At 42.6% G+C, this 106,864-nt stretch overlaps 1 protein-coding gene across 1 annotated transcript; it reads left to right on the top strand.

The window, feature by feature from the left end:
- Positions 1-33,536: 33,536 nt before the first annotated feature.
- On the top strand, positions 33,537-104,546 carry CHSY1 (chondroitin sulfate synthase 1). The gene is made up of 3 exons (XM_030317507.1): positions 33,537-33,856; positions 48,878-49,373; positions 101,510-104,546. The coding sequence occupies exons 1-3, from the start codon at positions 33,537-33,539 to the stop codon at positions 103,100-103,102; spliced, it is 2,409 nt and encodes an 802-aa protein (XP_030173367.1). The 3' UTR covers positions 103,103-104,546.
- The last annotated feature ends 2,318 nt before the right edge of the window (positions 104,547-106,864 follow it).

Below are 106,864 nucleotides of genomic sequence, written 5' to 3'. Positions count from 1 at the left end.
CTCTGACCCCACTTTCCCACTCACCAGTCTCTGCCAGTGCCTCACTGGCTGAACTCAGCTGAAAGCTAGAGCTCGTGGGGTCAACATAATACCAGCTAAACTGGTCAACTGATGCCCTGGTGGCTGTTACGGGTTGAAATCTATCCCCCAAAAGATATGTTGGAAGACCTAACCCCTGGTACCTGTGAATGTGACCTCATTTGGAAATACCATCTTTGTAGATGTTATCAAATTAAAATGAGTTCATTCTAGGTCATGCTGAATTAGGGTAGGCCTTAATCCAGTGTGATTAGTGTATTTGCTGGGGCTGCCATAACGAAGCACCATAGACCAGGTAGCTTAAACAACAGAATTTATCACAAGATTCTGGAGGCTGGAAGTCGAAGTCTGCAGGCTTGCTTTCCTCTGAGGCCCCTTGCTGTCTTGCAGATGGCCACCCTCTTGGTGCCTCTTCACGTGGTCTTTTCTCCTTTCTCTGCATGTCCCAATCTCCTCTTTTAAAAAGATCCTTTGGGGCACCTAGGTGGCTCAGTCGGTTGGGCGTCCGACTTCAGCTCAGGTCATGTTCTCACGGCTCGTGGTACGAGCCCCGTGTCAGGCTCTGTGCTGACAACTCAGAGTCTGGAGCCTGCTTCAGATTTTGTGTCTCCCTCTCTCTGGCCCTCCCCTGCTCACGCTCTGTCTCACTCTCTCTCAAAAATAAATAAAACATTAAAAACAATTTAAAAAGACCCCTCAGTTTGGATTAGGGCCTACCCTGAAGGCTTCCTTTTAACATAATTATGTCTTTAATACCCTATCTCCAAATGCAGTCACATTCTGAGGTACTGGAGGCTAAGGCTCCAACATGTGACTTCGGGGGGAACAGGATTCAGCCCATAACACTCGGTGTCCTTACAAGAAGACGAGACACACAGACTGAAGACAACCCTGTGAAGATAGAGGCAGAGACTGGAGTGATGCAGCCACAAGCTGAGGACTGCCTGGGGCTACTAGGACCAAAAAGACAAGGAAGGATCGTCCCCTAGAGGCAGGGAAAGAGCATGGCCATGCCAACACTTTAACTTTGGACTCTCCTTTAGAACTATAAGAGAATAAATTTCTGTTGTTGTAAGTCACCCAGTTTGTGGTAATTTGTTACAACAGCCAGAAGAAGCTAATACAGTGGCCTACAGTGTACCCCTTAATGATAGCATCCAGAAGTGGCCTTGAGGACATCCCTTTATCAATGCACTAAAAATGGTGCTGGTGAGGAGGCATCAGTGTTCATTACCACTATCAAGGATAGTGACAGTGACAGTGCTGGGTAATTTCTGTTTACCCCTCCACATCCACTCTCCACTCCATTCTTGCCCCAAGAAGCTGACCTGTATGAACTGCAGGGAGCCATATTTGGCAGTCCATTCAAGCCAGCATCATGGGGAGCTGACTCTAGGCCACTTTGAACACAGGTTTCAGATAAAGAATCTAGTGGACCTGAATACCATTCCCCAGCCAACACATTAAACCCTGAATTCAACCCTGTTGTTCCAGCCAACACATTAAACCCTGAATTCCATTTTGAGAAGTTCAGCTCCAGTAAGCCTTTTATAATTCATTGTCCTTCTGGGAGCCTTGGAGTCCATTACTATGATTCTTCCCAGACTCCTGCCAGCACAGAGGGATGAGGCCCTGCCAGGGCCTGTTCAGCTCTGCCCTTCCACTACCGGCATGGTACTTTTCCATCTGGCATATGTTGGGATCAAACTCTTCCTGTGGCCTGGAGGCACTAAGGAGGAGAATGGGTGAGTCGTTGAGGTTGTAATTGGCGTCAGCAGGAGAGGTAGCTGCCCCAGGTGTGTTCATGGAAAGGTGTTCCTGCAGGGGGAGGCTGGCTGGGCTGAGGCAAAGGGATTTAGAGGTCAAAGTTTTCAGCCTCCTCTGCGTCAACCCATAGCTCAAGATCCCACTCTTTCCCATCAGTGCCCTTAGCGTGCAAGACCGGATAGGGCCAAGCATTTCATTGGCAATGCAACTCTGCAACCCTTACAGTCCAGCCCTGGACAGCCATTTCTCCCCTGAAGCCATAACGAATACAGGAATTCCATCAGAGCTTTCTGGTTTCCCACTTAGGTTCTACATTGACCATAAATAACTACCTTCAGTTTGTCCTTCTCCCTGTCCTCCCTATACACTTGGGAGCCCATCAGAAGTGGCTAGGTGACCTCACTGTCTTTCCAGTTCCCTTTGTTGCCACAAGGACTGTTACTCAGACCTTTGATCTCCCATTGCTTTGCTCTCCTAGGATGTCACCAGTGATACTTTGAATGCCTGAGATGCCACTGCATGCTATGTGTTACCAGTGTCCCATTGCTCGCTTCTTAAATATGTGAGCAACACAGTCCCCAATCCCATTTTGAGGGTCTGTTTCCCAGACCCACTGCCCGGACATTCACTGTATGTAGCAGATGGGGTCCTGGCTAGAAATAGATGGCCTGCATGACTGGGTAATCAAGAAGAGCCTAATAAAGGCCTACAAAGGCAGGTTTAGGTGGATGAAGGGGTGGGGTTCAGTGGCCCAGGGCTGGCAACTCCAGGGAGGTGATTGCCACCACCAGGTCTGAGACAGCAAGGGAGAGTAAGAAAGCTAGAGCCTTCCATAGAGGTAGGGGGGCACCCCATGGTACCCTGGCAGGGGACTCAGATAGTGAGGCCTGTACCATGTGCTGCAAATGCTCTGGCTTTGAGGTGGCTTATAGGAAAGGATATGTGTACAGTGAGGTTGATAAAAGAGCAATATAAATGAGGACAAAGAGAGGAGGGAAAAGGCATCATACAGTTCCTGTTATCGAGCATTTAATTTGTTCTGAGTTTCTTTTTTTAATCTTTTTTTTAACATTTATTTATTTTTGAGACAGAGAGCATGAACGGGGGAGGGGCAGAGAGAGAGGGGAGACACAGAATCGGAAGCAGGCTCCAGGCTCTGAGCTGTCAGCCCAGAGCCTGACGTGGGGCTCGAACTCACGGACCGTGAGATCGTGACCTGAGCTGAAGTCGGACGCTCAACCGACTGAGCCACCCAGGCACCCCTGTTCTGAGTTTCTTAGTAGCCAAGGCAAACAGGGGGAACCACAAATTGTTTGCTTCTCATTGCTAGAAAAAAGAAAGATGTCAGACATTTTGGGAGGAGAGAGTTTATCCTGGCACTAAAGTTTAAGACAAAATTCAGACATAGGACTTTAACAGAGGAGAAACAAATACTAGAAGGCATAATAAATGTGCCCCAAAACAAGTTTATAGTAAATTCAAATGTAGTTTTGAAAAACAAACCAAGGATGCTGGTCTTTCTTGCAAAGACAAACAGTATTAGTTAAGGGTATCGCACCATTGCACAAATCAGTGGAGACAATACTTGTAATGGGTCAATCCCAGAATTCCCAGTAGGCTTCATCTATTATTGGTAGGTTGTGGCTGCCTCAACTTTTTTGTATTGAGAATCACCTGGCTCAGAGGGCTATGATGGATTAGATGCTGCTGCAGGCAGGGATTGGAGAATGGAGGTATGCCTGGAGGAAACATGTCAACCTTGACCTAAGCTGATATAGGCCACTGGTTGTATTAAATCTTTGAATCTACAGTATCCAGCAGAGTGATGGATAGGTTATCTTTTTTTTTTTAAGTTTATGTATTATTTTGAAAGAGTGTGTGTGCATGCACAAGGGGGAGGGTGAGAGAGAGAGAGAGAGAGAGAGAGAGAGAGAATCCCAAGCAGGCTCTGCATTGTCAGTGCAGGGCCAATTGTGGGGCTGGATCTCATGAACCCATGAAATCATGACCTGAGCTGAGATCAGAGTTCGATGCTTAACCAACTGAGTCACCCAGGTGGCTCCAGATAGCTTATCTTTAACTTTTTTTAATGTTTATTTTTGAGAGGGAGAGAGAGAGAGAGAGAGAGTGAGCAGGGGAGGGGCAGAGAGGGAGGGGGACACAGAAATCCAAAGCAGGCTCCAGGCTCTGAGCTGTCAGCACAGAGCCAACATGGGTTCATACTCACGAACGTGAGATCATGACCTGAGCTGAACAAAGTTGGACACTTAACTGATTGAGCCACCCAGGCACCCCCTCCCCATTTTTAAAAAATTTCTTAATGTTTACTTTAAGATAGCTTATCTTTATCAGAGATTTTCAATCTTCTAAGGCTTCACCTCAACATTGCTTGCCAGCACCCAGGAGCACACCCAGCATTACCCACAGTCCCCCAAAGAGCAACTGTAACTACACACCTTCTTCACTCACCCCAGAAGCCATAAGGGAGTGGAAGCATGTCACAGCAGGGATAATGTCTTATCTATTTTAATTTCTAGTTTTACAAGTAAATTTGCAGGATTGTGGGCTTTAAGTCATGTTTAGAAAGACTTTTTCTACTTTCAGATTCTCTCATTCTACCAGTACTTTCTCATTTAAACCTTTGATCAGGGGCGCCTGGGTGGCGCAGTCGGTTGGGCGTCCGACTTCAGCCAGGTCACGATCTCGCGGTCCGTGGAATTCGAGCCCGCGTCAGGCTCTGGGCTGATGGCTCGGAGCCTGAGCCTGTTTCCGATTCTGTGTCTCCCTCTCTCTCTGCCCCTCCCCCGTTCATAGCTCTGTCTCTCTCTGTCCAAAAATAAATTAAAAAACGTTGAAAAAAAATATTTAAAAAAACCTTTGATCAAAGGTTTGTTATTAGAATTTACCTTGGTATCAAGAAGAAGAATGTGATCCAACTTCCTTTTTTTTTTTTTTTTCCCAAACTGCTATACAGTTGTTCCATCTTTCCTCATTTTAATAATACACCAAATCCCCAAATATACTTAGGCTTATTTTGATCTCCATTCTATTCTCTTGACATCTATCTATACATTCAAATTATGGTTGAATTGTGTCCATTCCCTTTTACCTTTCCAAAAGATATGTTAGAGGGGCACCTGGGTGGCTCAGTCGGTTGAGTGTCCGACTTTGGCTCAGGTCATAATCTTGCAGTCTGTGAGTTCCAGCCCCACGTCGGGCTCTGTGCTGACAGCCCAGAACCTGGAGCCTGCTTTGGATTCTGTGTCTCCCTCTCTCTCTGCCCCTCCCCTGCTCATGCTCTGTCTCTCTCTCTCTGTCAAAAATAACAAACATTTTTAAAAAGTTTAAAAAAAAACAAAAAACAAAACAAAACAAAAGATATGTTAGAGTTGTAACCCCCAGTACCTCAGAATATGACCTTATCTTTACAGAGGGTCATTGCATATGTAATTCGTTAAGATGAGATCATACTGGAGTAGGGTGGGCCCCTAATTCATATCAGGTATCCTCATAAGAAGAGGGAACATAAGGACACCTGGGTGGCTCAGTCAGTTAGGTGACCAATTCTTGATTTTGGCTCAGGTCATGATCTCATGGTTTGTGAGTTCAAGACCCACTTTGGGCTCTCTGCTGCCACAGTGCAGAGCCTGCTTGGGATTCTCTCTCTCCTTTTCTCTCCCTCCTCTCTCTCTGCCCCTTCTGGTGTACTCTCTCTCAAAAATAAATAAATAAAATTTAACAAAAGAGGGAAATTTGGATACACACACAAGACACACAGGGATAGTGCCATGCGATGATGGGTGGAGATAGGAAGGAGCAATGTATCTGCAAAATCAAGGAACATCGATTGATGGCCACCATCAGAAACTAGGAGGAGGCGAGAAAGGATCTTCTCCAGAGTCTCAGAGTGAGCATGGTCTGTTCACACCTTGATTTCAGGCTTCTAATCTTTAGAACTGGAAATGAATAGATTTCTCTTGTTTTGAGCCACCCACTTTGGGGTACTTTATTATAGCAGCCCTAAGAGACTAATACAATACATCAACACCACATTGCTTTAATTTATGTAGCTTTGTAATACTTTTTTAATGTGTAATGGATACAGTCACCCTCATTATTCTTTTATGGAATTTTTTTACGCATTTTTAATTTTTCCATGCAAACTTTAGAAATGCTTATTTCAAAAAAAAAGAGAGAGAGGGAGGGAAGGAAGGAAGGAAGGAAGGAAGGAAGGAAGGAAGGAGACCCACTGGTATTTTTTATTGGGTTTATATTTATTTTTAAAAGTAATTTTCTGAGAACCAACATCTTTATACTATGGAATCTTTATGTCTAAGGGCAAGATTAATAAATATGGCCACATAAGAATAAAACATTTCTGCCTGGCTAAAACAACCACAAATATAAAGGACAAATTAACAAAGAATATTTGCAAACCACAAACTAATAAAAAGAAGAATAACACATCAATAGAAAATGTACTAAGGGGCCACCTGGGTGGCTCAGTTGGTTAAGGGTCCAGCTCTTGATCTCAGCTCAGATCATGATCTTACGGTTGTGAGTTTAAGCCCTGAGTTGGGCTCCACACTGGGCGTGGTGAAGCCTACTTTAAAAACAACAAAACAAAACGTACTAAAAACACAAATGGTAAGCTTCACTGAAAAGAAAATTAAAATTTTTTCTAAACATATGAAAAGATGCTCAACCTCATCCATATAAAAGGAATACAATGAGATATCTTTGTTCTCCTTTCTTTACTCTTATCAAATTGGCAAATGTAAATACACTTAACATATTTGCAAGAGTGTGGGATACCAGACACTCTCAAATCTCATACATTGTTGACAGGAGTGTATAACCTTTACAGAAAGCAATCTGAATATATGAGAATTTTAAATGCATACACTCTTTAACTAAGCATTTCCTCTTCTAGAAATTTACCCTAAAATACATTCACACAAAAGGTGTGTAAATAATATTCTTGGGTACATAATACAAAAGAGTGGCATATCTAATATTAGTACACAAATTACAGAATATCCATACATCAGAATACTAAGAAAACTGTAACTATACACGAGTTCATAAGTATGGCTACAGAATTATTTATATTTGTGCTCGCTTCGGCAGCACATATACAGAATTATTTATATTTAGTGAAAAAAGTGGGTTGCAGAACAACATGTATAGGATGCTGACATTGAGTTTAAAAGGGGAGGGACCATGTAGGTACAGACACCTACATATACACATGTGCTTCAATATGCATAGAATAATCTCTGAGCAATACAAAAGAAACCAACAATGGTGGTTTGCTGAGGAAGGAAAGTGAAAGGTTGAAGAGCAGGATGAAAAGAAAAACATGTTTCCACCCCTTTCTACTTTTTTAAATTTTATCCTACATGCATATAATACCCATTCACATAAAATATAAATTTTTGGGGGGGCCTGGGGTGGCTCAGTCGGTTGAGTGTTCAGACTTTGGCTCAGGTCATGATCTCGCGGTCTGTGAGTTCAAGCCCTGCGTCGGGCTCTGTGCTGACAGCTCGGAGCCTGGAGCCTGCTTCAGATTCTGTGTCTCCCTCTCTCTCTGCCCCTCCCTCGCTCATGCTCTGTTTCTCTCTCTCTGTCAAAAATAAATAAACATTAAAAAATTTTAAAAATATACACATATAACTTTTGGTGTTTTCTCTTTTTCAGTTTTTTAAAATGTTATTTATTTTTGAGAGAGAGACAGAGAGAAAGTGCATGTGCATGGGAGTGAGTGGGGGAGGGGCAGGGAAAGAGAGAGAGAATCCAAGAGAATTTCAAGCCCCGATGTGGGGCTGGAAATCATGAGACATGAGCTCATGACCTGAATTGAAGTTGGATTCCTAACCACCTAAGCCACGCAGGCACCCTCAAATTTTTGGTTTTTTAAACAGATTTCATTGAAATATAAAATCATAGACATAAAAATGCACACACTGTGAATATACAGCTCAATAAATTTTTAGAAGCTGATCACATCCAAGTAACCAAGAACCCCAAACTATTTCAAGTATAGATTTAAAACTATTCACAAACTTCAAGAAATTGACTATTACTAGGAAACATTTTATTTATTTGAAAAATATATTTCAACCACTTACAAACTTCTGGAGCTTGGCTCTTACTAGTAAAAAGCAAAATTACATTTGGAAAGTGCCAAAATAATAACATTCAATTTTTTGCCTTTGTCACAAAGCAATTTCACATCCATCATCTACTCTAACCCTGTGAAGAGATGATTCCTGCCATTTGATCCATGAGGAAAACCAAGACTCAGAAAAGCAAAGTGACTTGCTAATAAGTGGCAGAGTCCTTGAATAAAAAAAAAAAATTACACTGTACATTCCTCACCATTAGAATTGGCTACTGTGGGGGCACCTGGGTGGCGCAGTCAGGTTAAGCGTCTGACTTCAGCCAGGTCATGATCTCACAGTTCCTGAGTTCGAGCCCCGCGTCAGGCTCTGGCTGATGGCTCAAGCCTGGAGCCGGTTTCCAATTCTGTGTCTCCTCTCTCTCTGCCCCTCCCCCTTCATGCTCTGTCTCTCTCTGTCCCAAAATAAATAAAAAACGTTGAAAAAAAAATTAAAAAAAAAATAGAATTGGCTACTGTGACTTTCAAGTGGTGAACAGATGCCTTAGACTAGACTCTTGCAAGAGCACCCTATCCCTTTTCTTAAATGTATTCATGTAATGGTAGACTGGGTGGTTCATGCCAGCCTCCTTGCTTAAAATAACTTAAAATAACTTAAAAAAACCTTCTTAAAATAAAAATAACTTAAAATAACTTAAAAAATAACTTAAAATAATTTTTAAAAACTTTAAAAAACCGTAACCAAGATAGGTTAACGTATTTTTTTTTAATCATGCAGTTATAAAGCCAACATCTGGGAATAAAGGGCAGTAACACCTGGGACATTTGTCAGTTCAAAAGGTATCTGACAGTCTTTCCTGCCTCTCAAGGCTAGAGAACATTGAATCTAGGGTCTGGCAAGGTTGGGAACCTTGCTAAATCCCTCACCCTAACTTTAAAGGCCTGAACAGACTTTGCAGCCTGGCTTCCAGTCATCTTGGTGGCTCACAAAAATCTCAGCCTGGCACCAGAATTAAGGTAGTCATGGACTATAACTGTTCCCAGATGCCTGACAGAAGCAATCACAATCTTCTCTAAGGAAGATAAGCCCATCCTAGACTTCAAATTATTTCCACACATAATTTTGTAAGTACTTTCCAGCACATAATCAAAGATAATTAGACACATGACGGGGACAAAGACCACATAAGGGAGACACCTGCAAAACGACAACCAGGCAATGTTACTCTCGGACTCCAAGACTTTAAAGCTTCCAGTAAACAACCATAAATATGCTGTAAACAGGGATGTTTATCTGTACAAGGAAATGAAAAGCAAGATTGAAACATTTTAAAAATGACATAGGATATTTTTTAAAAAATAATTTTAAGGTTTGAAACACAAATCGGTAACTAAAAATAATAGTTTTATGGACAGGTTTAATAGCTGGGTAGTCAAACGGAAGAAGAAAGAAATAGCTGGGAAAGGTGGAAAATAAATAATCTGGAATGAAACAAAGAGAAATAAAATGCTGAATAATACAGAAGACAAGGTAAAGATTGTAGTAGATACATAGTAGATATAGAGAGAAGGTCTAACATATTTGGAATTATAGTCACAGTAGAAGAGGAGAGAGAAAATCAGACAGAAGTATTATTTGAGAAAATAATGGTAGACATTTTTTCTGGACCTGATGAAAGACATCAATCCACAGATTCAAAAACCCAACATATCCCAATCAGAATCAATACAAAGAATACACGCAGGCATACTATGGTAAAACTACTGAAAACCAAAGACAAAGAACTTAAAAATCAGCCATAGGAAAAAGAAATCTTTATAGGAGCTTATCCTTGATGGAGTAGTTAGACTGATAGCTGGCTTCTATCAGAACAACTACTGGAAACCAGGATGCTAGAATGATATCTATAGTGACTCAAAAGAAAAAAACTCCCATCCTATAATTCTCTACCCAGGAAAACTATTTTTCAATGATTAAGGCAAAATAAAGATATTTTTAGGGGCGCCTGGGTGGCTCAGTTGGTTGAGTGTCTGACTTCGGTTCAGGTCATGATCTCACAGTCCGTGAGTTCAAGCCCTGTGTCGGGCTCTGTGCTGACTGTTTGGAGCCTGGAGCCTGCTTGGGATTCTGTGTCTCCCTCTTTCTGCCCCTCCCCCACTCACACGGTCTCTCTCTGCCTCTGAAAAATGAATAAACATTAAAAAATTTAAAAAAATAAAGACATTTTTAGACAAAAACTGAGGAAGTTTACAATCAACAGACATATACCAAGGGAAATTCTGAGAGGTATTCTTTAATACAAAGGAAAATGATCCTGGTTAGAAGGTGGAGAAGCAGGATGGAAGGTCAACAAAAGAGGTTAAAATGTGAACAAATTCATGACGTAAAAACAATGTATCACAACATAATATATAATATATTTTAAAATAATATAATAGTATCTCATTGTTCATCTAGACCACAATTTAATCATTCCCCTATTACTGGGTATCTAGGTTGTTTCCAACTTCTTGCAGTTATAATCAGGCCATGATATATCTTTGCAGTAAATCTAGCCAAGCTTTGGCCAGCCAAGGCTTGTGGATAATTTTATTACATATTCTGATAATGCCTGCAGTGCGGTAAAATATGTTAACATTAAGGGATGATTCATATTCTAGAAACTATACAAGTATATAGAAGGGTTGGCATTCTCCAACAAGTTGAAAGGTCTACTCACTATTTTCTTGATTGACATGCCAGTTATTAATTTTCTCTTAGCTTCAGTCCCACTCTCTTGTGGGTGGTGCTTGTGTTGTGTGCAATGGGACTTGGCAAACTAACTTTCTGCTTAGCCAGCAGCTCCTTGTCAGTCACTGCCAATGGTGGGGGTGCTAGAGGGAAGCTGCATGGCTGAAGGAGGGTGAAGGGACTTTCTGCCTCTTTTTCCTAGAAGCATTACCCCAGCCATGCTTCTTCACCCCAGCAGAAGCAAGTCCTTCCTATAGCAGCAACTCATGTGATTCACTTTTCCCTGATGCCAGAGAGACCAGCCCTTACTGCCCAGGGTCCCCTCCTCAGATATCTGAGTTTCAGCTCTGTAGGGTCTCTCCTCTTAAGATTCTAAGTTTTAAGAATTCCAGCTGTCCCCCATTGTTCTGTCAGTCCTAGGAATAGTAGCTGCTTCTGTAGCTGCCACTTCCATGATATCTTAATGTTTCCCCTTACCCTTTGGTTAGCTAGTTAACAATTCTTTGTATTAAGGTCTCTCCTTTTGGATTTCCCCTTCCAGCCAAGATGGGATAGCAGTGTCTGCTTTTACCCACCCATCTGAAACAACCCAATCAAATAGATAATGGTTTCAACATACTGGTCATCAGATCATGAAAGACAGTGATCCTAGAGAAATGGGAACATGCAAGGTGGTCATATTGTTGCTCCAGTTACTGCTTCCAGAGAGTTTCCAAGATACAATATAGAACAGTGAGGCCTCGCTGACTCCCAGCATTGAAGAAGCTGAACTGAAAGTTGGGAGGAGACCCAGGTAGCTGGAGTTTGCAAGACAGAGTACCAGAAAAAAGAACTGTAGATAGAACTCTGGAAATCTGCAGAAGTTCATCCTCAAATATTAACAGAAGGCCATGGGACACCTGGGTGGCTCAGTCAGTTAAGCATCTGACTTTGGCTCAGGTCACGATCTCACATTTTGTGAGTCTGAGGCCCTCATCAGGCTCTGTGCTGACAGCTCAGAGCCTGGGGCCTGCTTCAAATTCTCTGTCCCCCTCTCTCTCTATCACCCCTCCCCTGCTTGCTCTCTGTCTCTTTCTCAAAAATAAACATTCAAAATATATATTAACAGAAGGCCAGGAAAAGTGCCTGTTTCTACCAGCCAGAGTGGAAAATGTAGTAATTAATAGGATATTGGGTAAATTACTCAGGAAAGTCTTGCCTCAGTAGCAGAAAATAATTAGTCTGGACTGAGCATTGCCTCAGACCTGGCTAACAAACCATAAAAGCAAGACCCAAAAGGATCACATTACTTCCAAGGAACTTAACCGCTTCCCAGACCCAAACTCAAGATTTACAGGAATACAAAAACATTCAGGATCCAATGAGGCAAATTTCATAATCTCTGCCATCCAAAGATTACCAGGCATGCAAAGAAGCAGGGAAACATGACCCATAATGAGGAAAAAAAGTTGAAACTGACCTATAATTGACAGAGATGTTAGAATTAACAGGGAAGGATATTAAAACAGTTATTATAACTATAGTTTATATATTCAAAAAAGTGGAGACATGGAAGATTTTATATATGTGAGTCATATACATAGGACTCAAATAGAACTTCTAGAAATGAAAACTACAATGCCTGAGAAGAAACAAACACTGGATGGGATGAACACTTGATGGGATTAGACATTTCAGAAGACAAGATAGTTGACTTGAAGGCAGGGCCATAGAAACAATCCAAAATAAAACCCAGAGGAAAAAAACATTTTGGAAAGATGAAAAGGGCATAGATCTTTGGGGCAATTTCAGGCAGCCATATTAATATGCATAATTGGAGTCCTGGGGTTGGGGGAGGACAGAAAAAATAGTTGAAGAAATAAATGGGCAAAAATTTCTAAATTTTATGAAAACTATAAAGCCATAGGGTCCAACAAAAGCATGAAGAAAGCTGTTCCAGCACACAGCATAAATAAATTGATGAACACAAGTATTAAACATAAAATAAAATTAGAAAAATGAGAAAATCTTAAAAGCAGCTGGAGACAGAAAGAAGACAGTACATGCAGAAGAACAGAGATAAGGAGGGTGGCAGATTTGTAATCAGAGCTGTCAATACTTTTCTCAATAATTGATTGAACAAGTAAAATCAGTAAAGGATATTTTAGACAACACTATCAACCCATTTGACATAACTGACATTTATAGAACACTCTACCAAAATTAGCAGGACAAACACTATGTTCTTCAGGTGCACAGAGAACATCACCAAGATAGACCTATTCTGTCCATAAAATAAATCTCAAAAATGTTAGGGTCAGGCGTAAGGCAGGGGGTAAAGATAGGAGTCAGAGGCTAAAAAATTTTTAGCAGTCAAAGGCTTTATTGGGAACTAAGGTCTGGGGAGAGGTTCTGTGACTCAGAGAGAGAGAGAAAGGAGTCAGGGAAGTCGCCCCCAGGTGTGGTGGGGTGGGGTTTTTAAGCTGCAGGGGTTCTGAGTTTAGGTCCGGTGGGCCTTTTCCGCGTCAGGTCGTGCTGTTGCTCCCTGATTGGTTGACCTCCAATTCGTTATGGCAGCTACTAGGGGCTTTCATTGGGTTGCGCTGGCAAGATGGCCATCCCCTCTACTGTGGTTCCAAAGACATCCTAACAAGAAAATGTTTAAAGATTCCAGTCATACAATGTATCTTCTCTGACTGCAGTAGAATTAAATTAGAAATTGATAACAGAAAGATATTTGGAATCCACCTCCAAATATTTGAAAACTAAATAGCACATGTAAATAATCAATTTTCAAAAAAGAAATCAAAGGGGAAATTAAGATTTTTCACTAAGCAAAAATGAAAACACATCATTGAAAATTTGTAGAATGCTGCTAAAATTTATGGGAAAATTTATAGCATTAAGCACCTATATTAGGAAAGAAAAAGGTCTTAAAGTGGCTACTTCTCCTAGCTTAAAAAACTAGATTAAGATTAAACTCAAATAGAACAAAGGAAATAATAATAGATTAGAGCAGAAATCAATGGAAAAAACAAAAATAGAAAAAAAAATCAATAGAATAAAAAGCTGGTTCTTTGAAAAAAAATCAATAAAATTGAAAAATATCTAGCCAGACTAATTAGGAGGAAAAAAGAAGACATGAACTACCTATCAGGAATGAGGAAGATAATAACACTAAAAATTCTATAGATATTAAAAGGACAAAAAGAAAATATTATGGGGGCACCTGGGTGGCTCAGTCGGTTGTGTCCAACTTCAGGTCAGGTCATGATCTTGCAGTTTGTGGACTTGAGCCCCACATTGGGCTCTGTGCTGACAGCTCAGAGCCTGGAGCCTGCCTTGGATTCTGTCTCTCTCTCTCTATCTATCTAAAATAAACATTAAAAAATTTAAAACGAGAAAATATTATGACCTTATGCCAATAAATTTGACAATTTAGGAAATGGACAAATTTCTTGAAAGACACAAACTACCGAAGTTCACTCAGGAAGAAATAGATACTCTGAATAGTTCTATGTCTAGTAAGGAAATTGAATCTGTAGTTTAAACTTCCCACAAGCAAGCCCCGGTCTCAGATGACTTAATTGGTGAATTCTATCAAGTATTTAAGGAAGAAATAATACAAATTCTACACACGCTCTTCCAGAAAACGGAAGAGGAGGGAATATATTTTTTTTTTAATTTTTTTTTCAACGTTTATTTATTTTTTTGGGGACAGAGAGAGACAGAGCATGAACGGGGGAGGGGCAGAGAGAGAGGGAGACACAGAATCAGAAACAGGCATCCAGGCTCTGAGCCATCAGCCCCAGAGCCTGACGCGGGGCTCGAACTCACAGACCGCAGAGATCGTGACCTGGCTGAAGTCGGACGCTTAACCGACTGCGCCACCCAGGTGCCCTGAGGAGGGAATATTTTTTAAACTCATTCTATGAGGATAGCATTACCCTGATATGAAAATTACAAAGACACCAAGAAACACACATAGATGCAGAAATTCTAAACAAAATTTTATGAAGCTGAATTTAATAAAAATCTTAAAATTAAAAAAAGTAGAGTATTCATGATGTCATGACCAAGTGGGGTTGCCTTAACATTTGAAAATCAGCCACTATATTGAGAAACTAAGGAAGAAAATCATGTGATTCATTTCAGTAGGCACAGAGAAAGCACTTAACCAAATTTAACAAGCCAACTCCTTCCTTTACTTAGGGAGGAGTCTGTCAGCATGTCAGTGACTTTCAGGAGTTGGGCTGGGTCAACGTGAAATGACTGGCTTAGTAACCGTAACAAGTGCAGTTCATGAGGAAAGCAGGCTGGTATTGTAGGCGCTCCTCTGCTGTAGGTAAGTGCGCCTTTTCTATAAGGTGCTTACCTGGGCACTGGGCACCCTGAGGTTTACTGAACATGTCCTAATGCCATCCTTCTACTGGCAGGGAGGTTTGCATCATCACAGGCAAGTTAGCAGTCTGTCTTTCTGTCTATTGATGTGCAAGACAGCTCATAGCTGTTTCTCGATAGAACTGGTGGGGTTTTGGAGTGGTGGTGGAGTGTTGGAGCTGAGGGCCAAGAAATAATTATTTGGTGCAAAAAAGGTGATTTTATTAAAGCACGGGACAGGACCCATGGGCAGAAAGAGCTGCACTGGGTTTGTGAAGAGTGACTGCTCCTATACTATGGAGTTGGGGGAAGTAAAGCCAGAGGAAGTTTCTTAAGAGGATTCCATATGTTAAAGAAGACTCAGATTACTGGAGGCCTAGCTATTGTCAAGCTGTTTTCCCTCTGGCAAAACATTATCATTAAAAGAAAAGTTCCTGGAGATGAGGCTATTGATAAGATATTTATAAAGGATGGAGACTCTATCAGTTTAACCATTTGTTTTCTGTCCTTTCCTTTGTTCTTGGGCAGATAGGAGTGCCTGAGGAATGTGGCACGTATCCTACCTGGGGCTGGGGTGGGGGGAGGGGGGTATGCTAGCTTGTGCTTTGTCCTTAGCTTGTCTTATGCTCCCACATCAGGACCATACCTGGTTTCTGTTCCCTTCCATATTTGAGACCTGAATCCTAACGGGACTTGTTTCCGGTTTTGTCATTGCCACAGGCCCCAGCCAAACCCTTCTGGATATGAGTTTAAGTCTAATTCACAACTCACATCTGGCGTCAATACCCCCAGGGCCTCTACTTGTTTACCATTTTGCTCCCAAGAAATCTTTTTGGTTAGCACTCCAATCCCATGGGCTTCTCTTTTTAACCAAGACATATAAAGGTCTTAGTATCTATGCAAATGGGGAATAAAAGGTCTCCAGTAACCCAATAAACCAACAAAAGCCTGTAATTCCTTTACTGTTTTGGGATTGTGAAGGCCTGATTTTATCAATGACTGTCTCTGGCATCACTTTTGTCTTGCCCACCCAGATGACAACCTGAACTTTACTGACTGACCTAGCCCTCAGATCTTGTCAGTTCTTATCTCCCATCCTGGTGATATAATGACACAGTTGCTTGAGCAGGGAGGATAATCATCATGAGTTAACATATCAGCATCTATATAATGATAAAGCACCTTCTCCTCTGGCATTTTCCCAATTTACCATGTAGTGACAAATTGTGGGACTATGGAGATGCTGTTGGGGCAACACCTTGTGTAGGCTGAGCAAGACCCAGTTGGGTTGTTTGTCCATATTTTCTCTTGGTGTCCCAGATAATACTAGATCTTGCCACAACTTCCCACCATTCTGTCATTGGCAGGATCTTTTGTTTTTCTCTGTTTTTCAACCCATCTTTTTCCCTTATGACAAAGTCTTTCCATTTCACTTAAATCAGCCATCATAGTGGCTACTATAGCAATGGGTTTAATTTAACGATAGGGCAAGGACAGGTACTAAAGTACATGCTTTAACTGAAAAACAGACATGCTGACTGTAAAACACAGTCTTTCATATGAGAGGAAAATAATTCTTCATTTGGGCCTCTAAAATGCTGGGTGTAAAGGACATGTTTTATTCCCAGTTCACATATAATTCTTATAGTTCTTACATAGAGGTCCAGTGTAATAGGGACTGGGGGGGGTGGAGGGGGAGAAGGAGGGGAAGGGAACATCCCCTTTGTTTCACCAGGTCATCTTAATGCTAACATTTATTCAATCAATCAAATTAGTTAACTGCCCACCATTCTTACTAATGCCTGCAGCATATTTCCTTTGCTGCAAGGTAGGTAGGTTGAACATTGATTGAGGCCATTAAAAAAAGGTTTATTTATTCTGAGAGAGAGAGAGAGAGAGTGCACAGGGGAGGGCAGAAAGAGTGAAAGAGAATCCCAAGCAGGCTCCACACTGTCAGTGCAGAGCCCTACAGGGGACTTGATTCCACAAACCATGAGATCGTGACCTGAGCTGAAATCAAGAGTCAAACACAGGTTGCCTGGGTGGCTCAATCAGTTAAATGTCTGCTGTGCTGTCTGTGCTGTCAGCATAGAGCCTGCTTGGGATTCTCTCTGTCTCTCCTTCTCTGCCCCTACCCTGCTTGAGCTCAAAATAAATAAATAAATAAACATTAAAAAAAAGAGACTAAAAAGCTTAACTGATTGAGCCACCCAGGTGCCCTGAGGCCATTTTTGACATCTCAAACCCATTTAATACTATACCACCTTCCCCAGTATTCCACATATAACACCCAAGCTGCCAACCTTCTTGGCCTTTTTGCTTAAAGAGGCTGATTAGTCACTAATTCAGTGGCAGAATATTCCCTCATAGTCATTTTCTGACTAGCGGAAATTTTTTCTCTGTCATCCCCAGGCTTAGGCATGGACTGGGTCTTTGAATCAAAGGGCATGCCTGTAAATCATTTTTCCTCCTGTATAATGTCCTCCTCATCTGAGGATTCCATATCCTGGGGCTCCCATGCTTTAGGGTTCCATTCTCTTGAGATACAATAGTTCTCACTTTAGTGCACAGTGAACCGTACCCATTACACACTATCTTTGGCATCTTACATGCTGTATTTCTAAGTGTTCCTCTTGCTGCTGGATTCTTTTGGACTTAATGTCTGTATTAGAGAAGATGCAGCTCATACATCCTTTCCTAAAGCCAATGCTTCTCTGGTCTGTTCCAGTTCTCTCCTTACTGGTAATTCCCTTTTGCAAGTATCTTCTATCACATAGAAGTGGCCAAGCTACAGCTGCAATAGCTTGTCCACTTTCCCTCCCTGTTTCCTTTCCCCATCTTGTTGGATAGGATATCTAACAATCCCTTGGGAGTTTTTGAGACATTCCCATACTCACACACTGGTTCAAGATGCTCAAAAACCTGGCCGAGTCTCCCTACATGGAGGTGGTTGGCCAACCTGGAATCTCCCCATTGGACACAGGGCTTTCCCTCCCACCCTGTCTCTTTACCCAGGCTTGTTTCATTTCTGGTCTCCTGCAGGCTTGCCAATTATTAGAGGGCAGAGAGGAGAGACAGTAAAGGATCTTCCAGACTGGACAGGCACTTTAAGACTGAAAAATGAATCAAATCATTCCATACTGTTTACACAGAATTTTAGTCAGGTAACTTACTGACAGGGGGTGATCAGGTGGATGATGATCCAGACACTAAAACAGCTATTTTCACCCCCATCTGGACCTTTACCCACTGTTTTTACAGTGAGGGGATCATGGTGGGGAGGTCAAAGGGTAGTTATCCAAAGTGGTGCCTTCTGTGTGCCACTTTAGGGAAGATCAGAACAAGCCTTCCTGCATTCTGGTCAGGGTATACATTAACCTGTAAGGGGCCTGGAGGACATAGCCCAAGAGCAGTCGTTGTGTGGGAATGAACAAGATGGAGGGCTAAAGATGGAGTCGGTGTTGTCAGTCCTCCTACAAGTTGTTCAGTATTCATACATCAATCAACATGATGCATTGCATTAATAAGAGAAGGGATAAAAACCATATGATCACCTCAATGAATGCAGAAAAAAGCATTTGACAAAGTACAACATTCATTCATGATAAAAACTCTCACCAAAATAGGTTTAGACAGAACATACCTCAACATAATAAAGGCCATATATGAAAAACCCACAGCTAACATCATCCTTAATGGGGAAAAACTGAGAGCTTTTCCTCTAAAATCAGGAACAAGACAAGGATGTCCACTCTTACCACTTTTATTCAACATAGTACTGGAAGTCCTCACTGCATCAATCAGGCAAGAAAAAGAAAGAAAAAGCATCCAAATTGGTAAGGAAGAAGTCAAATTTTCGCTATTTGCAGATGACATGATACTACATATAGAAAACCCTAGACTCCACCCAAACCTACTAGAACTGATAAATGAATTCAGTAAAGTCAAGGGATTCGAAATCAATATGTACAAATCAGTTACATTTTTAACACTAATAATGAAGTTGCAATAAGAGAAATTAATGATCCCATTTGCAACTGCATCAACACAAATAAGATACCTAGGAATAAACTTAACCAGGGAGGTGGAAGAAGAAGAAGAAGAAGAAGAAGAAGAAGAAGAAGAAGAAGAAGGAAGGAGGAAGAGGAGGAGGAGGAAGGAGAAGAAGAAGGGGAGGAGAGAAGGAGGTGGTGGAGGAAGAGAAGGAGGAGAAGGGGAAGAGGAGGAGGAGGAAGGAGAAGAAGAAGGGGATGAGAGAGGGAGGTGGTGGAGAGGAGGAGGATGACAAGGGAAAGAAAGAAAGAAAGAAAGAAAGAAAGAAAGAAAGAAAGAAAGAAAGAAAAACAAACATTTTAATAGGCACAGACTATATAAACAGTTCACCCAGAAGACATATGGATGGCCAAAAAGCATATGAAAATATGCTTACCATCATTAGTCATGAAGAAAATATAAATTAAAACCGCCATGACATTCTACTACACACTTAGTAGAAAGGTTAAAATGACTCAGTATTACAAGTATTGCACAAATATGGAAGAACTGAAATTCTCACACAATGCTGGTAGGAATATAAAATGGAAAATGGTTTGGAGCTTCCTTAAAAAGTTAAATGACACCTATGATATGATCCAGCCATTCCACTCATATGTTATTTGCCCAAGGAAAATGAAAGCATATGTCCATACAAAGATTTGCATCGTGAATGTTCATAACTACTTTACATGTAATAGTCCAAATCACAATCAATGTAAATGTCCACTGACAGTTGGATGGATAAATTGCAGTATGTCCATGAAATAGAATGCTACTCAGCAATAAAATGGAGTGAACTATTGATATGCACAACATGGATAGATTTTAAAATAACTAATGTGTGTGAAAGGAGCCAGATGAAAAAGTACATACTGTATGATTCCATTTGTAGAAAACTCTAGAAAATGCACACTAGCCTGAGGGTAGATCAGTGGTTGCCTGAGATGGAAGTTGGAGACAGGGAAGGAGTAACTTTTGAGGGTGATAGGTCTCTATCTTGATTGTGGTTGTCTCAGTCCAATTTAGGCTGTTATAACAAACTATCACAGAATGTGTGGCTTAGAACCAACAGAAGTTTTCAGCCAGGGTCCGGCGGTGGGAGTTCGAGCCGCGTCAGGCTCTGGGCTGATGGCTCAGAGCCTGGAGCCTGTTTCCTCTGTGTCTCCTCTCTCTTGCCCCTCCCCCGTTCATGCTCTGTCTCTCTCTGTCCCAAAATAAATAAACATTGAAAAAAAAAATTAAAAAAAAAAAAAAAAAAAAAAAAAACAGAAGTTTGTCTGTCATAATTCTGGAGGCTGGAAGTCTGAGATCAAGGTGCTAGAATGGCTGGATGAGGGCCCATTCAACATCTTAGCCCTCTCGGTATGTGTTGTCCTCATTTGGATGCCAGGGAGATTTGTGGTGTCCCTATTATAAAGGTACTGATTCCATCCAAGAGGGCTCCACTCTCAGGACTAATCACCTCCCAAAGGCCCCACCTCCTAATACCATCATCTTGGAGATTAGGATTTCAACATACGAATTTGGTGGTGGCAGGGACATATCATTCAGACCATAGCAGTGATTGATACATTTAATACATATATCAAAACTTATCACATTGTACATTTAGAACAGTGCAGTTATTATATACCAATTAGACCTCAATAAAACTTTTTAAAAATATTTTGTTCAGGGGCATGGCTTTCAGTTGGTAGAGCATGTGACTCTTGATTTCAGGGTTGTGAGTTTGATCCCCACACTGGGCATGGAACCTACTTAAAAAGACATAAAAAAAATTTGTTTTGTTCAAATAACTGGCAAGATTCTGTCCCCTGACTGGACTCTGATAGCACAGGTTGTTCTGGCTCAGGATCAGAGCTCTCTGTGGGATCTTTGAGTTTCTGTCAGCTTTGCTCTCTTGATATCACAAAATTTCACAAAGGAGTAAAACAGTGGTGGTTTGGGCCTGGTACATGTTCCAGGCAAGTGTCATGGGAAGCTCCTGTCTGAGCCTAAGTTACACAGCTTCTCACCTTGCTTCTGATATCCACCCTCTTGTAACCAAAGCACTTGGCTCTATTACTATGAAATATTTAGAACTAAAATGGATTTAGCAATGGCAGAGATATTTTCTCATGTAATCAAATAAATATTATCGGAAAATGTCGGGAAACCCAGAAAATGTAGAAAAGAAAACAAGTTATACTAGTTCAGTAGAATTTCTCCATTATTTTCTACTTCATTGAAATGATTAAATTATTCTGTTTGTAGCAGGGCCAGATGAAACTTAAGACCACTTCTAGCCTATAAGAGACTCATTTCAGACCAAAAGACACTGCATATTGAAAGTGAGTGCGTAGAGGAGTGCTTGGGTGGCTCAGATGGTTAAGTGTCTGACTTTGGCTCAGGTCGATCTCATGGTTCATGAGTTCAAGCCCACATCGGGCTCTGAGCTAACAGCTTGGAGCTTGCTTGGGATTCTCTCTCTTTCCTTCTCTCTCTGCCTCCTCCCCACCCACACACTCTTTCTCTCTCAAAATAATAAATAAACTTAAAAAATAAATGAAAGTGAGGGGAAGGAGAAACTTATTATACAAATGGATGCCAAAAGAAAGCTAGGGTAGCAATACTTAATTGGACAAAATAGACTTTAAAACAAAGACTGTAGCAAGAGACAAAGAAGGACACTATATAATAATAAAGGGGGAAATCCTTTAGCAATTGTAAATATTTATGCACTCAACATGAAAGCACCAAAACACATAGAACAGCTAATAACAAACATAACAGAAATAATTGATAGCAGTACAATAATAATAGGGACTTTAACGCCCCACTTACATTGATGGAAAGGTCATTCATATGAAAAAAAAATGAAACAGTGACTTTGAATGACACACTGGACCAAATGGATTTAACAGACATATTTAGAATATTCCATCCTAAAACAGCAGAATACACATTCTTTTCAAGGGCACATGAACATTTTCCAGAAACAGATCACATATTAGGCCACAACCCAAGTTTAACAAATTCAAAAACACTGAAGTCATACCCTGTATCTTTTCAGTCCACGACATTATGAAACTAGAAATCAATCATAAGAAAAACCTGGAAAGACCACAAATACACTGAAGTTAAATAACATGCTATTAAACAATGAATGGGCCAACAAGAAATCAAAGAAGAAATAAAAAATTACATGGAAACAAATGAAAATGGAAACACAGTGCCCCCCCCCCAAACTCGTTGAGATGCAGCAAATGTGGTTCTAAGAAAGAAGCTTATAGCAACACAGGCTTACCTCAAAAGCAAGAAAAATCTCAAATAAACAACCTAACCTAACACCTAAAGGAGATTGAAAAAGAGCAAACAAAACCCAAACACAGCAAAAGGAAAGAAATAACAAAACGAGAGCAGAAACAAATTATAGAGAAACTAAAACAAAATAAAACAACAATAACAAAAACCCCACAACAGAATAAATCGAGAAACCAGGAGCTGGTTCTTTGAAAAGATCAAGAAAATCAATAAACCTCTAGCAAGACTCATTAAAAAAAATGAGAGAGGACTCAAATAAACAACATTACTAATGGAAGAGAAGAAATAAAAAAAACACACAGAATACAAACGATTGTAAGAGAACATTATGAAAACCTATATACCAACAAATTGGACAGCTTAGAAGAAATGAATAAATTCCTAGAGACATATAACCTACCAAAACTAAAGCAGGAAGAAATAGAAAATTTGAGCAGACCAATCACCAGCAATGATATTGAATCAGTAATCAAAAATCTCCCAAAAAGCAAAAGTCCAGGACCAGACAACTTCACAGATGAATTCTACAAAACATTTAAAGAAGAGTTAATACCCATTCTTCTCAAGCTATTCCAAAAAAATAAAAAAGGAAGGAAAACTTCCAAATTCATTCTGTGAGCCCAGTATCACCCTGATACCAAAAACAGATAAGGACACACACAAAAAGAGAATTACAAGCCAATATCTCATGAATATAGATGCAAAAATCCTCAACAAAATATTAGCAAACCAAATCCAACAATATATTTAAAAAAATCATACACCACCATCAAGTGGGACTTTTCCTGAGATGCAAGATGGTTTAATATTTGCAAAACAATCAACGTGATGTATGCATCAGTGAGAGAAAGGATAAAAACTGTATGAAAAGAAAAGGCAGAAAAGGCATTTGACAAAGTACATCCATTCATGATAAAAATCCTCAACAGGGTTAGAGAAAACATGACTCAACATAATAAAGGCCATCTATGACAAACCCACAGCTAACATCATACTCAAAGGTGAAAACCTCAGAGCCTTTCTCTTACAGTCAGGAATAAGACAAGGATGTACTTCACCACTTTATTCAACATAGTACTGGAAGTCTAGCTGCAGCAATCAGATAAGAACAATAAAGAAAAGGCATCCAAATTGGTAAGGAAGAAGTCAAATTCTTACTATTTGCAGATGACATGATACTCTATACACAGAAAGCCCTGAAGAGTCCACCAAAACTACTAGAACTGATAAATGAATTCACTAAAGTCACAGGATACAAAATCAATATGCAGAAATCTGTTGTATTACTATACACTAATAATGAAGCAGGCAGAAAGTGATATTAAAAACACAATCCCAATTAGAATTGCACCAAAACAATAAAACATCTAGGAATAAACAACCAAAGAGGTGAAAGATCCGTACTCTGAAAACTGTAACACTGATAAAAGAAACTCAAGGAGACACAAGGAAATGGAAAGACACTCCATGTTCATGGGTTGGAAGAACAAATATTGTTAAAATATCTATACTACCCAAAGTAATCTATAGATTTGATGCAATCCTTACCAAAATACCAGCAGCATTTTTCACAGAACTAGAACGAACAATCCTAAAATTTGTATGGAACCACAAAAGACCTTGAGTAGCCAAAACAATCTTGAAAAAGAAAAACACAATTTCAGATTTCAAATTATATTAACAAAACAGTATGGTACTGGCATAAAAATAGACACATAGATAATAGACTAGAACAGAAAACCCAGAAGTAAGCCCATGATTATATGGTCAGTTAATCTTTGACAAAGGGAATGAATATACAATGGGAAAAAGACAGTCCCTTCAGCAAATTGTGTTAGGAGAACTGGACAGGTACATGGAAAAGAATGAAGCTGTACCATTTTTTTTCACCAGACAGAAAATAAACTTAAAATAGATTAAAGACTTAAATATGAGACCTGAAACCATAAAATCCTTGAAGAGAACATAGGAAGTAACCTCTCTGACATTGGCTGTAGCAACATTTTTCTAAATATGTCTCCTGAGGCAAGGGAAACAAAAGCAGAAATAAACTATTGGGACTACATCAAAATAAAAAGCTTCTGCACAGTGAGGGAAACAATTAACAAAACTAAAAAAATGACAAAGCTAAAAAGCAAACTGCAGAATGGGAGAAGATGTTTGCAAATGACATGCCTGATAAAAGGGTAGTATCCAAAATATATAAGAACTGATACAAGTCAATACCCCAAAACCAAATAATCCAATTAAAAAATGGGCAGAAGTCATGAACAGACATTTCTCCAAAGAAGTCATACAGATGGCCAACAGACACATGAAAAGATGCTCCACATCACTCATTATCAGGGAAATGCAATCAAAGCTCAAAGAGATCACCTCACACCTGTCAAAATGCCTAAAATAAAAAACACAGAAACAACAAGTGTTGGTGAGAAATAGGCACCCTCTTGCACTGTTGGTGGGAATGCAAACTGGTGCAGCCACTGTGGAAAACAGTATGGGGGATCCTCAAAAAATTAAAAATAGAAACTACCTACGATCTAGCAATCACACTATGAGTAGTTATTTACCCAAAGACTTCAAAAACACTAACTCAAAGGAATATGTGCACCCTTATGTTTCTAGAAGCATTACCTACAGTAAGGCTACCTACAGTAGCCAAATTATGGAAACAGCCCAAGTTGGCCATTGATAGATGGATGGATAAAGATGATGAATATAAAGAAGTTATATAATATACATACACTACACCATATATATATTTATAATAACACACCATATATGTATATATACACACACATATATGTAGATATATACACACATATATTTGTATATATATTGTACACATGATATATATATGGAATATTATATATATAATACTTTATATGTGTATAAAATGGAATATTATTCAGCCAGTGTCCAGTTGCAATGACATGGATGGAAAGAGAGTATTATGCTAGGCAAAACAGTCAGTCAGAAAAGGACAAATACCATATGAATTTCACTCATATGTGAATTTAGAAACAAAACAACCAGGGGGGCGCCTGGGTGGCTCAGTTGGGGTAAGTGTCCGACTCTTGATTTCGGGCTCAGGGTCATGATCTCACAGGTTGTGGGTTCAAGCCCCACTAGGGCTCGGTTCTGGCAGGCATGGAGCCTGCTTGAGATTCGCTCTCTCTCTCTCTCTCTCTCATCTGACCCACTCCTCCTCGCACTCTCCTCTCTCTCCTCAAAAGAAATAAACATTAAAGAATTAAAAAAAAAGAAACAAAACACCAAGCATAGGGGAAGAGAGAGAGAGAGAGAGAGAGAGAAGAGGAAACCAAGAAACAGACTCAATTATAGAGAACAATTGATGGTTACCAGAGGGGAGGTGGGTGGGGAGATGGGGGAACTGGATGGGATTAAAGAGAATACTTGTCATGAATGAAAAAAATTAAAATAAAAGATTAAAAAAAAGACCACTCTTCTAGTTTGTGATATTAAAGTGTGTTATCTTTGAAGTCTTCTTGTCCATTGCCCAGCAGGAGGGCACATTTTCCAGAGTGCCCCCTGAGTTTAGGGTTGTAGCTGGGGACCTGGGCCCTTCTTGGTGGGACACAACAAAGGCAAACGCCATGTACAGATGACCATGTCACTGACAGTTCGTATGAGTGCAAATGTGTTAAAGGTGGCATCTTAAGGAGAATTGCAAAGAAAACATTTTTACTTCCACAGCTGCTTCAAGGGCTGGCAGACAACCCTCTATGTGTGAATTCTGTAGCTGTGATCTCCAGGACATGCAGGAAGCTAAAGATTCTCCCTGGGCATCTACTACCACACGCAATCCACTTACACTGGCTGGTAGTCTTCACTGATGGGGATAGTGACCCATTTCCCACATGAAAGCAGAGATCATGGCTCTCAAAACTATCGTGGGTATCAGAATCTCACCAGCAGCTTGTTAAAACTACAGACACTTATCACACTTCCTGAATTTCTCATTCAGCTTCAAGAAGCAAGGGGTAGATTCAACTGGAGCTTTTAAGCTCAACTCCTCTCATTTTACAGTTTTACAAACTGGTTAGCCACAAATCCAAGACCAGGTTATCTCCTTGGGAAAATTCCTGGTAAGGCAGTGATTAGAAACGGTCTCCTTCTCCTCCTCCTCCTCCTCCTCCTCCTCCTTCTCCTCCTCCTCCTTCTTCTTCTCCTTCTCCTCCTTCTCCACCTTCTCCTCCTCTTCCTTCTGCTGCTTCTTCTTCTTGTTTTATTTGAGAGACAAAGCGAGAGACAGAGAGTGCGCAAACAGGGGAGAGGGGCTGAGGGAGAGAGAAAATCCCAAAGAGGCTCCACATTCACCACACACAGAGCCTGATGTGGGGCTTGATCCCATGACCGTGAGATCACTACCTGAACCAAAATCAAGAGTCTGATGCTCAACTGACTGTGCCACCCAGATGCCCCTAGAAACAGGTCATTATTAACCGTAAAATTAAAAAAAAAATCTAACCATTATTCTGAGTCCAAGATTATAGATGTCAATTTAACAGGAATAGTTATATACCACAAGAGGGCGCCATCGTCACAATGTTCTGGCACTGCCCTTGATCGCTTTGGTGTGTTTAATACTGTTAGCCTAAGAAAATTTTAAAAGATTGATATTTTTTATACGTTTAAAGTTACAAAAAAATAAAAGACATGGAATGAGGTCCTGAGATTATGGTAGGGCCAAAAATAAAGTACGAGGAGGAACCAGGATAAAACAAGTAGAGAAATTCTTAAAGTAGCATAGGGATTTTGATGGTTTGAGAGGACTCTTAATGGCATCTCCACGCTGGTAGAACACTTACAATGACGTATCAGGAAAATTAGTAAAAGCTTGATTATATCTCTGAAATTTTCATTTTAGCTGCTTGCTGAGGGGTGAGAGCCAAAACTTGAAAGAAAATATTTGGGGGATTCTTGCTTAGAATCTGAGGCATTCTGGGCTGGGGTATTCGCTAATTAGTTGATGGCAGCACCCACGTGGCCAACTGGTTTCATTTCTCTGGGTCCCGGTTTCCACTTGCATCAAACAGGAGCAGTTGCACCAAATAAATGGTCCGGGAGAATTTGTGGTCTTAGTGATCAATACTCTGTTAATATCATCTTTGGGCTTCAATTTGTGGGAAATTGGTATCATTTTTTTGGAGGGTTAGATACATAATACATCATGTAACAAAAAATCAGACAAATATTTAAGCCTCTACTGGGAAATCTCACTCACATTTTCCCTCAACTGCCAAGCCCCACACCTGGGGCTTTTCTTCTCTTATTTCTTGTGCATCCTTCTAGTGTTTTGTTATAAAAACACTAGCAAAATTCTTATTCTCTCTGCTCTTTGTTCTGTACCACATCATACTCTTTCCATCTCAGTAGGGGGTGAATGCTTCCTTGCTCTGTTTTCCATCTGCAGACTATTTCCTTCTCTGATGGATACACCATTGTTTATTTCTCTATTCTTCATGAAATGGACACTCGGGTCTAATCATTTAGTGTCACGAACAATGTGGCAGAGAATAACCATGTACAAGTGTCATTTTGTACTGGTATAGCTTGGGAACAAATTCTCAGAAGTGGCATTGTTGGGTAAAAAGTCAATGCACTTGTGTTTTGCAATTTTGACCAAATTGCCTTCTCAGTGGGTTGCATGATTTTGCTCCCAGACTGTTGGAGAGCCTCTTTCTCCAGACTCTCCAACAGAGTGCATCATCATACTATTTTTATTTTGAACTCCTGTAGAGGCCTTAATATCACTTCTGGATAATCATCCTTATAACGCATTAGATGGGTAATGATGTATTTATGACCCTAGCATGGGCATGATAACACAACAAGGCATGTGAAAGATTAATGACATGGGGTCGTTTGAGCAGGTTTTATGTCATTGATGTTTTCTTAAAAATTTTTTAATGTTTATTTATTCTTTGAGAGAGACACAGAGAACACGAGCAGAGGTGGCGCAGAGAGAGACAGAATTTGAAGCAGGCTCTGAGCTATCAGCACGGAGCTCAACGCAGGGCTCAAACTCACTAACTGCGAGATCATGACCTGAGCCAAAGTCAGATGCTTAACCCAGGTGCCCCTGTTGTTGATGTTTTCTTATTCTTGCTTTGCACTCTATGTGTTTGTGGATATGAATTTCTGCTGCCTCAATTTGTAGCTTAAAACTTCTTCTGCAACTTGCATATTTTTTTCCTCCAAGCAATTTTATGCTTCATTAGGCTGTGAGTAAAACAGAGAGAGTCTGAGCTGCATATATGTCTGGAGCGTTTCCACGAGGTGACCAGGTCTGACCACCATATGGACCCCTGAAGGTGGCCATGCTGCCGACTAGTGCTTGTGTTCTGATGGGGGGGGCACTCCTTCCCCCCCTCCTGTGGAATGGAAGCTTTGTCTTTGTGCAAACTTTCCAGCTGTGGAAACTCTGGCACTGCTCTAAAGATTAATGGCATTTCTTGGCAAAGGATGGGAAAAGCAAACTTCTCTGCTCTACAAGGATTAAGTCTTAGCCTAGAAGCAAACTGTCCCCGGCCTCCGCAGTGAGGTTATCTTGCAGAGAACATTCAGGCTGTTTCTCAATAGCGCCTGTGCTGGCGTCAGCCAATGTTTCCTAGTTAGTAAGATTACATCCCATCCGCCCAGCATGCAGAGTGGTGCTGAGTTTCTTCTGTCTGTCAAACACACACACTTGTGTGAGAAGCACACCCATAATGACTCAGTATCTGACAGAAAGATGGACAGAGCTGATAAGCAGAGACCAAAGAAGCATGAAGATCATTCTAGCACAACCAGTGTCAGATCCACTCATGTCTGGAAGCCAGAACATAAGCCACAGTAGCTTGCCCTTTCCTGCATCTGCCTGGAAATGCTGCAAATAGAAGGAAATATTGAGCAAAAGTAATTAGCTAATGAGGACCTTAAATGCCAGTTTAATAGCAGCATTAATAATAAAGCAAAGTTTTATTGGGTTAAAAGAGGTTAAGTGGCAATCTTAGTAAATGGTCATTATAGATTTTCTTCTTTGCAGGCAATGAACAGAACCTTCTGAAAGACCAATTATTATAACTGCCTCCTCTGAATTTGCTGTTTCTCAAAAGAGGTGTTTCTAAAGGTTTTAAAAAATGATTACCACTTTTTGCAGGGCCCCTTGTCTGAGGCCGGAGTCTAGGAGCTGTGTCTTTAAAGAAGCCCTTACAGGGAACTCTGTCGGTTGCTCAAGGCTTGCTGCCAACAAACAATTGAGGTATTTACCAAGGGTTTCCAAGAAATTGCTGCAAATTATATGAAATGTTATACCTGTTACAGGCATTCAATGTATTAGCAACAGAAAAAATAAATGTAACGTGGGTGGGAAGAGGGTTGCAATTTGTGAGAAAATGTTCAGTAATGTAGGTAGAGATGAATTTTAGGTACGTGACATAGATAATCACACTGCATAAAGACAGAAATGAAGTTAGCATGGCATTTTTGAACACATTTCTAAATATCAGTCTAGAATCACGGAGAAGGGACTTTAACATGACGTGTGGAAAGACCCATTTGGAGATGAGGAAACTGAGCCCCTGAGGGGGGTGTGCAGCTTGTTCCTGGTGGGACTTCCTCGTGTAGAGGGATGACCAGAATCCCAATTCTGCACCCGAGCCAGCCGGGGACCCCCATCTTAGGTGGTGTGTGTGCCATTAGGAACTTTCATTCTTAAATAACTCTCTAGTTTGGGGCTTCCCTTGCAAGTTTTTCTGAGTGTGGCTAACTCCACTCCTTTTTTTTTTTTTTAAGTTTATTTATTTTGAGAGAAGGAGACACACACACACACACACACACACACAGCATGAGTTGGGGAGGGGTAGAGAGAGAAGGAGAGAGAGAATCCCAAGCAGGCTCTGCACTGTCAGTGCAGAGCCCAGTGTGGGGCTCCAACTCATGCACCGTGAGATCACGATCTGAGCTGAAATCAAGAGTTGGATGTTCAACCCACTGAGCCGCCCAGGTGTCCCAAACACCACTCCTTGTTTAAGATGGGAAAAATAGTCAACGAGTCCCTCAACCTAAGAGGGAGGGCTCCTAGTGCAGCGAAATCGAGAAATAGTTCTTTCCTCCATTTACTAAGGTGCAATGCCTATGAAATCTGATCAACCTGACTTCTCCTCACCTTTAAAAATAAATTAGGGGGAGGGAGACATAGGTAGTGAGGAGCTGCCTGGCCTGGAGCAGGTTTTGAGGAGGGGTGCTGTGTGTGCATTGGTAGGCTGGGGTCTCAGATGCATGCCATCTTCCAAGATCCTTGCTGGTAATGGCTGTGCAGGAGCTGGTGGGGCTGGTGTCCAGACAGGCAGGCCTCCACAGTGGAGTTACCGATTTGGCCCTTTGGGCTGTCACTGAAATCCTGTCATTTGCCTTCAGCTATGAAATCCCCTCCTGATTCAGGCCTCTGCAGGGGCCCTTGATGGGACATCTTTAGATCCTTCCCAGGGAGAACTATCTCAGCTTGAAGATCGAGCTGCTGCTTCCAGCTGTGTTGAAGCTTCCCCTCCCTATCCCCAGGCTGCACTTGGGAAGCGGCCCTTTCACCAGTGTAGAGGCTCCGGGAGCCCCTGGCTGACTTCTATAGGTCTCTGGCTCTCCTCCCTTCCCACCATCCTCTGGGCAGGCATCACCCTGCTTTTCCTGGGAGGACTTCACCTATGTCACATTCTCTTTGTACTGGGCATTCTAAATGGTCAGACTCAGGCTTTATGGAGATAGGGAATCCTCTCTACATCATGAAAGACACACTTCATGAGTCTGCAGATGAGGCAGGTGAGGCTATGGATCGAGGAAGCAAGAAATTGAGGAGGACAAAACGTTTACCAGCCACAAAATGTTAAGTCCCAACACATGTTTATATGCTTTTCATTGGATTTCAGTCTAGAAGAGGAAATATACAGGGTTTTAGGCAGGTTAGAAAATACTGAACTCATTAAGTATGTCACCAGATTGAACATCTGTGTCTTGCCAGATTCGTGCTTTATGGAAATCATTGTGAATTATGGGGCTGTTGCTGAATTTGGGGCATCTGGTGACTACTTGGCATTTGTGGCTTATGGTCTTACTGGAAACCCCTTTGGATGTTTTTCAAGCCTGTAATTCATGGTTATATGTTCTGTATTTTGCCCAAGACCACTGCTGGAATCCTGTGTTCACTGCATAATGAGCATTTTATTTTTAGATGTGGATCACCTCTTCGGGAGGGAGTCTGTGGGGAAGGTGGGTAACGAACTATTTTTGACATAAATCACAAGTGCCAAAGAAAGTGGTAATATCTGAAGAATAAACAACAGTGACCACCATTCAATTGCAGAGACTGTGTCTGTATCTCCCACAACTTGCCACTTCAAATTGTGTAATATTTCAAACATTTGGTCATATTAACAATGAAGAAAGATCCAAAGGATTACCCCAAGCATGCTTACTTTCTGTCCCTAATTCATTTGATGACATGAAGGGGACCTGTCAGGCCCAGGGAAACACTTTGCTCTCCAGGAGTTTCATTAGAAAACCCCAATATATTGGCGACTAAGTAACAAGACTAATATTTACTCTATGCAAACATTAGTTGTATGGACACTTCCTTGGCTTTGTAGCCTTACTAAGTTTCTTTTTAAAAAGAGGAAATGTATAAAATTTAAAATCCATCCTAGAGAGGCTGTTATTCAAAACCTGTGTCTAGAAATACACGGCACTTTTATGGATGAACTATGTAGAAATATTGACAAAGATTCAGGTAGATTGGGGGTACTAGTCGACTATCTCCCCACAAAGAATGTAAATAAAAGTAGTGTTTACCATCCAGAGTATTAACATCACCTACCATTTCTTCAAATCCATTAAAGACTAGCAGTGTTAGGAGCTTGGGCATTAAATACGGGTGCTTTTTTTTTTTTAAGCTTAGAAACTAGGGGCAGGGAACAAGGTAAGTGAATTCACGGTTCACTCTCTAAGCTTGCACGTCTCAAACGGCTCCTGCACTGTTTATTCTATATGTGCTCGTTCCTGCCCACATAACGGCGGGAACAAAGGTGCAGTGTGAATCGGGAAGACGCGGGGAAGGTAGACGGTCAGGTCCGCCTGGCTGGAGGGCAGGGCGTGGGCAGTGGGGTTTATGTGAGGACAGTCTCAACAGATGGAACGAGCGGTTCGTGCAGAGTTTGGGGACCAAGAAGCCCCTTCTTTAAAAATCCCTCCTCAGCTTCACGCCAGCAGTGCATCTTGCAGGATGGGGCCGCCTGGAGGACACGGTCCCGGGGAGAGGACGCCCCGGGGCCAGGGCTGGGCGCCGCCGCCAAGAGTCCGAGCACGGACCGGCGGGGGCGTGGTCGCCGGGCGGATAACGGGCTGCAGGGCGCCGCGGCCCGGGCCCCCGCCGGCGCCGAGCCGGCCCCACGCCCCCTCCGCCCCGGCAGCCCAGCCGCAGACCGCGCGGGCGGGGCGGGCGCCTAGCGCGCGCCGGGAGGGTTTTTTTTTTTTTTTTTTTTTTTTGTGTTAAACTTTGGCCACGTGAACCGCCCCCCATTCACTTTTGCGCCAATCCGGCGGCGCGGACGGATCCCGAGAGGGGCCAGGCTCCACCGCCGCCGGGGCCGCTTCATAACGCGCCGTGCGTGACGTGAGGGGCTCCTGTTGCAATGGCGAGCTAAGCCGGAGGATGTGCAGCTGCAGCGGCGGCGCCGGCCACGAAGAGGACAGGGGCGGGTGCCGCGCGAGCCTAGCCGAGCCAGCCGAGAGACGCGGGCAGGGCGGGACTGGGGTGCGGACTCCGCTGCCACAGCCGTCGCCGTCGCGCTGGCCCCGCGCCCCCGTGCGCCAGCGGGAGGAGCCGCCGCCGCCTCGCGCTCTAGCCGCTGCCGGCGCGCGCCGGGCATGGTCCCCTCTTAAAGGCGCAGGCCGCGGCGGTGGGGGTGGGCGTGCGGAACAAAGCGGCGGGCGTCGGGCCTGCGGGCGGCTCGGGGGCCGCGATGGGCGCGGCGGGCCCGCGGCGGCCGCGGCGCTGCCCGGGCCGGGCCTCGCGGCGCTAGGGCGGGCTGGCCTCCGCGGGCGGGGGCGGCGGGCTTGAGGGCGCGGCGGAGCCTTGCGGCGGCGGCGGCGGCGGCGGCGGCGGCCGGCTGGCGGAGCGGCGCGGGCATGGCCGCGCGCGGCCGGCGCGCCTGGCTCAGCGTGCTGCTCGGGCTCGTGTTGGGCTTCGTGCTGGCCTCACGGCTCGTCCTGCCCCGCGCCTCTGAGCTGAAGCGAGCGGGTCCTCGGCGCCGCGCCAGCCTCGAGGGCTGCCGGCCAGGGCAGGCGGCGGCTTCCCAGGCCGGCGAGGCGCGCGGCGATGCGCGCGGGGCGCAGCTCTGGCCGCACGGCCCGGCCTCGGATGGCGGTCCGCGCGACAGGAACTTTCTCTTCGTGGGAGTCATGACCGCCCAGAAATACCTGCAGACCCGCGCCGTGGCCGCCTACAGGTGAGTCCCTGCTCCCCGGGAGCTGCCTCCCGTATCCAGCATCCCGGCGGGCGGCCCTGCCGGTATTCCGTTGGCTTGAGCATTTACCTGCTTCCTAGACCCGAACCTCCCCGGCAATGTCGGGCGTTGGAAGCAGAGGTCAGTGGTGGGGCGGTGAACGCAACGCACAAGAGCACGGGCTTTGGGGTCAGGCCGACCAGGGTGGCCCCCGTGGGTGTGGTCCTCAGCCCGAATTTGTGCAAGGCACTTTAGCTTTCCACGTCCAAGTCCTCTGCTAAATGGGTGTGATTGACCATCGCTCTCTCATAAGGTTGTTTGCACCATACCTGTGATAGTAGTGACAGTAACGGTTATCGTTTGATTCTCTGAAATATGTACCTTTGCTTTTGCAGAGCTAGAGCCGAGGTCAGTTAATCTGGTTGGAACCCTTCCATAGCATACTTACAGATTTCCCTGGTGGAGGCTCTCCTGTAAATGAAAAGGGCTGCCCACTGCACTCTTGACCACACCAGTCTGTTGAGTTAATGGAAAGAGAACCTTGGGAAAAGTAGTTCTTAGCCCGTGGTAGATTCGGGGTTAACTAGCTCAGTTTAGGGATGTGTGTGTGTGTGTTATCCAGTATCTGGGTCCTCATTGGCCATATGAGTCATAAAAGTGGCTGGAATCATGTTCAGGATTAACAAAGGGATTAACCAAAGTAATCTTTAGAAGGGCGATGATTTTGGAATGACAGACTTGCAGTGGAGTGAATTTGAGGTAGAAGAGGAATGTGGACTCAGTAAAGGGATTTAATGGGACAGCGTATGTGTGAAGTACAGAAATGCTTACTGTGTGGGTAAGATTTGGGATTCATCCAGCCACAGAACAAACCAATGCAGGGAGGTCCCCTGAGAATGAACTTTTAGAGGAGTCAGTGCTGAGCAAGGCCAAGCTGGTTACTGTTGGTTTTTAATTTGTAACCAACACCTTTGAAACTTTGGCTTTTAAATCTAGTGCTGGTCTAAATGTTCAAGCATTAGATGTGAGGGGAAAACATATATGGATACTTGTTCCTCTAAGGGAGGAAGTACAGGATTGGGAAAGAAGATAAAACAGCAGTTGAGAATGTCAGTGCTTTCAGCACATTGATCCCGCGTTCCTCTGTGTTTCCATTAGGATCTTGTTTAAATCCAGAGCCCAGCTTCTGCCAGGAAGGGTCCTGAGTGTCTCAAAAGTTTAGAGGATAGCCGCTTAGGACAAATTTAAACTATGGTAGTGATTTAGGAACCCGCAGATAAAAATTTTCTCCCGGATCTCCCATGAATTACCTGGAATTTTATGCAAATTGTGCTTTTGGACAAGAGAAATGTCCACATCTGAAATTGAGGATGAGCTGTATAAATTGTTTACAGAATGGGTTTGAAAGTAAGTCCACATGACTGCCATTGGGTGAAATCACACCTTTGGAGATGATTACCAAAGTAGTTCAAATGCTAGATTGCCCACCAAACAAATACATTTTTCACGGATTCAGAATCAATGTATACAAACCAGTAGGGGTCCTGGTATGCCAGAAAATGTAGCGCAAACTTGACCTACCCTTCTTACACTTGGAGAGTCCTTTCCCTAAGCCCATGCTTGACCCTCTTACTTTTGGTCTCCTTTAGCAAATCTCCTACCTCATCTTTTTTGGATGTAGGACTTGTATCTCACTGTTTATTAACTTTCAGACAGTCGAGATAAAGTAGAAATCCAGTTTGCCCTCTGGTGCCAGTTCTTCCTTTTTTGTGACCACTCTGCCTTTCTGGTCAGGGAAACCTTTCTGGGGAAACAGTGTACCTGCTCAGGCATTCTGTCAGCTTTCCTGCAGCTCTTCTCTTTTCTGTCTTGGATCCTAAGAAGTCCCATTACTTGAAGCTTTGGAGTGGACTTACCTTTCCGGTTCCGGTCCTCTGCTTCTCAACCTGTCAACCCTCTGTTTAGACTGGCTGCAGGAGATAGCACAAGACGATTTTAGTCTTAAAGAACTTTTGGGGAAGGCCTGAATCGGGGCCAAGGTTACAGTGTGTAACTTATGATTATGGCTTTTGCTGTGCTTTGCAGCCCAGGCTGAAACTCCACACTCGGCTCTTAAAATGGAAATTTCACACACAGTTTGGCATAAAAGTCGGCCTGAATCTTAACAGCACTAGGTAGTTTGGCAATGGGTGTGCTCAGTTTTACATCTCCCCTAAAAGGCACACTCATTCTTTATCTTAAGAAATACTCTAATGTTTTTAGTTTAGTTTTTTTTTTTTTTTTTTTAATGAAATTATTGTTTGGCTTATGACTTGAAGGAGATGCCAGCATTTTTAGTAAGATGGCTGTATGGTGTACTTTTATCCTAGGATATTGAAAATGTCAGAATTTAGGTGTAGGGACTAGTAACTGTCTGAGATCCAGAAAGGAACTTAAAAAGCCTTTTGGAAATTCAGTGAGATCTGCCTTTCTGCACTAACGTTAGTGGACTTTAATGATGGAACAGCCCCATCGTTACAGACTTTTATTTTCCCAACCTGCTAAATGGTTGAAGTGGGGAGAGGGGCCACCAAGGGATGTTAGCAGTGCAGTGACAGCTGATGGCAGGCAAGAAACAGATTTTAAAAAGGAGGCAGAACAAAACTCAAAGTGTAGTTGATCAGAGACTGAACAGGGCTAACTTCTTCCTTAGGCCCTGAGCAGACACCATAGCTGTTAAGTCAAGGAGTAAAAATATGGTTCGTAAAAATATTCAGTTGCAGGGGTGCCTGGGTGGCTCAGTCAGTTAAGTGTCTGACTTCAGCTCAGGTTATGATCTTGTGATGATTTATGAATTCAAGCTCCACATCAGGCTCTGTGCTGCTCGTTCTCTCTCTCAAAAAGAAACATTATTATTATTTTCTTTAATATTTAGTTCTAGGGGCGCCTGGGCAGCTCAATTGGCTAAGCGTCTGACTCATGATTTTGGCCCAGGTCCTGATCCCACAGTTCTTGGGATTGAGCCCTGGGTTGGGCTCTGCACTGGGTGGTGCGGAGCCTGCTTGGGATTCTCTCTCTCTGTCTCTCCCTGCCCCTCCCATGCTTGCTTTCTCTCTCTCTCAAAATAAACATTAAAAAAAATTATTCAGTTGCACTTAAGATTCATTCCTTTGTTTAACAAATACATGCATGGCTCCTCTGGGTTCAGACCCTAAGTATTAAGGACACAGTAGTGAAGATGTTTGTTCTCATGGTGCTTTGCTTCTGTTCTAATGGAAGGGAAGACACTGAAAAGAGGGTTAATGATGGGTACTATAGAGAAAACAAAACAAGGTAAGGAAAGGGTGGGGTGGCATCTGGAGAATTTGGTATTTTGGGTGCAGTCTTAACCATGGTTGTGTGAATATCACTGATGAGCAAGGGAGGAGAGGGAAGAGCTGGTAAGTTACAACTTGATTCCAAGTTACAACCAACTTGGAATCAAAGAAGGCCGATAAAAGAAAGCGGATGAGGCCTGATAGTGTCTGGTCTCTTATTCTCAGTGAATTAGAAAGCCTTTGGAGGGTTTAGACAGGAAGGGGAGGTGATTGCATTATGTCCTAAATTGTGAGTTCTGCCCGTTGTGTGGAGCATGGACTGGAGATAAGCAAGGAGATGTTAGGAGGCGGTCAGGTTGGATGTGTGGGTGGCAGGGACTGGTGTAGCAGTGGAGGTGGAAGTGGATGGTTCTGGGATATATGCTGGGGCCAAGGTAAAGTGGTGCTGATGGAATGCTAGTGAGGGGTGAGGCAGAGAGGAATCACAGTGCCTCCTGGGGTCTTGCTTGAGACACAGTGTGAGTGGTTGTATCATTTATTGAGATGGGGAAAATGAGTCAACAGGTCTGGTTTTGCATAAGAAGTTTGAAGAAGGCTTTTAGACACGCAGGCAGAAGTATCCTTAGCTTCATAAATGTAATGAATTTACAAAGAAATTAAGAAAAGGGACCCCTGAGTGTCTCAGTCGGTTAAGTGTCCAATGTCAGTTCAGGCCATGATCTCACAGTCGGTGAGTTCAAGTCCTGCATTGGGCTGTTTGCTGACAGTGTGGAGCCTGCTTGGGATTCTCTGTCTCTACCCCTCTCCCATTCGCTCGCCCGCTCTCTCCCTCTCTCTCCCTCTCTCTCCCGCTCTCTCTCCAAATGAACTTAGAATTAAGAAAAATTTTTTAAAAAGTAAAAAACAAGAAATTAAGAAAAGATTTATATCTGAGGTGGTTACAGTGCTAGAGCTCTGAAGCTGTCTTAAACTAAAATTGCCTAAGGGTTCTGCATAGCTGGGGTTTTACAAATATATAAAGAAATTCATTTTGACTCATATTCTAGAGTATTTGTTTTCTCGGCAATTTCACTTCAGAATGGTACCTTGATTCCTCCGAGTGATTTGTTAGGTCATTTAGTGACTGATCATCAGAACCCTGTGTTCTTTGGGTCTTTTGTTGCTAGCTACAGTTCATATTATTTCCATATTTTATTCTTAGTTATGGTGTTTGATACACAGAAGTTCATGTAGTTCCGTCTTTACCTTTCTGATTTTAGGGTCCCCCCCACCAAGCTCAAGCTCAGAAGGTTATTGCCCTGGAGAGATTGTTAAAAGCAACATTTTTTTGCTGATTCTAGAAGGGGTAGAAATAATCTTAATCTCATTTTTTCCCCCAAATAGTACATTGTCTCAGTACCATCTGTTGAATAATCTCCCATTTCCCTACCAATATGAAATGCCATCTTCATCATACTCAGAATTCCTGGGTATGTTTTTGGACTTCTTATTCTGTTCCCTGATCTTTCTCTCTGTTCTTGTGCCAGTACCACCCATTGAAATTATTGGAAGTTGAATAATTTTTTAATATCCGGTAGACAAGTTCTTCTTTGTTCCTCTTCTGTTTCAAGCATTTCTTGGCTACACTTACCTGTTCTTGCTGGGAGTGTTTTGATACCGTTTGGGTTTTCTTTTTAATTAATGGTTTGATAAAAAAAAACAAAACAAAACAAAACATACATACTTTGCTTTTTAGTCCTTTCTTATGCCCAGAACGCTAAGCTAATCCAACACCTTTCATTTGTCTTGATTCTTACCTCCCCTGGGCTGAAGATGGGGAACTGTTTTGTTCTTTCTTTACTTTCTCAGAGGAAAGAGGTGGATGGTTTCCCTTCTTTGCCCCGGGAGTGATAAAGGGCACCATTAAAGATTAGCATCAGTCTGTAGGGAACTGTGGGAAGAAAGTTTGAGAAACACTAGCTGGAGATATAGGAATCTTGTTGCAAGATGTTGTTATACCAGTTAATGGCCTCTTCCTAATGCTTTCAGCGAAGGCACACTGTTCTTTTACCAACCTTAATGAGCAAACCTCAGGGTTCCTTTCCTTATTCTTGAACCCAGTAAACCGTGCTTATCTCGAGACAGTTTAGAGCAATACTTTCTTTCTCAGATAGAATTCAGTTTGGCAAAAATTTACCGACTGCCTTCTATAATCCGAATAATCAACCTGTAAATGAACTTACGGAGCACAACCCATTTCACATTGTGAATTGCCTGTATAAGATGACCGCTGGAATACGTGATCCTGATAAAGAGTTTAGTTTTCTATGCCGTGCTTTCAGAACTTGATGCCCTCAAATAGTCAGAATGTTCCAAGTTAGGGATAGCTGTGGCTGTCGACAGAAGATGATACAAGGTTGTATTTTCACTTCCCCTGTCCATTCATTAAGGTGGTCTTTATTGGAAACGAATTAATAATTCTATCCTTGCAGGGTTTGTCATCCAGGGAAGGAAAGAAATGGAAATACTTCATGATAAGGGCTCACTGGGTGCCTGGGCTCACTGGGGTGGGAACACAGGAGAAAGAGGCCTGTGCTGATTTATGAAGGGGATCAGGAAAGGCCTCACCCACACTCTCCTGCCCCCTTTCCCTCACTTGGTCTTGAAAGATGAATAGGAGTTTTTGAGGCAGAGACAACAGATTCCCAGAAATGTGGAATAGCAGGAAGTAGTGAAGGAACGAGATTGTTCATTTTGAGGCTGGGACCTGAAATCTAGCATTTCCTCTAGAATTTTTCAAAGGGATCTAAAGATGTGCTTGAAGATGTATGTAAGGAGTGGAAATTTCAAGTGTCTTTGGTGTCCTGCGTGAGGAACTGTGGACCTTAATTGATTTCCCAAGTTTATCTATACTGTGATGTCTCTCTAGCCACAAAAAATCAAGTGGCTCGAATATGTTGACTGAAATGAAGAGAGATTCACAATATACTTAAATTTAAGAGTAGGTTATAAAATTGTATGCCCGGTATGGGTTCCATTTTTGCTTAAAATCAAAATAATCTTATGTTTGTGTAGCGTAGAAAAGAAAGTGTGAGAGCATCTATACACAGTGATGCCGAGGAGTTTTCATACTCTTCTTGGCCCTCTTCTGTACTTTTGTGTTTTACTATAGTGAGCAATTATTTTGTAATAAATCTACAGAGCTACAGTTAAAAAAAAAAAAAAAGAGGAAGGGGGGAGGAGGGGGAGGAGGGAAGAGCCCTTGGAAGGAAATGAGTGCAGTTTCCAGCGAGTTAGGTTGTAGGTACCTGTAACTTGGGCACAGCAGGCTCCCTGGGGCTGGGGTCAGAGGTCATTCTTTTTTGCAAGTAACAGTTAATCCTGCACTGAAAAGTATTTATTTGGTTACTGTAACTGTATTTTCCTCAGTTACTCTAACTTCCCAGTTCCCCCCCCCCCTTCATATGTGGATGTCGGTATCAGTGTTTCCATCTGCCAGTGTCTTTTTGTGGATGTGGGTGGAATTGGGAGGAATAAAAAACTTAGTTACGATTTATAAGTCCTGAAACTGTCCATCTACTTACCTTAATTCAGTGTCCTTTCTGAAGCATTTATAGCGATGGTATTTGTTCTGTAGCTGAGGACCTTGGTTTGTGGATGATTAAAAATATAAGGTGTCCACTGCTCTGATTTGATGCAGTCCTAGGCTTGCAAACCCAAAGCCTGAAGACTAATGAAAATGTAGTTATTAATGCCATTAAAACGATTGCTTTGTAAGTAGAACCCAGGTGTGAAGGCGGCTTTTGTGTTGGGGTTTTCTGTGTTTCCAACCTGCTGTGGGGAAAATGATTGGGCAGGATTTACAGTAGCAAAGGGACCCACACGGAAGGAGGGTTTCAGAAGCTACCATTTGAGTAGAGTCTTCTGACCTTCAGTTAAATCCAGCTTAGACTCTGAAGAGGTGTCCTCAACAGGCAGGTTTCTGCCAGGCAGACACAGTGGAAGTGGCTTAAGTAGTTGTAAGTGTGCTCCCCGTGTCTGTGATGACTCTGTTTTCTCAGCCTTATCAGTGGAGTATAGTCTGCAAAAGAAATGTGGGTGCTAACCTGGAAATAACTGTGCGGGATGAAAAAGCCAGTAGCTGGCCAGCAGAGCCTTTAGAGTCAGACCCCATTTGCATTCTGGCTTCGACTTTTATTAGCCTTGAGATCTTGGGCAAATTACTTACCTGGCCCTGAGCCTCCGTCCCCTCATCTGGAATATGTGGGTGGCAATACCTCAACACACCCCATTGAACTATCACAGACTGAGTTACTTTGTTTTGCTTAAAGTGTATTTATTTTGAGAGAGAGAGCGCGCGAGCATGTGTATGCAAGTGGGGGAGGGGCAGAGAGAGCCCAAGCAGGCTCTGCGCTAACAGTGTGGACTTGAACCCATGAACCATGAGATCATGACCCAAGCTGAAGCCGACTTGGACACCTAACCAACTGAGCCACCCAGGTGCCCCCATAGGCCGAGTTTCAAATGCCGTTAGCATGGTGCACCACACTAGGTAACTGCTTGGTTGCTGGGTGGCCGTGGGCTGCTGTTCAGTGGTTTGATACCAGGAAGTGCCTTGATAACAGTAACACTGACTTGTAAGGGGGTGGGCCAAAATAGGTTCGGGGTGGCTTTATTGTTTGCATTAAGCAACACTTTTTGCTGTTGTTGTTTGGGTTTTTTTGCTTAGAATTAAATTTGAAAACGAATTTTGTTCATGCGTGATTAAGAATTAGTTGCATATTTATACTTTTAAGTGCACAACAGCAAAATACAAACTATATAAGGTAGCTTTCCAACATTTGAAGCTTTGGAAATGTATCATTAGGTTACATTTTGCCTTCTGTTATTAACACTCCGAATTTTGATTCTTAGGTTCCAAAGAGGGCGTTTTTTGTGGTCTGTACTGATGAGTATTCCCATTGTTTGCTGTGAGCCTGGGCTCAAAGGGCAGGTTGCTGTTAGCTCTTAATACCTTGGAGCTGCCTCCTGGGCTAGTGGCCAGGCCATTGTGGAGGTGGGAAGCTGTAATCCACCCGCCAACGGCTTTCTTGAACGGAAAAAAAAAAAGTCTCCTTAATGCTTGCTTTCACCTTTAGTGTGCTTTTTAAGGATTAATGGTAAAGAGTATAATTTGATTTCTTTTAAAAAATATTTTTCCCACCATTTGTGATTTCTTTTCTATTTCCCCGTGTAATTCTAAAAAGAATTGAGATTGCTCACGTCATAAGGTGTTGCAATAAGACAGTTAAAGACTTTACAAGAGGAAGCCGTGTATCCGGAAGGCAGACAGAGGAAGGAAAACCTACGGCTAAGGGTGCTGGCTGCAGGGCTGGTCCCTCATCCTAGGACAGGGCAGAGGTAATGGACTGAGTAATGCTTGCAGCCTCCTGCCAGAGGGCACTCCTTCAGGGCCAGGAGAGGCCTTGAGCCTTCACTTGGTAGCCTTGGAAGACCTCTGAGTTTTCACTAGGCCTGGTCAAGTTCAAGTGCATGGCTGCTCTGCCTGCTCAAGTGCATGCTGTTCTCCACATACTTTTTGGGAGGGTGAGCTGAGACTGCTTGCTGCTTCATCAAGCTTGCGCTTCCTGTGACGATGCTCACCACGTTTGCCCTGCTCTCTCTACCGTGGCCCCGCAGAGAAGTTTCTGTCAGGTCTCCCTGTCTGGAATAGTTACTTCACTTAACCCTGAGCAGTGGGACACAGTCCTGCGACTTCTCTTGGTTGCCTGCTGGAAGGCGTGCTGCCGATTTGGGCCACTGTTAGCGGACGTAGAGACCACGTGATGGCAGTTGGTCTCATCACGCGGGCTCCCTTGTTCTAGTTGGCATCTTTTCAGAGGACTCCCCTTGGTTGAGTGTTTCCTGTGGGCACAGCGCTGAGCAGGCAGCCCCTCCCAGGCAGGGTTTTGCCTTCCCTGGTATAGGTACCACTTTCCTGCCTTGCTCCCATGACCCTACTTTTATTTTTCTTCAGCCTCGTTTTCTGTTATCGTACTGTATGCCTTTTGGTTAGGTTAGCTGAAATCTTTTCTGTAATGCAAGAATAGAAATACATACATTCAATTCCTATTATCTATCAGTTCTACGAGGGGAAAAACTATATTCTCCCTTCCTTCCGTGACTCCAGGTTCTGAGATGATTTGATCGTGAGTCCTTTCAAATGTATCACTGTAACTGTCTGACAATGTATTTATTTTTTTTTTATTTTTTAAATTTACATCCAAACTAGTTAGCATATAGTGCAACAATGATTTCAGGAGTAGATTCCTTAATGCCCCTTACCCATTTAGCCCATCCCCCCTCCCCACAACCCCTCCAGTAACCTTCTGTTTGTTCTCCATATTTAAGAGTCTCTTATGTTTTTAAATGTATTTAATCGTGATTTTGGGGAAATCACAGAAGAGCTCCTCTTTTTATAAGAATTACTATAGCTATTCAAATTCAGAAAAAGTGCAGGAAAAGTACTCAGTCTTACTGAGTTTTTGTCCACTGGATAAAATAGAAAAATGTTTATTATAAAAATAGAATTTTCTGTTGTCATATCTTTTCATTTCTTTGGATGCTTTTTAGCTTAAAGCTTTTCTCCAGATTAAAATTTTTTTTCCCCAGTTCTAAATACACCTTTCTGTTGCAGAAAATTTAGAAATGTAGAAAACATGAAGAAAATTAAATGCCTTCTGATCCTCCAACCACAAATAACCATAGTAAGCACTTTGGGGCAAAGTTGTAAAATATTTTATTTTTGTATATGTACTTTTGTTCCCTTAATAGTCCACATCACAAGTATATACTCTTGCCTGCTTTTTGCCCATGGATTACGAATGTGTACTTAGGACAGGAGTCCTGCTATAGATGCAGTTTTATACAGAAATGTATTTTGTGTAGTTTTTCTTAAAATGGTAACCGAATGGGCAGGGGGACTATATGAAGTCTTAAGTCAGCAAAGGCATCCCTTAGCGAAGCTAATTATCGTCTAGCTGCATTACTTAACAGTGATTTAACTTGGTGGAGGGATAGCGTTTAGAAGCCCTGAGGAAGGGCCTGATAGCTTTCTTGGCTCTCTCAGATTTCAGTTGTCTTATCTGTGCCTTTAGCTAGAGTTGGTTATCGGTCCACTGAAACTTGAGCTAGCTGGCGAGGGCCTCTGCAAACGTTCTGTGGTTTCAATCAAGTGAGAGCTCTTTGCTCCCGGTAACAAACGTGTCAGTGGCAAGGTTGACATTTGCTTATGAAAATTAAGGAACTGGACCTGGTTCTCTCACGGAAGGAGGGCCAGCCTGCTGCTTGAGCAGCGTGCTTCCTTCACTTCTTAGCCATTATTACAGGCCCCCCTCCCCCCGCCCCGTTCCCCCAGGATGGTGAATCATGATCTCTGTTCCAGAAGCCTTTAACTGGATGGAGCTCTTGAAGCCAAAGGCACCCTAAGTGAAAACGGTCATCATTTCTTAAGATTGGAGGATTTACAGAAATTCGTTCTGAGAGATTTCCCTCAAACTGCCAGTCATTTAGAACAGAAAAGGGCAGCTTGAGGTTTTTCCCTGGGTTACCTAAAAAGGAAAAGATAATAATTGGGTGGAGTTGCCATAAAACTGCAGAGAGGCTTTTAAGGATGGTTTGAGGTTAGATTGTCTGTTTTTAAAATTAATTGGCTTCTCTTCTTAGACAAATTACACCATTTCAAGTCACAGTGCGGGCATTAATCGCCTGGGTGCCGGTTGAACCGTCGGCACTTTCTCTGCCTGCTCTGTCTGCGGGGGCACGGGCGCTGCGGGCCCGGACCGGGAGGGGTTTCCATCCTCAGTCTCCTACAAAGGATTCCGGCATTCAGAAGCGAAAACACTTTTAAAAGTTGAAGTCTCCTTAGACTTATACCCTGATGTTGTCTGAGATTGACAGCAAAACGGAATTCTAATAGCTGGCTTGAGTGTCAGGTTTTCAGCCAGCAACGTGAGAAGCAGCATTTTCCACAGCGCGTCCGCGCTGGCGTGTGATCCTGTGACGGGCTGTCCTGGGTCCAGCCCACGCTCCCTTGTGTCCATCATTTTCTCTTTCACCGTCTTATTTGCAAACTGCCGTCTTCCCCCGTAAGTCACCCTTCTGTTATGCTTACTGCGTGCCAGGCCAACGTCTGGGCACTTGAGATAGAAGGGCCCATCTGACCCTCACAACAGCCCTATTAAGGTAGGTGCCATTATTACCCCATCCCCCAGCTTGCAGATAAGGAAAGGGAGGCACAAAGTGGCTCACCCAAAGTGGGGCCAGGACCGTCACCCCACAAGCCTGATTCCAGAGCCTGTCCTCTTAGCCGTGACACAGCGTGTTGTGTCTTGAGTAGGTTATTCTTTTGGAGGCGGATGTTGTCTTACTCATCCCATGTCTCAATATCATGGTGCTTTAATATCTTAACAGCTTCTGAGCTCACCCAACCACAGTACTTTAGTACTTACTGGTTTGAACTTGGTCTGTTTTATTAATCACATTTTAGTTCAGAAGCAGTTGGGTAGAAGCTGAAGTTAGGTTGATTTTATTCACTATCCATGTGTAATCAGTTATGAGATAATGCAGACTCTTTAGCTTTAAACTACATTTCAGAGGGACCATGGATGGTAGTATATTTGAACTCCAGCAGGCCTGTAAATTTTACCTCTTAATGTTTTCTGGTTGGGTCTGATGAAATCCGGTTCTTCATGTAGGAATGGCAGGAAATGGTAGAGTGTTATGGAAAGTGATTAGAAACTCACTTGGAGGTGTCTCAGAGACAGAAATGGTTTCTGCTCTTTTCCGCGTGGAGGTGTGCTCACACTTGCGCGCGCACACACACACACACACACACAGCACTTTAAGTCACTTTTTTAAATGCAAGTGAGCAGGATTTATTGACTTGTTATGTGCCAACCACTGAAATTATTTACTTTTTCAAGTAATTGATATGACTCCCAAACAAAAATCATTTCTCTTAGAGGAAGGAATCAGAGGCTCCTTGCCCTGGATGGTGGTCCTCTTAGTACATCTTCATTGTCACCCACCTCCTGGGGCTGGGAAGTCATCTCCCCTCTAGATTACCACGTCAGAAGGGTGTCTTTCAGTTATTATACATTCTGTGTAGACTGTGGTTCATTCTCATGCTTAGAATTTTTTTTTAATGTTTATTTATTTTTGGGGGGGGGGGAGAATGAACGGGGGAAGGGCAGACAGGGAGACACAGAATCCGAAGCAGGCTCCAGGCTCTGAGCTGTCAGCATAGAGACCGATGCAGGGCTCGAACCTGCAAACCATGAGATCATGACCTGAGCCAAAGCTGGACGCCCAACCGACTGAGCCACCCAGGCGCCCCCAGTTCATTCTCATTTTTATTTATTTTTTTATTTATTTAAAAAAAAATTTTTTTTTAATGTTTATTTATTTTTGAGACAGAGAGAGACAGAGCATGAATGGGGGAGGGGCAGAGAGAGAGGGAGACACAGAATCGGAAGCAGGCTCCAGGCTCTGAGCCATCAGCCCAGAGCCTGACGCGGGGCTCGAACTCACGAACCATGAGATCGTGACCTGAGCCGAAGTCGGACGCTCAACCGACTGAGCCACCCAGGCGCCCCTCATTCTCATTTTTAAATAGACTTATCTCTTTATGGAAAGGGTTGGTTTCTCCTTAAATTAGTTGCTACATTCCTGCCATGTTTACTTTTCATCCATTCTTTTGGGAGCTTATCCTTTGTGAAAATGGGAGTACAGCATCTGTAGTCCCATCAGGTACCATATATGCTGAGTTTTGTAAATGGCATAAGACTCCATAGGTCCATTTTAAATCCACAGGCATTAAGGGAAAAACATTACTACGACTGTGTTACATCATTCTAAGATGCACATTTCCCCCCACATTTTAACATCTCTGAAACAGGATGCGTTTTACAGTTGCTGGCATCATGTGATTATGATTGGCACTGTTTTTTCCTTGTTATTGGCACAAAAAACAATTGTGTGTCTTACAGTCGACTTCCTAGCTTTGATGAAAAACGGTATGTATTTAATCCTTGGATTTTTTTTGAGAAGCATGTTTGACAAGTTCATCGAATTCCTCTTCTGCTTGAATGAGAGAAATTTGAAGTCATTTTGTATTCCTTATATTTGGGTTAGGAGAAGAATTAAAAGCCAGTAATTGCTTTTTTAAGTAATTCATTGTAGATCATTTATAAAATTACAAAAATAATACTGTACTTTAGAAATTTAGTTTTGCAGATGAAAACATTCTGGAGATGCATGGTGGTGATGTTGAAGAACAATATGAATATGTTCAATGCCACTGAGCAGTAGTACTTAAAAAATGGTTAAAATGGTAAATTTCAAGTTACATATATTTTAGCACAGTTAACCCTCCCCCCCCAATAATATCCTGCTTATAAAAACTTTCCTTCATTTGAAGATACACAGAATAAAAAGAGAAAGCTCTTTATCCCCTTCTTAGTCCCTCCCCACTCCCCTACTTCTGTACCTCTCCTCTGGGGTTTGGTATATGTCTTTTACAAGAATTTCTCTCCCTAAGACCTTTCATGTAAGATGTGTGGTTTTCATTGACCCTTCAAGTTCACTTTTCACTATAATACATATGATTGTAATGGATAAGCAAAATAAAAATATATTGGAGAGAATATCACCTGGGAACAGACCTTTTTTGATCGGCTTCATTTATGTTCTGTTCATTGACTGCTTCATTTATGTTCTGCGATGTTTTTCCTAGAAGTAGTCTGTATAAATGCATATTTGTAGCTGGACTGCTTCAGCTCTTACTACATAAAATAAGGAAGGCGTAAGGAAAGTTGGAACATGATGGCCTTAAATCAGTTGTGCAGGAGCAGGATTCTGTTTCCTTTTCGTTCATTTCTAATCTCTCCTCTGACAATGGGACGTGCCGTTACCCTTGGCACCCCCCTGTCCAGGCTGCTGTGGCAGTTCCCACCCAGTGGCCCCAACCCTCTCCTCCACCCCTGAAGACCGTGGAATACTCAGCGTTCACCCGTTTCTGTGCCATCCCTTTCCTCTGCTGCATCCTGGGTCTGTATCTCATCCTTGACATTCACCCTGTCTCCAGGAAGCATTCTCTGCATTGTGTGTCTTGTTTGTGATCTTTCTGTGTGTTTGCTCTTGAAGGCTGTGTGCCTTTCAGAGCACTTGTTTTAATTCATAATAGTATGTACATTTGCGTGTGACTCCTTTGATAAACGTCTGTCTCTCCTGATGACTGCTCTATAAGTTGGCATCTGTGTTTTGTTCGCCCTGCATCCCCTGGCTTAGCACATACTTGGCATTGATATGCATCCAAAGAAACTTTGCTGAATGAAGAATTTGATTTTTAATTGTCTTCTAGAGTGGAGGAGTTTATAGGTGGGGGGTTGATAGTATCAGAAAATTAACCTGGGTGTTGAAACCTTGGTGCCCTGGCAATTTGGTTTTCAGCCACAGCTTAAAACTTAGTTATCCCGGAAATATTTTAACACTTCATTAATCTTTTTCTGGTGGGATTCTTTTGAAAATGAACTTGGGCCTTGCAATACCCCATAGCCTGGACTTCTGTTAAGGGGAAGCAAGCAGATCAGGTAGCTTTTTATCATTCCTTCTGAACACACAGTGCTTCAACATGAGTAGATCTGTGGATTTCTGGAAATGAGAAGCTTGAAATAAACTGTTCTCTCACTGATGCTTATTTTAATTCCAGAACATGGTCCAAGACAATTCCTGGGAAAGTCGAATTCTTCTCTAGTGAGGGTTCAGACACCTCGATACCAATTCCGATAGTGCCACTACGGGGCGTGGACGACTCCTACCCACCCCAGAAGAAGTCTTTCATGATGCTCAAGTACATGCATGACCACTACCTGGAGAAGTATGAATGGTTTATGAGAGCAGATGATGACGTGTATATCAAAGGAGACCGTCTGGAGAATTTTCTGAGGAGTTTGAATAGCAGTGAGCCCCTCTTTCTCGGGCAGACAGGACTGGGCACCACGGAAGAGATGGGGAAACTGGCCCTGGAACCCGGTGAGAACTTCTGCATGGGGGGGCCCGGTGTGATCATGAGCCGGGAGGTTCTCCGGAGAATGGTGCCGCACATTGGAAAGTGTCTCCGGGAAATGTACACGACTCACGAGGACGTGGAGGTGGGAAGATGTGTCCGGAGGTTTGCGGGGGTGCAGTGTGTCTGGTCTTATGAGGTAAGAACAGAAGAAAAAAAACCGGTTAATTTCATCATCAGTTATGAGCCAATTGCAGGAAACTAGTGATGATACCTTCTCTAAGGCTTGAAGTTGGTATTAAGTTATTACACATTCTTACCTTAGTTTGTTAAATTTGAATTCCCTTTTAGTATCTTTCAGCTTTCATTTGTAGGACATACCTTCTATACTTTTGTCCTCATACCTTAGTTAATAAATCATGGCATTTGGAGCCCAAAGAAATGATACGTTTCACTGTAGGTCACAGTGATATTTTCACAGTTATCTGGAAAATTCATCTAATCTGAGTATTGCTGAATCTGTAGATGTGATTACAATTGTATCAACTTTCCCTGTCCCTCTTCTCCCAAAGGCCTGACTTCTCTCATGTCGTTTGTTGACCCACACATTATTGAAACTTAACATGTTTAGAATTGATAAAATGAGTAATGATATTTTAAAAAAAGCCATTAGCATTTGGTTTTGCATTTATTTTAAACCTTGACATTTTAGACCTTTATTTGTAGTCTGTAAGTTTGCAGTAAGGTTGTTCCTTTGAGGATAGTGGGTAGGCAATCTCTGACTTATCTGGACACACAAATGCGATTTTTTGTAGGAAGTCTACTTGTAGATGTTTTCTCTTTAAATGCTCTCGAGAACATGAGTTAGCTTTTGACTTTTCTCTGTTTTTATTGGCAGATGTGCACCTCTTGCCTGCAGTTACAGGATCTGATATTAGTCAGAATGGAAAAAATTATTTAGGTTGTTGTTGTGTTTAAATTGATAAACTACTGATAGTTGTGATGAACAGAGGGAATTTCTAGACCTCTGCCCAAGAAAAAGAAACCTACTTTCTGATGTGAACTGTTAGCTTTTGTTATGAGTTAATTTTCTCAAGGGCTTGAGTGAAGAAATTGTATTCCTGCCAGTACTTGCCTTCTGCCCCTAAGACTTGCTTTTAAAGGTTTCCTAATAACTGTTTCTTTCATTTGAACTGTTAGGGAAGTGGACATTTTCAAGAATACCGGAAGTAGTTTTCATGTTGTTTCTAATTATAAAAGGTACATTCAGATGTCATTTGAGTGAAACCTCTGATTTCTGTGTGTGTGTCCCCCCCCTCCCCCCGACCTCCTCACTGGATCTAGGGGGGATTTCTGTTGCATTGGATTTTTGCAGCGAGGAAACTATTTGGGGATGTCATGCAGTTCTAAGAATACAGCTGGCAGTGTTTTTGCATTTCCTCCCATCCTTAATTTAGTGGTTATAACCTTAACATGCTTCATTATAGTTAAAACATGCAGTGCCTTGTGTATTTTGGAATGTTTTACCCTCTCTCTCCCTGATCTCTGAGAAGCTAGCCGTCGTCCTGCTGAATTGTAGACAATAGGCCTACCTTTGAGAGTGAATTTTTAACAATCTGTGTCTTAGTGTCGTGGCTCTGTTATATCTTACATCCTGCTAGATCGATGTCGCTGGGGCCAGCGTCTTGTTTATCCAGAACTCTCAGCTAGCATTAATGCCAGGATGTTGTTAGAAAGTATTGTCCTAGGGCTGCAGGGGCTGGGAGGTAGTTTTAGGGCTGTCCTCTCGTAATCGCCAAAGTTCTCTAAGGCCTGAACCTGGGTGCTGAGGATCCTCCTTTCTGGACACTGGAGGCCACCTCTTTGCCTGGAGGCACCTGGTGAATGATTTTATTAGTTAAAGGGATCTGGTGGAGAGGAGGCTCCCTCCCTGGCCAGTTCCCTGTCCCTAGGATCTCTGGGGGGTGTGGAGGACATGTGGGCAGCCAGGGGACAGTCAGCTCTGGGTGGTGTCGCTGCTACTCTCCATGTGTTTACAGGCCTGATGACGACAGAGCTTTTCCTGGGTGCTGCCAGTTTGCGAGCTCCTTTTGCAGGGGCCTGTCCTCTCCCCAAAAATGACTCGTCCTTTCCCTTTAAATGTGGCTTTACTTCACATGCAAATCGTGAGTTTTGAGTGTAGTTTAATTTCTCATTCTTCTCCTGTATGGCTTGTGCTTTTTTGTGTAAGAAATTTTCCCTTCCTGGAGGGATGGGAATTGTCTCCCGTATGTTTTTCTGTAAATTTAAAGTTTTGCCTTTCATGTGTAGTCCTTCATCATTGTCATTTCTAAGAATTAGATCTATTGGGACATGTACCATTTTATTAGACCTTTGATTTCTGTTTTCTTTTTTGGTAGGGCTTTAAGTGCTCTTAACCTACATCGTTAGCTAGGATTTATCATTGTGTTTGCCACTCAAGCGAGATTAATCCCTCATGTGGATGAGAACTTTTATTAAACTTCCTGTAAATCTAGTTTCTCCATTAAGGTTCACATTATGAGAAATTACTGAGGTGGAGTCTTATGTTAAAGACAATTATGTTAAGCTTTAGGTCTTGGAAGGTACTTATTTAGCTCTTATAAATCTAGCCAGAAGGTGTAATTTTTACTTTTTTTTTTTTTTTGCAAATTGAAATAGTGCCTTGGCATTAAAATGCGTCATGAGAGGCAACTGTCATAATCAAAATCCAGATTCATTTCTAAGCTTGTTTTGATTCTTATTGGTAGTAATTTATTAATACATGGTTTTAAAAGACTTTATTTGGAAGTAATTTTAATTTCACAGAAAAAAAAAACAACACAAAGCACATCCACACACCCTGGACTCAAATTAACCTGTTAACATTTTACCCTATTCGCATGATCATTTGCCACTGCTGCTGAGTCTCCCCCTGTTCCCGCATACAGGGACATAGACCTGTCCCTCATTTAAGAGTAACTTAACATTGTGGCCCTTTACTTTAACTAACATCAATTGTATTTTGACTAAGAGTGGGGAAATGCTCTCATATGATCATAGTATAGCCTAAGTTCAGTTCAACACGGAGACTTCAACCTGCCGTTTATATTCCGATTTTACCTGTTGGTGCAGCAAAGTCCTGGGTAACAGTTCTCCCTTCTCCGTCACAGAAGCAGCCTCGGGTCAGGTGTTGGATTTGACGGTCACGCCTCTATAGGTAGCCTCCTTCTGTCTGGACTGTTTGCACAGCCTCCATCTGCATCCTTTGTGACTTTGGCATTTTTGATAAGTGGCTTTAAATACTTTCATTTTCATAATTTAAAAATGTAATTGCAATGCAGTAAACCATAAGGTGGTTTTTAGTAATGCTCCTCAGTGCTTACTGAACCCTCCCAGCCCAGAGTGAGAATGTGGGACTGGAGGCCGTTACTACTGATGGATAAGCAGAGCAGGCAGACCTGAGCCCCCTTGTCACATGGGCTCGGCATGACATCTCAGTCATGGGAGGTTGCTTTTGAGAAACATTGCTGAACAATTTGAAACAATTTTTTAGGCAAATAAATGACATATACTGGCCTTTTAATAAGGGAACAAAAAGACAGTTGACCTAAGTAACCTTTTCATTTTGTTTGACTTTTTATTGAGGTATATTATACCTGTGGAAAAGTACACAGATCATAATTAAGTGTAGAGCTCAGTGGATTTTCACAAAGAGAACATAGCTGGGTAACCAGCAACCGGATCTTGCTTTTCTTATTTTAACCCAACATTTGACTTAGTCATAAAGGTGTTTTGCATAGAAAATAGTCATTACTAGGCATAGGTGGATTTGGCAACTTTAAAAAGTTTGTTGGGGTGCCTGGGTGGCTCAGTCGGTTAAACGTCTGACTTTGGCTCAGGTCATGATCACACAGTTCATGAGTTCCAGCCTTGCATCGGGGCTGCTGACAGCTCAGAGCCTGGAGCCTGCTTTGAATTCTGTGTCTCCCTCTCTGTCTGCCCCTTCCCTGCTCACACTCTTTCTTTCTCTCAAAAATAAATAAATATTAAAAAAAATTATTGGGGGGCCCTGGGTGGCTTAGTCGGGTTGAGTGCCAACTCTTGATTTCGGCTCATGTCATGATCCCATGGTTGTAGGATGGAGCCCCACGTCAGGCCCTGCACTGAGTGTGGAACCTGCTTGAGACTGTCTCTCTCTCTTTCTCTCCCTCTCTCCCTTCCCTTTCCCCTTGCCCTCCCTGCCTCCCTTACCCACTTTCTCTCCCCCTCTAAAAGAGAATTCAAAAAAATTTAATGCCGTCACATGCTTTAAAATTCAGAAGTTCAGTGGGTTCATTGGGATAAGTTTTCCCATCTCCATCTCTACCTCCTGGGTTCCCTTCAGGGCCAGTCACTGTGGTGTACCTGTAAAGGCGTACCGTATGCATAGGTAATCCATGAAGTGTGTGTATCCTCCTTATTACGTGGATGGTAGCATGTTTTACATACTGCCTGGATCTTGCTGGCTTTCACTTACGTGTCTTGGAAGATTTTCTAGTTGGTACATGAGGAGCTTCATCTTTTTTATGGACGTTCAGTCTCTTTCTAGTTCTTTTCAGCAGTGTTTGTAATTATTCCTTTAACCCAGGGTTTTTTTGTTGTTGTGTGTTTGTTTCTGAGAGAGAGAGAGAGAGAGAGAGAGAGAGAGCGCACACGTGTGCAAGTGGGGGGAAAGGGGCAGAGAGAGAGAGAGAGAGACAGAGAGTCTTAAGCATCGATGCGGTGCTCAATCCCATGATCCCACGACCCTGGGATCAAGACCTGAGCCGAAGTCAAGAGTTGGATGCTCAACTGACTGCCACTCAGGTGCCCCTCAGCAGTGTTTCTAATTAGTCCCCTAACTCATTGTTTCCCAGCCTTTTTCACATGGTGATGCACACATTGAGGTGCTCCTGCTACCCCAACCTCTAACCACTGCACCCCCTGCCCCAGACCCAAAGGGGTTGTTATCTTGGCACACCTAGAAGTTGTTTGGGACACAGCAGTATATTAGGACACACCCGTATGACCCTCTGAGTTAACCAGTATTTGTTAAGGGAGCATTAATGAGCCCAGCACAGCTCTCTGAGCGGGTAGGGAACTACAAAAAGGAGAATGAAACATGAATGGCCTTTTTTTCCCCTCAAGGGCTTTAAGTCTGGTTAAGGAGACAAAAACATGTTCATGAAGCAGTTTAGAAAAATGTGAGAGCGTAAAACCCTGTGATAGTGATTTTAAGTATAAAACAGTACAGGGAAGGGTAAGATTGATGATGTTCTTTTTATGGGAAGGCATGTCCTCAAAGGAAATTGGAATTTAGAGCAAAATATGTAAAAAGAGAAGGTCTTCCTTTTGTTAGTCTGACTGGCTTATAAAGGAATGTTGAACATCTTTATATCAGAAGGCTGGGAATTTTTTTTCCTTAATAATGGAAGAAGTAATGTTTCTTAACCGCTGGTTGCCATGGAACTGATTTGCATTATACTGGTGCCTTCCTGGGCCTTTAGGCTGCCCATTAACCTTGCCTGCCTAAGAACTAGGCTGGCTCCTAGGTGGCTAGAATAAGATGCTCCAAATACTGATCCCTAATGCTTCCTGATTCTTCAAGGCAGAGCCCCTTGTGGTTTTATACTGAGCCTTATTCTTTTGTTCTGCAAGTTCGATGGTTCCATCTCCAAACTTCTAATAGATTATAAGGGCAAATTAGCATCTACAACGGCGGTGGGGGGGGTTACCATACAAAGACACTGTCAGCAGTGAGTGGGAAGGATATGAAGAAGTGAAACACAAGAGGAAATGAGACTAAACAGCACAGCAGTCTAAGACCCACCATTGTGTTATTGATTTTTAATTTCATTCCGTATGGTTGGAGAACATACTTTGTATTATTTCAGTTCTTTTAAATTTATTGAGACTTTTTAACGGCCTAACATATGGTTTACCCTGGAGAATGTTTTGTATGTGCTGGAGAAGAATGTGTATTCTGGGGGTACCTGGGTGGCTCAGTCGGTTGAGCGTCCAACTTCGGCCCAGGTCATGATTTCATGGTCTGAGTTCAAGCCCCACGTCAGGCTCTGTGCTGACAGCTCAGAGCCTGGAGCCTGCTTTGGATTCTCTGTCTCCCTCTCTCTCTGCCCTTCCCTTGCTCATGCTCTGTCTCTCTGTCAAAAATAAATAAATATTAAAAAAATAAAAAAAATGTATATTCTGCTATTGAGTATTCTGTGGGTATCTCTTAGGTCTAGTTGATTTGTATGTTGATTAAGTCTTTTTCCTTGTGTGTTTAGTTATTCTATGCATTATTGAAAGTGAGATATTGAAGTCTCTAATATTGTTGAATTGTGTATTTCTGTCTTCTGTTGTGTCAGTTTTTGCTTCATGTATTTTGGGGCTCTGTTGTTAAGTGCGTATATGCAATTATGGGTGGCAAGCCCTTTTATCATTATAAAATTCATTCTTTGTCTTTAGTGACAAATTTTGTCTTAAAGTCTGTTTTGTCTGATAGTATAATCATTCCAGCACTCTTTTGGTTACCAGTGCATGCTATATCTTTTTCCAGCCTTTCACTTTTAGCCTTTTTTTTTCAATGTTTATTTATTTTTGAGAGAGAGAGAGAGAAAGAGCGCACGTGTACGCGCACGAGTGAGGGAGGGGCAGAAAGAGGGAGACACAGATCAGAAGTGGGCTCTGGGCTAACAGCAGCGGGCCTGATGCAGGGCTCAAACTCCCAACCGTGAGATCATGACCTGAGTGGAAGTCAGACACTCAACTGACTAAGCCACCCAGGCACCCCTGGTCTGTTTGTCTTTGAATCTAAAATGTTTCTCTTGTAGAGAGCATGTAATTGGACCAGTTTTTAATTGGAGTGTTTAATCCATTTACATTTAATGTCATTACTGATAGGGTAGGATTTATGTCTGTCATTTTGCTCTTGGTTTCCTAGGTCATGTCTGTTTTGTTTCTTTGTTCCTACAGTGCTGCCTTATTTTGTGTTAGATAGTTTTTATACATTTTCACTCTCTTGTCATTTCTTTTACTTTATTTTTTCTGAGTTATTTTTTAAGAAGCTACCCTAAGTGTTAACAGTTAACATCTTAACTGGTAATAACATAGTTTGGGTTAACACCAACTTTGCAACTAGTATACACAATCTTTGCTTTGATATAAAGCTTTATTTCTCCCTGTTCCCTCCTGCTATTATTGTCACACAAATTAACATCTTTATACATGATATGCCTATCAACACAGATTTATAATTACTGCTTAATGCAGTTATTTTTTAAATCAGATTAGAGAAAAAAGTGTTACAACCTATTTATACCGTCTTTTATATTTACCTATGTAGTTACCTTTTTTGGGCTCTTTATTCACGTGTATTTGAGTTAATGTTTAGTGTGCTTTCATTTCAGTCTGAAAGGCCTCTTTTAATATTTCTCATAGGGTAGGTTTGTTAGTGACAGATTCTTCCAGTTTTTGTTTATCTGGGAACGCCCTAATTTCTTCCTCACTTTTGAAGGACAGTTTTGTTGGTAGAGAATTCTTGGTTGACAGTCTTTTTCTTTCAGCAGTTTGAATGGAGGCTTTCTGGTATCCGTGGTTTCTTTGGATGAGAAACCAGTTGTTAATCTTACCGAGGATCCCTCCAATGTGATGAGTCTTCTCTTGCTGCTTTTGAGGCTCTGGCTTTCAGTAGTTTGATTATGACGAGTCTAGGTGTGGCTCTCTGAGTTTATTATACTTGGAGTTCCTTGAGCTTCTTGGGCATGTAGATTGTTTTTCATCACATTTGGTAAGTTTTCAGCCATTATTTCTTCAAACATTTTTACCCTTCTCTCTTTCTCGCTCCTCTCCTTCTGCCACTGCCCTATGCATATGCTTGGGCTCTTTCTTTTCCTTTTTTCTTTCAATTCCTCAGACTGGATAATCTCAATTGGCCTATCTTCAAGTTTACTGATCCTTTCTTTTGTCTGTTCAGATTGGTTGTGGATTTTTTGTTTTGGTTATTAGGACTTTCAATTCCAGAATTTCTGCTTGCCTCTTTTCTTTATAATTTCCACCTCTTTATTGGCTGCTTCCTTCCTGCCCTACCTACCCCCCTCCCCACATTAATGGGCCGTACCTTCTTGTTTCTTTGAATGTCTCATAATTTCTTGTAGACAACAGAACATTTAAAATAATACAGCAGCCCTGGAAATCAGATTCTGCACCTTCCCCAGGGGTTGATGATGTTACTATTGTTTTAGTGACTTTATGGAAAATTTTGTAAAGTCTGTAGTGTGTGTGTGTGTGTGTGTGTGTGTGTGTGTGTGTGTGTGTAGCCACTTAAATCTCTGCTTGGTTTGCTTAGCGGTTAGCTAATGAATGGATGAAGATTTCCTTAGATGCCTGGAACTAAGTCTCCCAGTCTTTGCTTAGGGGCTCTGTGTGCTCATTGGTGCTTGTCTTTAATACTCACCATGCAGTTTTCAGCTCTTCCTTAGCCTCACCTCCTGCCTGTACACAGCCTTACGGTCAACCAGAGATGAGAGCTTAGGGCCTTCTCAGGTCTTCCCTGGGCATGTGCACAGCCCGATGCATGTTCATGGCCTTCTAGGTTCCCAGATATATATAAAAGCTTTTCAAAGTGCCGTATGGACATGTCATACCCCTACTTTTCTTTTTAAGCTGTTTGGTTAGCCTGTGTTTTGCCCATACTGTTAGCCACATCCTCAGGCAGCATGATATTCAACAATTACCTGTGATTATTTTTAACAAATACTTCCTCCCCTCCCCACCAAGAGACTTTTTGCAATAGGAGGGCTCTGAGGTCAAATAAAGACAGCCTTACAAGTAGGGTCTTCTAGGAAACCACCAGGCAGGTCAGATAATGACAGTTCTCTGGGAATGGGGCTTTGAAGGAGCTCCAGCCCTGCCTGCTCTGTCTCCTTCCAGTGGCTGCCAGTTTGCTGGTTTTCGGCATGGTTGTGGATGTTGGTTTTCAAGGTTACCACCACATTGCTGGGGAATAGGGAATGGGAACGGACAGTTAACATGCCACAAAATTCACTCTTCTTACCAAAATTTCACTGTTTTTCTTGCATAAATGCTTCCTGGGTTGCTCTAAGTCTTTGGTTAATATCCAGAGTCCTGAATAGGTGCCGGAAACTTATTTTGGCCCAAGTTCTCTTTGCTTTTATGGAGGAGAGAATTTTTGGAGGTCTTTACTCCACCATTTTCATTTGGTATCACCTAAGACCATCAATTATGGAGCCTTAGCTTCACAGCTTAAATTTTGCTTTCTCCAATTAGATAAATCACTCTGAATATCCTCTTATCCTCTGCATAAGAGGTCAGGGAATTGTGCCCTAAAAATTAGAAAGATTTTCAGCGAGTCGGTTACAATATTCACACATACTTACTTTTCAAATAAATCGTGAACGTCTGCTATGATTAAGACACTGTTCTAGTTGGGGACGCAGCAGTGCAGAGAGCAGAGGTCCTGCTCTCTCCTGTTCCTGTGGGGCTGGGCTGGGGTGCAAAGAGACAGTAGAGTAATGTATGAGGTGTTTAACACATCACAAAGGGACCAATGTTTTTGGTGTGGGGTGAGCAAGAGGAGAGAGCTGTAAGCTGAGGCCAAGTGGCACAAAGGTTGAGGGGAGCAGGGGAGTGAGTGGTGAGGACATGCTTTAGGATACAGTGGGCTGGAATCTCCCAGTTCATTCGGCATGCTTCACTAGCAGTGTCATCCTGGGCAGCGAGTAGCCTAACTTCTCTGGACTGTTAGCTCCTTAAAAGATGGCATAAGACATTGCCTACCTTGTAGGATTGTCTCAAGCATTGAGATGCTGCATATTATCGTAGCTCGTGCTTGGCACAGAGTGAGTGCTTATGAAATACCCAAGTATCTGGAAAACTAAGCCCTTCAGAACTCATTCCCTGAGGACTTTGCATAGGTTTTGACCTGCATAAACAAGTACTTGGATATGACTTGTAGGAACACTGTGGTGTTAGAATCCTTGGTTTTTGCTGTTAAAATTTAGAGAAGACTGTTCGGACAGAACACATCAGAGTTGACCTAAAATGGAGAAGTTAGTTGCTTTGGACCTGTAATTATTTTACTGTCAAAACCTTCTGTAAGTATACAAACATCTCTGAAATGGTGTCCCCATTTGTTATATCAGAGTCTTGTGTTTGTGAGGGAGGGGGTGTGGTCTCAAGGCAAAGTGCTTTGTTCAAGTTTGGTAGGAGTGTGTTAAAGATGTTCGAGACTTTACACGTTCATCATCTTTCTTATTATAAGGTCATCACTAGACATACCTAATTTAGGTTGAGTTGACAGAAAAGGGCTCCTTAGCAACATTATCAGGAAGTGGGATCAGAATATCATTTTCCTTATCTTAAGCTAATAGCTGAAGAGTATTTTCTGTGTAGATGAAAAGATTGACATCACATGTGCCATCAACTCAATTCCTATAATAAACTGACAGTTTATTTGAAGTGTTACATGAGACATTTTGAGGTAATACAAGTGAAATGAGCTCTGAGAACTTATTTTCACTATGTGAAAAGGGACTAATCTTTATGAAAAAAAATACCTCACTGCCTAATTATAGTAAACCAAAAATAAACCAGGGAAAAATAGTGTGAGCTGCACAGTAAAGTGTGGAGGGCTATGGGACTACTGGCGCAGGGTGGAATGGTTTGGGAGGGTAGCGTTGAGGAGGCTTGCATTGTGTGGGTCACTCCTTTCTCTAATCGATTTCTGGACTGTTTTCCACTGTCAGGATGGTATCCATTCACAGTTGTAAGAGATCTAGGGATGGCAACAGCAAAGCTTTATAAAATTTGTAATTCCAGTATTTAATCATCCTTTCTGACCTGAACTGGTAAGACTATCTGGCACCTGAAAAATAACAAGTGAGGGGACAAAGGCAGGAATAAACTTGATGGTAGCAGTGTTGTGTGGGTCAGAAAGAGACCTTTGGAGGTAAAGCTTTGTAAGGCGTAACGGTGTGTTGTCAGTTTTCCAAGCCTTTTTCAGTGGGAAAAGTGTGTGTGTGTGTGTGTGTGTGTGTGTGCGCGCGCGCGCGTGTGCGTGTACGTATTAGCATTGTCCATAGGTCTTACACTAAGTTGCTCTTTCTCAAAGGGAAGCTATTTGAAAGAGAATCACTTGAGGTGTTTGTTACAGAGCAAATTTCCAGACCCAATCCAGAACCAGACTCTTGGTAGGTGGAGTCCAATGATCTGCACTGTTTATAGGCTTCTCTGATCATTCTACTTGCTCATGTGTAAGAACCCTAGATGCCGTTAATACTCTTACAACATTGCTTATAATCTAATGAGGTTTTGGAACTAGGTGGAGACTGACATTATGTTTTGATTAATTGGCATCATCTTATTTAGCCTCTGTTCAGTGCAGAGCATTTTGTTCGTGGTGGAGAAGACAAAAAAGGAGTTTGGACTTTGGTCTTTCCAGTAAATGACTTACAGTCCAGTTGCGGGGAAGCCATACTTAGCATACGGTGTCGCCCCATCATACATGTTTGACAGACTACTGCTTTATCATTTTTCCCCTTTCTTCTCTCCTATGGGCCGTGTTAATTGCCATGAGTTGCATAGCCGGATAAAAGTCAGTAAGGATGAGAGCTGATCAGCAGTAAATCTTGAGTAATGACAAGGGTAGAAGCTCTATTTGATGTGATGACGAAAACAAAGAACTTTTGGCCAGAGATAAAACTGACAAATGCTCTAAAGCTAAAATCAGATGATATTTTTAAAAATCTTTTTGTCTCTGCAGTTGATGATTTCACAAATGTCTGCCTATGTGGTCTAGTTATAAATCTTCTTTGAGCCTTAGCCTTTTTTATTTCTTTTTTGCCTCAACTTTTGTTTGTTGCCATGAACCATAGCTGAGATTTGTTTAGCTAAACAAATTTCATTTAAAAAAAAAACAAAAGAGGGACTTACAAAGTATTCATTAATTGCCATGGTGGTTTTAACATTCACAGATTTTTGAATAATCTTCCCTCCTGGTGGTGGAGCTTGATTTCCTTCCCCTTGACTGTGGGTTGGATTCATTTGTAATGGATGGAGTAGGGAATAGGAAAAATAGTAACTTCACAGTAGAAAACCTGACAGACACCACCTTAACATGAGCAGTATAAAGTCATATTTATATCATGTACTCTCAGGTATGATGGGATGAGATGGCTCTTCACCTGTGCCTTAGTCCTCTCAAAGCCGTAATTCCAGTCTGGTCGTGAGAAAACATCAGACAAACCCAACTTGAGGGACATTCTACAAAATACCTGACCATTGTTCTTCCAAGTGCCAAGGTCATGAAAAGCAAGGAAAGACTGAGGGATTGTTCCAGATTGGCAGTGACCAAAGATATGACAGCTGAATGCATTGTGGGGTCCTGGACTGGAAAAAAAGAGACATTAATGGAAAAACTGATGAAATCTGAATAGAGCCTGTGGTTTAGTTAATAGTGTTGTACAAGTGTCAATTTCTTAGTTTTAATATGCATAGGATATAGTTACATAAGATGTTGACATTAGAGGAAGTGGGGTCAAGAGATGGGATCTCTCTCTACTGTCTTTACAGCTCTGCTATAAACCTGAAGTTATTTCAAAACAAAAAGTAGTTAGACCCCAGAGATGATCTGATTGGACACACAGAAGTGGAGTGTATGGTGTTGACTGCCCAGTGCCCTGGGAAGCTGGGGTGAAGCCACAGAAGACTAGATCTTCTGTGAGTCTAAGTGGATATTGTGCAGGATGTGATTTTTAGCTTATTGACTTCTAGGAAATCTAAGACAGAAAGGCCTTTGTTTGAGAGGGCTGCAGACTTCTAACCCTCATAAAGAGCTTATCATTTGAGCAAGCTTATAATGTACCGTGTTATTACTGTAAGAAATTTGTAATGGTACCATTACAGCAAAACTTCTCCCTGGCTAAAAAGAGTCCTTCAGCGTTCACTCAGCAATTTTATGCTAGCGCTCCTACCAACGTCATCCTGGTTAACCCTATAGTGTTTCATTTCTGGGTTTTCTCCCAGTGAGCCTTGTGAGGATAAAGAAATCAGTATAGAGTTTTTTTCTTTGCTGCCTGGCACTTATTTTTGAAGATTTTTTCTTTTGAAAAATACTGCACTATTTTTCTTTTTGTACATGTTCACACCTATGCATTCCCCTTTGGCAGGAATATTCAGTTTAAGGGCAGAAGCCATATTTTTATTTATAATGATGTGGTCCATTTAAGGCAGAAAGAGGAGTACATTCTTATTTTTTACCACCCGAGGAATGCCTGTTTGCTTTTTATGTTGCTATGAACAGATTCTGCAATAATTTAGAATTCTGGTAGTTTTATGAGGGGAAGATGGGCATGGAAATTGAAATATCCCAGATGATACAAACAAATCTTTAATGGTTAACTCACTAAATAAACTGTCTTCTTGCCTGCTCTGTGACAGGCCCTGCTCAAGACACTGGGGCTACAGCAGTGAGCACAGCAAAGCCTGCTCTCCTGGAGCATTTACTTCTTTATGGGGACGTCAGAGGAGACAAATATATACTGGCAGGTGGTGCCAATACCTGCTTGAAGAAGTACAAGCATGGTGAGGTGACAGAGTGATGGAGGGGTCAGGGAGTGCCAGCCCAGCTGAGAGAGTGAAAGTGAACTTTGCTTACATCCAGGGAGGACCATCTCCAGCCAGAGGAAATGGGGCATGCAAAGGCCCAGAGGCAGAGATTGTGTGCATGATTAGGACAGCAAGGAATCTGCATGGCTGGAGCACATGAGTGGGAGGGTCTGGATTGTGGAAGGCCTGTCCCTGATAAAGGCTCTGTGTTCTATGCCCAGTGAGCTGGGCAAGCACTGGGGGTTCGGGGCAGAGGAGTATAGGGAGCTGTTTCAAAAGGACCCCACCAGTTGGTGTTTGAAGAAGAAACTGCAGGGGAGCAAGAGTGGGAGCAGGGAGATCCATGAGCAAGCACTTCTGGTAACTCAGAGAACGGAAAACGGTAGCGCTTGGTGCAGGTGGCAGCAGTGGGAGTGGGAAGAAGTGGTAGCTTGTGATGAATTTCGAAGGTACAGCTGATAGGACTTGTTGAAGGATGAGATGTGGGAGAGAGGAGAGTTTTCTGAGCAGCTGGAGGGATGGGGAAGACTTGGAAGGTCAGGCTAGAGATACCAATGTGAGTCCTCTGCATCTTGACAGTATTTAAAGCTGGAGGATGAATGACATCCATGAAGATAGAGAAAACTCTAGGGCTGAGCCCAGGGGCTTCCAGGGGCTGGAAGTCTGAAATGAGGATCTGGCAGAGGAGACTGAGCCAGGGAGGCCAGTGAAAGAGGAAGAAACCTTCACCTTTGATTTACATTTGCTTAGTTTGAACTTGAAGTGTTGGAACACTCACCATTTAGACTTTTTAATCTATCGATGACTCATGGGGTGAATAGTTCCTAAAACTGATAAACCTTAGGGGACAGCTGAGAACCGGTGGACCACAGATGGCTGGTGGTCAGCATCCAGGCAGAAACTGGAATGTTGTTTGCTTGGAGTAAGAAGCAGTGGGGCTTGTGTCCCAGTGATACAGAGGTCTTATTTGTCATGGAATTTGATGTTCATGTATGTTCATTGAAAACTACATGGTTTTACTTATTTAAAAAAAAAAAAGAAAAGCCACTCCATAGAATTGCGTATGTCATCACAAAGTTGGTCCACATCCTTAACTAATTAATAATAGAAATGTAACAGGGGCTTAGCCTTTCTGTTATAAGCTTTGGCCTATAATACTACTACTAATAGACAAAGAGTTTACTGATCATCAAGTGATCTAAGTCACTTTGTAATAGTTACAGTAGATCAATGAAGTTTCCAAGTGGGCACTTACCATGGAAGGCAGAAATCCCTGTTAATTTCAGGAGACAGTTATAATTGAACATTGATTCAGTTAAGCCTTTGTGTTAAAGAATTTGTTTTTGGAGGGATAAGGTTTAAAGGACATCTTACACTTTTGGTGTGGTGAGAAAGTGTGTCTAAACTCTGCTTTCCCAAGTCTCAGTTTCCTCTTATCTGAAATGGGAGATCAGTTAACGCATCCTGGATTGGACAGATGGTAAAGTGCTCAATTCAGAATTTGAATCCAGGCAGTTTGGCTGCCGAGCCTACAATTCTAACTCTAATGAAATAAATTTTCTTTTTCTGTATCACACTGTGCTGCACTCTACCTTTTTATTGTAACTATTGCTGGTATTTGTTTGAAAAGAATCAATTTAAACTTTAGACAAAGGGAAAATTTTCATGCTCCTTACATTTCTTTGGTGCGGTATTTTCAGTATACTCATAATGTTTAAGATAATATTCAGCTGAGAGCAATTAGACCGCATAGTACTCTGTCACTTTTATTTGTTAGACCCTTGCCAAGCTAGTGTAAATAAATGTCTAGCTGAAAAGCAGTGGTTTAAATGGGTTTAAAGTGGTGGACCTCAACCCAAGAACAAACAAAAGAGGTATTTGATCTCTAATCCCTAGATTTACTCTTAGGAAGTTTTTAATGTAAGAGAGAGCAGCAGAACAAACATTCCTGGATCAGTTTGCAAGAGATCTTTAAGCTAACTCTTCAATTCTCAACAAATCTTTAAACTAAAAATCTTTCATTTTAGTCTTAAAATTTCTCAAAAGTCACTTTAAAGATCCTGGTTGGTCACAGTCATCTAAAACAAGCCCTCTGAAAACTCTGCCCTTGATGAAGGTGTTTATTAACTGTGTAATTGAATTTTAGGTATTTTAGAAGATGGTAATACTCTACATCCACAGTTGATTTTATGTAGTATTCTGTGGTCATCCCTGCAGGAAGGAAACAACTGCCAGATCCTTGGTTAGAAATCTTCATTCTCTGCTATAATTTTGTAGGGGAAATCCATTGATGTCTTCTTGACTTACAGTGTGTGTAGTAGGTTGAATAATGACCTCCCACGGGTATCAGGTCCTAATCCCTTAAATTGGTAAATATTATCTTATTTGGAAAAAGGGTCTTTGCAAATGTATTTAAGGAGATGAGATTACCCTGGATTATCCAGTTGGGTCCTAAATGCCATCATGAGAGTCCTTATAAGAGAGAAGCAAAGAAAAATAACACAGACACAGAGAAGACAGACAGAGACTGGAGTGATGTGGCCAGAAGCCCAGAGTGCCAGGGCCACCAGAAGCTAGAAGAGGTGAGGGGTAGAATCTTCCTTGGAGAGAGCATGGCCCTGTTGGATTTCAGACTTCCAGCCTCCAGAACATTGAGAGAGTAACTTCTTGTTGTTCTAAGCCACCTAGTTTGTGGTAATTTGTTAGAGCCACCTCAGGAGATGAATACATTACCCAGAAATGAGGCCCCTCAAGAGGACAGGACAGAGGCTCCACAGTCCAGTCATGTAGCTGTGGCCTGAGGAAAACCACTCTCTTTCTCTAATATGGGGGTGTTTCTTGTGGTTATGTTGTGGTAAGTACCTGACACATGGTAAGCATTCACTAAAGGCCTTTCTTATTGCTTGGCTGGCCTAAAGCAGTGATTCTCAAAATGTGGTCCCCAGACCAGCAGCCTGAGCATCACCTGATTCTGAAGTCCCACCCCCATCCTGTATCAGAAATCAGAGCGTCTGTGCGTGCAAACATTATCGTGTGTCAGAGTCACGGAAGGGGCTTTTTAAAAACACAGATTGCTGAGCCCTATCCCTGGACCTGATTCAGCAGGTCTGGGGCAGGGCCTGAAAACTGGCATTTCTAACAAGCTGCCAGGTGGGTCTGATGCTGCTGGTTCAGGGACCACACTTCGAGAATCACTAGTTTGGTGGTTTAGAGAACAGTGGTTGGAGTGAAGGAGATTTTGGTTTGTTTATTTTGTTTTAAAATAAACTTTTGACTTTAGGAGAGTTTTGGATTTACAGAAAAATCATGAAGATAAAGTAAGTCCATACTTTATTCAGATGTTTTTAGTTTTTACCTGCTGTCCTTTTTATCATTATATCTCCTGAGGCTCCTATGGTCTGTGACAGTTTCTTAAGCTTTCCTTGTTTTTGATGACCTTGATGGTTTTGAGGAGTATTGGTTAGGTATTTGGTAAAATGTCCCTCTTTAGGATTTAACTGATGTTTTTCTTTTTCTCATGATTAGACGGGGGTTATGGAATTTGAGAGGAAGACCACAGAGGTGAAGTGCCCTTCTTTTCACATCATGTCAGGAGTAATATTGTCAACATGACGTATCACTGTACGTTGACTCCCAGCTGAGGGAGTGTTAGGTTTCTCCTCTGTAAACAAAACTCTTTCCTCCCCTTTCCAGAGTGTGCTTTTTGGAAGGAAGGCACTAAACACAGCCTACACTTAAGGAGTGACAGGTTATGCTCCCCCAACTTGAGGTTGGACTGTTTGCAAATATTATTTAGAATTCTGCACAGGAGATTTGTCTCTTCTTTCCCATTTATGTATTCAGTTGTGAATTTGTATCAGTATGGACTCATGGATATTTATTCTATATTTTGGGTTATATACTACTTTATTTAGTTGCTAAAATTGTTCCAGCTCTGGTCATTGGAAATTCTTTCAGCTGGATTTCTCCCCTCCCCTGTCCTCGCCTCTCCTCCCCCTCCACTTCCTCCTCCACCTGCCTCTACCTCTCCTCTCTCTTGAGCACTTCCCTTACTCTCTGGCACTAGAAGATACTGCAGGCTCATCTTGTAAATTTTCTGCCAAAGTCCTAGAATCAGCCATTTCTTCAAGGAGCCCACTCCATTTCTTTCTATTGGAAAATGGCATTAGAAACCAAGGCCTGGGTGCTTGGTGTGCTTGTTGCTATTGGGGTGTCTGTTGCTTCTAGGCCCCCCCTCATATGACAGAACAGGGAAGCTATATGTGTATACTGGCCCATGCATATATACAAGTGTATAAATATTTCTGTGTGTAACCACCTGTGTCTATATGAAACTAGACGTGTGTTGATACTGACGTCTCCAGGTCAGATCGTCAGCACACGGGTCATTTTAGCCTCCTCCCTTTGCTTAACTGTCACCTCCCACCTCAGCACTGAGAGCTGTCGCTGTCACCATCTACCATCCCTTTAGTATATCGTTCAATCCCTGTGTACACATAACAGTGGTTTCTGAATCTTTACCACGTATCCCCGTGCGAAACTTTATCAATGATACGGCATTCTTGTCCGGTTTCATTTGCCTGTAGCCTTCATTTCTGCTTCGTTATACTTAGGTCAGCAACCTTTTCCCCACTCCCTTTGGTGTCACTGTTGCATACATTTGTAAACCTGTTTTTGTCATTGGCTGCATTCCGTCCTGGGATCCCCTGACCTCTTTAAAAGACTTTCTTTAAAAAATTTGTATACGTTAAGGTTCACTCTTTGTGTTATATCTAAAGTTCCATGGGTTTTGATGAATACATGTCATGTGTCTGTCATTACAGTTGAATACAGAAGAGTTTCACTGCCCTAAAAAATCCATGTGCTTCACCTGTTCAGGGTTCCTCCCCCCACTAAGCCCTCGGCAGCCATGGATCTTTTTATTGTCTCTATAGTTTTACCTTTTCCAGAATTGGAATCATACAGTTTTTTCAAATTGCCTTCTTTAGTTAGGAGTATGCATTTAAGGTTCATCCATGACTTCTACCAACTAATACTCCATTGTCTGGATGTACCACAGTAGATTCATTTGTTGCAGGACATTTTGACTGCTTCTAGTTTTTGGCAATTATGCATAAAGCTGTTATAAAACATAATGCGTGTATGAGTTTGTGTGGACATACGTTATTAATTGGGTAAATATGTAGAAGTGTGATTGCTGGATGTATGGTCATAGTGTGTTTAGCTTTGTAAGAAAGGGCCAAACCATCTTCCAGAGTGGCTGTACCACTTTGCCTTCCCACCAGCAGTGAATGAGAGTTCCTGTTGTTCTTACCCTCTCAAGCGCCTGGTGTTGTCATTGTTCTGGATTTTAGCCATTTTAATAGGTGTGTAGCGGTGTTTCATTGTTGTTTTAGGAAGAGGTTTTTAGTACCCCATTTATGGTTTAGTCCAGGCAGACATGCTTTTATTTGGTACTCTTCTAACTGTGTATAATTTGGGCAGGTGGCTCTTTCCATTTTTGTATTTTAATAATATTAAGCTTGGACAGGTTTGTGCTTGACTATAATGAGGATATGGAAAATTGTTGAATTGATCTTCCCAGAGGTTGGGTTTGATTTTTCCCCCCCTCCCTGTTCTTTTTTTTTTTTTTTCTTTTTTTTTGGGTATTCATGCGCCTTAGGCATGTGGAATATTAATGCAGAGAACTCAACCTTAACGGTAATGGCAAAAGTTTTTAGAACAAGTCTGAACAACTTGTAGAAGATGATCACATTGTGTGTTTCATACCTAGGTGAATATTAACAAAAGCTGAGAGTGATTCTGAAGAGATGAATATGAATTGCTTATTCAACAGGCAGTTAATAAATGTGTACCATGAAATAGTGGGGTTGTGTGGCAGGGGTACTAAGGTGGTAAACTTGTACCCATCCTTGCCATTGTGGAAATTTTCTAAAGGGAGAGACGGGATATATAAACTTCTGTGATTCATTCAGCACTCAGCAAAATCAGTACTTAGCAAAATGTTGTGTGCTTGCCATGTACCTGGTACTGAGGAGTCAGGGGTGAGCAGCGAGGAAGTCCCTGAGCTCTGGCGCGTACGTACGTCTGTGCAAAGGCATTACTTCATTCTTTACAGCGTTGCTGCTCTGTACTGCGAAGACAAGAGTACAGAGAGCTGTTAGCAGGCTCTGTAGAGCAGGCAGGCCGACCTGGGGCAGGGCGGCCTCCATGAGGAAGCATCTAAAGGAGGAAGTAATGAGTTCAGTGGGTTCAGGTAGGGAGAGGGGAGATGAGGAATGTAAGGAGTAGAAGGAGCCAAGTTCAAGTTAGATAGTAGCGCCTGGTAGTGTTCTATAATCAACTTGCTTTCAGTTTGATGTTTTTCCCCATTAAAGGCTGTTTTAGTGCTTCAAATCCCAACCCTTTCCCATTTATAGGTAAATAGAGTGCCAGTGGTATAATTGAACATACTTCTTGCAGACTGAATTTTTACTGTCTAATAGAAACAGTACAGACTAATGTTAAGAGTAAAAAGCATTCCCCTCTTTTTAGCCAGAGGATCAAAGATGAGTGGGACAAGAACCTTACTTTGAAGTAGCCCATCGTCCTGCATGGGAGAGATTGTGTTGTAATCACACGTATCAGAGAGAAGTAGTACTGACATAGCCGGGAACAGGGTGTTCCAGGAAACCAGCGGCATACTGCTTAGGGTGGAGGAGAGGGTGGCAGGGAGAAGTCCACGTGGGGGGCTCTTAACCCAGAACCTTGTTGACTGACCCCAGGGGCTGTCCCAACCTTACAAAGATGGGGCATCCTGTCAAAGGAACAGTGAGTATGAAGTCACAGGGATCTGGGACAGTCCAGCCTGCTGTGAAAACCACACGTGGCTTAGTATGACTGGAGTGGTGAGAAATTAGACTGGAGAGATGGGTGGACAAAGTAGTTAGTTTTTATTTTAGGGGCTGAGGGCATCCACCATGAAACATGCTGTATGCAGACTGCCTTGATGTTTTAACAAAACTTTCCTGATTCTTGTAACAAACCAACAGACCTTTGTATGGAAAAACTGAGCCTTCTATAAACTGCAGTAAGGTCATTACAGTGAAGAGATTAAAGATTTCCATAGTTTATTTGCTAAGGGAGGTGTATGTGCCCAGCATACATTGCCTGATCCATCCAAGTGAATTTGTAATAAAAATCATCCCATGGTGTGATAGAGGAAATAAGGACTGTGCATTTTCTTTGGCAGTTACAAAACTATGTGGAAAAAGCCAGTGCAGAATAAAGTATATTTTAGTGGAATTGAAAGGTTATGCTGTAGTCTTACCAAAGATGTTCACTGAGCTGCTTCTGCTCAAAGACAGGAGGACCCTAAGATCTACATCTTAACCACCCCCCACCAAAATGAGTGGATCACAAAATTATTCTTTTATCAGAACTCAAAATTTGAAAAACCTGTGGAAAAGTAAGCAGACTTATGATTTGTTTAGCAAAGTACAAGAATTCAGACTCAGAGAGCAAATGACTCAAGCAGTTGGCACCTGAGAGTGGAACTGAACCATATTTCATTGATTCTAAGATGCCAACCATTATAGGACACCACGCTGTTCTGTGTACCAGTGAGAAAGAAGACACTGCTGCGCGGTAACTGTTCTGGGGTGCTTTCTTACGGGTGATAGGACACATCCTGACCTCAGAGATGCTGATGTGGGAAACTTGAAATGGGGGCAGTTCTCTATTCCCTATGCATACTAGCCTACTGGATTATCAGAGTGATTAACTATAGTCTGTGGATACCACGTTTTGTTCCCCTTGCCCTCAATGCTTAGTATAGTCCCTGGCACATAGTAGGTGTCCGATAACTGAGTAAGTACATAAGCAGAAGGAAGGATGGATGGGTGGATGGATGGACAGACAGATGGACAGACACATGAGGAAGGGTTGAACGCGGATAGATAGAGAAAGTATGTGGGGAAAGGTGTTCCGAGCAGCTTGAATTCTTAGAAAAAATTACTAAAGTAGCAAATTTGACAGAAAGATTGAATACTTAAATAAGTGCTTGGCCCTTAGAACTTGATGTTTACTAATTCATTTTATCGTCATAACAGTTCAAGGAGATAGGTGCTATTATTCCCCATTTTACAGACAAGAACACTGAAGCCCAAGATCATAGAGCATCGACTTAGAAGCATGTAATAAGAATGCTGGCATAGAAATACTGTAAATCTGTTTACAGTTGGAAATTATTTTGATTTTAAAAAATCATTTTGAAAGAATTTACTTTTCTCTGTATTTTATAATTATGTCAGTCTGTGCCATGGCAACTCCTTGAAGGGCTTACTCTGTAGCTACTAAACATTATATACTTACCCTTTCATTTTTTAATGTCCTCTCAAACTTAAGTTTGCTTGCGCTATCTGACATTGTAAGCTTTTATTGATATAATACTCCAGAAAACCCTTTAAATTATTGGCTCCATGAGTTATAGTCTTCACCAAGTATTTGCAGCTCTTTTTACATCATTTAATATACATCATTTAAGGGGCCCTGGGTGGCTCAGTTGAGCGTCCGACTTCAGTTCAGGTCATTACCTCGCGGCTTGTGGGTTCGAACCCCGTGGGTTCGACAGCTCAGAGCCTGGAGCCTGCTAGAGATCCTGTGTCTCCCTGTCTCTCTGCCCCTCTCCCACTTGCACTCTGTCTCTCTGTCCCTCAAAAATAAATAAACATTAAACAAAAATTTAATGTACATCGTTTAATGTACATCATTTAATAAAGTATATAACGTTTGTTAAAATTACAGAGGATGTACCTGATTGAAATTGTTACTGTTTTGTGTTTTGTTTTTTTTTAAGATGGCAGATGGAGACACAACTTGTAGGGTGAGGTTGATGCAGACCTTCCTTGGTATATAGTCAGTGGTCTCCCTAAAAAAGGGATATAAAAATTATATTGCTTTTAAGATATAAACAGGCCCTGGTAAGTCTGTGTTGAATGCGTGTGGGGGTGAGGGAAATAAGAGGTGCCCAGGGACATGAAGTTGCTGTTCTCCACTGCACCCCTACACTTGAGATGCAGTTCTCCTTAATCTCTCCACTTGCTTCTGTTCTGCAGTCTACTTAATTGTTATGATTTTTTAACTTTATTTTAAGAGAGCGAGTGTGTGTGTGAGAAGAGGGGAGGGGCAGAGAGAGGGAGGGAGAATCCCAAGAAAGCTCCATGCTGTCCGTGCAAAGCCCGATTTGGGGCTTGATCTCATGAACAGTGAGATGCTTAACCGACTGAGCCACCCAGGTGCCCCTGATGTTTTTTTATTACAACTTAGGTCCCAGTTTCTCTCGACTCCCGGAAGTTATTTCTAATTTGAAAACTTAAGAAAACTTAAGAAAAACTTGAGATTCAATGCAATATCTTTCCAGCACCCATGTATGTATCTTTGTATGTATCACTTCTAGATTGTTACTTAGAGTGAATTTTTCTGTAAATGCAGTGTTTTTGTAGTGACAAGAATATGATTTCAAGAGGCTGATGTTCAAGGTGTGGTAGAGCCTTCAGCCTCGCTTCCTCCTGAGCAGTTCAACTACGTGTGCTGTGCAGAATTACGGCTGTTAGCATGCCATACTGACAGCTGCCTGTGGCCACAGGTTTAACAAACCTGACCAGTAAAAGGTCCTGCCTAATTGCAAACTGTTTAATGAGTAATTACAGTCAAATCTTTTAAACCAGTGTAAAAAACAGAGATCTTGTTTTTGGAGCTTTCTTTTGTTTTTTTGGCTTTTTTTCTTTTTCAATGCTTTTTACTAGAAGCTTTCAGAAAGTTTTCCCAGGGCTAGTGGGTAGATGGGAAGAGAAATTATAATTTTTTTTTAATATTTATTCATTTTTGAGAGATGGAGAGAGACGGAACATGAGTGGGGGAGGGGCAGAGAGAGAGGGGGACACAGAATCTGAAACAGGTTCCAGGCTTTGAGCTGTCAGCACAGAGCCCGACGTGGGGCTCCGACCCACGGACTGACTGCGAGATCATGACCTGAGCTGAAGTTGGATGCTTAACCGACTGAGCCACCCAGTTGCTCCTGGGAAGAGAAATAACTAGACCAAAAGTCCAAAACAAGTACTTGGAGAAGCTTGATCAGTATTTTAACAGCACTACCTTGTAGGAATCTTAAAGAGTCGATACTACAAAGTTGAAGGCACTTTTTATATTTTATGTGTTGAACTTAGCCGTTTAAATGATCTTTTAAGACAGCTTGATCACATGCCAATAGATTTGTCTTTAACATAACCCTACATCCACCCTCACCTTCCAGGAGGCTGAAGTGTGCTACTGTGTGTGTTCTAAACAAATAACGTTTGTCTGTTGGAGTGGTTTCTGATTTGTTTACAGCCTATCCTGGAAATTTAGCATAGAAGATATAGAAAGATTTATTTTTACTGCCTTTTCTCCTCCTCTGTTGACATCATGCAAAGATATCTCATTATTGTTGCATAGCAACTGACTTTGTGTTTGTGATTTTTGTTTAGCAGTTTTTTTTCCTATGGAACATTGAATTTGTATAACAATTTCCAGTCTCTGAAGCATCAGCGATGAAGATTTATAAGTTAACTCTTTTTCCTTAAAATAGAAAAAGCTACGTGGCATTCTAGGTATAGATCCCTTTGTTCCTTTTCTAAAATCTGTATAAATTGAGATTCTGTTTAAGTGTTTGACGTTTACAGTGCTGTGGGTGTTCTCTTTAGTCACCTTCAATCTGAAATAGCGGCTGGCTTTCTTTCCTTGATGTTTAGACCTTGACACTTCAGGGGATTACAAGCTGGTGGAATGTTTAGCTATTTGGATTTGTTTATTGTTTCCTCATGATTAGATCCGAGTTCTACATTTTGGGCAGGAATGTTACAAAAATAATGCTGTGTTCTTCTTTTTTTCCAACAAGTCATGATTTTGATTTGTTTTCTCATTGGTGGTATTAACACTGATCACTTGATAAAGGTGGTATCTGGCAGCGTTCTTCACGGTGAAGTAACTTTCCTTTTATAATTAAGAAGCATCATTGTGGAGAGATGCTTTAAGATGGTGTAAGTATCCTGTTCCTCATCAGACTCCAGCTGCTGTTTTTAGCAACCATCGATGTCTCTCAGCTGAATAAAGTATTGCTGTAACGATTGTCAAAAGGCACTTTTCTTTTTTTTAAATTTTTTTTTTTCAACGTTTATTTATTTTTGGGACAGAGAGAGACAGAGCATGAACGGGGGAGGGGCAGAGAGAGAGGGAGTCACAGAGTCGGAAACAGGCTCCAGGCTCTGAGCCATCAGCCCAGAGCCCGACGCGGGGCTCGAACTCCCGGACCGCGAGATCGTGACCTGGCTGAAGTCGGACGCTTAACCGACTGCGCCACCCAGGCGCCCCAAAAGGCACTTTTCTAATTCCATTCTTTCTTTCTGCTTTTATAATTAAAAGTAAGGAAAGCTTGTTCTTCCCATTTACCTATTCATACATATGTTTGTCTGAGTGTAGGCTCTGTATTCCTGTTTTATTGGATGGGTTATCATTTTTTTTCCCCCCTCTATTTCATGCCTCCTCTCTGCTCTGGCAGTCACCAATTTGTTCTTTGTATTTAAGAGTCTGTTCTTTGGTGTGTGTGTGTGTGTTTTTCTGTGTTTTCTTTCTTAAATTATATATATGTATGTCATGGTATTTGTCTTACTCTGGCCGATTTGTTTCACTCAGCATAATACCCTTTAGGTCCATCAGTGTTGTCACAAATGGCAAGATCTCATGCTTTTTTATGGCTGAGTAATATTCCATTGTGTGTGTGTGTGTGTGTGTGTGTGTGTGTGTGTCCGCACGCGCACACATGTGTGTGCATGTACGAACATGCATATGCATACACACCACATCTTTATCTGTTCATTAATCAGTGGATACTTGGGCTGCTTCCTTATCTTGGCATTTGGGTTCTAATGTTTTACTATTATATATTTTTGTGTTTAAATCATCCCAGATTTGTCTAGTGGCAGCCCTTTCTTGCCAGTTTGTGTGTCTTTTTGTCATGTCTCTGTCATTCTTTGAGCAATTTCTTGCTTTCTGGCACAACAGTATTTCAGGCTCCTATTTTTATTTTTTTCTGGCACAGCTCTGCAGTCTGCCATTTCTCTAAGAGACTCTGGTTCCTTTTAATGAAAAATATGTAGAAGCCAAGATCTAGGCTCTAGGTGTGCTCATTGTCGTCGGGGTGTTGCTGCTTCCAGTCCTGTTCAGTGAACTAAACCAGGGAAAGTGTGTGTGTGTGTGTGTGTGTGTGTGCACGCGATGCGTATCCACAAGTTCACAGTGATAGCCCAAATCCCATTTCAACACTAAAGAATTTATTCTTGTCATCTCCCTTTTCATATTTTTATCTCCTTTCTTTGACAGTTGAGGAATCTTAACTCCCATTATTTATAGATATATTGGTAAATTTAGCAAAACAGCATTTCTGTTTTGATAGTATGTTCTTTGAAGATAGATTTTCTTTGAGTCTTTGCACCAAATGTTTGTCTTGGTCTTTTTCCTAGTAGATTGGGTCTTGTCTTAACCATTCTGTATTCCTTTTAAAGGCTAATATATCAGACATTTAAATGTTTGATAATTAGCATATATAGGCAATACAATAAAGGTACATTGAGGCTTAAGAAAAAAGTATTCTGTTAACATTGAAATCAAATATTGTGTATAGCTGTGACAACTAGCCAGCATCATGACTTGTACTCTCAAAATTGGAATGGATAATTTTTAAAATACTGTTGCTAGTTGGCAAACTTGAGAAGCACTTGGTGATACTAATTCTTCCCATTCTGAAGTTTCATATGGGTGTAACTCTTTCCTCTTATTTTAGCCAAAAAAAAATTTTTTTTTGTTTCCAAAAAATGAGGTATAGAAGAAAAGCCTTTTATTCCCATTTTAGGTAGTGAGTGGTTTCTTTTTCTTTTTACCATAAATGCTATGTTAATATAAAAAACATTTTTCAGGAGTGGACTTTTTCCAAGAAGTGGACTAGACAAGATTTGTTTCAGAATGCCCACTGAGATTTACCCCCCTTCCAGTTTTGTTTCTTTGCTTTTGGTTTTGTTTTGTTTTGTCTAGCCTTGTTGGTTTTAGATAAAATTTTACTGTTAGAATCAGGTTTCTCCAAAAGGGCATTCAGGTGTGTGCTGATATGCCAGGGCCAGAGGATAAACATAGCTTACATCCCTAGAACCCTAATGTTATATCAAGTTGGGGAGCAAGAGAGACATTTTTTACAGTGAGACAGACATGGATATCATAGAGCATAATGCAAATTTGTATGAAATTTTAAGAGTAAAAATATGAAAAATGGAATTTAATGTTTACTGGAGGACTGCTTTAGCTTTGTGCCCCCAGACTGTGGAATGTGCAGTCATTCTTCCCTGCCCTTTGGGTACTTCTGTGTACAGAAAGTGAAAAAGCTGCATTTATTTTCTCATAGGTTGTATTTTAGTCCTTTCTTCTTTTCTGTAGCCAGTTTAGTGATGTGGTCTAATGCCTCTGTCTTTTCTAGCTTCCATAGTACACTACCTTACATAGGACACCATATTCTTTCAGTGAATAACGTGAGAGCTGTTTATTTTCTGAAGTGTTACTTCTGTGTAGTTAGCTCACATAAATGCTTCTGTCCCAGACCATTTTCAGAGGAAACAAATCTCCGTTGTGACCGTAGCACTTAGCCCAATTCCATCTTCAGAGCCCAGGGAATTAAACCAGCTGAGGAGTTTCTTACTCCCTGTCTAGGGTATTGTGAGGTATCCTGCACCGCACGGCTGTCCCCCTACCCTGTCCCTGTGGCTTAGTTGCTTTCTTTCAAGGACCACATGACTCTTTAAAAACAAACATCTGGGAGTTGGTTGTCCTGCAGCTTGGAGACCTGTTGAGTTTTCCGTCGTCTATCTAATCTCACGCCTGGCACGTGGGCCTGACTGTGCTCGTGTGGCCTCGGTCTGTTTCCTGGATTTTACCTCTTTGCCCAGAGACTGCCTGTAGGAGAGAAAGGAGAAAGGATTTGAAACTAAGCTTCTCATTTAGTCATGCAAACACTGTGTAACATCCACCAAAAATCAAATGCCCTTAAATACTATTATTTTAAGAATGGGACATGTTACTAGCTATACGTACTTGAACTAGAAAACTCTGCCATACCGTTACAAAATATCTTCAAAATTAAAGTTCTCTTTGAGCGGAATAAGTGTATGTGGGTTTGTGTATCTAGATATCAGAGCGGCTGATACTAATAGTCATCAACAGACACGTCAGATTCCTAACGTTTTGTTATCACAATACCCTTTAGGTGTGAATATGGATCTCTCAGTGAATAGCTCAAATGGTAGCTGGTAGAGCTATTTTTTTCTACTTACCAGGAAGCTTTGTAGGCTCCGTGTAGGTTGATGGCTGCTTTATATTAAGGGGAAGTACAAGAACCAGTCTTTTTCTTGAACAGCTGATGGGTATGCCGGTTCCAGTAGTACATACTGGCTTCCCCCCCCCCCTCTGAATCATCAGCGTGTATGGTGGTAATTTAGTGACTAGGAGGCACTGTAAATTATTGGTTATAATAAATTGATGTCATGCTCACAACGTAGCAGGCAAAAAAGGATGAATTAGAGACAGAAATAGTAACAGGTTTTTGTCCAGGAAACCTCAAAGAATATAATGAAGTATTGCCATGTTGGTTATTTTAAAAAAAGAAAAAGGGAAAGAAAGATCCAGAAGACAAAATGTTGAAACCTTAGGTTTAATAAAACAGATTATAAATCAAAGGCTTCTTGCTTTACACTTCTGAAAATCTCTTTGAGCAGCTAAAGAACGTTTAAGAAATCTCTTACCAGAAGTTCATGATTAATTTGTGGGTGGGTGGAGTATACAGTATTGCAGAAAGCCATCACTGTCATTTTTAACGTCTCTTTTTGGTAACTTTTTTAGATTTTGAAATAATTTTAGAACCGTTTCAAGAATATTACAAAGAACTCCCACATGCCCTTCACCCAGATTCGCTTATTGTTAACTTTTTCTACATTTGCTTTATCATATTTTTCTATACGTATATATTATTTTTTCTTGAGAACCATTTGAGAGTAATTTATGGACATAATACTCTTTTTTGACCCTAAATACTTCAGCATGTATTTCCTAAGAAGGATATTCACCTATATAGATACAGTGCAATAATCAAAATCAGGAAATTAATATTGACATAATACTGTTATCTAATCCACAGACTTTATTTATATATCACCAGTGTCCTAATAACATCCTTGATCACCAGTGTCCTAATAACATCCTTGATAGGAAAAATAAAAAACAAACTAAAAGCAAAACTGAAAAAAACCATCCAGACTGCAGTTCAGGGTCACATGTAGCATTTACTCAACATGTCTCTTAAGTGTGATTTAATTCTGACCTGGACATTGTCAAAAAGTACTGACCAGTTATCTTGCAGTATCCCTTAGTTTGGAATTATCTGTTGGGTCCCTGGCTAAGTGAGGAGTGTCCTCCTTGATGTGTCATCTCAGGAGACCCACAATGTCATTGTGACTCCAATGGGCAGGATTAACTGATCTCTTACTAAGTCTCCACTGTAAAATTGCCATTTTCCTCTGTTAATTAATATATACATTATAGGGACATATTTTGAGACCTATTCCTATTTGATTCCTCCTCTAGCTGCCATCCACTAATTTTAGCATCCGTTGATGATTCGTACCTGAATTGATTACTCTATTTGTCAAATGATGGTATGCTTCACTCCACCAGATGGTAGTTGTTTAGGCCCAGCAGCTTTATAATGGGGGCTTTTGGAAATTATTTGCTTTCTTAGAAGTAGTTTGAGTGACTATAAATTTGGGAAGGCTTTGTATTGAATTAAGTAGTGTCTCTCTTGTCCTGTGTTGTCCTGTTCCCTTGGGCGTATCTCCGGCTATGGAACAGTGGAGATGGTGTGTGGCCTGGGGGGACTGTGGACAGGATCTGCCGAGTGCCCTCTGGGTACCTGCTCTGCTCTTCTATATTCTGCACCCCTCATTTCCCTCTTTTAGGGGTTTAGGGCTCTGGAACTCAGCGCATTCCACGTTAAAGCCTGCTTTTAGGTGTTCGGTTCTTAACACAGTTGATCTGTGGTTGCTTTCTTGTTACCTTTAATTATTGGTCCTTACTTTATAGTCTTTAGCCTTTGGTCTTAACTACCTCTCGAGAATTCCTCAACATGCAAACTATTTATTAATCAACGTTTTTAAAGTAAAAAAAAAAAACAACAAAAAAAAAACAGCCAACATCCTAAATTGGGGTCACCTTGTCCCATCTGTACCAGTGAGTGCTGCCAGTGGTCACAGATGCCCTGGTCCTTCACTGCAGACTGTACCCCTGAACTTCAGACCCCACCGCCCCTTCCAGGCTGGTGAGTCCTTCCTCTCTGGGGCCAGGTAGGAAGAGAACTTGTCATAAGCAGTGTCTGAAGTTGCTAAAGCTCATGGAAATGCAGTCTGACCCATCACATTAGCTCACATTGAAAGCTAGAGTGTGGGCGGAGGGCTGAGGGTTGTCCTCAGCTGTGGTGTTGGGCCCTGGCTGGCTTGATGCTGACCTGAGATCACTTCTAACCCCTCCTTTCACAGCTCCGTGGGCATGAAGGCAGCCTCCAGTTCTCGCTCGGGCTCAGCTCAGGAAAGGTAGAAGGTGACGGTCTTCCTTTCCTTCCTTTTCAACTGGTTAGCCTGGTCTCCCTGAGAGAATACATCCCTCAAATCAAAAGAAAAGGCCAGTCCCTACCAGCCCAGGGCCACCAGAGCTGCCAGGGAACGCCTGTCTGTATTTCTTTCCTGCCGCTGGTCCTTGTAACCTTTTGTAATCTCTCCATTCCGTGACTCACAGCTGTAGCCTTCAGCTGAGACTTAGCTCCTTTGACTTGGTGCCTTCCTGCTGCCCTCCCCACTTGTCCAGCGTTCTGGGAAGGAGCCCTCTTCACTCCCTGAGTGTAGCAGGTTAGCCTCCAAGGACATTAAGAGTGGAGGCTGGAGATCAACTTTGAACCCTTTCTTAGGCATGTTTCTTATGCAGTGCTTCCTAGTCTGTCCATTTGTCCTCCCTTGTTCCGTAGGATTTGAGAGGTGGTCCTTTCTGCAAGAGCCCCTCCATGTTGATATTCATAGAAGGGGACAAGGGGGGAAGAATAGGCAACTCTTCCCGAGGTCCCTTTGTGCAGACACTTGCCTCCTTATATTCTTTATGTGGCCGGTTTTGCCAGGGATGTGCATTAGAATCCCACATGGTTCTGCCATGTGCCCCTGTTGGAGAATCACTGCTCTGTAAGAAGAATAAAGGAGATCGGTCTCCTATATCTCATTGGCTCTCCCGACACACACACAGTCTTGTAGGCACATCTGGGAGATCCTGGGAGAGCAGTGGGGTATTGTGACAGAAAGTACACAGGCCCTTTGGGGCCCACAGCCCCGGGCTCAGGGAAAGATGATTCCTGGGGAGGCTGACCAGGCCTGGAGATTGGCTTGCATAGAGAGTGGAAACCTGCTGGCCCAGCCACAGGCTGCCACAGAATTGGGCCTGTTGGACGTAGCTGGAATGTAAGGGGACCTAGGGATTACGCAGAGAAGTTCTTTTGATGGAGTCAGTTATTCCCAGCAAGCAGTTCAGCAAGCAGGCAACATGACCAGAGTTCTGTATTTGAAAGACCACCCAGCAGGCTTAGAGGAAGGTAAGGCAGGGGGCAGGGAAGACAGGAGGTTTCTACTGCAGCCAGGTGAGGAAAGAGGAGGGTCAGAGCTTAGCTGATGGGCTGCACGAGGGCTGCACGAGGGCTGCACGAGGGTGGATGCAACGGTAAGACCCAGGGGCTGCATTTCCCAGAGTTTGGTCACCTGCAGCTTGTCCGTTTTTATTGGACTGGAGAGCAGGCTTCGCATGATCCTTCTTAAGCTTGTCCATACTATTAATTTGCTCTAAATTGTAACCCAGAAAGGGACTATCATGTTTAGCCCCCTCATTTCACAGTTAAACTGAGATTTGCTTAAGGTCAACCAGTCTGTGACACAGAGCAGGCCCTGGCTTCTCAGCGCCTCGTGGGCATCATACGGAACATTGAGTGTTACAGCACGGTAGACCCTGATTTTGTTTATAGCTAGTATTCGTTCTTTGGTCATTGTCTCTCCCTTCCTCCCTCTCTGTCTCTCTCTCTCTCTCTCTCTTTTTACCTTGAAACTCGTAAAAATGAAAATCAAAAAAGAATTTTCAAGGTAAGCTGGCTCATGAAATGACTCCAACTGGTGAAAATATGTTGTCTTACTCATCCTAGGTTGTCACCTGAGTGGTGATGATGAGTAGTTGAAATTAAAAATATTTACTCGTGCTGTAGAGTATCGGATAACAGTACAGCTTTGCCTGGCATACAGTGGGCATTCACAAAATATTTGTCGTGTGAAACGAATTGTGTGTGAAGCACTTTCTTGTACCTTATTCACAGTGATGCTTCCGAGAGCTTTTGTGACTCATTCATATCCAGTTGCTGACGCAGCTGGAAAGCTGGTCAGAAGTAGGCATAAAATGAGCACACTCTGCTGGTTCGTGGTCTTTGAGGGTTCTATTTTGAGGAGCGCTGTGTCTGTTTTTAGTTTCTTGAAACTGCCTTTTATGCACAAAACCGAAGTAGAATGAATGTATACCACAAAGTATAAGGCATGCAGAATTTGATTCATTGTGTTTTCTGCTTCTGGTGCTATTGCTTTCAGGTTTTTAATTTAGCTTGAATCAAATATGTTTGTTTTTGAATAACTCTTATAAGATTTTGACTTCGAAAGTACTTTTTTGGAATGAGTTCTGTTAGCACTGAAAAAGTAGGAACACAGAGGCGTTGACTTGCACAGGCGTGACATGGTGTGTTGGCGAGATACAACCTGACACCGGTCAAGACAGGTGGGCGTGGGGTCAGGGAGCAGAGAGCAAGGAGACGGGACGGTGAACCACGTGGGGAGAACAGCACAGGTGGGAACAGACGTGTTGTTTAGGCCAAGTCTGCACGTGCTGGCCTACCTCTATTCAAGGAGGCACAGTGGTGGTGAGTGGCCCTAGATCGGGGGTCAGCGGGCTTTTTCTGTCAAGGGCCAGACAGTAAGTATTTTAGGTGTTGGTGGCACATAAGGTCTTGGTCTCGACAGAAGCAGCCAGAGACAGCTGCTAAGCAAATGCACATAGCGTGTTCCAGTAAAACTTCCAACAAGCGGCAGGCCACTTTGAGATTGTGGCCCCGGGGCCACGTTGGCCAACCTCTGCTCTGGTTGCAGACCTGAGTGTTTGGGTGTTTGACTCTGCTGTTACTCTGTTGCCTTGCCGGTTTGGCCCGTTTCTCAAAGTTCTTTTTCTGCTCTGTAAAATGGGAATAATCCAGTTGACCCTTGAACAGTGCTGGGGGTTAGGAGTGCCCTAACGGTCAGAAATCCACCTTCAGTCAAAAACCTGTGTATTAACTTTTAACTCCCCCAGAACTTAACTGTTAATACCCTGTTTTTGATCAGAAGCCTTACCAGTAACAAAGTCAATTAACACATTTTGTATATATATATATATTGTGTACTGTATTCATAACAGTAAGGTAAGCTAGAGGACAGAAAATGTTAGGAAAATCATAAGGAAGAGAAAATACATTTGCAGGACTGTTCTGTACTGATCAAAAAAAATCAGTGTGTCAGTAGACCTATGCTGCTCATGGGTCACCTGTACTGAAGGCTGGCATGAAATTATGTGAAATAATATGTAAAATACTACTCAGAAAATAATAGTTGTCCTTGCTTTTTTTGTGAGGTGTCATTTTGCAGAGTTGGATTTAAGTCGTAGTTTGTTCATCGGCTCATGTATTTAATATGTAGGCAAATTTATAACTTCTATGACTTACAAAAGGGCTAAACACTGTAACAGACACCTGAGGAATGCAGTGGAGCTGGAGGGTAGGCATTCCAGGATAGTGGGACTCTGTTCCTTACGGTCATTTAGGGACCCAGGTTCTCCTTTTGCTTCCCTGCCATCGCCTGCGGCATCCTCCTCAACCGTGTGGTTACGAGGCTGAGGCTGTGGGTACAAGAGCCACAGGAGGGGACAAGAGCCTGGGGACACAGAGCCAGGCCCTGAGGAGGCACCAGCTGGAAGGGGAGCACATCGCTTCCATTCACACTTGCGGGAGAGAACTCGGGTGTGTGGCCACACCTAACTAGATGGGGCAGGCGGCTGGAGCCAGGCCACCGTCTGTCCCCACGGAGGAAGGGAGGACAGATGCTGGCAGTCAGGTCACAGTCATTGCCATACAACTGAAAGCAGTCTTTACATCCTGTAGTGAATCTTTACATCCAGAGTAGCCTTTCCTCTCTGGTGGATTTGTGGATTGAGTTCCTCAGGTTGCAAGTGCAAGGCGTCTGAATATCACTTTTAGAAATCATGGCAGTGTACCCAGGTCAGACGTTGAAGAAATACAATTGTGTAGTACAATTTAATTTTTAACTTTTAGGTGAAAACGCACCTAATTATGAGGTCTAAATAGGAAATAGGCTTCTCCCAAGGATTTCCATTGGCAAGAATCATTGCCTGTTAAGAACTGTTTGTTTTATATGACGCTCTTATAATTTAACTTTGTATAAATGCCACCATTTGGGATGTCCATAGATACTTTGCCTAAATTTTTTTTTTTTAATTTTTTTTTCAACGTTTTATTTATTTTTGGGACAGAGAGAGACAGAGCATGAACGGGCGAGGGGCAGAGAGAGAGGGAGACACAGAATCGGAAACAGGCTCCAGGCTGTGAGCCATCAGCCCAGAGCCCGACGCAGGGCTCAAACTCACGGACCGCGAGATCGTGACCTGGCTGAAGTCGGACGCTTAACCGACTGCGCCACCCAGGCGCCCCTAAATTTTTCTCTTCTAGAAAATCATTCTGGCTGTAATAGTAAGGGTATAAAGACCTGGGGATATTTTCAAAATATAGAATGAAACCATCAAATCAGTCCAAATGGGAAAGTTTCCCTTAAGGTGTTTTCTTTTAAATTTATATTATGTCGCTTTTAGCTTTATCCTTTCCATAACATGGAGACTGGGGATGCATTCGTGATTAAATTTGCATCTGGGGAATGTGGAAATGCCTTACTGGTAGTTATCAAAGCTTAACCTGATGTTTAAAGAAGGAATGTAATTAATGGGCTTGCAGTCAAATTCGTCAATAATTTAAGGAAAATCTCTAATTGGATTAACACTACCTTCTTTAGGAAGAAAATAAAGTTTATGATTCTTCAGTATTTACTTAGTTACATACTTTTAAGGTGAAACAAAGAATAAAATAATAAAACGTAAACATGAATTGCTCCTTTGTATTCTAGGAGTATGCCTATAGTTCATTGTGAACTGCTAAGCTTTCATACACCCAGTGTAACATTTTAGCATGTTAGACCAATGCATTTGAAGAAACCAGGGCATTCACATTTAAATTTATTTTGACATCAATTGGACCCTAAGATAGTAACAGTGGTTATGGCCGGGTAGTAAGAATAGAATTCTTGTTTTATTTTACCTCTCTTGAGTTTCCCTGGTTTCGACCAGTGAACAGGGGTTGTATATTAAACCTCTCCCCACTTTGCAATGGCACAGTAATGTCTGACACCCGGACTTCACATCAGTATGGGACACCAGAAAATTCCTGACCAGGAGGCTTGTAAAGAAAGAGGTTTTCATTTCTTCCAGTGCAGTTCATACTTACAGGGTTTGATGAGTGATACATTGTTTATTTAGAGTATGCTTATTTCACAGACACATCTACTTTTATAGATGATTTATGTTGACTTACTTGGGTCAAGATAACGTGCAACTAGAGGTGCCTGGGTGGCTCAGATGGTTGTGTTGGACTCTTGATCTCACCTCAGGTCTTGATCTTAAGGTCATGAGTTCAGGCCCCTCATTGGGCTCCACATTAGGCCTGGAGCCTACTTAAAAAAAAAAAAAAAAGATAATGTGCAACTTGAATTTGAACCTATGTGAAATTCTCTGGTTACTGTCCCTTATCGCTTTTGTGAAAGAAATTTGTACTTCTCCCCTTCGTTTGACATATGATTTATTCCTTTACGTTACCCTATAAGTTTGCTCACGTCTATGAAATGTTTGCTTTTCTTGTGGCTTATAATTTTAGTGTTTCTTTTTCTTTGGTTCAAAGGTCCTGATTTGACAAATAGCAGAATCGCTTGATTTTAGTTAGGAGTTAGTGTTGTTAACTATATCAGGAAAATAAATGTTCAGAAGTAGAATTACTACTCCAATAGAATGTACTTATAAGTATATACATACTGTATAGCTTGCAGAATGTATTTGGTTTTGTTACCTTATATGTGAGTATGTACATTAAAATGAATATTTGTCAGATGTCCCCAGAGTAGGTTTGTGATTCTCCCTCTTTTCAGCATTTTATAATGAATGCATATTGTTTCATAACAATAAAAAAAGATTTAAAAATAGTAATCATGTGATTTGAGTATTTCTACAAGATGGCATTTTAAAAATCACATGGCGGGGCGCCTGGGTGGCTCAGTCAGTTGAGCGTCCGACTTCGGCTCAGGTCACGATCTCACGGTTCGTGAGTTCGAGCCTCGCGTCGGGCTCTGGGCTGATGGCCCAGAGCCTGGAGCCTACTTCCGATCCTGTGTCTCCCTCTCTCTCTGCCCCTCCCCCATTCATGCTCTGTCTCTCTCTGTCTCAAAAATAAACATTAAAAAAAAATTAAAAAAAAAATAAATAAAAATCACATGGCTTGCAGTGTAGACAGTAAATGCTCTTTGTAAGACTACACTTCATTTGTGAAATCCCCCTTTATTTCGTTGTACTTGATCTTTGTTATAACATACATGTTGTAGAATCTGATCGAAACTTTGAGCAAAGAAGTAGATGAGATCTTATCTTTTTGTCATCCTTTTCAGAAGTGTCCTTTTGAAAATAGAAATTTGAGGGGTGCCTGGTGCCTCTGTCAGTTAAATGTCCTACTTCGGCTCAGGTCAAGATCTCATGGTGGGTTTGAGCCCCGCATCGGACTCTGCTGACAGCTCGGAGCCTGGAGCCTGCTTCGGATTCTGTGTCTCCCACTGTCTCAGCTCCTCGCCCTCTCACACTCTTTCTCTCTCTCAAAAATAAATAAACATTAAAAAAAATTAAGAAAATAGAATTTTGACTTTTCAGAGCAACCAGTGGTTATCTCCCACCCCTACCTTTCACAGCTCTCACGGTCTCGCCTTTCCCCCAGCCAACACATGTGCACACAGAGTCAGAGGTTGCTGTTTGATTTAGAAATAGAGGCAAAATTTGAAAGTCTGAGTGTGCAGGGACTTGGAGACGGTGCGTGTGCAGTGTTTCCAGCAGGAGTGGAAAGTTCTGGGTGTGACTGACGAAACACCGCTGCCTTTGGCGTGTAGAATCAAATCTCCCCTTCTCTTCCTAGCACCGGATTGTTAGTTATTTAATGGTGCAGAATATTAGATAGGAAACAAGGACTCACTCTAAGGGCAAGAATGATGGCTAGATAGTTGTATTGGCCACAGACTTCAAAGCACAGTTAAGACATTCTCATCTAAAGTGCTGTAGTGAAAATGTTTCATTTCAAAATAGAGTACTTTAAAGTGTTACCCGGCTCCACTGTTTCTTGCTGAGGTACCCCTGTAAAATGTGTCCACATGAACAGGGCAAGGAAGAAGCAGGCGAGTAAATCGTTGAATTAGTTGAGATAGCGTTACCTTGAATGAACTTTTTCATTCTGTTTGCCTTCAGCCTAGAGTGCTGGAGGCCCATGTGTAAATAAATGTCAGTAATAAAACCAGTTGCCCGTTCTTATCTTTAGGAATGGCTTTCTTTTCTTTTTTTCTATGGTAAAGATCACTTCACTACCATTACCAGTAATGGCTTTACTGCTGAACACTACCATGGGGCACGGGGCAGGTGCAGCTGCCTAGTCCTTTTGAGTCACTTCCACTTTAAAAGACAGCTGGGCTGGCATTGGGAGCCCACTTTGTTCTGGTGCTGGGCCAGGGCAGGGCAGTGGGCGGCTGCCCATAAGTGAGGGAGGAAGTGGGTGGAGAGAGAGAGGTGTGGAAATCCGTGCTGAATGGTTCCTCCTCCTCTGCCCCCCCCCCCCCCCCCCCAACACCCCCATTGTGGATACTCTGTCTGCTCACAGAGTGAAAATGATCCTACCTTTGCCTAGAGAGCGGGTTTTCTTAGAAAATGAAGGTCCCCGTCATCTTGGTGTAGGAGATTGGTACTGTCGTCACCAGATCTTCCTTTGCCCCAGGAATGTTTGTGTTGTGTGCACATTAAATAGGGGACTTTTCGACTCTTGCTTGCTTTGATGCTTCATCTGGCCAAAATTTGGTTCCGTGGAGCTTACATACTTGTTCAGAAAGTTTGGGGTAGCTTTTAAGCCTTCCTTATTGATTATACCATTAAGATACCTCCCCCCGACACTCACTCCGTTACCTAAACCCCAGACTTCTGCTTGGCCCCACTGCACACATGCACGAGCCTTGCCGTGAACATGGAAGGGCTGGCACAGAGGGACAGGCAGGTTGGGAGGGGAGTTGGCACCGTGTCTGGAGAGCTCCTGGGTGGACCTTCAGGCCGGTGTCCTGGCCACGGTTCCTGCTATTTGCCCCCTAGTGTGGCCCTTGCACAGAGTATGTCAGTCATACTTGCCGAAGAAATGAATGTTCTAGAGGGAGTACCACATATTGTCTAGTCTTTGACCCACAGTGCCTTTGGAACTCTTCCCTCCCCCTCGCTTCTGTCAGGTCACTGCTCAGATTTCCCCCTGCCACAGAGGCCTGCCCCTACCCACCACTCCCCTGTCCCCTGCCTCCCCACCCTCTGTATTTCCTCAGGGCTCCAGTCTCCTCTCTTGAGTTACCTGCCTGCCCCAGCCCTGGAGTGTGAGCTGCAGGACAGGACCTGCCTGGCCATTGTGTGTGCCCTGTGCCCAGAGCAGTGCCTGCAGGAGAGCCCCCGAGCTGTCATGAAATAGCCCTCCAGGCAGCTGGGACAGTGGGGCACTGGGCAGCTCGAATCTCCTGATTTGAAAATGTGGATAATAATCGCACCACCTCATAGGCTTGAACGAGTGAGTGCGTGGGAAGTGCCCGTGGAGCTTCTGAGAGGTGTTGCTCATCCATGTTCTAAAATCATAAACTGTTCAACTTCCATTAGGTTATAAGGATTAAAAAAAAAAAATCAAGTACCTCTGAAGGGTCAAAGGACACGCTTTCAGTTCAAACGTGTTGCCTAACGTGTAACTAACAGAAAGGTTCTGTTGATGGTTTTGGAAGTCGGGTAGGTTATTTTAGAAGTGTAGGATGATTATGTGCTCAGTACACTAAAATTCTCCGCTGTTTACCTTTTCTCCTTTGGGTCAGTGTTTATTAAGGGATTGTGTCCCATGCCGGGCTCTGCTCTGTGCTGGAGCTGCAGAAATAGTGGGCGAGGTCTGCCTTCAAGGAACTTCAGTCTGGCAGAGCAGCTAGGGGGCCCTAAGTGAGATTTTTGAAAATTCTAGATCGATCTTTTTTTTTTTTTTTTTTTTTTTTTTTAGAGAGAGAGAGAGCAGGGGAGGGGCAGAGAGAGAGAAGGGAACAGAGGACCCATAGCAGGCTGAGCCCCGATGCGGGGCTCAAACTCTCAAACCGTGAGATGACGACCTGAGCCAAAGTCAGACGCTTAACTGACTGAGGCCCCCAGGTGCCCCTAGAAGATCCTCTCTCAAGGATGCTTTTCCTCTTTCATGTCTGTGAGGACAGAATCTACACGTTCAGGGGCTGTCTTCTGAGGTCCTGTTGCCATATCTGTTGGGAGTTGGGGAAGCGGGGGCCAGGGAGGGGGCAGAGGTGGGCTGAGTGTGTGTCTCGCCTTTGACTGGTCTGCCCACCGAGCTCTGGACGGTCTGCCTGGGAATGTGAGGGGCAGGGTTGGCTTGAGGACAGGGGTAGCTTTGCCTGGCACATGTGGTACGATGTGGCTTCTCTTTCCTAAAGTGTCACCTCTTCCGTTGGGTAAGGTGCTTCTCTGTCATTGTGATGTTGAAATATCGCCTGGAGCCACTTACAGTGTTAAGTGATTAATCTTTTTTGTCCTCATTAGTAAAGTAGGAGAAATAACATCCACCCATTCATTTATTCAGCCAGTGCTTATTGCGCAACTGCTTGTGTTAGGCACCTAGAGCAAAAGTAGGTTTTGCCCTTAAGGGGTTTAAAATTGTAAGGATTAAAATGAGTGTGTGCGTGTAGGGTGAGGAAGGGAGGGAAGGAGGTACACTAATGAGATGTTCAAATACTCAAAAAAAAAATCTCTTCTTTTTATATAGGGCTTTCTAGTTTGCTGTCTTCAAAGACCAAAAAATCTTAACTCATTGTGAATTGTTAATCACTTGGATTTTGTTTCCACATATCTCTTTCCACAAGGATCTGAATCCTAGAGTATTTTATATATTCCTCTAAAGGGTTTGTTTTGCTTAGAGCAGGGAGTAGACTAATGAGTGGAAGGGAAGAACAAAAGAATTGATTATAAATAACAAGTCAGAGAAAAAGGATTGACTATCTTCCCCTGGAATCTACTTTTATTAACATAAAACATTAACATAAAACATAATTTGAGGATTTTTTTTTCCTGCTAGGTTGCCTGTGAGTTTTTAAAAAATTAAGTCACTATTTTTTAGAGCAGTTGAGGTTTAAAGGGAAGTTGAGCAGACTGTAGTGTTCCCATATACCCGTCTCTCCCCCAACCCCACGATCACGTCATCAGCACCCCCACAGAATGGTACATTTGTTACAGTCGGTGGGCCTGCACTGACACATCATAATCACCCAGTCCCTAGTTTACCTTAGAGTTCCCTCTCGATGTTGTGCATTCTCTCACCATTGTAGTATCATACTGAGTAGTGTCACTTCCCTAAAAATCCTCTGTGCACCCCCTCTCCCCTAACTCTTGGCAACCACTGATCCTTTTATTGTCTCCATAGTTTTGCCTTTTCCAGGATGTCCTATAGTTGGAATTGTACAGTATGTAGTGGCCTTTTCAGATTAGCTTCTTTCGCTTAATGATACACATTAGAGCTTCCTCTGTGTCTTTCCGTGGCTTGATAGCTCATTTCTTTTTATTGCTGAATAACTTTCCGTTGTCTGGATGTACCACAGTTTATTCATTCACCTGCTTGAAGGACACACTGGTTGACTGCAGGTTTGGGAATTTATGACTAAAGCTGCTACACCTGTGTGCAGCTTTTTGTGTGGACGTAAATTTTCGATTCAGTTGGTTAAATACCAAGGAATGTAATTGCTAGATCTAACAGTTAAGGGTACGTTTAATTTTGTAAGAAACTGCCAAATGTCTTTAGAGGCTGTGCCATTTTGTGTTCCCACTATCCATGAACGAGAGATCCTATATTTTTTTATTTTTTATTTTTTTAAGTTTTATTTATTTATTTTGAGAGAGACAAAGACAGCATGAGCGGGGGAGAGGGGTAGAGAGTGAGGGAGAGAGAGAATTCTAAGAGGTCCGCATCACCAGCACAGAGCCTAATGTGGGGCTCAAACTCATGAAACCATGAGATCATGACCTGAGCCAAAACCTGAGCCACCGAGACGCCCCATGAGAGGGTCTGTTGATCCATATGCTTGCCAGCAGTTGATGTTACCAGTATTTTGGATTTTGTCCATTTTAATAGGTCTGTGGTGGTATCTCATTTTATTTTGCATTTCTCTAATGTCATACGATGTTAAAACATCTTTTCACATGCTTCTTGGTCATCTGCATATCTTCTTTGGGGAGTTTTGAAAGTTCTTTGTATATTTTGGACACTTGTCCTTTATCATACCAGTTATCAGATATGTTTTTTGCAAACATTTTCTCCCAGCCTCTGGATTTTCTTCTCATTCTTTTGACATTGTCTTTTGCTGAGAGGTTTTTTAATTTTGATGAAGTCCGGCTCCTCAATTATTCCTCTCATGGATCACCTTTGGTGCTGTATTAAAACGTCATCTCCATACCCAGGGTTCTCTGGGTTGTCTCCTGTTATCTCCAAGGACTTCTATAGTTTTGTGTTTTTACATTCAGGTCTGTGGTCTGTCTTGAGTTAATTTCTGTGAAGGGTGTAAAGTCGATGTCCAGATTGATTTTTGTTTGTTTGTTTTTTCTTGTGAGTGTTCAGTTGCTCTGGCAACATTTGCTGAAAAGACTATCTTTGCTTCAGCTTATATTGCCTTTGCTCCTTTGTTGGTTGCCTATGTTTAGAAAATGTTTATTTGTATCACTTCTCTAGAAATCTGATACTGTAGAATTTAAGAGCTCCCCCCTTCCCCCGGAAACACTCCCTTTCCTTCCCCTTTCCCCATTTCTTAAAGACAAGTGTAGGAACTCAACCCTGTGTAATTGCAGAGTGAGAGCCCCTTCTCAGATTTACATGGGGTTGATTGCAGGATTATTAAGCCTGGGAGTCCCCATGCAGACTCCCTCACCACCGTGTGACAGAAATACTGACTTGAATGTGTGAAACAAAGCCATGATATCTACCATCAGGTTCTCAAGCAGAAGCTGTACTTTCAAACGGCTGGAGTGAACAGGAATTGGGCTGTGCTCTTGCTCCCCCTCCACTGGCCTTGCTGCCCTCCTCTGGTGGCCTCGTCTTGTGACTGCAACTCCACTGGGTTGTCCTAACTCATTAGACTTTCATCATTAAAAAAAAAAAAAATTTAATCTTTATTTTTGAGAGAGAGAGAGAGAGTGTGAGTTCATACCTGAGCCGAAGTCAGATGCTTAACCAACTGACTGTGCCACCCAGGTGCTCCTGGACCTTCATCATTCAATTCAAAGCCTGCTTGGATCTTTAGGTGTGTGTGTATGTGTGTGTGTGTGTGTGTGTGTGTGTGTGTGTGTGTGTGTGTAAGATATTACTTGATAAATGTGGCAAGTTAAAATGGTTTAAAATGTCTTTATTTAGAATGAGATTGCACAACAAATCAGGAATCTTGACTTCAAAAAATCCTAGAAGGAAATGAACTTGTATGCCACATTTGGCCCACAGGTTCATTTGGGCTCATATTTCTCTGTCTCTCATTCTAAAATTTGAATTGGTGGCTAACAGTTAAAAATTAGGAAACTTTATGGGCACCTAGGTGGCTCAGTTGGTTGAGCATCCGACTTTGGCTCCAGTCATGATCTCACATTTCGTGAGTTTCAGTCTCATGTCAGGCTCTGTGCTGACAGCTCAGAGCTTGGAGCCTGCTTCGGATTCTGTCTCTCTCTCTCTCTGCCTCTCCCCTACTCACACTCTTTCTCTCTCTCTTTCAAAAATAAACATAAAAAAAATAAAAAGTAGGAAACTTATACAAAAATAGCCATATTTCTACCTTTTCGGTAAAAAAATCAGATCTGAACCCACTGGGCCTGTGTTCCTATGTGTCCCTGTCCTCCAACTTCCCTAACCTGGTGCACTTCCCCAATATTGCCCCGGAAGATTGTTTTTAGTTTTATTTCTGTTTTTGTTTGTTTTTTGGCGATCCCTTAGGCTATAGCTTAAGTTGCTTTTCCTATGGTTATTTGCTCCAGGGTGAGAGCTGTATGTGGCCACAAAGGGACTAGCGTTAGGAAGGAGCACTGTGAGGGGACGCGTATGTGGTGGCCAGCTGGTGGCCAACGGTGACTGGACCCGGGCACCTGCTGTGAGTCAGGTTTTAGAGAAACACCTATACAGAGGGAGAGCCCTTCATACACTTCCCTTAAGAGCAGGCTGAGGGCCCAGGTGGTAGTGCTGCCCACTGTGTGCTTTATCTTTGTGTGCAAGCTTATCTTTTCTTTGTACTTGACCTTTTAGATTTTCCCTGCCTCGGAGGGTGCCTTTAATGTGTTCAGTAAGTATTTGGTGCCACATTTGCGCAAGACTTTGTTCTTTTGAAGATAATTGTGCATACATTCATTCTTCATAATGCTGCCACATTTGCTTCTTTATCTATGGTGGGGGGTGGGGGAGGGTGGGGAAAGGCAGTGCCCGGAAAGCTTAATTGACTCCCACAAGGTCAAACATTAGTAAAGAGCAGAGATGGAAGTTTAGATAGTTTTCTGACTGCAGATAAGGGCGTTCTCTTTCCACTGCCGCTGTTGACTATTCAAAACACGAAATGTTCACCCGCAGACTCTATTGATTTCAGTTTGATCACTTTGCTTATTGTTTTATGTAGAAGTATTACCTTACTACGGACAGTTTTCATAATAGTTTGCCAAGCTGAGTTCTCAGGTCTTTTGAAATGCGTCAGACTTCTCAAAAAGGTATTTAGATTTCAGATTTTGGCACTAATGGATCAAGACACAAACATACAGCTCTTATTATTTTTCTTTTTTTTTTTTTTTTTTACCACTAGAGGCCCAGCATAATTCCCATGAAAAAATTTGCTTTTTTAAATGAACTCTTTAAAATACAAAGCACCTAATCCTTGAACTTATTAATTGAATGCAAATTGGCAAAGCCTATACAAACGCATTAGGAGAGAGACCTAATAGGGGCATGTGGAGTGACCATATGTCCCGAGAGCCATGGACAGGCCAGTTTACGCCAGTGATCTTGGCCTAATTTATTAACAGATTTTCTCTTTCATCTCTAAAGGTCCTGCTTCAGCCAGTAAATTCTCTGGAAAAACCCTACCTATAGGTATATGAGAATGTTAATTTAGATATTTAAAACTGTGAGTGAGATGATTTTGAAACTATTACCAGTTATGATCTCCTGACATTTAGGCAACCCATATTTTCTTTGAAACGTTTTTCAGCAGAAAAGGATAAGAAAAATTCTCTGCAAAGAATTGAAATGCTGCATAAATCAGAATGAAGAAATATCCATCGATCTGGAGCAGTGATAGTCTGTTGATGCAGCTGAAATACATATTTAATGATGGACACTAATGTAAACAGTTAATGGGGAGAACCGTGACTTAATGAGAATGTTGGCCTTCCTTGCAGAGGATGCCAAGGACATTTGCTAATGAAGACTGTAGCAGTCGGTATTTGTTAACTGAAGATTAGATGTGGGTAGTTGATGGGTGTTCCCAGCTGGGCTAGAAGTTCCTGGGAATAGCGTGACCTTGATATTTGTTAGCCCCTCTCAGATTTACCATAGAATGAGTCACAGTTCTGAAACATCTCACAGTACAGGAGATGGCTTTTCCGGAGTCCAAGGTTATGGGGACACTTTTTAGAACAAAGCTTAAGAGCTGTATTATGGACACTGGAAATTAAACCATCAGTGGTGCTGTATGTGTTTTAAAAAGGCTTTCTTCCTTGTTTTTTATGCAAGAAATGACCTTGTGATTATAAAAGAAACCTGAATGCCAGATTTGTGTTTTCTCCTGCAGTACTTTTTAACTTCCCATTATGTAATATTCTTGGAAGGAATGTGCTGAGTGACAGATTATTGAACTATACTACATAATAATGAAGTTTTCTTTCAATTTGAATGCTTTGTAACAAACAAACTACATATTTGTTGCCGCATGGAATTACTACAGTGACCTGTTATGAATCTCCTATCCTTAACTATTTTTATAGCAGAATTGGAGGTTTGCAGGCCCCTGGATGGCTCAGTCAGTTAAAGCCTCTGACTCTTGATTTCGGCTCATGGCATGATCTCATGGTTGTAAGACTGAGTCCCATGTTGGGCTTTGCACTGAGCGTGGAGACTGCTTAAGATTCTCTGTCTCTTTAACTCTGCCCCTTCCTCGCACTCCCCCCCCCCCCCAAATAAATAAGTAAGTAAGTAACCATTAAAAAAAAGAAGAAGAATTGGAGGTTTGCTTTTATAAGACGGAAGCAGTTAACTGGGATGTAGTGGTATCTTTTAATGCTCCAAACAGTTTGACTCAGTGAAGGTAGAATCTTGTAACGTTTCTAATGCTGTATCTTCAACCATATCAGGATGGATGGGTAGAACATCACAGCATGACTTTAGAATCCTATGTGATTGGTTATGAAACTAGCACGTAGATCCCATCTTAGAATTCTTCACACTGAAGGAACCTTTAGTATGATATAGACATTCAATAAACGAGAAAACTTTGAGACCCAACAAATTCAAGTGACTCCTCCAAGGTCTTACAACTCACTAGTAGCATAAAAGCAATAAATGTCTCCATATAGTCTTATTTCTGAATGTTTATTTTAAATTGTTACATTCTGAACTTTCTCACAGAGAAATAGTAGTTTATTTCTATTACCACTAAATTGCTAAACACTTACTTTAGTCACGTAATTATACCTCTTAAAGGTAGAGGACTTCATTCCTGTTGAATCTAGGCAATTGCCTGGAGTCCAGAAATTAAATGGTACCTGCCTCTTATCTGCTTAGTGGGGAACATTGTGGTGAACAGCACGTTAGCCATAATTTGAGGAAAAGAGGGACAATGCATAATAGAAGGTACAGATGTTCACCTTAATGATCCAACTGTTCCTCATTCAAGTGCCTCAAACCAAATGGCTTGATTTCATCTCACCTGCAGCATTCTTAAATGCAACCAGGCATCTTTAAAGGCAAAACCCAAATGACAGCAGGAAACTAGGAACTAGTGAAGATAAAAACAAAGATAATTTGAGGAGAACTTCGCAAGGGATCCCCAGAGCAAAAGCAAATGCCTAAAATACTACAAAGGCAGACATGAGATCCAAAAGCACTAAGATCGCTTGATGTGAACAGGTGGAAAAGGTGACGGGGTAAAAGTGGAAGGGGATAGATGGAGGGGGGTGGTGTTGCGCGCTCACAACCTTTTTCCTTACCTTTCCTCCAAAGCCATTTTGCAATAAGGCTTTGTATAGAAGTTGATGGCATTTGTTAAATGTGCTGAATGACCAAAAGGTGCCACCAGAAGCCGATTTGGGCAGGGTCTTAGTATCAGCATCAGTACCCTTCTGTGGAGGTGCATGGCCTCACCTGTAGACATTCTGTCTGCTCACCTGTAAAGTACTTATGTCCACATTTGCTCTTTTAGACAAGGAGCTATTTATTTAGATTTTTCTTAGGATCATAGCAGGTGTCTTTTCCATCCAGTCTGTCAGGTGGGTGGCTTCTTTGTCTAAAATGTTTATTTTATAGTAATATTAGTGTGCTAAGTAAATCCTTTGGGGGTGATACAGGAGGGGAGAGCACGAGCTAGTCTGGGCATAGACTTGGCCTCATTTGTAACAAAATAAGTGCTGTTCCCCCGAACACACACGCTCACGCGATCTCTGTCTTGTAAAAGATTTCTTCATTTAAAAAGAAAAAAGGATATTACATAACATTCCTTTCGTTCAGATTTTTAGAGGTTAGTCAGAAGATACCTACAACTTTCCTCTAAGTTCACATTCTCAGTCTGTAATCGTTCCTGGGGATTTTAAGGCTTCCATAAGCCCGTTAGTCAAATGTCAAGAATTTTCTTTGTGTTTATGCCTTTAGCATACATACTCTGTTTTGGGTGAAGCTTGCCGAGACGTCCGACACTATGAAAGTCATAGCCGCAGACGGCCTCTAAAAGATGTTGAGAAATGTAGTCCTGAAAGTGTTCGGGGATGTGATGTCCTGGTGAGCCTGTAAGAAGCAGCAGTCATGTGCAGCAGACCATGCACTGCACAGAGGACTCCCTTTGGAGATCACTCTCCATGCATAGGGTTTTGATAGCCAAGAATAAAATGTGTAGTCATGGACTCAGTTTTCTAGGGAGTAAAGGACAAGTAACAACTACATCCTTTGTCTGGAAGGCTACTTATTTTTCCTCAAGATACACTGCTGATTTTTACATTCCAAAATATATTCTAGCCAGAGGGACCTCAGGCTTGTCCCTCATCGTTAGTTACTGAGGATCTCGTGTCTGTCAGCCCTCGTCATCTGTGTTCTTCTGCATTAAATCATGCCACAGTATCTTGATACCTGCTGTGCGTAAAGACTTTCCTGTTTATCATAAATTCACCAAATACCTGCTGAGCGTCTTGTGTCCAGTGTGAGCCAGACTCTGGAGATGTAGTGAATGTCTGGATACCAGTTCCCCCAGTCTGCTCTAGAACTCTTTGTCTCAAGTCTGTCCTGGCTGCCAGAGCAAAAACACTGTCAAGTGGGTGGTTTAAACAGCAGAAATGTATTTCTCACAGTTCTGGAGGCTGGAGGTCTGAGATGAAGGTATCTGCATGGTCAGGTTCTGGTGACGACCGTCTGCCTGGTTTACAGACCTGCTTTCTTGTGTACCGTCTTGGTGGGGACTGAGTGCTCTGGTCCCTTCACCCCCTTATACAGGCCCCCATCCCACCGCAGGGGCCTCATCCTCATGACTTCATCTAAACTCAGTCACCTTCCAGAGGCGCCACCTCCAGATAACATCACATTGAGAGTGCTTCAGCGTGTCAGTTGGGGTGAATTGGGAGTCCGCAGACATCCAGTCCATTGCACTCTTCTTATGGGGCTTACTTGCACTGTCTTTCTGGGGCTCTCTTTGCTTTCTTCTCTGTTGTACCTTTTGTTTCCAGGATCCTATGTGATCATCTTTCTAGATGTATTCCCTCACTCTAGAAGGGCACATCCTTTCATAGCTGGGATGGAATGAGTACGAGGTAAAACTGTCCTTGAATGTCTGAAAATCTCTCTTCTACCCTCCTACTTGATGGGTCGTTTGGTTGGGAAGAGAATTCTCCATTGAGAATAACTTTCACTCCCCCCCTGCTTTTAACAAGGCATTGGTCTTTCTCTTCCAGTCAGGACAGAGCACTCTAGTTTCTGGTTAATTTATACATGGCCCTTTTCCTCCTCTTTGGAAGTTTTTCAGATTGCTTTATCTGTGGTGTTCCAAGTTTGTACTCTTAGTACTAGGTAGTTGGGGTTTAATTCAGCAACTGTGTCTTTAATTCTGAGCCCATTTTTTGTATTGTTACTCTCTCCCTCATGTGCTTTTCTCTTTTTGGAATGAATACTTTTCTGTTTCCTGGTTTTGTTTTCATCTCTCTTTTCTGGGATGTCCTTCAGCTTTATCCTCAAACTCTCCTTTTTTTCTTTGGCTATTTTATGTTTATTTTCAAGAGCTTTTTTGGTTTTTCTGATTTTTTTTTAATTTTTTTTATTTTTTTACAGTATTCAGTTTTTGTTGCACGAGTGCCTTGTTTTCTGTGTGAATGTGCTACAGGTTTGTTTTTTGTTTCCGTTGTTGAGTTTCTCTTCTGTTCACTGCATTCTCTTTCCGGCAGTCTTTTGTTTCTGTGTTCTGTCTCCATCTTTCCTGTTGGAACCCTCCTTCAGCTGCCTGATGGTCCCTGGCTCTTGATGATCAAGGAAGACTCAGGCATTGAAGAAGCTAACTGAAAGCCCTGTAGGCAAGATTCCTTAAACTAGTGTCATAGCTGTAGTGATCTGGCCTTGGGCGATCCCTTTTGCAGGAAGACTCCAGATAATCTATGGGAATGTTTAATTGATGCAGAAGAGACTCTTCCAGTCTCCTACTGGGAATGGAGAGTGGAGGGTGAGTGCTCTGAGACCCAGTTGAGGAAAGGGCTGGGACCCCTGCTCTTTAGACGTTCATTTCCCTCCAGCTGTCAGCCTTGCTTTCATCCCTGCCCAGCTGTTCAGTGAACTAAGTCCTAGAGGAGTGAGGGAAGGAGCCTGTAGACAGATCTCTTCTGGAACAACTACTGTAAATGATGACCGAGTTAAGAAACCTCCAATACTTGCTCCTCGCGCATCCCGGTTCTGTTACAGTTGGTGGGCAGTCCTACATGAATTTGGGAAACACCCCCATCATCTAAATGGCAGAGTAACCTGGAGCATGTCTTTGAAGATGCTGGACATCTGCCAGCGCTCTCCTCCCTCCATGTGCCTATGGTTTTGCTGGGTCCAGCACTGGGCCTCACCCCTGCCTTTCACAGCACCTTTCCTGGGGTTCTGAAGGGCACATTGGCTTACTGTTTAGAGCAGGCCGTTAGCTGCCATCTTCCTTGGCTCCCTTTTCATGTCCTCAGCATTTGGGGGCATCTCTTACCTACTGTGTTTCCTCTCCCATTCTCTTGGTCCTTGTGGGTTTATTCCTTTCTTACTTCTTTCTTCTCTTTGAAGAGATAATTTGGAAAGAATCATATGGGTTCTAGGACTTCATTTTTAGCCATAAGCCTCTGATTTGTATTTTAAGACCATTTTTGCTACTGTGTCAAAATGGCCCTGAGGGAAGGAGAACAGAATTCTGCAGGGAGCCCCATTGGGAAGCCCTGAGGAGGCATAGCCCAGCCTGGAGAGAGAAGAGAAGGCCTGAGACCCTGGAGAGGTGGGCTGGGCAGCACTAGCTGTCTGCAGGGGGCAAGGGCCGGAGGGGCAAGGAGCACCACCGGCTTCAGGCTCTTCTGACCTAATTTTGGAAAGCAGCTTGTATGGTTCATTGTGTTTACATTCTTGCAAATGGAGAGACCTTTAAAACAAGCTATGGTTCTTCATGCCCACTGTTAAAAATTTTAAATGGACAAAATGAAAATACTATGTCATCATAACAAATACATATAAATTATTACATAGCCTTCCGTCTCTCGTACAGTAGTTGTTTTACTAGTCCGCAGGCATGGAGCCCTGGGCCATTGCTGATTCCTTTGCCATGGTGGTGGGGGCACCGCTGTGTCCTTTCCGGAGCTCCCCCGCACCCAGGTGGCATCCTCAGGGGAGGGGTGGGGGCAGGACTCAGATAACTGGAGGAAGGGCCTCCGGGCTGCTGTTGGGGCCCGCAGTGGTAAGGGGAGTCCAGACGCCCTGCTTTCCCTAAGCACATCCCGGACTGCAGCCTTGCTTCTGGCCATTTGAGTCCAGCATTAGAGTTTTGCTCTCCCGCATTGCCTGGTAAATGACAGAAGACGTGTGTAAAGTCGCACATCAGTGAGTGCCTGTGTTGTATGCTATCCCCTGGGAGCAGAAACTACGAGGGGCCCTGCAGGCCGGTCAGGGAGCACCCTGCCTGCCTTCTAGCTTCTTTGACACCTGACTGCTTTTTCTAATTAATTTAAAATTTGGGAACTACCTCAGTGGCTGATCCCATGCACCCAGGTCACATGTTGATCACAGACCTTGTGGGAAGAAAGTTGGAAACAGGGCACTTCCGAGATGTTGTCTTATTCCAGGCTAAGTCCTACTGTGCGAACGGACCTCACAGGCGTCCAGGAGAGCAAAGGGCCGAGTTTGAGAAGGTCAGCATTTGCCAGACTCGTGGCTCCCTGAGAATTGAGTGAGGGAGTGAATGTGGGTGGAGGCCTTGCTCAGAACCTGGCCTGTATTCTTTGCCCCCTCTTCCTCTCTGTCTTTCTCTCTCTGTTTCTATCTCTGTCACCATTCTGTGGAAGTATTTCCCCTTTTTTTCTTTCTTATTGGCTTTATTTATTGGTAGTTTGTAGTATATCGAAGAAGAAAGCCGGATGTAAAAATCCTAACCCATATTTTACTGTTACATTGATTGCCGTGTCTCAGAAAAAAAAGAAGAAAGACTTTCCAAAGGCACATAAACTGCTTGGTTCACATACATATCACCCTATCAAGCGTTAGTATTTAGCAATATGAACAAAACCCCAAAATGACCCACAAATGAAACAGGACTAATTTATCACATACCAACTTCAATATTATTGAATGGTTTTTGCAGATTTTTATTCTTCGTTCCAGAAGGCTTTGTAGATACTCATCATCTCACTGCTTGGATGTTCAGGGGAATTAAGTATATTCTCTACCTGACTTAAGGAACGTGCCGCATTTGGGCTGATGGACCTCAAACCTTTGTCTCCCCTGCTCCCCCCAAGCCAGTGTCCCAGGACAGGGGACGAGTTGGTGGAATAATGGGCCCGTTTGGGTTGCCTGCCTTTTAGCTGGACATTCTGAGCCCGCCATGGGCTGCCCTGTGCCAGTGCTGGAGCCCCGGTGCTGAGTGAGCAGACCCTCTCCTGCCTGCACAGAGGCCGTGGGGAGGTGCACTTGACACTAGGAACAAGCAAGTCAAAGTGCTCACTTCCAGTGACCTTGCAGAACCTTGGCTTCGCCTGCAGCATGCCCTTCCAGACGGCAGGCCTCCTCCCCTTTCCTTGTCTTCAGCTCCCTGGAAGCAGTGTTAGTCCTGTGTCAGGTCCCGCTCCTGGAGTTTTTCTCTTTACACCATCGATGCGGGCACTTCCTGTGTCGGGGTAGCTGTAGGGTCTGCTCTTCCAGCTGGGCAGCAGCTCCCACTGGGGGCCAGTCTTCAGGAGGGGGGACCTCGGCTCTTGGGTCCCTTACATGGGCTTGGTGGGGACCCAGGGTGACATTCTCTTCCAGGTATGCTGACTGTGATCTGAAGATTACACCTTTTCTATAGGAAAACTTTCTTACAATTCGGTTTGCCTTCAGAATTATACTGGCCAACTCTGGTTATTGATGAAGGCTTATTTCTTGATGCAGTTCATATTTCTTACTCATTTCATCCCATCGGACTGCTGGAGATTGGGCTTTACCTAAGGCTTCTGGTATGCTGTGGTGGCTCATTTGGAAAGGTTTCAAATATTTAGATTTTTTTGAAGACTTTGCAGGTGTGTAAGGAAATGCGAGACTAGAGGGACAGAGTCACGTGATACTAACCTAGCCATCATCTTTTTTTTTTTCCTTAACAGATGCAGCAGCTTTTTTATGAGAATTACGAACAGAACAAAAAGGGGTACATTAGAGATCTCCATAATAGTAAAATTCACCGAGCCATCACCCTGCACCCCAACAAAAACCCACCCTACCAGTACCGGCTCCACAGCTACATGCTCAGCCGCAAGATAGCCGAGCTTCGCCACCGTACCATCCAGCTCCACCGAGAGATCGTCCTGATGGGCAGATACAGCAACACGGAGATTCACAAAGAAGACCTCCAGCTGGGAATCCCACCTTCCTTCATGAGGTTTCAGCCCCGCCAGCGGGAGGAGATCCTGGAGTGGGAGTTTCTGACTGGGAAATACTTGTATTCTGCGGCTGAGGGCCAGCCGCCTCGGAGAGGGATGGACTCCGCTCAGAGGGAGGCCCTGGATGACATTGTCATGCAGGTCATGGAGATGATCAATGCCAATGCCAAGACCAGAGGACGCATTATTGACTTCAAGGAGATACAGTATGGCTACCGCCGGGTGAACCCCATGTATGGGGCCGAATACATCCTGGACCTGCTCCTTCTGTACAAAAAGCACAAAGGGAAAAAAATGACTGTTCCCGTCCGGCGACACGCATATTTACAGCAGACCTTCAGCAAGATCCAGTTTGTGGAGCACGAGGAACTGGATGCAAAGGAATTGGCCAACAAAATCAATCAGGAATCCGGATCCTTGTCCTTTCTCTCAAATTCCCTGAAGAAACTTGTTCCCTTTCAGCTCCCTGGATCAAAGAACGAGCACAAAGAACCCAAAGAGAAAAAGATAAATATATTGATTCCATTGTCTGGGCGTTTCGACATGTTTGTGAGATTCATGGGAAACTTCGAGAAGACGTGTCTCATTCCCAATCAGAACGTCAAGCTCGTGGTTCTGCTTTTCAATTCTGACTCGAACCCTGACAAGGCCAAACAAGTTGAACTCATGAGAGATTATCGCATTAAGTACCCTAAAGCTGACATGCAGATTTTGCCTGTGTCTGGAGAGTTTTCAAGAGCTCTGGCCCTTGAAGTAGGGTCTTCCCAGTTCAGTAACGAGTCTCTGCTCTTTTTCTGTGACGTTGACCTCGTGTTTACTACAGAATTCCTTCAACGATGTCGAGCAAACACAGTTCTGGGCCAACAGATATATTTTCCAATCATCTTTAGCCAGTACGATCCAAAGATTGTTTATAGTGGGAAAGTTCCCAGTGATAACCATTTTGCCTTCACTCAGAAAACTGGCTTCTGGAGAAACTATGGGTTTGGCATTACTTGCATTTACAAGGGAGATCTTGTCCGAGTAGGCGGCTTTGATGTTTCCATCCAGGGCTGGGGGCTCGAGGATGTGGACCTTTTCAACAAGGTTGTCCAGGCAGGTTTGAAGACATTTAGGAGCCAAGAAGTGGGAGTAGTCCACGTCCACCATCCTGTCTTTTGTGATCCCAATCTCGATCCCAAACAGTACAAAATGTGCTTGGGGTCCAAAGCATCCACATATGGGTCCACACAGCAGCTGGCTGAAATGTGGCTGGAAAAAAACGACCCAAGTTACAGTAAAAACAGCAATAACAGTGGCTCAGTGAGGACAGCCTAAGGTCCAGCTTTGCTGGAAGAGACGTTTTTAATTATCTAATTTATTTTTCAAAAATTTTTTGTATGATCCGTTTTCGAAGTCCATACAAGGATATATTTTACACATGATTTTCTTACAAAGGACTCCTTGATGATTGAGCTTTTTGAACAAAAATGTGATCATGTTTGCCTTTGAGCACATTTTCTTGCTGAACGTCATGTAGCAGGCCTGCTTGATAATGACTTGAAATGTACCTGATGGACAGAACTTTCTTGTCGTGTTTCGTTGTGTTTTATGCGTTTCTTTTCAGACCCCTTTGCTGTGGTCCTATGGTAGAAAACATGAACGTTCCTGCAAAGTATTAATGTAACAGAACACTGTAACTCTGGTACATGTTTTGTTGTAACTGGTAATGTTGCACAGATTCGACCTTTTGTCTTTTTTTTTTTTCAATGGCGATTTTTTTTTTTTTTAAGCCATTTCATGTTCTAATTGTAAAATAAGGAAATGTGATAATAAGCTGTATCATCATTGTCGGGAGAGCTTTCCAAAGTTGATTCTTTCCCTCAACTTGTGCTCATTGTGGTCACGGAGTTGTTTTAAAAGCAAGGGGAGAAAGGCACAGTAAGATGAATGGCTGTCGTCGTAATTTGTGTGGCTTAATGGACCTGGCATTAAATTCCAAGAAGGATTTGGTTTTTTGTTTTTTGTTTTTTTCTCATCTTTAAAGGGTACACTATTAATATTTGGAATGGCAAAGAAGAATTATTGTAATAAATCTAATGTACACAAGCTAAAACAGAAACAAAAACCCGCCCTAATGAAAGCATTGGGGGAAAATATATTTTGGTTTTGTTCATCCTGTCTGTGTTACATCGGTGGAGTTGGCTGTTTCAATCTTTAATTACTGTTTTGTTTTATTCTTTGTATCTGAAATACCTTTAATTTATTTAATATCCATTGTTTAGAGCTCGGCCATTTCTCAAGTACCTGTTTAGCTATTAGTATTTATGTGTATCAGGAGTGTGTTTAGTGTTATTTTATTTGCAGTAAACTGATCTCCAAAGATTTCCTTTTGAAAATGCTTTTCCCTCCTCAATTTTTACATTCCTTACTGTTTTACTAAATATTAAGTGTTCTTTGACAATTTTGGTGCTCACATGTTTTGGGGACAAAAGTGAAATCTGTCATTACACCAGAAAGTTCGTTTGTTTTAAAAACTCACAGATCAAATGTGCCTTAATAAATTTTCTTTTTCATTTAGATTTCAAACAGTAATAGACTTGCCATTTTAATACACATCGTTGGAGATCTGCTTATTTGTAAATAGTCTGTTGCTCATTCGGGAAAATAAACCAGTCAACAGTATTTTTCTATTGTACTTTTCAGGACCATTTTGTCTCATTACTCCTGTTTTAGCTAAAGAATTGTATAACATTTGGAGAGTAAAAAACTGAAACACTGATTTATAAAGTTTTTCAAGTTATTTCAGGGGGAATATTTATGTAGAATGCAGTTTGGGAGTGAAATGAAACTTTCAGGTGCCTCTTCCTCTCCCCCCACCCCCCTCCAGTGAATCTGTCCTTTGTTCCTCTTCAGCTTGTCCATTCTCTGTTCTCTAGAACAAGGGTCTTCAAACCCACTCCATGCCCCATCTGGCTTCCTGGTACGGATGCACCTTCCTGGCCCCATATTGGACTGACTGCGCCCATTGGAATCTGCATTTTAACCAGTGCCCACGTGCTACTGTGTGCACGAACGTTCTCGGGGTTTTAGGCTAGATCTAACTACAGGATAAATTGTGTATGGTTGCTCTATAATCCAAGAATCAAAAAAAGTTTAGATCTTTGATGCCAAGGGAGCAAGCTGTGTGGATGCCACTTCCAGTCCGGGACAGGTACTTACCGTGTAATGACAGTTAAGACCCAGTATAATAACATTGTGCTTTCGGGAGGGATTGCTGCCATTCAGCCTAATTGTCATTTACTTTGTGGGGATGTTTAGTTTTCCTTTGGAAAAAAAGCACAGATGTTTTTATTCTTCAGTAAGGAAGAGCACAGTATGCGTCCTGATGACAAAGTAAGTTCTCCATCATGCTAGCTAACTAGAGGGATTTAGGACGGGGTATGAGCAGTTTCCTTCTCAAGCTTGAATGGCCATCCAGTGTCTTGGTGACGCTTTGTTCAAGTTCACCGTTTCCTTCCTACTCCCACTCGTGCTCGTCTATTCCACTTCCTGATGTCGTGTGGATGTTTACGGAGGTGCTGCCCTCCCTTCCTCGAGATTCAGTCTTTAGGAATGCTGCTGGACCCCTTCCTTCTGGTTCCCTCTTTGGTGGTGCCATGCCCAGACTCTGTGCTCACTGGCCTCCTGGTTCACTCTCCTCCTGGCCTCTCCTCGTGTATCCCGCCAGGATCCCTCTTCTCAATCAGCAGCTTTAGTGTCTTCCTGCCTGGGAGAAGACTCTGTGAGCCCCCTCCTCAGGAGCCTCCAGCCAAACTGGGCTCTAAGTTTGTGGGGTCATCAGTCTCTTTCCTGCTCTGGCCTCTGTCTGGAGCTCTCTCTGCACACCACTCCGCTGGCCACCCGGACTCATTCTCCAGGAGCCAACTGAAACTCTCGCCCTGACCACTCTGGGTTCATCCTGGACCCTTCCAGCATAGATGTGACCCAGCTGGACTTCATTCCATGGTCATGTGATAATGTCTCCCTCACTCCAGCCCCTCGAGTGCATCTGGATCTCTTCCCAGCGGTACCCTGGCACGTTGAGCCCTCTTGTCTGTGTCCTACGCTGTCCCCAGCCTTGCTGTTAGTGCATGGTGCCCCGTCTGTATGCGTTCCTCCCAGTGGAATGTCCAGCTGACCTGCCTACCTGTCCCTGCATTGGCTGTGACCTTGTGGCCCATCCATACCCATGACCTGGAAGTAATTGCTTCTTCCCTTAAACCTCTGAAGGCCTTCTACTTGAGATACGCTTTGTTTCATTGTTACTTTATTTATACTTAGTATGCATTGCTTTATTTTAAATATAGAGAAGTATTGAAATGGCCCATAACCCCACAAACCAGATAGCCCTTGTTAACAGTATCTAGAAATGAAGAATACGTGGAGATGGTTGGAAGGGGGAAGAGATCACAATGCTGCACAAAGGGGGGAAATGGAGCCTTCCTCCTCCTCTAACCGTCCAGCCCTGAGGTCCCTCCCACAAAGAACCACCGGCTTTGTGTGTCCTGGTGGGGAATGGGCGGTGTGAAACGTGTGTGAACTAGATTGGTAGCATTTGAAACAATTCATTTACACAAATGACAACCACATGCTTGCTTGGGCACGTGGGCCTGTGTGAGCCTCTTCTTACCACACGACAGAGGTGGACCTGGTCCGCTCATGACTGGTGGACATATTTCTGGAGGGCAGGGCGGAACCGGTGGGCTTTTGGGCGTTGTGGGGACACGTGTGGGAGCCCTGTCCAGAGTGGGAGTGGGAGAGTCTTGTGGGGCAGACGCTCATGGCACCTCACCTCTGGAAGGTGGGATTGCTTTCCCAGTCCTGCTATTCTGGGCCAACATGAGGCCATAGTATGCATGTGGACCATAGTATTCCAGGACTTTGGTGTTTGCAGACAGGGCCACGTGTCACAAACTATAGGTCACACGACTGTCCGTCCCTCTTGGCTGCAGAGTGACAGCTGGGAGTGAAGGGGATGCGTTCCCTTTCACAGGGTGCTGAGGGGAGAAGGGGCAGGTGCTGCTGGTGCACCCACAGCTGGGGGGACACAGAAGTAGC

Source organism: Lynx canadensis, chromosome B3, assembly GCF_007474595.2.
Source record: "Lynx canadensis isolate LIC74 chromosome B3, mLynCan4.pri.v2, whole genome shotgun sequence".
Lineage (NCBI taxonomy): Eukaryota > Metazoa > Chordata > Mammalia > Carnivora > Felidae > Lynx > Lynx canadensis.
Note: the sequence above shows the minus strand (reverse complement) of the source record. Positions and strands in the feature narration are given on the sequence as shown.

Excerpts from the sequence above, each read along its gene's own strand:
- CHSY1 (XM_030317507.1), top strand. The coding sequence starts at position 33,537 with ATGGCCGCGCGCGGCCGGCGCGCCTGGCTCAGCGTGCTGCTCGGGCTC. Across the intron at positions 33,857-48,877 it reads CGCGCCGTGGCCGCCTACAG|AACATGGTCCAAGACAATTC; the intron begins GTGAGTCCCTGC and ends TTTTAATTCCAG. Across the intron at positions 49,374-101,509 it reads AGTGTGTCTGGTCTTATGAG|ATGCAGCAGCTTTTTTATGA; the intron begins GTAAGAACAGAA and ends TTTCCTTAACAG.